The sequence below is a fragment of the Hyperoodon ampullatus genome (genome assembly GCF_949752795.1).
Source record: "Hyperoodon ampullatus genome assembly, chromosome: 11".
Taxonomy (NCBI): Eukaryota; Metazoa; Chordata; class Mammalia; order Artiodactyla; family Ziphiidae; genus Hyperoodon; species Hyperoodon ampullatus.
The window spans coordinates 44796897-44926233 of NC_136924.1; the positions used below are offsets into that span (position 1 = coordinate 44796897).

Sequence of the window (129337 nt, forward strand, 5' to 3'; positions counted from 1 at the left end):
AGCGCCCACGGTGGCGGCCAGGCTTCTGTAGAGAGCGGAGAGCGGGTGCGGGAGGCGGACGAGGAACCCCTCTCCGCGGGGCGGCTCCCGGACGCGGGGCTGGAAGACAGGGGCCCAGGACGCGGCCGGCCCCGCCGCATCTCCACCGCGTGCAGCCATCCCCGACCCGCGGGCGAGGGGAGCCTCCCAGTCGGCTTCCCCTCCTCCCCGCCCTGAGGAAGAGGAAGAACCAGTCATTGTTCATTCATTTTATTTAATTTAAATATTTTTTGCCAAGTCATCGCCGGCGCCGCATCTGCGTGCGGGGGGGTGGGGGTGGGGGGGCGGAGCCACGCCGCGCGTCGCCGCAGGTAAACAGCCCCCTCCCCGCGGCGGGACCGCAGCCGCCGCCCGCCGCCGCCCCCGCCGGGAAGACGCGCCGGGGCCGCGCCGGGGCTGCAGCCGAGGCGGGGGCGGCGGCCCCCGCGCCCCCCGCAGCCCGCGCCGGCCCGGGCGGCCCGACCCCTGCCCCGGGGGGCGGCGGCGGAGCGCCACCCGCCCCCACCGCGGGCCCCGCGCCCCGGATCCCCCGCGCCCCCCATGCACCACCTCCTGGAGCCGTCCGCGGACATGGCGACGGCGCTGCTGGCTGGCGAGAAGCTGCGCGAGCTGATCCTGCCCGGCGCGCAGGACGACAAGGCGGGCGCCCTGGCCGCGCTGCTGCTGCAGCTCAAGCTGGAGCTGCCGTTCGATCGCGTGGTCACCATCGGCACCGTGCTGGTCCCCATCCTGCTGGTCACCCTGGTCTTCACCAAGAACTTCGCAGGTGAGGCCGGAGGCGCGCGGCGGGAGGGGCGCGTGCCCTCTCGGGCCACCCTCGCTGTGCCAGCCACCGCGGGCCTCCCCACTGGGGCCGGCAGTGTGGGCGGTGCCCCGGGGTCTCCCCGCAGACCCTCAACACTTCCCCGCCCTTGCATGTGTCGCCGGTCGCTGGGGCTGCCTCCCTGACCCCTCTCTTTCGATGTATTGAATTTACCTTCCGTGGGCTCACACCGGGCAGACCCGGCGGTCCCAGGCATCAAGGAGACGTGGGCTCTGTCGTGGAAGAGGGGCGACCAGAAGGGGGAGTGGGCAGGGTCTGAGGGAAGGAGGAGTCGCCAGGTGGGGACCAAAAAAGGAAGTTACAGGTGATGGGGACAGCAGACACCAAAGCACGGCCTCTGGGCAGGGTCCTGGGGCGGGTGGTGGGATGAAGACCCTGAGAAGTGGGCAGATTCTGGTCGGTTGGTGGGGGGGCACTGGGAGCCTGGGCAGGTCTTGGGCAGAGGCCCCCCAGGGCAGGCAGGGCCTGGAGGAGCAGCAGGCACTGGTGGGCAGTGGACCCTCCTGGCCTCAGCAGCAGGCCCAGCGCCTGTGAGGCTGATGCAGGTAGAAGAAGAAACCAGACAAGGGCAGTGTCCACGGCAGCGTGGACGGGATGAGAGGTTGAAGCTGCCGTTGACAGATGTGGTCCTGATTAGATTCAGTGCATTTGGGGAGCACCTGAGGGCCTCCTAAGGAGAGGTGACCCCAGGTGAGGCAGGAAGGAAGAGTGGGCTCCCGGGGACCAAGGGTCCACACGCGGCAGGTGCGTGGGCGGCTGGAGACGGGAAACGGCCCCCCACGCAGGGTCTGGCTGGCAAGCGGTCTCAGGGCCCAGATGTCCAGGGAGGCCCCTTCACAGCCCATCAGCCCGTGGCAGAGAGGGCGACTCTCCCCTGAGGGACGTGGACAGGCTTCCTTGCACAAAGGACACCCGTTAGGGGTCCCTGTGACCTGAGAATGGACGTTGTCCAGGCTGCCTCGTCCCACCCCCGGGTGGGTCACTCCCGGGGTCAGCACGCTCCCCAGGAGCCTGGGGGGGGAAGTCAGGCTGTGCACAGGTGTCTCCTGGGGCAGCCTTGACAGGTTAGCACAAACTTGTGACCCCAAACGCTAGAGCCTTATTGTCTCACAGTGCGCAGGCCCAAAGTCCAAAATCCAGGTGTGGGCAGGCCATGCTCCTGAAGCCCCAGGGAGGGTCCCTCCTTGCCTCTCCAGTTCTGGAGGCTCCGCAGTCCTGGGCCTTCCTTGGCTTCATCGTGGCCGCATCACCTGATCTCTGCCTGCGTTTTCACACCTCCTCCTGGGTATCTATCCAAATTTCCCTCCTTTTATGAGGACACCAGTCATTGGATCGGGGCCCCCTTGATCCAGCGTGACTCATCTCAACTTGATCACATCTGCAAAGATTCTTTCCAAACAAGGTCACATTCACAGGTACCAGGGCTTGGGGCTAGAACATCTTTTGGGGGAACAATCCTACCCACTCCAGATGCACATGGTGGGCAGGCTCAGGACTCAGTCGCCGTCAGGCGACCTCCTGTGACGGGGCCCCCACCTTGATATTCTGCTGTGAACCAGCTCCCCCCATGTGTGGGGGGGCCTCAGCACCTCTGCATCCAGCCAGGCTGGGCTGCTGGGTCTCCCCAAGTGTGTCCTTCATCTCTGCTCCTGGCGGTACCCTTGGCCTCCCTGTGTCGCCTGCCCTTTCACACCCACCTGCGTGTGTCTGGGGACACGCCTGGGCCCGATGCTGGTCCGGAGGGGCCCGGTGCCTCCCTAGCGAGGGCAAGGCAGGCCTTCTGAGCCAGGGCAGGCGGGTGCCGGTCCTGCAGCCCAGCACCCTGCGACCCAAAATCCAGCCGGTGGAGCATGTCTGGCGCGCGGGGCCCAGGTCTGCCCCATGGTAATCCTGTTCCAGGTCACAGAGCAAATGGGGGGTGGCAGTGGCTTCACGAGCTCTCCCGCTGCTGAGTGACTGAGGCCGTGCAGTCCCCTTGCTCCCACCGCCGTTCGGGGCAGTGGCGGCTGCCTCTTCTCCTCTCCTGGATCAGGGTCCATCTACCTGGTGCTCCTCACAGAGCTCAGAATCCTCCCCGGGTCCCTTCTCCAGATCTGAGGACAGTAGGGGACCACTGCTGTGGACCAAAGGGGGGCAAGAGGAAGCGAGGTCAGAAGCTCTGACCCTCAAGGGGCGCTGGAGGCCCCTCCAGCTGCATCCCCCACCCCCAGACGGGAGCACACCCGACCCGTCCCCTCAGCACTGGGTCACCATCCATCTTCAGGTTCCGAGCCCAGAGTATGTCCTGCCACTGCTGGAAGGATCCATGTCCCATCCACTGGAGCCCGGCTCGGCTCGAGGGGATCCGGCGCTCACCCCCACCAGCCCACCCAGCGCCCAGATCCTCACCTGGTGCCCTGGCGCAGGGGGCGGGGGTCCGATGTGTCTGCCTGTTGGTGACACGCGGGCAAGTACATGCTGGCCACTGGGCTCACGGTGAGGACCCGGCCAGGCGGGGACCTCCCTGAACACCGGGGCCTGTGCGCATCCCCAGGCTGGAGGGTGGCAGGTGGCGGGAAGGCCCCAGTGCCTCCACAGACACACCCGCTGTGCAGACGCGTTCAGCGGTGGATGGAGGGTCAGCCAGGCGCACGGCCGAAAGAGGATGGCGGGGGAGTGGGGCGTTGAAGGGCTACTGGTTTCTCCAGATGTTATGTGGGCCCTGGGAAGAGGGGACCAACAGCTGCTTTTTCCTAAAATAGCCAAACACAGGCAGACCTCGTTTTATTGTGCTTCGCAGATATTGCGTTTCTCACGATTTGAAGGTTTGTGACAACCCTGCGACGAGCAGGTTTCCTGGCGCCATTTTTCCAACAGCATTTGCTCAGTTCGTGTCTCTGTGCCATATTTTGGTAATTCTTACAATATTTCGAACTTTTTCCTTATTAATACATTTGTTACGGTGACCTGTGAGCAGGTCTTTGACGTTACTATTGCGAAAAGATTACGACCCGCTGAAGGCTTAGGCGGTGGATGGCATTTTTTAGCAATAAAGTATTTTTAATTAAGGTACATACATTGGCTTTTAGACATACATACAGCATGTAGACATAGACTACAGTATAGTATAAACATAATTTTTATATGCACTGGGAAAGAAAAGAATTTGTGTGACTTGCTTTATTGCGATCTTCGCTTTATCGCTGGCGTCTGGAACCAAACCCTCGACATCTCCGAGATGCCTATAACGGGTGTGCCTCTTCTACCCCCAGTCAGGCAGGGTCTCCAAGGGAACTGGGGCGCTCGAGCTGGGAGGGGACGCTGTCGCGGGCTGGGCTTGGCCTGGGGACTGGGAGCAGCCCCGGAATTGCAGCGAATTCGGAATCGCACACACGGCTTCTTCCCCGAAGCGGCCTCGCAAGCCCTGGCTGTTGCTCTGGCTCGATGTTCTCCACGGCACCGCAGTCGGCCCTGCGTGCTCCACGACGGGGTCTCTGGGAGCACCTGGGGCTGCGAGGACCCTGGCCCCGGTGTCCTCTCGGGGCATAGCCAGGGGCGCTCGGGTCCAGAGTCCACACAGTGCCATCAGGAAAGGTGCCTTGGGTGAGCTGACTGGGTCTGCGGGTCCCTGTCGGACACCCATGCTGGCACTGCAGTGTTTGAGCGCCCGGTGCCCAGGCCCCTTGGCTCAGCGGTCACCCCCACCCCCAACCAGGGTCCGGCCCAGCACCCAGGCCCCTGCAGCTCAAGTCAGGACATGCGGCTGCAGCTCTTCCGGGCCAGGGTCACTGCACATGTGTGTCCTGAGGCACCGGCATGACACATCCGGTCTCTGCTGGGCTGTTGGACCTGCTTTGCAGGTCAGGGAAAGACAGAGACCCCGGTGTAGAGCCTGAGGGGCCCTGGAGCTGGGCCTCTCCTGAGCCAGGGCTCATCCCTCCTCCCCTCCCAGCAGCCAGGGGGCTGTGGCAGACGTGAGAGGATGTGGGGACCCATGGGGACCCTGCTTCCATCCACGGGTGAACCAGCTCCCCTGTGCCTGCAGCACTCACCGCCAGGGGACAGGCCCCCTCCGTGCCCCAGAGCCGCGGCACCCTCCCAGTTCCCCTGGGGCCTGGACCAGGGGCCTGGGGGTCCCAGGGACCTCTCCCCGCCGTCCTATTCTCCCAGAGAAGAGCGCCTGCCTTTCTTTGGCCTGGAGTTGGCTGTGAGGACAAAAAGCAAGTGAATAAAATGCTATCTTCTCAACCATGAGGGGGGATCCTGTGCCTTTTCCGTGTTCTCTGAGCCCAACTCACCACTAGGCCCCAATCTGTGTCCTCGTCAGGGGCCTTGGGCTCTGCGTACCAGCGTTTCCTGACCCAGCCCCATCCTCGGCCAAGCCCGTCCCTCGTGTGCCCTTGGCACAGCTTCCTCACGGAGCCCCTGGCCTCGCCACCACAGCTGAGCAGAGCTCACTGCCCGTCACTCCTGCCCCCAGCCCTCCGTGACTCCCCAGTGCCTGCCACGTGGAGCCCCAGGTCCCGCTGCCATGGCCGTTGGACCACACCACCTGGAACGAGCTGTGGGCCCCACTCCGGCGATCCTGAGGCCCACCTCAAGCCCCCCTCAACCCTCAGGATGGTGCGGGGCTGTCACGCTGCTGGCAATGGCTGGGGCTCTGCGTATGTAAGAGGCCAGGTGACCTCCGTGCCTGGGACCGAAGGCACTTTTGGGGTCTCCGTGCCCAGATGTGTAGCCGGCCCCCTCGGCCCCTGCGAGGCACCAGCAGTGACCGTCTGCCTCTCCTGCCCTCAAAGGCTGGGATTAACTTGGGGCAGGCCTTGGGAGGGGCCTGCACAGACAGACAGAGACAGACAGGTGCGTTGGTCCCCACTGCTTCCTGGTCTCAAGCCTCGTGGGGTGAGGGGCGTAAGCTGGAGCAGAGGGAGACTCAACGGACCCACCCTGGGGGCCGTTCTTCGGGGTGCGAGGAGGGTCCAGGCTAGGGCAGGCTGGCATGCATGCTAGCTGTGGTCAGGCTGGGGGCAGTGACCTCCTGTCATTGGGATGCTGCCCTCTGGGCAGGGGGCCCGGGCTCTGCCACTTGCAAGAGGGCACACGTGCCCGGTGTGTGGTGACAAGGACTGGAGCCTGGCCTGACAGTCGAGTGGCCCGGTCTTCAGGGGCCATGAACGGTGACGCCTGGCCCTGAGGACGGCTCCGAGCCGGCCAAGCTCTCCTCTCTGAGAAGCGTTCAACGGGAGGCCCAGCTGGAGGGCAGGGTCGGTGGAGACAGCGTCCCACGTTCTCAGCTGTTGGTTGGCACCTGTCCTCACCTGGGGGGAGACAGCTCAGTGACGACCGTTTTTCCTGCGTGACATTGTGGACTGGGTGGTGGGTCCTTCCTGTCGGATCCCCGGGGTGACTGCCCCTGCCCACCCAGTGTCCTGGGACCCCAGGCCTGCCCTTCCCCAGGACAGTGGGTCTTGGGGGGACACTCCTCAACTCTCAAGGGCAGGCAGGGCCACTTTTGCTGTTCCTTAGTTGTGCCACCGTAACCGGCTCTGGGTAGGTAGGACCTGGCCAGGACACCTGCCCTTCTCAAGATGGAGGCCGAGGCAGTGCCAGGCTGGGGGCTGGTCCAGCTGTGCCACTGGAAGAGAAGCCCCAGCTGAGTGGTGTGGCCTGTGCCGCCCTCTCTGGGACTCGTCCCTGTGTGCACATGGGGACGTTATGGCACTCGGAGGGGGGCCTGAGGTTCCAAGTGTAGGTCGGCCCCCCAGGGCGGGGTGGGCACGGCCGTACCCTCCACCCCCATCCCACCTGTGTCTGTGCCACAGCTGACTGCAGTACGTGGGGGGCGGGGTACACGGGGTGAGACCCACGCCAGCACGCTGAGATGTGCGGAAGAGGGCTCAGCGCGGGGCAGGCGGGAGGGGTCCGATGCCCGGCTCGCCCCCAGCCCCCTCTCCTCTCTGCCCCCAGAGGAGCCCATTTACTGCTACACGCCGCACAACTTCACCCGCGACCAGGCGCTGTACGCCCGCGGCTACTGCTGGACGGAGCTGCGGGACGCGCTGCCCGGCGTGGACGCCAGCCTGTGGCCATCACTGTTTGAGCACAAGCTGCTGCCCTACTCGCTGCTGGCCTTCGCGGCCATCATGTACGTGCCCGCGCTGGGCTGGGAGTTCCTGGCGTCCACGCGCCTCACCTCCGAGCTCAACTTCCTGCTGCAGGAGATCGACAACTGCTACCACCGGGCTGCCGAGGGCCGCGCGCCCAAGATCGAGAAGCAGATCCAATCCAAGGGGCCCGGCATCACGGAGCGCGAGCGGCGTGAGATCATCGAGAACGCGGAGAAGGAGAAGAGCCCCGAGCAGAACCTGTTTGAGAAGTACCTGGAGCGCCGCGGCCGCAGCAACTTCCTGGCCAAACTCTACCTGGCGCGGCACCTGCTCATCCTGCTGCTCAGCGTGGCTCCTATCTCCTACCTGTGCACCTACTACGCCACCCAGAGGCAGAACGAGTTCACCTGCGCGCTGGGCGCGGCCCCGGGGGGCGGCCCGGCCGTGCGTGTCACCTGCAAGCTGCCGTCGGTGCAGCTGCAGCGCATCGTGGCGGGCGTGGACGTCGCGCTGCTCTGCTCCATGAACCTCATCATCCTCGTCAACCTCGTCCATCTCTTCATCTTCCGCAAAAGCAACTTCATCTTCGACAAGCTGCACAAGGTGGGCATCAAGACCCGCCGGCAGTGGCGCCGCTCGCAGTTCTGCGACATCAACATCCTGGCCATGTTCTGCAACGAGAACCGCGACCACATCAAGTCGCTCAACCGGCTGGACTTCATCACCAACGAGAGCGACCTCATGTACGACAACGTGGTGCGGCAGCTGCTGGCTGCGCTTGCGCAGTCCAACCACGACGCCACGCCCACCGTGCGCGACGAGGGCGTGCAGACCGTGGACCCCAGCGCTAACCCCGCCGAGCCCGAGGGCGCCGCTGAGCCGCCCGTGGTCAAGCGGCCCCGCAAGAAGATGAAGTGGATCCCCACCAGCAACCCGCTGCCCCAGCCCTTCAAGGAGCCTCTGGCCATCATGCGCGTGGAGAACAGCAAGGCCGAGAAGCCCAAGCCCGTGCGCCGCAAGACGGCCACCGACACGCTGATCGCGCCGCTGCTGGACGCGGGCGCGCGCGCCGCGCACCATTATAAGGGTGGCGGGGGCGACACGGGCCAGCCCCCCGACAAGAAGCATGCCCGCCACTTCTCCCTGGACGTGCATCCCTACATCCTGGGCACCAAGAAGGCCAAGGCCGAGGCCATGCCTGCCGCCCTGCCAGCCTCCCGGAGCCAGGAAGGAGGCTTCCTGTCCCAGGCAGAGGAGTGTAAGCTGGGCCTGCCCGCGGCACCCACCACAGGTAGGGATGGGCAGGGCTGGAGGGGCGTGAAGGGGGTTAAGGACTGAACCAGCTGGATGGAAGCAGGGGGTGGGCAGGGGAGCCAGCTGCTGGGGTGACGACAGGCGGGACCCTCACTCGAGGGCCCTGTGACGCACACGGGATGAAGGGCTGGCGGGGACACACGGTAAGGTTGCTTGGCACCTGGAGAAGGTTCTGGAAACGGGCGCTCTGCTCCTGGGGCGGCCAGAGCCCACCCCCCCGCCAGGCCGGCCGCTGTGTATGGGAGCTTCAGAGCCCGAGCGGGCCAGGCGGGAGGAGGGGGGAGGCAGCAGGTGGGGAGAGGGGCCTGCAGAGGCTCTGTGCTCTGGGCTGTTTGCAGATGCACCGCTCCCCGCAGAGCCAGCCCGGGCCGCGCTGCCCTCCGGGGGCCCGTTTCACATCTGCTCGCCCTCCGCCGCCCCCGCCACGGCCCCTCTGTCGCCAGCCAGCCTGGGCAAGCCTGACCCCCTCGCCATCCTGAGCCGCAACGCCACCCACCCGCTGCTGCACATCAGCACCCTGTATGAGGCACGGGAGGAGGAGGACGGGGCCCCCCGAGCCCCCCCTGATGTGGGCAGCCTCATCACCATCCCTCCCCCCCAGCAGATCCTCATTGCCACTTTTGAGGAGACAAGGACAGCAGTGAGTGCTGTGGAGTTCTGAGGGGACAGGGCTGCCCAGGCCGTCGCAGGTCCCCCTGCATGACCGCAGTGCGCCACTGCCCCCAGCGCCCCCGTGGACGCGGCCTCTGCTTCGCCCGGCACGGCCCACACCCCAGCCTCCTGTCCGCATGCCACGGGGCTCAGCACCTCGCCTACCCGGCCCCTCAGATGGCATCGTCGGGGCGCTGGCTGGGCCAGGGGCTGGCCATGACCCCCGTAGAGCCCGTGGCCAGAAAGGCCCAGAGCCACCACCCCCCTCCCCTGCATCAGGCGCTCGGCTGTGAGATGAAGAATTTATTTTTTTAGTTGATTTTGTCTTAGGCCTGGGACGCTGGCCCGTGAGGGGCCGGGCAGTGGCAGGACAACTCAGGAGGGAGCTGGGGATGGTGGCACCTCAGGGCTGCCCCTGCAGGGACCGGGAGCCCTCGGTGGGAGGGGCCACCCTCCAGTCAAAGGTCAACGTGCACTTTCTCCTCGTATCCCGACAAACCTGTACTTTATTTTACTATGATTACTGTAACTAGCGAGTATATTTATTACCAGGAGGCTTCAGATGCATTCAAAACAAAGGATGCTGTGTGTGTGAGTGTGGGAGCGTGCGGAAGAGAGCGAGGGTGCCAGCGTGCCAGTGGGTGTGTGCATTAGAGGTAAGTGTGCGAGTGTGTGCGTGAGTGCGCACGGGTGAGGCTGGGCGAGGGCGCCAGCGTGCCAGTGAGGGCAGGAATCCAACGCAATAACCACGTCCCCTCCAAGGCCATCAGCACCCCCCCGCCCGAAGGTCCACCACGCTTCCGTGGGAGCTCAGGGCCGGCGCTGGGCGGGGCCATCCCTATTACCTCAGCCACGGCGACAACGTGACAGTATTAACAAGGTAGCACCGAGCATATCAATAAAGATTATTCTGATACCCCTGAGTCCTGAGTGGTCCATCCTGCCGGAGGCCTGTGGTCCAGCTGAGGCCTCCTGTGTCCAGGGCCTCCACCCAACCTGCACGGGGTGGAGGTGCTGGGGGCGGGGGGCGGCAGGGCCGTGGGAGGCGCCCCGATGCCCTCCAGGTCGCCTGGGGGCCCTGCTGCATCCACAGCTGAATGAGAACACACAGTCCTCATGCGGCTGACACACCGTGGTCTCCAGCTAACGTGCGTGCATTCTGGGCCACAGGATGATTCACACAGACTCAGTGGAGATGGAGTGAGCCCCCCCCAGGAAGCCGGCCCCCCCATCAGATGCTTGAGGGCAGGGGCTGCCAGGTACACTTGGGGGGAATAGCAAGAACTGGCAGGACTCAGGAGGGCTTCCTGGAAGGGGTGCCCCTGATGTGCTCTGGAGGCGTTCGTGTCATGGGGATCGCGGGCGCGGGGGCGCTTTCCTCACCAGGCCCAGGATGCAGGTGGGGATGAGGCTGGTCCCGGGCGTGCACCAAGGAGTCACACACCCCATAGGCCACAGCAGGAGACCCCAAGGGTCTGAAGAGAGGCTCCTTGGAGGCAGGTGGCTGGGGCAGCTGGGCCAGAAACCCCTGGGGGCTAGACCAGGTGGGGTGCGGGCCTCAATCACAAGGGGGCTCAGCCGAGATCAGGGTGGGACCACCTGCTGCACCGTGTGGAGGCCTGACTGGCCTGGCCTCCTCGAAGCCCCTCCGCAGGCCCCTCCCTGGAGCAGCCCTGAGCTTGGGCAGGCGGGGCTTTCCAGGAGTGCAGTTGATCCATCATCCGGGGCTGCATCCCAACTTGGGTGTTTTTGTTTTTTATAAATTTATTTCTTTTTGCGTATGGGCTTTCTCTGGTTGCGGTGCGTGGGCTTCTCATTGCGGTGGCTTCTCGTTGCGGAGCACGGGCTCTAGGCGTGCAGGCTTCAGTAGTTGTGGCATGCGGGCTCAGTAGTTGTGGCTCGCAGGCTCTATAGGGCGCAGGCTCAGTAGTTGTGGCGCACGGATTTAGTTGCTCCGCGGCATGTGGGATCTTCCCGGACCAGGGCTCGAACCCGTGTCCCCTGCACTGGCAGGCGGATTCTGAACCACTGCGCCACCAGGGAAGTCCCCCAACTTGGGTTTTAGATGTAGGTTTTTATCATCACTCAGGTATGGTGAAGCCAAGAGATCAGGAGAGGACTGTCACTGCAAAGACAGTTTATCACAGGTCCCAAGAGGAGGGGGCCCCAGGGCCAGTCAGGAGGCAGGGAGAGGGGACACGTGGGCAGGAGCCTCCACTGGGTTTCCGCAGGGAGAGATGGGAGGCAGGGTGAGCAGGCTCAGGACCGGCCAGCGTGAATCATCTCGGTAGGCTCAGGGCGGAGGGGCTGCCCAGGTGATTGGGGCAGGCAGAGGGTGGCCCCGAGGACACAGAGCACCTCATGGAGGAGGGATGGTCTGGGGCTGTGGATGGCTGGTTTGCTTGTGAAACTGTTTGCTGTCTCTAGGAATTGGCTGACTCTGGGAGTGGCAGTCTCTCCAGGGTCAGCACGGCCCCAGATGGCAAAACGGTACAATTCATGCCCCCTGTCCCCAGAAAGCACTCACCCTCACCCGGGTCAGGACACTGTCCCCAGCCCAGCATCCCAGGTCATATGGCCTGCTGCCTCTTGGGCTGGCACTCACCATTTCCACTCATCTGGGGAAGGGACCCCACAGGACCCAGGCAGACTGACCAGGTCCTGCAGGGTGGGATGAGCCCCTGGCCCCTCGGTCCCACATGGGCAGCCAGATCCATGGTGGTGGTGAGCCGGGCACTGGGGGCCAAGGTGACCCTGAAGGGGTAGGGGCTGCTGTGCCCACCCAGGAGTCCAATTCCCACTCACCTCAGGCAGCAGTGTTTGCCACGGGCCCCCCGGCAATCCCTGAGTGGGGCTGGAGCCCAGACCGGCCCCCCACCCCTGCACATGCACACTCAGGGGCTCTGCTCAGAGTGGAGACATTCCCAGAGACCCGTGGGGCGCGCTGCCTGGCCGTGTGCTGAATCCACAGAAGTTCCCCATGCACACGTGTCCAGGTGGGGCTAAGGCACACCGGCCACTGAGCCCCCGCCCCGCCCCCGGTCTCTGTCTTCGGCGGGATTGCTGTGCCCAGCCCTGCCCCCTGAGCCAAGGCCCGGCAGGACATTTCAGACCAGTCTCCTCCAGAGGCCTGTTCCTTGGTGTGTGAACTGACCCATTGCCCTGGGGAACAGAAGGGAGTCAGCGTCCCAAAGAAGCAGACCTCTTCCTGCAGGTGCCAGGGATGCCACCTTGCCCGGAGGGAGCAGAGGGCACACCGTGGGCATCAGCATTCCTTTGATTCCTGCCCCGCACGAGCCTGGACGGGGCATCACCTCCCACATCAGGCAGCCCAAAGGAGGGCCACCCCCAGACTCAGAATGTAGGAACCCGGGCCCTGTGCGGGACAGCAGAGCTGGGCCAGCACCCCCTTCCTGGAACCTGAGGGGAGGCCCGGCGCCCAGCTCGGACCGCTGGTGGGCCGGCCCGGCCCGGCAGGCCCAGACCAGGGCCGGGCCGGACGGGGCTACCCTTCACTCCGGGACCCCGCCCCGCCCCCTGTGCCCCCCTCCCCTCCAGCCGTCCCACCGTCCCCGCCCGCGCCTCCCCGGACCCCAGCCGCCAGGCCGAGGGGTGGCCCAGGCGCCCACATGGGTACAATCCACGACCCAAACTCTCTGCTCCTCGCGTTGCACTATCGCTGACCCTTTCGGGCGGGATTGACGGTTCTGTATCATAGCAGGCTATATGAAAGTCAACCCCCTTTTACTGACCGGGAGCTGCAGCCAGAGAATTTTGGGGCGCTTCGCAACGCCGCCCCACTCGGGTGGCAGGCCTGGGACTCGAACCCGGGTACCTAGCCGCCGCTTGAGTCCTAGAATCCCGACGCTGGAGGCGGGGGGGGGAGCGGCGGGGCTTTCTCGCGCGCGGCCTCCTGGGAAGTGAAGTCCGCGGCTGCTCGCGCGCGGCCCCCTGGGAATTGTAGTCCACGGGCCCGGGACAGGCTCGCTGTAAGGGCGGGCCGAAGGCGCGCGGAACTACGCTTCCCGGCATGCCGCGCTCCGCCCGGCCCTCCGGCCCCGGCCCGTCCGGCCGCCCCGCCCCGCGGCCGCGGTCCGCCCCGTCTGGTGGAGCGACGAGCCGCATGGAGGCCGGCTGAGGAGCGCCGCCCCGCCTTGGTACGCCGCGCGGCACGGGCCTGGGGTGGGGGGCGGCGCGCGGGGGCCCCGGCGGGTCGAGGTCAGCCCGCGGTCCAGGTCGGATGCTGCCCCGCATCGGGCCGGGCCCAGCCAGCCCCCAAGCGTGAGGTCTCGGGCCGGAAGGATCAGCCCCGACCTCCGAGGAGTGCGCGCGGGGCCGGAGTCGACCGCGAGGGTCGCAGAGTTCGAGGGCTCGGATGGTGCAGGCCGGAGGCGGGGCCGGGGGGTGGGGCCCGGAGGCGGGGGTCGGGGCCGGGGGCGGGGTCGGCCGGAGTCGGGGGCGGGGGACCGGGCCTGAGGGGCAAGGTCCCCTCCTCCCCAGACGGCGGTGGCAGAGACCCTGGGCCCTTCTGCGTGCCGGAGTCCTCTGCCCTTCAAGCCGAGCAAGCAGGGCTGCCATATGAGCAAAGGAGACCAAACTTCCGAGGCCTTGTAGGTTTTTACTTACCTTGTATCTGTGAAGAGCTTTACTGATACATAACTTACATGCCACAAAGCACCACAGAGTTCACGTATGCGTCTTTGTGAAAACTGTCCCGAGAAAGGAAAGCAAAGCACACCGAAGACAGCGAGGAACTCGCTCAGAAGTCCTCGGCTGACTTTGGGCGTCAGGGCAGCCTCATCAGGAGATTGATGGTTTCCAGGTTGAATCCTCCTGGCTTTCGGGGTCCCCTGGAGAGGAAGATGTCCAGGCCACCAGCTCGGCGCGCTCCTGTGCAGGCTCCACTCTCCCTGGGCCTCTCCCTTTTGCCGCTGTTGCCCCCCTTGTGTGGCTGGGAGGGAGCCCTGACCTTGGGGCCACTGGTCAGTCTTACAGGATGGCGGTGCTGTTGCAGCCAGGAGAGGGCCTGGCACGGTGGGCGGGCAGGCCCCTACACAGCGCCCTGCAGTGGAGGTCAGTGTGGGGACCCAGCACTGGGTAGAGTCCAGGTTCCAAGAGGGTTGGCCGGGTGTGGTAGGCCTCCGGCTCAGGTGTGAGTTGGCATGTGCCCTCTACCCCCGTCCTACCCTCAGCCACACCTCCATAAAGCAGAGCCTGCCAGACCCAGGAGGGTCTCGGTGGCCAAGGTGCCCAGACTTCAGAAGTGGGGATGGATGTAGGGGGTCAGGGCTTTGGGCCACACCCTGCTGCCTCCCAGTTCTTCAGCCCGCTAGTCTGTCCAGTTTGGAACCCTTGGCTTTGTGAGCAGGCCTAGTGGGTTGGTTGGGAGATGTTTTTTCTGGGAACTCCATCCGGTGCTGGTCAGCTCTTGGTCTGGGAGGTAGTTTCTGGCTTCCTAATTTTTAAAGGGGTGAATGAGAGAGAATGGCTGTCTCAGTCTGCTCTGTGATCATGACAAAATACCACTGAAGGGGGCTTAACGGTTTTCTCACAGTGCTGGAGACGTAAAAGTCAAGATCAAGGTGCTGGCTGATTTGGTTGCTGGTGAGGGGTCTTTCTTCCTGGCCTCCAGACAGCTGTCTTCTCACTGTATCTTCACCGGGCAGCTCTCCCGGGTCTCTTCCCAGGAAGGCTCTGATCCCATCCTGGGGCACAGCCTCATGACCTCACCCAACCCTCACCATCTCTCAAAGTCCCCACCTCCTAATTTCACCCCCACTGGGGTTAGGGCTTCAAACAATGAGGGTACACAATTCAGTCCATAGCTGTCCCTGGAAGGGGGCAGCTGCCTGGGCTGGGCAGGCGGGAGCCCGTGGCCTGCCACGCAGCCTGCACTGTCCGGTATCCTCAGGTCTGTCCTGCCAGGGGCACCCAGCAAACCGTTTCCTACGCTAACACCCCATCCAACAAGAGCACCTTGACACGTTCCCTGGGGGTCCCTAACGCAAGTGGGGCTCTCCCTGCCCTGTGAGCAGGTGCATTCTCTGGTGAACCCGACAAGATAGGTCCTCACGGGGGTCAGGGATTCCCTCGGATTTGGAGTTCGTTTTCCTAGAAGCGTGTGGGTAGCGCTGTCACCTGCGTGGAGGCAGATAAGGGTGGTGTCCCTTTCTGTGGACGAGTCTCCTGGAACCAGGTGCTGGTTCTCTTCATGCCCCAGCAGAGGGAAGCTGAGGTGACATCTCAGTGTGGCACGCCTTGTGCTGCTCGTGGGTGGCTGGGTGGCTGTTCTAACCACCTCGGCCCTAAAGGCAGGAGCTAAGAGCCTGGCGGGTTGGAACCACTTGCCCAAGGCCGCGCCGCACCAAGCAGCAGCCTGAGATCTGGCCAACCCTGTGGCCGTCCCCCGCAGGACGGGTGCTGGCAGCCGCCTAGAGGACTGGCCTCTGGTGGCCAGGCTCAGGAGGCCTTTCCCACTGCTGAGCCTGATGCCTCCCGAGGCCGTGCTCCGTGGACAGTCCGGCTCAGCAGTGATACCTGTTGCGGGGGAGAGCACCTGGATTGGGCAGAAGGGTCTGCTTTGTGCCGGGCTCCCCAGGGTCTCGGCGTTGGTGGCCGCAGCGTGGCCAGGTTGCCGGGTGGAAGCCTGGTTCCGGGCTCCCTGGGGCTGTGCTGGCTGGTGGGAGCTGGGCGCTGGAGCCTGGATTTAGGAGGGGGCACGTCGATCTCCCCGCGAGGCTGTTAGCCTGGGGTTTGCTGGTCACTGCAGCCTGTGGTGGTGTGATGAGCTGCCAGGACCCGTCGTCCAGAGATTTTGTGGCCAGAAACAGCCTGCGGGTGTGGGAGATGGAGGCCGGGCCCAGGGTTCCATGGCGTTGGGCCCTTTGCTCCCCTCCCGTAAATATTTAGAGAGGCTCAGATCCCAGCCGTAAATATTTGAAAATGCATCACGGTGAGCGGGGCTCCCTAGGGGAGGAGGGATTGATGACCCACTGAACTTACCGATACGTCCTACAAGGGTATCAGCAGGGGCCCTGGCTGAGGTTGCAGGAAATCAGGATATTGGGAAGTGTGTGCATGTGGTAACATCAGAGACGCTTCTCAGAATCACAGGCTCTTGGCCCTGAAGGGGCCTCGGTGGCCTTCCTGCCTGCCCCCTCCCAGACCAGGCGCCCACCCCGGCGAGCTCGAGGGGACCTGGGTCCTGGTGCTGTGGTTGGGGGCCCAGCCATCTCGGGGCTCAAGGCTCGTCTGCCCCCTGGGGACAGAGGGTTAGTCTGGCCTGGCCAGGCCAAGTGCAGGGAGGGCAAGGGCAGGGCCAACCCAGACCTGTGACCCCCACCCCTCTGGGAGGGAGGCTGAGGCCTCGGTGGCCCTCCTCTTACCGCCTGTCACACAGGCTTCCCAGGACAGCACTGGATGCTTCCTTGAGAAGTTTCTCTAGTACTTTGGCAGCCTTGTGTGAAGCGGACCGGGGGGATGCGCTCCTGGGCCTGCTCGGGAACCTGAGAGGCGGGCGGGCCCCAGCTCGGCAGCAGACACAGCTTCCTGTTTCTATTTCGGTCCGTGCCTTGCATCAGTGGAGCGCTTCCGTCTGTGAGGTGGGAAGGAGGAGGCCCTGGGAGTGGTGCGGCCGGGTGAGCCGCTGCCCATGGGGACCGGGCGCCCCCAGTGCTGTGGCTCCTTCCCCGATGGCGGGGCGCCCCGGGGCCTAGGCCGGGCTCAGACCCCAGAGCCAGCTCCCCTGCCCTGTGCAGAGGCCCACGGCTCTGCCTGCCATCCTTCTCCGCTGGAGGGTCTGCCCCCTTTTGGTCCTGAGCCAGTTTCTCTTCCAGACCCTTCCCCCAGCCTCATTTCTTCCAGAAGGCACAGCCGTCCTTGGGATGGGCTGCCCCTGCGCTGAGCCACCTGCCCGAGCCGGTCCTCCCGGCCGCAGGCGAGGAAGCAGAGCTCCAAGCGGGCTGGGAACAGAGCCCGGGTTAGGGTTGGGCTCAGGGTCACGGGGTACAAGGGGGAAGGAACTTGACCTAGTGTCGTGTTTATTTATTATTTGTTTTTCCTCTTTGTTGTGAAAGTGCAACAGTGAAACTGACAGGCGACCCGGGGGTGTCCCACTGCCCGCATGGGGCCTCCCGGCACGTCCCATCGGTTCACGTGTGACAGACACGGACTCTAAAAACTCACGATATAGCGCCCACGACTGGAAACCAAGTTAGAGCCGTTCCTCACGGGACGGTGTCCAGTCACCTGTCAGGTTCTCCCGCGGGCCCCACCCGCAGGTGCCAAGCCCCCTGTCCTTTGGCTGCCAGACCCCGGCTCTAAACTCAGAGCTGGAACCGGAGGCTGTCAGACTCTGGTTTGAGTTTCCGGCAGGACCTTGGGAGGTTCAGGTGAAGTCCATGTGGCGGATGTCCAGGACACCGTGTCCCGGGCCCAGCGGGGATCTCCTCTCTGGTGAGAACAGCCTTGCTGGGCTCCTGCACCCCGTCTCCCCTCCGGAGGGGACAGCACAAGCGGCTCCCGCGTGACCTCGGGGGCTCAGCTCCTAGCTCAGCTTCTTCGAGTTTGTGCCTCTTTTCTTCAACCAGAAGAAGTCTCAGTTCTCAGTGACGCCGACACACCTGTGCTGTTCGCCGTCCCTCCCCCTGCCCCTCCTGAGTCTGTGCCGACGCCTGTGTGATGCTGCTGGTGACACGTATTGTCGCCACATGTGGCTCCTGAAAGCGGGGCTGCAGCCGCACCGCCTTCCATGCCAGCCCAGCACACAGGTTCCCTTCTGCCGCCTGGTTTTGTCTTTTTAGGGAATTTTATAAATTGTGTTGTATTCCAAAGTCAAAGAGGAGGCATCCAGGTCTGGCCAGCTTCCCCCACGGGGTGACCCCCTGCTGGGCGAACAGGAGGCCGGGCGGCACGTCCTGCTCCTGGGGGACTCAGGCTCACCGCCCGGGTGTCCCCAGCCTGCCCTCAGCCCCGCACCGCAGATCCCGAGATCACCTGTGCCCGGGGCCGAGGTCCTGCCCACGGATCATTCCCGATGGACGCGGCGTCACGGGGCACTGACCCCCGTGCCCGGCCCCGGGGCTCCAGGTGAGGACGCGGTCCTGTGTTCCCTCAGGCTTCACTCGTCGGTGCTGGGAGCCACCGCCCGCCATGGAGGGGCAGGAGGAACAGCCCTTTCGCGAGGTCAGAGCCCTGGGCGGGGGGCTGGGGCCAGGGGCCGGGGGCCGGGGCCCGCGGGAAGTGGGGCTCCCCCCCGTGAGGCTCTCTGGGGTCCCTCTGGCCTCTGTGCAGAGAAGCCCTTCACTGGTCTTCCTGGGATGTTGATGGAGCAACCGCACGAGTCCCGGCAGGCCCCGGAGAGGCGAGCACCGCCACTCGAACGCCCCCCTTCCCTCCGCAGGCCAACACAGAGCCCATCGTGACTTCAGGGGGTTCGGAGGTGGTGCCCAGGGTGCTCCCCGGAGAGCCCCAGAACCTGTGTGCGTGCTCCCTGGGTCACCGTGCCAGGCGGGAGGGGCTTGGGCTGGGTGATCTCCAGAGCCTGTGGTGGACCAGGGGCCCCGGCCCACCCTGGGGCGTTGGCGGGGGGGCTCTTGAGCGCGAGCAGGGCTGTGGCAGGAGCCCCCTCCTCAGGTGGGGAGGCCGGGTGCCCTGCACAGCACCCCCGTCCTGGGCCCCTCGGCGGCCTGAGGGCTCCCCTTGGAGTGGGGCCTGGCCACACGTCCTGGTGAGCAAGGACCAGTGGCTCGAGGCCCAGAGAGGCCCCCATGTGCGTCCGCGTTCTGCGGGGCAGCGCGCACCCCCGTCCCTGCGCCCCGGAGGCCCAGGCCGCCCGTGTGGGAGGATGGCCCCGAGCCGGGCCTTGCTGTCCCTGCAGCCGACGTGGACGCTTTCAATCTGCTCCTGGAGATGAAGCTGAAGAGGCGGCAGGAGCGGCCCGACCTGCCGCGCACGGTGACCGAGCTGGTGGCCGAGGACGGGAGCCGTGTGTACGTGGTGGGCACGGCCCACTTCAGCGACGACAGCAAGAAGGACGTGGTGAAGGTGAGGCCCGTGAGCCGCACTGCTGCTGCTGCAGGACACGCAGACCCGGGCCGTCCCTCCCTCCGTAGTTGCTTCCAGCACCGAGCTGTCTCCACGGCGGCTGAGCGGCGGTGGGGTCAACCTGGGGGTGGGCCTCCGGGTCCGGCGTGGCTCTGCCCATGGGGCCCGCGGTGAGCTGGCGTGTCCGTCGCAGACCATCCGGGAGGTGCAGCCCGACGTGGTGGTGGTGGAGCTGTGCCAGTACCGCGTGTCCATGCTGAAGATGGACGAGCGCACACTGCTGCGGGAGGCCAAGGAGATCAGCCTGGAGAAGCTGCAGCAGGCCATCAGGCAGGTGCGCGTGCCAGCCCCAAGGGGACTCTGGTCCGGGACCCTTCTCCCTGGCCCGAGGGACAGTGAGGAGAGGCGGCTGAGGCCCCAACCCCAAGGCAGGAGCTGGTCAGGGACCCTGAGGGCCCCGGAGTATGCTGGCAGGTCACCAGGGGCGGGGGTGGGGCCTCAGCGTGTCACGTGGCCCAGAGCTGCAACCCCACTGCGCCTCGCTCAGGGGCTCTGAACAGAGGACCCAAGTCCACTCACACTGACAGGTGCCCCAAGGGGGATGTGGGCAGAGGAGCTGGGGGTCTGGCCTGGAGGGGTGAGGGGGGAAAGGGGGCACCCACGGGGCAGAGGCCAGCCAGCCGATCTGAGACCACGCAGCCTGCGGGGGGCCTGCTCTGGGAAGGTCGTCTGAAGGGCCGGGAGGGGCCTCTGAGCGTGCACCGTGGGTGAGGCGCCCACCGTGAGGCCCTGCTGGACGTCAGCTTGGCCCTCGCTCCTCCCCAGAGCACAGGGCAGGCCTCCCGCGGGGCCGCAGGCACCTCGTGCTCTGCCGCACGCCGGCTGACCGGGCCTCTCCCTGCAGAACGGGGTCATGTCAGGACTCATGCAGATGCTGCTGCTGAAGGTGTCCGCCCACATCACTGAGCAGCTGGGCATGGCCCCTGGCGGCGAGTTCAGGGAGGCTTTCAAGGAGGTGGGCCCGGGCCTGGCCGGGGGGCGGAGGGGGCTCAGCGCTTGGGAGCTGTCCGGGGCCTGAGGCTCCCCCGCCAACACCCCGCCTCTGCCCAGGCCAGCAAGGTGCCTTTCTGCAAGTTCCACCTGGGCGACCGGCCTATCCCCGTCACCTTCAAGAGGGCCATCGCCGCCCTCTCCTTCTGGCAGAAGATCAAGCTGGCCTGGGGCCTGTGTTTCCTGTCGGACCCTATCAGGTAGGACCCCTCGGCCTCCTGGCCCGGGAATGGTGGCCAGTGGCCCGAGATGCCCACAGAGCGCTCGGTCCACACCTGGCCTGGCCCAGCCCGCCCTGCGGCACGCTCCTGTCATTCTCGGGCAGAGCCTCCTCACACAGGACCTCCCCAGCCCTTCCTCCTGCCAGGATCCCAGACAGAAGGTGCGAGGTCCCCGCCCTGGGTTAGCCGTCCCTGCCCTGGGTCAGCCGTCCCTTGGGCTGGCAGCACGCCCTTCTCCCCCAGCAAGGATGACGTGGAGCGGTGCAAGCAGAAGGACCTGCTGGAGCAGATGATGGCTGAGATGATCGGCGAATTCCCCGACCTGCACCGCACCATTGTGTCTGAGCGGGACATCTACCTGACGTACATGCTGAGGCAGGCGGCCCGGCGCCTGGAGCTGCCCCGTGCCTCTGATGGTGAGGACGGGCTGCCGGGCAGTCGCTGGGGACCCGCCGGGGCCAGTCGGGTGGGCGGTGCTGACGCGTCTCTCCCTGCTGCAGCCGAGCCCAGGAAGTGCGTCCCCTCCGTGGTGGTGGGCGTTGTGGGCATGGGCCACGTCCCTGGCATTGAGAAGAACTGGACCACCGACCTCAACATCCAGGAGATAATGACGTGAGTGCCGCCTGCCCACCCCTCCGTCCCACCAACCCCACCCACGTAGAGCCGGGCTGGGGGCTGGGGGATCGTGCGTCCCCCAGCCAGGCCCAGCCCGCCCTCCCTCCCCCAGTGTCCCCCCGCCGTCCGTCTCCAGCAGAGTGTCCTGGCTGGCCGTGAAGGCCACCTTCTTGGGCCTCCTGGGCTACGGCCTGTACTGGATGGGGCGCCGTGCCAGCAGCCTGGTCTTGTCACTGCCTGCCGCCCAGTACTGCCTGCAGAGGGCCTCCAAGGCCTGGCCACACAAGTAGGAAGGACAGAGGGAGCCACCACGTCCGTCCAGGGGGCTGCCTGCGGCTGCTCCTGTGACACGGCCGAGGGGCACGGGGGGCCGGCCCCCTGAGGAGCTCCTGGGTGCCACCCCCCATGGGGGTCCAGCCTAGCCTCGCCTGCCCTCTCCCAACCCGCCCAAATAAAGAATTATTTCACTCTCTGAGCTCGGGCTTCCCAGCAGCCCCCCTCCACCCCCTCCCTGCGGCCGCTAGGAAGTTCACCGGCCCGGGATGAGCTGGCGGGGGAGGGGTGAGGCGCGGCAGGCCACAGCTGGCCAGCCCCGACCTCACTGTGCCTTCTCGCCGCGTCGCAGGGGGCGCCTCGCGGGGGTGCCGGGCCAGCGCGCTGGGGAAGGGCAGCTTGGCCCGTGCAGCCCTTCGCGTGGCTCCTTGGCGCCCCCTGAGGGGGCGGCGGCCCCGGGTGAGCGCCAGCAATGGCCGTGCCTACAGAGGTTGTGCGTTTCTGGCTTTTAAAAGTGTCTGAAACTTTTCTACTCAGGTATTTTTAACTTAAAACAAACCGAAGCAAATGTCAGGAAATACTAGCCTTAAATCTGGTTGGGACGAAGAGAACACCTTTCTCTTGGAGTCTCGGTCCCAGGAAGACAGGGGTGTGGTGAGGGTCAGTTTCGGCCATGGGCAGCCAGGCTGGCCTCCAACCACTGCCCGTCCAGCTGCCCCCGTGGTCTACCTCCAGCCGTGGGGAGTCCAGGGCCGCCACCCTCTCGGGGTTGAGCCTGCCTGGCCCACGAGCAGTTGAACCTGCTCCTGTGCAGCTAGTGGTGGGACCTGGGGCTCACCCTGACCCTCAGTGGATGGGTGGCAGTTGTCCACCAGGGCCCGCCAGTTTGCACAGGAACCGCCTTGGGTGCAGCTGGGCCCAAGGTCGAGCTGGCCCCATACAGCACTTGACCCCGGTCATTACCTGTTTGCGTCGTGTCCTGGTCACCTGTTTTTGACGTAGCATCTGTGCATCCTGTCAGGGGCCCAGGGCCACGTTTGGTTGTGTCTGTGTTGACTCAATGTCTAAATCAGGTGAAACCCATGGCCACAATCTGGGCCGAGGAGCCTTGGGCTGGGCCATGTCCTTGTCATTCACACGCTCGTGTACACGTCCCTTAGAGACCGAAATAAAATCTAATTTTGGAAGCCTGCTTTGTGAAATGTGCGGGAATGGGACTCAAGTGACAGGGAGGGTGGGGAAGGGCATCAGGATGTTGGTGGCACCCACCCATCCCTTGTGGACCCCTGCCCTCCCTTCTAGTCCACACCCTGGGGCTCCCCTCCCTGCCCAGCCCCCCACCCTGGCACGCCGGAGGGGAGGAGGTGGGAGCGAGCCCAGCAGCTTGAACAAAACTCAGTGGGGACCGGCGGCTCACATCTGCCCAGGAAGGCGACAGTGAGTGTGGAGAGGCGTGTGGGCCGGCCCCGGGGGCACGGCAGGAGGCCGGCAGGGTGGCGCTTCTCTACGGTGTTTGCCCCCTAGGAAGCATGGCCGCCCGCCCTGCGCTGGGTCTCAGGGCTCTTCTGTGCCCCTCTGCCCTGGGCCAGCTCTGAGGCACATTGTCAAAGGCCGGTAGGAGTGGGTGGCAGGCCCGTGGTGGGCCAGGGGCTCCAGGGGCTACTGAGCTTCCCTCTGCCCGGGGTCTTCTCTCCACAGGTCCAGGCGGTCCTGCTGGAACCCCAAGGTCTGGCCGGATGTGGGGGAGTGGAAGGGGCCCGGTGCGTGCTGGCTGGGTGGCCTGGGAGCTGTCACCCACAGGTCTGCACCCTGCAGGCTTCTCACTCCCCGCGAGGACCCACCTAGGTACCTGCCCTGAACAGCCTGGGGGAGGGGCAGGCAAGGACCAGGCCCCCTCCAGGCTGGTGTTAGGGGGGGCCAGCTGGGCCGAGGGAGGCGGGGAAGCCAAGGCAGACCCTCCTAGGGCAGCAGGTGAAGGCCATGTTGGACCCACAGGGAGAGGTGGTGTCCAGGCTCAGCGGGAGGAATCGAAGGTCTGACAAGAGGGCTGGGGGCCAGCAAATGCTAGGAGCCTGAAGGCCAGCCGCTTCCAGAAGGGAAGAGGCCTGAGGCAGGTGTGGCCCAAGGTGAGAGGACAGTGGCTGCCTGTCTGCCAGGACCAAAGTTATAAGTCATCTGCTGGATTGTCCACGGGCCCTTCTCAGGTTCTGGGTCTGGTCACCTGGAGAACTCCGACCCCTCCTGGCCCGAGTCTTACCCAGGGAGGGACTACTCTCAGATCTGGGTGAAGAACCAGAGGGCCCCAGTGGTGTGTACGCCAGCCAGCCAGAGGAGCCAGTACCCCGTCCAGGAGAACAGCCTGCAGTTCGTGTATCACTTTGGCAAAAACAGATGTTACCGTTGGCGGTTGGGAGGGAAGGGCCAGGCCAGGCCAGAGGCCATCCTCAGACACCTGCACCCGGGACAGAGATGCTCTCTGAGGGCTGGCTACAGTCAGGAAAGGAGAGAAGTCTACTTCCAAGAGAACAAACAAAGATGCCCAGGATACAAGTTAAGTATAAAATAACATCCATTAAATTGAAGCCATCAGCCTGAGGCCTGGGGAGTTACTTTGAATCTTCACCCTATTTCTGAGAATTTTAATGTATTCCAATGCAAGTTTGTATTACACTGACAAGCAGAAAAACAACAAGGTTTCATTTTTCAAACATATAAAGAGTGCTTGGGGGAGGGCGGACATCCCTCCCCCCTGGACCGTGGAGGGGCAGGCCCCTCTGATCCACCCAGGCACAGCCAGCACGGGAGGCGCTGACGTCCTCGCCCCACCCCAGGTTCTGTGACAAGCACGCAGACAGTGGTTGGACAGTGATTCAGAGTCGAGACGGGCAGGGAGCGGCTGCTGGATTTTGAGAGGTGCCGGCAGGAGTACAGAGAGGGCTTTGGAGACTGGGGAGGTAGGAAGGCCGTGCAGCCAGGGCCCCGGGGCCTTGTTGAGAACACAGGGCAGGCCTGAGCCTGGGTGCCCCACTCCCCGTGGGTGACCACTGGCCGGGGTTGGAACACATCTCGGGCCTGACCTCCCAGCCCGGCCTGCACACCGAGCTGATGGTGGATCTGCGGGCCATGGGCAACCACTCGCTGCGGGCCCGCTGTGACAGCTTCCACGTGAACCAGGGAGACCGGTTTTATTGGCGCTACCTCTCGGCCTGTACTCAGGGCCACAGGTGAGTGCCTGGGAGGGCTGGGGGCTCTCGTACCACCCCCCTGCCCACAAGCATCGTGGTGCACCGACATGCTTCCTGGGCTAGGGGCTGGGGAGAAGGTTGGGACCCCAGAGCCCCCAACTTCTCAGCCTACTTCTGCCAGCCTCAGCCCTCCGGGAAAGGATGTACCTCCTGGACCACCTGCCGGGGGGCCCAGATGGCCAGGATCCACGATGGGGGTGCAACTGAAGGGCTGCAGCGCCGCAGCCCACACCGTACAGGGTACACATTCCAGGGCTCCGGCGGTGTCCACAACCAGGAGGGCTGTGGCTTCAGTACACTGCACCACACGCCCCATGGCCGAACGCCCTGCGCCAATGGCCAACACCTCTGCCAGCTGCAGCCGCGAGCCCTCAGGCACCAGCTGGTGGTACAGCCATGGCGACCAGGCCAACCTCAACACACCGAGGCCGGAGCACACCAGGGCCGACTCAGGCATGCGCTGGGCGACCGTGGGCCGGCCCTGCGCTCTAGCGGGCTGTGCACTCACACTGCGGTCCCCAGGGCCTAGGCCTGCCCTGCAAGGATGGCGCAGCCTGGCTGTCGGCTGAGTCTTCTCTGCAGGGAGGGGCCAGGAAGGGGCCAAGCTCAGCTCCCACGCATCAGGGCCACGTGGACCCTGCACTCCAGCGGCACCTGCAGGTACCGGATGGGCCTAGGGAGGTCCACGAGGCCATGCAGCCCAAGAGTGAGGCAGAGGCAAGATTGCCAGGGCTGGGAGGGCCACTGACCCTCCCGCCCTGACCTGCTGAATCACTGGAACCCACCAGATGTTCCCTCTGCTGTGAGCTCGGGCAGGGCAGGCAGTAGGGCACAGATCCCGGCGCTCACAGCCCTCAAACACCCAGTCCCACCGGATTCCAGAGCAGGGGTAGGACAGTGGGGTGAGGCGGCCAGGAGATGGGGCAGGAGGGCCTGGGCCTGGGGAAGACGGGAGGCTCAGGTCAGGTCTCCCAGGTAGCTAGGAAGGAAGCTGGGAACAGGGGACTCTGCCAGCAGGCCAGGTGGGGAAGACCCCAGGTGGGTCCAGGTGGAAGGGAAGCCGTCAGGCTGCAGGAGGGGGCTCCAGGGTGCCGAGCACCTACCAGGCCCTCACCACGTTGTCCCCGTTGTCCGTGGGAACCCCCCACCCCACACAGAAGGCAGTGTCATTGCTCATGTCAGGGAAGAGGACCCCGAGCTGGAGGGGCGTGAGGGCTTCCCCGAGGTCACAGAGCCGGCAGGGGCGGAGCTGGTTCACACGAGGTCTGGGGTGCCGTGCTGGGGCCCCAGGGGGAGGTTCCGAGGCGTCTCCCTGAAGTTGGTGTGGAATCGGGGCAGCGGGAACAGAACAGCCCCAGCCACGGGCCAGCTCGCGAGTTTGTCCGCGGTCTCGGGTGTGACTCTGGGTCCAGGTGGGCAGGGGCTTGGGAACCCCTGCAAGGACCACCAGCGCCACGCAGGCATCAGCGGGGTCCCCTGGGGGGCCCTCCACAAGGCTCTTCTGAACTGAACCCCTGAGTCATTCTGCAACACTGACCCCAGCTCCTCACCTGGGGGCGGGCCTTTCAAGGCCAGGCTTGCCCTCCCCACCCTGCGCCCACCCTAGGCCTCCTGGGCATCTATGGGGGGGTTTCTCTGGGCCAGGCTCTGTTCTGGGGGAACTGGTGCCCAGATCATCAAGGCTCCCACCCTTCCAGAGCGTGGGTGAGGAGAAAAACACACAGGAAACAGGAAAATAAGGGAATGAGCTAATTTCAGAGAGAAGTGCAAGGAAAAACACAGGAGGCAGGCAGGAGAGGTGGGCCTGGGATCCAGCCCGCGTGTGAGGAACCCTGCTTGGAGCAGGGAAAGAGCAGGAGCAAAGGCCCTGCACGAGGGAGTCGCCTGGCCCCAGGCTGGCAGGCTCTCGGCTTTGGCTTCACCCTGGGGCTCTTCCCGGCCCATAACTGTCCCCCAACTTTCGGCCAGATCTGGACAAAGGTCCTCTTTCCCTCCTACCCTGTGCACAGTGGGCAAAGGACAATCCAGGGCCAAACCTCAGCAAAGCGTGGGGCCGGGTCTGACCTTGGCTTCACCGCGGAGTTGGGAGGCACCCCGGAGGTCCCATAGGGACGTCACTCGTCACGGCCACCGGCCCGGAGCGCTCAGCCCGGACTGGCCGGTGCCTCCGGGGCGGACCTCCAAGGACCTGCCGTTGTGGCGCAGGGCAGTCATTCCGGACGACCTAATCTCCGCCGCGCGCTCCAGCCCTCAGCCGCAGCCCCGCGGACCGGGACCCGGACGGGCCGGGACCTCGCAGTCCCCGAGGCGAGACCTGGAGCAGAAGCAGATAGATGGCGTGACCAATCAGAGCCAGGCTTTCGCGGGCGCGGCCCCCGGCAATTGGGCGGCGGAGCGCGGGGCGGGGCTTCCGGTCGGGGCAGAGGGGCTTCCGCCGCCGCGGCGCCTTGGATGGCCGTGTTCCGGGTAGCGCTCCCGGCCTCACTCGCGGCCGCCCGCGCCCGGCCGCCCCTCGGCTGCTGCCCGCCGCCCGCGCCCTGCTCCGCGTCGGCCGGCGCCATGGAGCCTGAGCCCCGCTGGCTGGCGGGGCTGCGCTTCGACAACCGCGCCCTGCGCGCGCTGCCGGTGGAGACGCCGCCGCCTGGCCCCGAGGGCGCCCCGTCCGCCCCGCGGACCGTGCCCGGCGCCTGCTTCAGCCGCGTGCGGCCCGCGCCCCTGCGGCAGCCGCGCGTCGTGGCGCTGTCGGAGCCCGCGCTGGCGCTGCTGGGCCTGGGCGCGCCGCCCGCTGACGCCGCCGCCTGCGAGGCGCGCGAGGCCGAGGCCGCGCTCTTTTTCAGCGGCAACGCGCTGCTGCCGGGCGCCGAGCCCGCCGCGCACTGCTATTGCGGCCACCAGTTCGGCCAGTTCGCCGGGCAGCTGGGCGACGGCGCCGCCATGTACCTGGGCGAGGTGTGCACGGCGGCCGGCGAGCGCTGGGAGCTTCAGCTCAAGGGCGCCGGCCCCACGCCCTTCTCCAGGTGTGTTTGCGCCCGTACCCGCGGAGCTCTCCTCCCCGGTGGGGCGGTTGTGGGGGAGATTAACTACGGAAAAGTGTGGCGTGGGGACGTAGAACGTGGTGGGTAGCAGCGCCCGAGCCAAAGGCCCTGAGGCCAGGACAGGAGGCGAGGGAGCAGGTTCTGTGGCTCCTGGCCGCCTCGGAGCGCCCCTGCCCCGTCTGCCTGGAAGAGGGGGGAGGGGAGGGTCCTGCTGCCCCTCAGGTCAGGCTGAGCGTCTGATCACACAGCGCTGGCAGCTGCCCGTGCTCTGTTCTCATAAACTATCCGGAGAGTTTGGAGTCAGTTCTACGTGCAGCACGCTCACGTTTACCGCGCGCCCAGCCCTGCTGCCTGCTCGGCGCACTCGGTTTCCGGCTTCCTCTGAATGCTGATCGGGCAGTCAACTTCCCTCCCACACACTTTAGCACTGCAGATGCTTACTGTGCAGCCGGTGCCCTGGACCGGGACAGATCCTCAGCCCAGTGGACCTTCTCCCAGGCCCGGGCTTCCAAGCACTTGGGGGCCAGCCATGTTCTGACCCCGCAGTGAGGTGGGCAGTGTCAGATGCCCATCCAGGGGCTTATGGGCCAGTGTCGGGGTCCAGATGCCCACAGCCTGACCCAGCAGGGCGCCCTTCCCGCAGCTGTCATGCCTCTCCTGTACACACAGTGCTGATAATCTCTTCTGCTCCTTTTCACTAAAAAAGTTCATATATTTAGGCCATATTTGTTAAATGCTTATTGAATGGCTGAAAGAATCACACCTAACTTGGCGTTTTATGTTCCAAGAAGTCCCGAGGGTGTGTCTCTGGTCTGGCCCCTCCCATGAGCTCTCCCCTCCCCTCCCTGCAGGGACTGAACCGGGCCCCCAACTCTAGCAGCGCCACCTCAGATCCTCAGGATAGCTGGTCCTTCCTCATCCCCCAGTCTTCAAACCTTGGTGTCTCTGAAATGTCCTGAGTGCGTCCTGGCACCCGCCCCACCCGCCTGGAACAACCTGCTCAGAGCTGTCTGCACTCGTGGCCGGCAGAAGCATTTCTGCTCCTTGGGGTCACGTGTAAATGTTTCTCGCCCTGGGGCCTGCACATTGTATGAGCATCTTTCAACTTCATGTGTTCATTTTAATCATTTGTTTTTTCCATTTATAAAAAACGTTTTTGTGGGCTTCCCTGGTGGCGCAGTGGTTGAGAGTCCGCCTGCCGATGCAGGGGACATGGGTTCGTGCCCCGGTCCGGGAGGATCCCACATGCCGCGGAGCGGCTGGGCCCGTGAGCCATGGCCACTGAGCCTGCGCGTCCGGAGCCTGTGCTCTGCAACGGGAGAGGCCACAGCAGTGAGAGGCCCGCGTACTGCAAAAAAAAAAAAAAAAAAAAAAAAAAACGTTTTTGTGAGAGTAATCTGCTGTTGGAAGTTGCTTTTAATATTTGAAGACTTGAGCTGTAAGTCAGTGTTTCCAGACCTGAGGTCCTTTAAAAGAAAGAGGCTGTTTGACCCTTACCAGATGTGCACCCACCCACCACCCCCAGCATTTCCTGGGGTCCCCAGCCTCAACAAGGCTTAAGGCTAACATCTGAAGTGGTGTGAGTGGCTTAAGGCCAGCTGCTCGAGTCCCCTGGCATGGGTTTTGGGGGATGCGCAGGTGGCTTCTTGCTTCTGCCTCCCATGGGGGTTGGGATTTCAGGACGGCCTCTCCTGCCAGGTGCAGAAGAGCTTGTCCTCAGCTGGGTCCACCCCAGCAGTTTGGCTGGGAACAGACGTGGGCGCCCAGGAGAAGGGACCATTGTCACGTGTCCATGCGGCTCTCTGGGGGTAGGGCCACCCTGAGGCCCTGTACCCTTGCTGTGTAATCATTATTCAGTTCTGGTTTCTGCTTTGGGCACTTTGCCCCAGACAAGGAGATAGGCAGCTTGTTTTCTGGATCATTTTTACCAGATCCACAATTAGCTTGGACTGTACTGGCTTCCTGCTAAACAGGCTGGGGGAGGTGGGGGGCAGGTGTGGAGTGACATTTGAGGACGGATTACAGACTAGAAGAGGGTGAGTGGAGTGCAGCTGTGGACTGAGGGTCTCGTCAGCCAGAGGCAGGCACAGTCACCCTGCAGACAGCCCCGGGGTGACTGTCAGGCCGGGTTTCTAGAGGTGTCACTCACACCTGGAATGAGCCACACCCAGGCTCCCAGGTGAGGGCAAGGCAGGAGGCCTGCAGAGATCTCCACTGACTCCCGGCCTCCCTGGCCCCGCTCTCCAGGCCTAGGCCCCAGCACCCCAAACTCACGCTGGGCCCGGCTCTGGCCTCTTCCCGGCAGAGGATGTGGGCAGACGTGCACCCTGGGCACCTTCACTCAGCCTCGGTGTCCTTCTGCAGGTGAGACAGAAGTGAGCCCAGTGTCTTCCCGCCAGTTTTTGTTCTTTCCTAGAGAATTTTCCAAACTGTTTCAGGTGCCTTCCTGCCTGGGAGAGTGCTGGCACACTGCCATGCCCTGGGCCAGTCCAGGAAGCCAGGCCTGACCCTGAAGGGCAGAGACCCAAGCTCACTTTGCTGTTGTGTTTGTTTGCTGGGTGGGGGCTCTTGGAGGTCAAAGTGTCCAGCGCCCTTCATCTTACAAGGAGGGGCTGAGGACATGGCTCATGCAGGCCAGCTGTTCTCGTGTGCTGCTACCACTTTCCTTCTTTAATTTTAAAAAATAATGAGTTTCCAGTCCAGCATGTAAGAAACCTTGGAAATCATCACTCCATTCTAACAAGTAAAAAGCTGAACAAACTGAAAAATCAACAAGTCTTCTTAGATCTGCGAGAAAAGTGACGTCAGAGGGCAAATTGCTGCCCCACCCCCCAAACTGGAGAGACTGACAGGCAAATACAAAGAATTACGAGTTACCAGAGCGGGAGTCTGCACAGATCCTTGTCCTGTAATTGGTGAATTGCGGGAGGCTCAGTGTGTACGAGTCAGTTGAAAATTTCAGGGCCCAGTCATAAGCGAGCCCCGCCCTCTGGTGAGTTTTACCTCCTGGAGCTCTCCTGTCTTCTCACAGTGAATATTGGTGGAAAATCCCTTTGTGCTTCTGGCAGGAGGGGGGAAAAGGAGGTCTATGGAGTACACCAGAGCACTCTGTTCTGAACAAGGCTGCCCTTGGGGGAAGCTAATTAACCAGAGCCTGACCTGCTGGGGTGTTATCAGAGCCCAACGGACCTAGGGAAGGGAAATGCCCAGCTCCAGCGCCCTCTGGCAGAGAGGAGACTGAAAAGCACATATGGAAGCTCTCAGTCCAGAGGCACAGGGTCACTCAGAGTCTGAGGCCTCCACCTGACACCTATAACCCACCTCTACATCACTGAAGGCCTGCTTACAGTAGTTCCTTTTACCCCATACATCACACCTGGCTATCAAGAAAAAATTACAAAACATACTAAAAGGCAGAAAACACAGTTGGAAGAGACAGGGCCAGCATCATAACTAGCCTCAGACATGGCAGAGATGTTGGAATTATCAGACCAACACAATTCCAATTGTGTTGGAATTTAACACAATTATGATTAATATACTCAGGGCTCTAATGGATAAAGCAGGCAACATTCAAGAATAGATGGGCAGGACTTCCCTGGGGGTGCAGTGGTTAAGAATCCGCCTGCCAATGCAGGGGACACGGGTTCGAGCCCTGGTCTGGGAAGATCCCACATGCCGCAGAGCATCTAAGCTGGTGCGCCACAACTACTGAACCTGTGCTCTAGAGCCCGCGAGCCACAACTACTGAGCCTGCATGCCAAAACTACTGAGCCCGCGCGCCTAAAGCCCGTGCTCTGCAACAAGGAAAGCCACTGCAATGAGAAGCCTGCGCACCACAACGAAGAGTAGCCCCCGCTTGCCCCAACTAGAGAAAGCCCGCGCACAGCAACGAAGACCCAATGCAGCCAAAAATAAATAAATAAATTTATTTATTTTAAAAATAAAATAAATAAAATGAGACTAGAGGAATTCCCTGGTGGTCCACTGGTTAAGACTCAGGCCTTCACTGACAAGGGTCTAGATTTGGTCCCTGGTCGGGGTACTGAGGTCCCTCAAGCCGCTCGGCATGGTCAAAAATAAATAAATAAAACCTTAAAAAAAAAAAAAAAAGAATAGATGGGCAGGCAGAGCAACTAAGCCCGCGCACCACAACTACTGAGCCCATGCTCTAGAGCCCGCAAGCCACAACTACTGAGCCCACGTGCTGCAACTAATGAAGCCCTCACGCCTAGAGCCTGTGCTCCACAACAAGAGAAGCCACCGCAATGAGAAGCCCAGGCACCTCAACAAAGCCCACGCGAAGCCAAAGACCCAACACAGCCAAAAATTAAATAAATAAACAAATAAATAAATACAAAAAGAATAGATGGGCAGTGTAAGCAGAGAGATGGAAATTCTGAAAAACACAAAAAGGAAATGCTAGAGATTTCTAGCAAAAACACTAACAAAAATGAAGAATTCCTCTGATGGACATGTTGCTAGACTGGACACAGATGAGGAAAGAATCTCTGAACTTGAAGATAATCTCAGGAGAAACCTCCAAAGATAAAAAGCAAAAAAAAATTTAAAAAAGACTGAAAAAATCCAAACACTCACCAAGAATTGTAGGACAAATGCAAAAGAAGTAACACATGTGTAATAGGAATACCAGGAGAGAGAGAAAGAAACAGAAGAAATATTTGAAGAAATGACTGAGAATTTCCCCAAATTAATGTTAGACACCAAACAGATCCAAGAAGCTCAGAGCACACCGAGCGGGATGAATGCCTCCCCCACCCCCACCAAAAGACAAAAACAAACTACATCTAGGCTCACAATTTTCAAACTACAGAGAGGCAGAAATAAAGAAAAAAAAGTGAAAGAAGCTAGAGGAAGGAAACACTTCACCTACAGAGGCGCAAAGATAATTACATCTGACTTCTCAGAAGCCAGGCAAGAGAAAAGTGGAGTGAAGTATCTAAAGTGATAAGGAATAAAAAAAAAAAAAACCCACCCACCTAGAATTCCGTACCCTGTGAAATTATCGTTCAAAAGTGAAGGAGAAATAAAGACTTCCTCAGACAAACAAAAATTGAGGGAAATTGTTAGCAGTTGACCTGTCTTGCCAGAAATGTTAAAAGATGTTCTTTATAGGGAATGAAAATGATGTAGGTCAGAAACTTGAATCCACATAAACAACGGAAGAGCATAAGAGAAAGAAGTGAAAGTACAAAACCTTTACTTTTCCTCATCTTAATTGATATAACAGGTAATAGCTTGTTTAAAATAATAGTGATGATGCATTTATGTATAAATGAAATTAATGACACCAGTCAAATAAGGGATGGGAGGGAGGGATTAGGATTATTTTGTTATTATAAGGTACTCATACTACCCATGGAGCAGGGTAGTGTTACCTGAAAGTAGACTTGGATTAGTTGTAAATGGTATATTACAAACTCTAGGGCAACCTTTTTTTTAAAAAAAATTATTTATTTATTTATTTTTGGCTGCGTTTGGTTGTTGTTGCTGAGTGCAGTCTTTCTCTAGTTGTGGCGAGGGGGAGCTACTCTTTGTTGTGGTGCGCGGGCTTCAGTAGCTGTGGCACGCGGGCTCAATAGTTGTGGCTCGCGGGCTCTAGAGCGCAGGCTCAGTAGTTGTGGCACACAGGCTTAGTTCCTCCGCAGCATGTGGGATCATCCCAGACCAGGGCTCAAACCCGTGTCCCCTGCATTGGCAGGTGGATTCTTTACCACTGTGCCACCAGGGAAGTCCTAGGGCAACCATTTTTTAAAGAGTAAAACAAAACAAAACAAAAAAGTATAACTGATACACCAGGTGAGAACTGATGAAAAAAGAGAAATTGGAATCACAAAATACTCAGTTAAAACCACAAAAGGGGGCTTCCCTGGTGGCGCAGTGGTTGAGAGTCCGCCTGCCAATGCAGGGGACACGGGTTCGTGCCCCGGTCTGGGAAGATCCCACATGCCGCGGAGCGGCTAGGCCCGTGAGCCATGGCTGCTGGGCCTGCGCGTCCACAGCCTGTGCTCCGCAACGGGAGAGGCCACAGCAGTGAGAAGCCCGTGTAATGCAAAAAAAAAAAAAAAAAAAAAAAAAAAAAAAAAAAAAACCACAAAAGGCAGAAAAAGAGTGAAAGAGAAAACAAAGAGCAAGGCCAATAAATAAAAAAACAAGACCAAACTATATGTTGTCGATAAGAAATCCACTTTAAATATGAAGACACATGTAGATTAAAAGTAAATGGATAGGGGATTTCCCTGGTGGCCTAGTGGTTAGGATTTGGCACTTTCACTGCGGAGGCCCGGATTCAGCCCCTGGTTGGGGAACCATCCCGCATGCTGCCAAAATACAAAAAAAAAAAAAAAAAAGAAAAGTAAATGGATGGAGGAAAGCATACCATGCTAACACTAGTTAGCAGGAGTAGCCATATTAATTCAGGAAGAGTGGACTTCAGAGTAAGGAAAGTCATTAGGGATAAAGAGGGGCATGACAAAATGATGAAGGGGTCAAGAAGGCAAAACAGTCCTTACTTGTATATGTGCCAGATAGCAGCATCAGAGTACCATGAGGCAGAAACTGACAGAACTTCAGAGGGGCACAGATGAATCCACTGTCATTGTTGGAGACTCAACACCCCTCTATCAGAAATGGACAGAGCCAGCAGGCAGAAAATTGGTAAGGCCATCTTTGAACTCAGTTAACACCATCAATCAACTGGATGTAAAGAACATCTATAGCCTACTTCATCTAACAACAATGGGATACATATTCTTCTCAGGCCCACATGGAACATTTATCCAGAGAGACCACATTCTAGGCCATAAAACACACCTTAACAAATTTTTTAAAATAAAAATCATTCAGTGTCTGTTCTCAGGCCACAATGGAATAAACTAGAAATCAATAACAGATAACTGAAAATCCCATAATACTTGGAGATTATGCAACATACTTCTAAATAACACATGGTCAAAGACAAAATCTCGAGAAAATTTTAAGTATTTTGAACTAAATGAAAATGAAAACACCAAATGTATGGGGTACGGTGAAAGCAGTGCTTTGAGGGAAGTTTATAGCAGTGAGTGCATATGTTAGTAAAGAAGAAAGATCTAAAACCAATCATTTAAGCTTCCACATTAGGGAACTACAAAAAGCAGAGCAAATCAAATCCAAAGTAAGCAAAAGAAAAGAAATAATAAGAATTAGAGCAGAAGTCAATGAAATTGAAATAGGAAATCAGTGAAACCAAAAGCTTGTTCTTTGAAAAGATCAATAAAATCAATAAACCTCTAGCCAGGCTAACTAACAAAGAAAGTGAGGACACAATTACTAATACCAGAAATTAAAGAGGGGAAATCATGCAGATCATATGGACATTAAAAGGATAGTAAAATTACTCTGAACGATTCTGTGCTCACAAATTTGATAACCTAGGTGAAATGGACCAATTCCTTGAAAGACACAACTTGCCAAATCTCACAAGAAAAAAATAAGACAATCTGAATAGGCCTATATATATTAAAGAAACTGAGTCAACAATTAATAACCTTCCAAAACAGAAAGCACCAGGCCCAGATGGACTCACCAGTGAATTCTACCAAACATTTAAGGATGAAATTATTCCACTCTTTTTCAGAGAATGGAAGCAGAGGAAATACTTCCTAACTCATTCTATGAGGCCAGCATTACCCTAATACCAAATCCAGACAAAGACAATACAAGAAAAGAAAACTACACACCAAAACCCCTCATGAACATAGATAAAGAAATCTTCAACAAAATATTAGCAAATCAAATCCAACAATGTTTGAAGAGAATTATACATCACCACTAAATGGGATTTATTCCAGGTATGCAAGTCTGGTTCAGTATTCAAAAATTAATTAATGTGATCCATCAGATCAACGGGCTAAAGAAGAAAACTCGCATCATCACATCAATTGAAGCAGAAAAGGCATTTGACAAAACCCAAGACCTATTCATGATAAAAACTCAGTAAATTAACAATAGAGAGGAACTTCCTCAACTTGATAGAGTATCTACAGAAAACCTATAGCTAAATCTACTTAATCATGAGAACCTCAAAGCTTTCCCACTAAGATTAGAAACAAGACAAAGATGTTCCCTCTTTCCATTGCTTTTCAACATCCCTGGAGGTCCTAGCTAATGTAACAAGGCAAGAGAAGAAAATCGAAGGCATACAGATTGAGATGGAAGAAATAAAAATTGTCTTTGTTTGCAGATGAACATCTATGTAGAAAATCTCAAAGAACTGACCAAAAAAATGAGCTCATAAGCAGTTATAGCAAGGTTGCAGGATACAGAGTTACTACCTAGGTCAATCACTTTAGTATATCCCAGCAGTGAACAAGTGGAATTTGAAATTAAAAACAATACTGTTTACATTAGCAATCCTAAAAATTAGATTCACGCCTAAGTGTGAGTTCACACTTAGGTGTGAATCTAACAAAATATAAGACGTCTACTAGGAACACTACAAAACTGACAAAAGATATCAAAGAAGAACTAAACCAATGTAAAGATATTCCACGTTCATGGATAGGAAGACTCAATATTGTCAAGATATTGGTTCTTCCCAACTCAGTCTATAGATTCAGTGCAATCCCAATCAAAGTCTCAGCAAGTTATTTTGTAGATATTGACAAACTGATTCTAAAATTTATATCAAGAGGCAAAAGACCCAGTATAGCCCTCACAATACTGGGGGAGAAGAACAAAGTCAGAGGACTGACACTACCGCACTTCAAGACTTACCATAAAGCTTCAGCAATCAAGAGAGTGTGGTTTTGCAACTACCGAAGCCCGCGTGCCTAGAGCCCGTGCTCCGCAACGAGAAGCCACCACAATGAGAAGCCCGCGCACGACATCCAAGAGTAGCCCCCGCTCGCTACAACTAGAGAGAAAGCCCACGTGAAGCAATGAAGACCCAATGCAGCCAAAAATAAATAAAATAAATAAATAAATATAGAGAGTGGTTTTGGCCGAAGAATAGATAGGTCAATGGAACAGAACAGAGAGCCCAGAAATAGACCTGCATAGATGTGGATCTTTGACAAAGGAGCAAAGGCAATCCAATGGAGCAATGATAGTATTTTCAACAGATTGTACTGGAACAACTGGATATCAACATACAAAAAAAAAAAAATCTAGACACAGACCTGACACCCTTCACAAAAATTAACTCAAAAGGGATCACAGACCTAAACAAAATGCAAAACTGTAAAACTCCTAGAAGATAAAACAGAAAATCTGGATGACCTTGGGTATAGAAATGACTTTTTAGGTACCATACCAAAGACAGGATCCATGAAGAAATAATTGATAGGCTGGACTTTATTAAAGTTAAAACTTCGGTGAAGGACAATTGTCAGGAGAAATGAGAAGACAAGCCACAGACTGGGAGAAAATCTCTGCAAAATACACATCTGATAAAGGACTGTTATCCAAAATATACAAAGAACTCTTAAAACTCAACAATAAGAAAACAAATTGATTTTAAAATGGGGCAAAGACCTTGTTAGATACCTCCCCAAAGAAGATACAGAGATGACATATAAGCACTTTAAAAGACGTTTCACATCATGTGTCATCAGGAAAATGCAAATTAACAAGGAGACGCCATTACACACCTGGGAGGATGGCCAAATTCCCGAACACTGACAACACAAAATGCTGGCGAGGATGTAGAGCAACGGGAGCTCCCATTCACGGCTGCTGGGCATGCAGGACGGTGCAGCCACTTGGGAAGACAGTGTGGTGGTTTCTTACCAAACTAAATACACTCTCACCATATGATCCAAGGATCATGCTCCTCAGCATTTACCCAAAGCAGTTGAAAACACGTCCACACGAAAACCCTGTATATGGATGTTCACAGCAACTTTATTCATAATTGCCAAAACTTGGAAGCTGCCAAGATGTCCTTCAAGGTGAATAGATAAACAAACCATGGCCCGTCCAGACAATGGGATATTATTCAGCAAAAGAATAGAAAGAAAAAAAAAGAAAAGCCATCAAGCCATGAAAAGACATGGAAGAAACTTAGATGCATATCAGTAAGTGAAGGAAGTGAATCTGAAAGGTCACACAGTATGATTCCAACTCTATGACATTCTGGAAAAGGGAAAACTGTGGAGACAGTAAAAGACCAGGGGTTGGGAGGGGAGAGATGACCAGGTAGAGCACAGAGGGTTTTTCGGGCCGTGAAACTGTTCTGTATGACACTGTAATGGTGGATCTCTGTCAAACCCACAGAATGGACAACACTGAAAGTGAACCCTGATGTAAACAGTGGACTCTGGGTGATGATGTGTCGGCGTAGCTTCATCGAGTGTGACAAATGTCTCTCCCCTTGGTGGGGATGTTGATACTGGGGGAGGCTGTGTGTGTGTGGTGGCAGGGTATATGAGAAATCTCTCTGGCTTCTGATCAGTTTTGCTGTGAACCTAAAACTGCCTAGGAAAATAAAGTCTATTTAAAATAATAGTAATAATGAAGGTTTAGCATAAGAAGAAAACATCCACATCATTCAGAGCTGCCTGAGGGAGACTGGGGTCCCCCCCCCCGCACTGCAAATGATGCTCTGTGTCTGTGCTGTTGTAAAAGGACTTTCACAAAGTAAATTCATAAAAACAGAATTGTGGATTTTCGAGCGTGTGTGTGACCCTGGGAGTAGCCTTCCCTGACCTCTGTGTGGACCTGGCCTCCTGCTGCGGGCCAGGCACCCTGTGCTGCGGTTCCAGACCTGGAGGAGGTTAGGGGCTTAGCACCTGGGATCATCCAAAACAGACTCTTTTTACAGTGATGTCGGAGCTGCTCGTGGGTTGTTTTTATTTATTTTTATTTATTTTTATTTTTATTTTATTTATTTTTATTTTTTTGCGGTATGCGGGCCTCTCACTGTTGTGGCCTCTCCCGTTGCGGAGCACAGGCTCCGGACGCACAGGCCCAGCGGCCATGGCTCACGGGCTCAGCCGCTCTGGGGCATGTGGGATCCTCCCGGACCGGGGCACGAACCCGTGTCCCCTGCATCGGCAGGCGGACTCTCAACCACTGCGCCACCAGGGAAGCCCATGGGTTGTTTTTAAAAAGCCATTAGGAGGCTTTCTTCCAGTCCCTTCCCTCTGTGACCACACCTTGGTGTTGAGTGGAGCCCGGCAGTGACCTCTGTGCTTGACCTCAGACAGGCCGATGGTCGCAAGGTGCTGCGCTCGAGCATCCGTGAGTTCCTGTGCAGTGAGGCCATGTTCCACCTGGGCATCCCCACCACGCGGGCCGGCGCCTGCGTCACGTCCCAGTCCACCGTCGAGCGGGATGTGTTCTACGACGGCAACCCCAGGCCCGAGCAGTGCGCGGTCGTGCTGCGCGTGGCCCCCACGTTCCTCAGGTAACGCCCGTCCTCGTGTTCCTGTGTCGCCCCGGTGGCCAGAGTGCAGCTGCCCGGCCAGGGTGCAGGGCCTGGGGCGGCCAGAGGAGGTCGCCCCAGTGCAGGCTCTGGGGCGGCATGTCCAGAGCTGTGGACCTGGAGTTTATGACCAGGAGCTACGTAAGATGCACCAAGAAAACGGCCTCACTGTGCTGCTGGACGAGCGGCCGTGATGCCCGATGTGCCTGCTTCCTCTGGCCCCTGTTCACTGACTGGAGGCCTCCTGGCTGCTGTCTCCAGCGGGGCCTGTTAGTTCTCGACGTCACAACGCTGTCTGGCGTCGGGTGCTCGGTACCGACCACCTGAACCCAGAGTCGCCAGGAGGTGGCTGTGGCGGTCTGGCAGCATCAGGTGACCCGGGCTGACCCTGTGCGTCAGCTGTCACCAGCTTTCCCTTTGTCCTCCGGGGGAGGAAGTGTCGGGGCAGGCGTTGGCCTCATCCTGGGAGACCCGGGGCCTCTGGGCACAGCTGCACTAGTGGCGTTTGGACCAGGTCGTCTTTGCTGTGAGCTGATCTGTGTCTCGTAGGGTGTTCAGGCAGCGTTCCTGGCTTCCACCCACGAGCTGCTGGTAGTAACCCCATCGTGACGCCCAAAAATGCCTCTGGACGTTACCCTGCCCCCTGGAGGGTATAACTGCCCCACCGCTGAGCCTGTGGGTCACCCCACTACAGGATGCCGGTGACGGGCGCATCCCTCGGTGCGGGAGGCCGGACACAGAACCCCTCTTGTCCCTGCAGGGCGGCCGTGGCAGTCCCGGCCCCATGCACCCCGGGAAGTGCCCTGTGTCTGCCTGAATCACTGAACGACCAGCTACGTTTGGTGGTTTGTCCCCCCCGCCCCGCCACAAGGGCTAGCAGCACCCTCCCTCCTTCCTTACTCGTGAGGGGGAGGCGTCACGTTTAACCTGTTGTCCGTGCGGGTCTTCCCTCCAGGTTCGGATCCTTTGAGATCTTCAAGTCCTCGGATGAGCACACGGGGCGCGCAGGCCCCAGCGTGGGGAGGAGCGACATCCGAGTGCAGATGCTGGACTACGTCATCAGCACTTTCTACCCCGAGATCCAGGCCACCCACGCCAGTGACAGCGTGCAGAGGCACGCTGCCTTCTTCCGGGAGGTTGGTGGGAGCCGCCCCGCCGTGGGCAGACGCTGGGTGCCCGGCCCTCTTGAGTCACCACCCCCTGGCTTAGCCCAGAGGCAACTTCTCAGATACGGTTGAGGGTCGGGGCCCTGGGACAGACCCCCGGGTCACTATTTGAGCGGCATCGAGGGGCCACGTGGAGAGCTTGGGAGGGAATCAGGGCTGGTGGGTGCTGGGCCTCCCGCATGGGGCCTGTGTTTACGGTGGCCCCAAACACACACCCCTTGGCCTCTCCATTTCCCCCAGAACTCTTAGGCGTTGTCCCACACGACAGTCACAGTTGTGGGAGGTGGTTCAGCCTCAGCCAGTGAAACAGGCAGCAGGGCGAGGGGTCTGCCTGAGGGCCGGAGGCCCGCGGCCAGCGCCCTGCACCAGAAGTGGGCACTGTCCTGCACCTGTCACTCCCCGGACCCCACTTCAGCCACACTGTTGCTTCTCGTCTGTCACGTGGGTGATGCCAGGGGAGTCTTGGGGCTCAGCTCACACCCGAAGTGGGTGGTCCGGGCTCCCCGCTCTGAACCTGGGTCTCTCGGTCAGTGAAGAGAGGGTGGTGCCACCCAACTCCAGGAGTGTCTGCAGCCTCAGGAGGCGTGGTGCGTGCGGACCAGTCTGTGGGCCACCGGAGGCCCTCAGGTGCAGCCCTGCATCTTGCAGGGCCCCTGCTCCCTGGCCAGGGGGCAGGGGGTGGCAGGTCTGGCAGCCAGACCCTGGGCGGGGCAGCTGGGCTGTTTGTGCCCCGCTCCCTGCAGCCCAGGGTGAGGCGGGGCCCTGGGCACAGTGTCTGGACCTGGGCAGTTTTCGCCTGAGAATGTGGTAACTTCCTTGTTTCCACGTGGTCATCCTACAGGGCCTGAGTCATGGGAATGTCCAGGTTCCCTGATTTTTCTGGTTTGGATAAAAGCCAAAAAACAGTGAGTATATAGAAGAGGTAGATGACGTATGTGAGGATCAGAGCCACTCATATCAACTCATCCAAAATACTTTTTCCTTCTTAACCATCCTTGGATGTTCTCCCCACAGCTGAGCGTCAGCTGACAGGACAGGACACTGGGTCGGGCCCCTTGGGAGTCACTGCAGAGCAAGACCGGCTCAGCAGGCACAGCTGGTTTGTGGGGGGGGGCAGCCAGCGGCTGTCCTGTGGCGCTGTTGCAGGTGACGCGACGCACGGCCCAGCTGGTGGCTGAGTGGCAGTGCGTGGGCTTCTGCCACGGCGTGCTCAACACGGACAACATGAGCATCGTGGGGCTCACCATCGACTACGGGCCCTTCGGCTTCCTGGACAGGTGGGCATCCCGCCGCCTGCTGGGGGACCCTGGCCGGGAGGCATGTGACAGCGCAGGCATCTCAAGGCAACGGGAAGGACCTGCAGGCCTGTGTGGCTGCTCTTGTTAATGTTTTGTTCGGTGTTTAATTCTCAGCAAGGCCTGGTCAGCCAGCCATCCCCAGAGCAGGAATCCCTGGAGGGTTCTGAGCACAGAAACACTTTAAACAGCACCTTCTCGGCTCCCAGGTGGAGAGTGGGCTGGAGGGGCGGGCGCGGTGGCTGCGCTGCACTGTGGCCCCCCTGCTCTAGAGGCTGCAGGGCCCCGTGGGACAGGCAGGGGAGCGGCAGCCACCCAGGGCCTGCACTGTCGCTCGGCAGGTCCCCTCAGGCAGCTCCCGGCTCTCCCCACGCGGCAGGTATGACCCCGACCACGTGTGCAACGCCTCCGACACCGCCGGGCGCTACTCGTACAGCAGGCAGCCCGAGGTGTGCAAGTGGAACCTGCAGAAGCTGGCGGAGGCCCTGGACCCCGCGCTGCCCCTCACGCTGGCCGAGGCCATCCTGGCGGAGGAGTTCGACACCGAGTTCCGCAGGCACTACTTGCAGAAGATGCGCCGGAAGCTGGGCCTCGTGCGGGCTGAGCGGGAGGAGGACAGCGCCCTGGTGGCCGGGCTCCTGGAGACCATGCGCCTGACTGGTGAGCGTGGGTAGGGTGCGCGCGCGTGCCACGTCGTGGTGAAACAGAACATGAAACCGACCTTTAATGTCTCAGTGGCTTTAAGCACATTTACCTAGTCTTGCAACCATCACTGCCAGCGTCTCCAGAACTTTCTCGTCTTCCCAGACGGACATCTGCACCCGTGAAGCACTAGCTCCTGGGCCCCTCCCCCCACCCCCGGTAACCTCACGCTTGCTTTCTAAGAACTCGCCTCCTCCAGGGACCTCAGGCAAGGGGATCATGTGGCTCTTCTCCCCGTGTGTTTAGCTCACCCCACTCAGCACGACGTCCTCCACAGTGGTCATCCCTGTTGTGCGTGTGTCAGGACTTTAAGGCCACATAGTCTGTGCGGATGGCCTGCCTTTTGCTTGTCCCTTGGCTGTTGGACACTTGGGCTGTTCCACCCTGTGGCCGCCATGCATAACAACGCTGCTGTGAACACAGACGTGCCGTGTCTTTGCGTTCCTGTTTCCCATCCTCTCTGGGGTGCCGCTGTGGGGTTTGCCTGTGACTTCCTGGCTGCTCTGGCTAGGACGCCTGGTGCTGCTCAGCAGAAGTGGCCGACCAGGCGTCACTTACTGTTCCTGCTCTTGGGGAAAAGCTCTTTCACACGAGTGTGATGTGAGCCGTTGGCCTGTGCACATGTGGCTTTTCTCTAGTAGAGGATGTTTCCTTCTGTCCCTCATTGGGTGTTTTCACACTGGGCCTTAGTTGAGGTGATCGCCAGGTTTTACTTCTTCATCCGTGTCCTGTGTTAGTTTAAACTGCCCCTCACGGTCTGGAAGCTGGGGGTCGAGGATCAGGGTGCCACCTTCTGGCTGTCCTCACATGGCAGAGTAGGGAGCAGGGGCATGAAGCACCCTGTGAGGGCTCCACCCTCGTGACCTACCTCCCAGAGGCCCCCGCTCCAAATACCATCACCCTGCAGAGCTGGGTTTCCATGTATGAATTCAGGCAGGGGACACACACACCCCCTGCGTTCTGGGGATAAACCCTACTTGCTCCTTCTGATGTTTTGCTGAGGTTTCTTTTACATCTGTATTTACAAGGGATACTGGTCTGTGGTTTTCTTTTCTTGTGGTATCTTTGTTTGGCTTTGGTATCGAGGCAGTGCTGATCTCATGAATGAGTTAGGAAGTGTTCCCTCCTATTTTTCAGAAGAGTCTGAGAAGGACTGGTGTTAATTCTTCTTTAAATGTTTGGTAGAATTCACCAGTGAAGCTGTCTGGTCCTAACATTTCTGGTGTTAGGAAGTTTCGTCTCCTTACTTGCTATGGGACTATTTAGATTTTCTATTTCTTCTTGAGTCAGGTCTGGTAATTTATGTGTTTCTGGGAATTTGTCTATGTCATCTATGTTATCTAAATTGTTATTCATAATGTTTTCTTAGTCTTTCATTTCTGTACAGTCTGCAGTGACGTCCCCACTTTGATTTCCTTTAGTTACCTGTGTCTTTTTTTCTTTCTTAGTGTAGCTAAAATTTTGTCAGTTTTACTGATCTTTTCAAAGAACCAACTTTGGTTTCAGTGATTTTCTGCTTCTTTAGATGTAAGATTATTGATTTGAAATCTTTTTTTACTGAGAAGTAACTGGCGTATAGCATTACATAAGTCTCAGGTGTGCGACATGATGATCTGCTGTATGTATATAACGTGAAATGATCACACAGTTACAAATTTATTTTTTTCTGGTGATAAGAGAGAGCTGCTCTTTTAGTGCAGGCTTTTACAGCTATAAACTTCCCTCTGAGCACTGCTGCTTTTGGTTCATACCTCTAAGTATTTTCTAATTTCCCTTGTGATTTCTTTTTAGACCCAGTAGTTGATTAATTTTCACATTACTTGTGAATTTTCCAGTTGTCCTTCCATTTGTGACTTCATGCCATCGTGGTTGCAGAAGACACTGGTCTTTTCAGTGTATTAAGACTGGTTTTATGGCCCAACACATGGTCTGTCCTGGAGAAGGTGCATCTGAGAGCTTGGGTGGAGTGTTGTCTGTTGTTTACATTGTTTCCTTGTTGACCTTCTGTCCACGTGTTGGGTGCTGACGTCCCAACTCTTACAGAACTGCTCAAGTCCACCCTTCAGGTTTGTTTTTAAATTGGAGTGTAGTTGATTTGAAATGTTGTGTTTGCCCTTCAGTTTTATGAGTCTTTGCTTTGTGTATTGGGGGCTCTTGTTTGGTGCATGTTTATAATTGTTACATCTTCTTGCTGAACTGACTCGTCAATATATAATGCTCTTCTTTGTCAAGTTCTTACATAAAGTCTATTTTTCTGATGTCAGCATAGCCATCCCAGCTCTCTTTAGGTTACTATCAGTATGCAAATCATGGGATATTTTTTCCATCCTTTCTGCTTTTGACTTGAGTCTACAGCGAGTTATCTTACTGTTACTATTTTTACTGTTTTTTTATCCATTCTGCCAGTCTCTGCTCTTTGAATGGAGACTTTAATCCGTTTACTTTTTTTTTTTTTTTTTTGGCTTGTGGGGTCTTAGTTCCCCAACCAGGGATTGAACCCGTACCCTCAGCAGTGAAGGCACAGAGTCCTAACCACTGGATCAGGGAATTCCCTAATTCATTTACTTTTAAAGTAATTACTGATAAGGGAGGACTTATGCTGTTTTGCTCTTTGTTTTCTGTCTTACACCATTTTTGTCCTTTATTTTCTGTTAACTGCTCTCGTGCTTAGGTGATCTTTTGCAGTATACCGTTCTGGTTTCCTTCTCATTTTCCCTTGTGTCTGTTTTTTGGATGTTTCCTTGGGGGTTTTGGTGACAGTGTTTTAGCAAGTCAGGCTGAGGCCCTCACAGTGTCTGTCGTGTGTCATGTCCTGTGCCATCTCGACCCTGCAGCTCCTGAAGCAGGCAGTGCTAACTGCCATGACAGTGATGAGGGTCAAGGCCCGGCCTCGGTGCCTTCACTGTATTTTACAGACGAAGAAACCAGGCTTGGAGGCCTTGAGAGACTGAGTGACTCGTCAGGTTCAGGGTCGGGGCTGAGCTGGGAGGACTGAGGGGAGGGCTCAGGAGTCCCCAGCCTGACGCTGAGCAGGGCACCACACACGTTGGATGAACACGTACGGTCCCGGTCCTCTGGTGATGGGACGGTGCCCTGAGCAGCTGCGTGTTCCAGGTGCTGACTTCACAAACTCCTTCTACCTGCTGAGCTCCTTCCCAGCCGGGCCGGAGTCTCCGGACCTGGACGAGTTCCTGGCCACGCTGACTGCACAGTGTGCCTCCCTGGAGGAGCTAAGGCTCGCCTTCCGACCCCAGATGGATCCCCGGTGAGTACTTGGGTCTTGCTTCCCTAGCATTTGTTTCCGGAAAGGGAGGAACATTTAGAACGAAGCCTTTGGGAGGACGCTGGAGACGGAGTGCCCAGGCGGCCGCTCCACTCCCAGGAGTGGGATGGTCAGACCCTGGCTTTGTGGCACTGAGGCCCACTGGTCAGAGGAAAGGATGGAGATGCTGACACTGGAATGGGGAGGCCAGGCGGCACAGGCTGGGGCACGGTGGTCTCTGCTCTGGGGAGGCTCCCCAGGAAGAGCCTGGGTGTGGGCCCGCAGTCTCCAGCCAGACCGGGCTTTCTGCACCATCGTGTCATGTCCTGAGGGTGCAGCTCAAAACCCATCACCAACGTTTCCTGTCCCGTGCCAGACAGGAATCTAGTGCAGCAGTGTGGGGAGGGGCTGAAGCTGGCAGGACCTGCTGAGCATGGAGCCAGGGTAACCGGGGAAGGGGGTGTCAGGGGCTGCCCTGCCCCCAGGTGCCCCCGGAGGTGGAGAAGCGTCCAGCCCTGTGATCACTGTGGGAGGAGCTGACAGCAGTGGATCTCTCCCAGAGGGACTGGGTCCTGGGTCGGGTGTCGGTGGGTGGCTGCCAGCAGGGAGCCGGGGCCGGCCCGGGTCAGCCTGTGGCGTCCACGTGCCCTGTCAACGTGCAGGGGCTGCGGCAGAACAAGGGCCGACGGCTGGTAGCAGTCCCACGTCGGCTGCGTCCGTCGGACCCGGGCTCCCCCCTGGTGGGGCTGGGGACAGGGCAGCGGTGGGGACGACGTGGCCTGGGGCCCCTCACGCGCCCGCTCCACGCAGGCAGCTGTCCATGATGCTCATGCTGGCGCAGTCGAACCCACAGCTTCTGGCGCTCATCGGCACGCGGGCAAGCCTGGCGCGGGAGCTGGAGCGCGTGGAGCAGCAGTCACGGCTGGAGCAGCTGAGCCCAGCTGAGCTGCACAGCAAGAACAGGAGCCACTGGGCCGAGTGGCTCCTGGAGTACAGGTGGGCCCCTGCCCCCCACCCCCCACCCCCCGCAGGGACCCCGGGGCCACGGGGTGGGGCTGCTCTGCTGATGCTCGGCTCGGGTGTGACTCCAGAGCCCGGCTGGAGAAGGATCAGGAGGCTGCCGACGACACCGCTGCCTGGCAGGCCGAGCACGTGCGCGTCATGCACGCGAACAACCCCAAGTACGTCCTGAGGAACTACATCGCGCAGGGCGCCATCGAGGCTGCCGAGAGCGGCGACTTCTCAGAGGCAAGCGGCCCACCCGGCCCTCCCCTCCTGGTCCCCTCCCGCTGCTGGGGAGGCCGGGCCCCGACAAACACCGCACCCCCTGCTCTCCTCCAGGTGCGGCGGGTGCTGAAGCTGCTGGAGACCCCTTACTGCAGGGAGGGGGATGCCACTGAGGCCCGCGAGGCCGCCGAGCCCGAGGAGGCCAGTGGGGAGGCCGGCGGGGCAGCCAGCCGGCGGCACTCGTACAGCAGCAAGCCCCCGCTCTGGGCGGCGGAGCTGTGTGTGACGTGATCATCGTAACCGCCTTGGAGGCCTCCACACAGGAGCCCCGAGGCCCGAGCCCTCGAGTCCACGAGGTGGCGCCCGCCCCACCCGCCTATCCATGACGGCAGAGATGCCCAGTCAGGACCCGACCCGTCTCTGTCCGATGCCGACTCGGCAGCACTGCCCAGCCCCCAGGCTCTGCTCCCGGAGACAGGCTGCTTTGCGCCAGGATAGCTCAGCTCAGCAGAGGGGACCGGCGGACGCACGGCCCCTGCCCACCTCGCCAGCCTGGCGGGGGACGCAGCCCCTAAATAAACTGGCAGCTCCCTCGGTCGCCTCCGTGTGTTCGTTCTGCCCCTGCCCCTGCCCCGGCCCAGGACCCGCCCGGTAGAGAGAGACATGAGTAGGGCGGGCAGCACCTTTATTCCAGCCCAGGCACCCGCCAGGGCCACACAGGCCTCAGGCGTCCTGGTAGTAACTGTTGAAGTTGATGCGCAGCAGGAAGTCCTCCAGGTGGGGCTGGTAGCCTCGGTTCACCAGCTTGCTCACCACTGGAGGGAGGGGTCAGTGAGCAGCTCAGCCCCGCCCCCACCCCACCTGTCCCTGCCCGGCCCCAGGGGAGGGGTCACCTTTGAAAAGGAAGTGGGAGTAGTACTTGAAGGTGCTGTAGGACTGCTGCAGGAGAGCGAAGTTGGGGTGCTCGGGGCCGCGGGGGCCACTGGCCGGGCCCCAGGGCTGGGAGATGAGCTGGCTGCGGAACTTGAGGACCAGGCTGAAGATGCTGTGGATGATGTTCATGACAGGCGCCGCCTTCTCCGTCAGCAGGCCCCTGGGGAGCAAGGCGAGGGCTGCGGTGAGCGCGCCCGACACGGGGGACGCGGCCCCGGCCCCGCACCTCACCTGAAGACAGCCTTGTGCAGGTACTCGGCATGGGCGCGCTGGATCTCCTCTAGGTCGCCCACCGAGGCCAGCCTGGCCTGGAACTCGCACCAGGTGACATGCAGGATCTGGTTGGCGATGTAGCCCTGGATGACCTTCACAAAGTGCTGCATCTCGTGTTTGAACAGCTGCAGCTGGCGGAACTGTACCGAGCCGGCTGCGTGGCTCACCCGTGCTGCGGGGGAGGGGGAGGGTGTTGAGGTACGGCCACGGGCTGAGGGGACACCAGGGCCCCGCCAGGCTCACCTGTGCGCTTGAGGTGGAAGCAGACATCCTTAAGTGTCCACATCATGAGCTTCAGCTGCAACAGGAAGGAGAAAATGCCGCTGTACCTGCTCAAGCAGCCCTCAGTGACCACGATGTTGAGGGGCCAGTCAACCTGCCAGGGAAGCCGACTTAGCACGCCCTGCGTCCCGGGACCGTCCCCCACCCATCTGCACAAGGGGGCCGTACTCACCTTGTACCTGAGCTCCAGGCAGCTCAGCACGTCCGGGGCATTGGGGGCAAACGTCTCAGGCAGGAACTTGAGGGCAAAGGAGAGGTTGGCGGCGTGCGGGGTGTCGCCGTGCAGGCTGTACTGCAGGGCCTTGCTCAGCACGGAGTTGAGCACCAGCGGGCTCAGGAGCTCCCCAGGCGTCTGTCCCGCCCCGAGCTGCAGCGGCAGGGCACGGGTGTCCCAAGCTGTCCCGAGGCCTCCGGACCCCCTCCCGCAGCCCCACCTGTGCCCGCCCCACGCGGGGTCACCTTCTCAAAGAGCAGGTCGCTGAGGGACTGCGCAAACTCCCCGTCCTCCATCAGCAGGAAGTGCCGCAGCGCCTCGAAGTGCGCCCCGAGGTGCAGCTCCACGAAGAAGTAGTCGACCGCGGCCTTGTTCACCAGGGAGACGCTGGCGGGAGGGGCCTGGCGTCACTGGCCGGCAAGGCAGGGAGGGCCGGGTGGGGAGGGCCAGGCAGGGAGGGCCGGGTGGGGAGGGCCGGGCGGGGCGGGCACTCACTGGGCAGCCAGCGGGGCCGTGATGGAGTGCTTCATGAGCACGGGCAGCGGCAGCAGCTCGCTCAGCTGCACCGCACTCGCGTCTGCATCTGACTGGGCCCCGGCATCCTCGGGGAGGCCAAAAGCTCGGGGAAGCCCGTGGTGCAGGAGGCGGGCAACGGGAGGCTCTGCTGCAGGGGTGACACAGACCACGGTCCCGCACCAGGGACACACCGGCCAGGCTCCCTCCCGCCACGGCCAGCCCACTCACACATGGCCTCGTAGCTGTCCGGGTACTGCTCCAGGCAGTACTGCCCCGCCAGGCCCGCCAAGTAGGCCTGCTCCCTGTCCCAGCGCTGGGCCGCCTCCTCGCCGGGGCCTGGGCTGCTCCGGGTGTCCACGCCCTCCTGAGACAACCCAGCCTCAAGGAACCCGCCCGTTCCCCTCGTGTGGAAGAGGACGGACCGGGCGGGGGGAATCCCCCACGTGCTGACCAGTCCCGGGACAGAGCCCTCGCTGCCCGCGACAGGCCAGGTGGGGGTGGGGGCAGGGGGCCCACCAGCAGCACACGCTCCCCCGACTCCTAATCCCCAGCCCCTCACCACGTCTGCCCTGACCTGTGAGCTCGGAGGGCCACTTGGAGAGAGGTCCTGGGAGTCCCCACTCACCCCCGGGCCTGAGCGGAACAAATGGGGGGGGAGGGGGCGTCAGGGCCCAGCACCTGCCGCAGGGCAGCACCCCACCAAGGCCCCGGGGCAGCCAGCTTCTCCCCCGCCCTCCCCACCGCCCCCCACCCCGGGCTCACGGACGCCCCCCGTCACAGGACAGCCCTGGGGGCCCCACTGACCTGGCTCCTCAGGGATACTGTCTTCCAGAGCAGTGGGTGCAGCCTCCGCAGACAGCAAGGCCTGCAGGCCAGTCTTCTCCCCACGGCCAGAGCCAGGTCGAGACACTTGTGCGCCGCAGCCGCCTAAGGCCGTCTCTGCAGGCAGCCCTGGCTCATGTTCCTGGGCAGGGCTCTGGGCTCCCAAGCTGAGGCCTGACTGGGACCCATGGTCAGGGGGCGCCCAGGGGGGCCCGGGCACGTTGGGCTCGGCTTCCCCTGAGAGCACCCCCAGCATCACACTGGACTGAGACACGTGCCCGTGGACGTTCCACCGTGGCCGGGAGGGGACCACATCCCATACGTTCTCCCCCACCCTGATGCTGGCATCAGACACGTGCCCGTGGACGTTCCACCGTGGCCGGGAGGGGGCCACATCCCACACATTCTCCCCCACCCTGATGCTGGCATCAGACACGTGTCCGTGGACGTTCCACCGTGGCCGGGAGGGGGCCACATCCCACACGTTCTCCCCCACCCTGATGCTGGCATCAGACACATGTCCGTGGACGTTCCACCGTGGCTGGGAGGGAGCCATTCCAGAAGCATAACCCTCTGTGGGAACACCAGGCTCTGCTGCCACTTGCCCACATAGCTGCCCCGTGGCCTGGCTGCTCTCCTCCTGGCCGGAGGGGTGCTGAGGGGGGTGCGCGTAAGGCAGAGCCATCCGCCCATCAGGGACACTCGTGTCCAGCTGCACATGAGTGTCCTCCCGCAGCCGCTGCCCCTCACTGCCCAAGCTGCCTCCTGCAGTCTGGAGGGCCCCTGGGGAAGCTGGGGCGGCCACAGATGGCCTCAGGATGGTTCTGAAATCGTACTCCTGTGGCCCGGAGGGCCCTGTGTCCACTGCTGCGGACGGAGGCAGGTCCGAGCCGATGGTCTGCAGCACCTCGTCCAGGATGGGGGCCGCACTGGTGAGCACAGGCTGCTCAGCCCCCTGGGCCGCGGGCAGGAAGTCTCGGATGCTGAGGCCCACAGAGAACGGCCCCGGCCCCTCCGCCTGCTCTGACAGCAGGCCCGCTCCTCGCCCTGAGCCGCAGGCCCCAGCTGCTGGAGGCTCGAGGGGCTTCGGCGTCAGCATGCTCTGCCCGTCAGGGCTGTCCCGGACAGCCTCGTGCCGCCCCTCGTGCCCAGGATCACAGCTGCCGCCTCCACCTGGGTGCTCGGGGCCCAGAAAGGACGCCTGAAACACAAGTGCACGTTGGTCCCTCCCTATCTGGCTCTGTCCCCCGAGTTCAGTTCTGTACCCAGCACCAAAACCCACGATAGGGGGGCAGTGGGGACACAGGCCAGGCACGGGGCAGCCAACTCCGAGCCCCACCCTATGTGCCCTGGATCCTGCCCTGGCCCCTCGCCCGGGAGCGGGCACTCACCTGGGAGCAGGCAACTGGGAGGATGGCCAGCGGCTCCAGGGGCTTCCCCTCCACCATGTCTTCCAGCAGCTCCTGAAATTCAACCAGCAGGATGTGTGGCCGCAGCCTTGGGGGTGGAAGCCACAGCCCCACCGCCCGCAACTGTCGGCACCGCGACGCGGCGGGGCTCACGCGGCACTTGGCTCGCAGCCCCGCTGGCGCCCAGCACCACCTGTGTCGTCTGAGGGCAGCACGGCCTCTCCCAGTCACGACCCCTCTGAACACGTGATGAGAGCCTTACTCATCCTCCTCCAGCGGGCACACAGGAAGGTCTGCGTGCGACCTCAGGGGCTTCTGAGTCCCCGGGGGGCCGGGGAAGAGCTCCCGTGTGAACGGCAGCGCTACCTGAATGCGTTTCTGATCTTCTAAGAGAAAACGAAGCCGAGCGCCGGCCAATCTGTGCCTCTGGACCTTCCACAGCGCCTTTTGCTCCCGGCGAGCTGCCTCTGCAGACAACTTGCTGTAATGATCCACCAGTGCCTGCCTGTAGCCACCGAGAGAGGACCGATCACCATGGTCACCCCACTGTCCAGCCAGTGCCCTGTGGGCTGGATGCTCTCCATGGCAGAGGCCCCTGATGGGCAGTCCACATGCCCAGTGCCTTCCCCGGGCAGGCAGCTGGTCCCGCAACACCTACAGAGGCCTCACTGGGCAGGTCTTTCTGGCCCCCAGACTAGGAGCCCCCAGCGGGCAGGCCCAGTGAATTCACTCTGCTGAGTAAACACCAGAATGAGCCCCTACACAGCCTGAAGCAGAGGGACTAGCGAGGGGCCAGGGGCTGCCCAGGCCCTCTAGGAGGTAAGGCCTCGCTTCCTCAGCTGCATAAAAGGTAACTTCTCGTTCTGCTGGTGCAAACCCCAGAGAACTGATTATTAATGCAAAAGGGTATACAGGGTGCAGTGTAAACATTTTATTTGCTTAATTCAAAGCTGGCCTGGCATGTTAACACCCAACGATTTTGATCCTCTCGCCATCAGGAAACTGGTTTCAAACCAGGACCGGCCATTTTTAATTCGGTTGCCACAGGCCAGTGACACAGCCTCTACACCTAGTTTCCTCCTCGTGTAAACAGGTGAATAACGTCTACTCACATGCACACACACACACGTATGTACACACAAGACAGCACGGATGCACGTGCACAGGCATACATGCTCATCACTTGCTGGCTCCGTCACAGCTCCATAAACCGTCCCCAAGGTCAGGACAACTGAGACCCCGAGACGATGAGTAGGAAGGGACAGCCCTCCCACAAAGGGCCCCCCCTTCAAGATGCCAGCTCTGCTGCCAGCTTATGGGAAATGCAGGGGAGGCTGGGACAAGCTGATGGCACAGCAAGAGACAGACTCTCAGATACTGTGCTGGAGAAATTCCTGTCTCTCTGTCAAGCTGCTAACAGGTTTAAGAATTAGAAAAACAGGGGCTTCCCTGGTGGCGCAGTGGTTGAGAGTCCGCCTGCTGATGCAGGGGAAACGGGTTCGTGCCCCGGTCTGGGAAGATCCCACATGCCGCGGAGCGGCTGGGCCCGTGAGCCATGGCCGCTGGGCCTGTGTGTCCGGAGCCTGTGCTCCGCAACGGGAGAGGCCACAACAGTGAGAGGCCCACATACCGCAAAAAAAAAAAAAAAGAATTAGAAAAACAGGAGCTGTTTTACTTAAAAGAAACAAAGAGACAGAGAGGCGACAGGAACACAGTGTGTGGCCCGATCCTGAATCCCAACCCACACAAACCGACCGCAAGAAGACATTCTGAGTTCAGACCACTACTCTTCCGGCCTGAACGTACACCTGAAAGGTTTCAAAATAAAAGGTAAAGGCCCATCACAAAGATCAAACGAGCCACGGTGTCCCTGCGGTGCCCTCGTCCCAGGGAGGCCGACCCGGAGTGGCCACTGCGCCCGCGGCCGCCTACCTGGCCTTCCTCTCCAGCTGCTCCTCCAGGGCCTTCAGCCTCCTCTGCCGGTCCCGGAGCTCGCGGGCGTAGCTGAAGTCATCATCCAGCTCCTCCTGCCTGGCCGCCTGGCGACGCTGCACAATACCCCCCGGCGGCCCCGTTGGTGAGGCCGCCTCCCCGAGCCTGTGCCACCCCCGGGCCAACCCCACCCACCTCCCGGTCCTTCAGAAACTGCTCCTTCAGCCTCTGAAACTGCTCTCGCTTCTGGGCATCCAAGGCCATCCGCTCAGACAGCTGCCGATCTGCGACAAGAGAGTAAGTGGCGCGTTATGAGGAGCCCCAGCAGGCAGCCCCCCGACACAGAGGGGGGACCCGAGCCACACGCACCACTGAGCGCGCTCAGGACCCTGGACGCCGCTTCCCGGGCCTGGACAATTAATTCTTGTTTTGCAATTTCCATTCGTAATTCCTGAAAAAGACCACCAGTGATTGATGCATCTAATCCTCCCTCCCGTGCCCCTGGGATGGCCTGGGAGAGAGGTCCGCTCAGACCCTGGGTGGGCTCTGGGGGCACAGTGCCCACCCCACACAGTGGTGAGGCTGGTTCCCAGGCAATCGACACACTCTCCCAGAGCAATCTGGGGCCAAGACCCCAGGCCTGTATGCCCACCCTGAAGGTGACGGGCTTCCCTGCAGGGACACAGGGCTAGGCCAGGCCGCCCCAGCAGGGTATACGGCCTCCTCGGCACCTCCAACGCTCACCCCCCGCCACTTGCTCTCTGGGGTCTGCCCAACCCACATCTCCCTGCTGCCCACCAGGTGCCAGGCCAGGAAGGACTTTCCATCAAACCCCTCCCCAGTCCACAGGAGGCGCAAAGCTTGGGCCCCAGTACACCTGCCCCTCCTGAGCAGGAGGGGAGCCCACTGTCCAGCCCACTCTGGGAGGAGAGAGAGGGAGGTGCAAGGAAAGGCCCGTGGCCCAAGGTGCCCCCTCGCTCACCTTCTCCTCCTTGCTGATGGAGCTGTGGCGCGCCACCCTCTCCATCCGGCCCACGTAGATGGCACAGTCCTTCTCGATGTCCTTCAGCTCCTCGAGGGAGAATATCACCGAGATGCGAGGGACCGGGACATCGGAGCAGCAGAGGTAATGCTGCCGAGGAGGGAGGACCTGCCATGAGCCCACAGGCACTCAGACCCACACCCCTCTCTGCCTCCCTGTTTCTGGCGACCCACGCGGACAGCCTGCTTCCTCAGAGACACTGCACCCCTCACTGACATCCTCCGCGGCTCCAGGACGTCACAGGCTGGGTGGGTTTCCGCCCAGGACAAGGCTGCCCTGTGGCAGAAGCCAGGTCTGGCTCCCACAAATAACACTTCAGAAGAAGCTGCCCAGAGCTGGACACACCCACACGCACTTCCTAAGATCAGCTCAGACAGGACTGCCCCAGCCGCCACGCCCTCTCCCCAGGGCCAAGCCCACCATGTCGTCGCGCCCTCCCCAGAGCCCCACCTCCCCGCAGCCAACCTCTAGGCTGCTCCTGGGGGCTCACCGATATGGGTCTCCTCCCCTGCATGGGCCGCTTCCACCCAGCCCTGAGCCTGTCCTGGCCGCTCCAGTCTGATCTCAGCCCTGCACTCAGCCGGCTGCTGCCCCCTGATCCGGCCTGCACCCGGCGGTTCCACTGCCAGGAACCCCCAGGTCCACACACCTGGCCAGCCTGCTCAGACATCAGACACTACCTCCAGGCAGAGGCTGCCGGTCCACACCCCACCACTGCCACCTGGCCATCTTCCACAGAGCCTCAGCCGCACGGAGCACAGCCAAGCCCTGTGACCCCTACACACGACTCCCTGGGTCCACCTTCCTGGCGACGCGGCCCATCCCTGTCCTGCCGGGGCAGTTTCCAATGCGGAGGAGGGCAGGGAGGAGCCCACTGCCCCCCTGGCCTCTGAAACGCCCTCAGCTCTCCTCCCGTCTTTGAACGAGTGTCCAGAAACTCAACCGAAGTTGAGCTCGTGAAACTCTCAAGAGAAACTGAGGGAGAGGTCACCACGACCCCTGCTCCAACACAGCTGACCCAGAGCTAAGGACAGATGGCCAGGCCGCAGGGGGCCAGGGGCTGGCAGACGACGCGCAGGCAGCACACTGCGGGTGGCGCGTGCCAGCCCCTCCTCACCCGGGGGCAGCAGAGCTTCAGCAGGTTGATGGTCTTCCCGCAGACATACACGTCGTGGGCAATGTGCCTCAGGAACACGGGGACGCAGTCCTCCACCTCTTTGGAAATGAGCACGTAGCCGTGGGTCCAGTAAAACTTATCTACGTGTGGGACAGGACAGCCGGGTCTGCATCCAACCACAGCCCTGACCCACCTGAGGGTGTGGGGTCCCAGCCGGCAGCCGGCCACCACCTACCTCTGAAGCCCAAGTACTCATGGTTCACCTGGATCATGAACTCGCCGTAAACGTCTCTGAAGACCCCACTGTACACCCAGTCGTGGATGAACCTGCCAGGGTGGGTAGGCCAGTGGTGAGGTGGGTGGCACCCACGGGGGTAGAGAGCTGCGCCCCTGTGCCCACAGTCCGAACCCCCCATCCTGCCCTCCCCGCGCCACCCCGATCTCTGATCCCTGCGCTGAGCAGGCGCCCTGACGCGAGGACGAGCTCGAACGTGTTAGGGCTGAGCGTGGCCCCCACCGCGTGTAGGGCTCGCAGCTGGTCTTCAGCAGAGACAGCAGGACCGGGTAGTGCTCGTTGCTGCAGTTATCCAGGGCCTCCTGGTAGAGGTAGGAGAGCAGCTTCACCCCCTGGAGGCGGCAAGGGGAGGGCTCAGCGCACATGGCAGACAGCAGGCGGGGAGCCCTGCCCGTCCCCCACACCCGGCAGGAACCCAGACTCACAGTGGGGAACGCAGCCCCGGGCGCTCCGCCCCCAGCGCCCAGGAGTCCAGTGCCGACACCGCAGAGCTCAGCCAGGTACCTGGACACACAGGCCAGTGAGAGCAGGTGAGCAGAACACGTCCCAGGCCCTCCTCTGCCTGTCCAGATGGTCTGGCTTTAAAACCACCTGCACCTCAAGGACCTCAGGTGTGAGCCAGCCTCCTGCCGGGCCCCTCCCAGGGCACCCCACGCATCTCCACCTCCTCCCCAGGTCTGGCCAAGACTGAATTCCCCCGAGTCCACAACCCTTCCCCAAACCTGCCACTCTCCAGCCTCCCCCAGGCTGCCACCTCCTCTGCCCTGGATGGCTGCCAAGTCCCCCTCGGGGCCCTCGCCCCCAACACCCTGCTTCAGGCCGTGCTCCACATGGCAGCGCAGCCCCCGACAGCGCCCTCCAGATGCCCCCAGGCTCCCATCTCCAGCCCCGGGACCTCCACACTCCTGCCCCTCTGCCTGCAAGAACTCCTCTCCCACTGATACCCTCAGCCCGCCCCAGCCCCCCACCTTGCCTTCTCCAGGTGGCACCTGCCAGCAGGCCTCGGCCTGGCGTTTACTAACTGGCTCCTGGGTGCCAGGGGCCGGGTCTGTCTGTAGGCACCCTGTGTGCCTGTCAGGCAGGAGCCCCCGATCCTGGGCAGGGCCCGCATGGTGGGCTGCCAACAGACAGCGCCCAGTACCTTGTGGACTCACCTGGGTCAAGGGGCTGTCCAGACGCCCACCAGGAGGGCTGTTTTCATGGCCGCCCACCACCCAGCAAGCCCCACACCTGCCCAGCTACCAGGCTGCCATGCTGAGGCTCACCTGAGCTGCCGGCCCAGTTTCTTGAAGAGAAAGGCAATGGCGAGGAGGCTCAGGGTGGGCGGGGTGGAGAGCACACAGGCCCGGTAGTACTGCAGGTACCTCCTCAGGCCGCTGGTGAAGGCCTGCGGGGCAGGGGGCAGGGGGCTTGGAGGAGGACGGCCAGGCACTTGGGGCACTGCCACCAAGCTCAGAACCAGAGGACGAGCCGGTGCAGGCAAAAGGCAGGGCTTCCACCCCCAACCCTGGGGCCCCGTGTTCCAAGGAACGGGCATCTGTGGGTCACGTGCAGACACCAAGCCTGGCCGGAAGCCCGAGGCCACTGCAAATCCTGTCCCCGCAGCCAGGGCCAGCTGCACCGGGAAATCGGACCCTGCGGATCCCAAGCAGCTGGGCTCTGTGCACAGACGCCAGCCCTCAGAGGGTCTCTGGCTGCTCAGATCACTGGGGTCTCGAGGACACACGTGTCCTGGGCAGCACCACAGAAGTATGTCCCCAGCTCAGCTCACGCCGTTCCAGGAGGTCTGCGTGGAACACTCCAGAACAAACGTCAGGCACCCACCAGCAAGGAGACAGCCGTCCCGCCCTCACACCCCAGAGAGCCGGCACAGCAGTCCTGTCTTGATTTCCTTCTGCCCTCCCAGCCCCACTGGGACCCATCCTAGAACCTGAGCCTCGTCACGTCACCCCAGCAACCCCGCTGCGGTGCCCGCACCCTTCTCTCAGTCTGGATGCCCCTCCCACACAGCTGCCCCCGCTGTCCTGGGGGCTGTGGCCAGCGAATGGGCCAAAGACAAGGCTTTCAAAAGGACCCGGTTCAGCCCCACGCCAGGGACCCAGTGGGGAACAGGCAGCATGGGCCCACCCCACACCACCTGGCCTGCCCCCGGGGCCCCCAGCACTGGCCACACCTGCCTCGCACTCTCTCGTGGCCCCAACGTGTCTGCCCCAAGTTTTCAGTGAAGTGACGGGCCAGGTAAGACGTAATCGCCGGCCACCCCATTCCTGAAGGGTAACTGACGGATTTTGGACATCACCAAGGAGAACACCGTTTGTGCTCAGAGGCCCTGGTGCAGGAGCTGTGGACAGCTCTCAGGCACACCTGCAGCAGCACGAGGCGGGGCCGTACCTGGAACACGAGGCCCTCGCTGCACGAGGAGTCCAGCACAGGCTGCAGAGAGAAGTGGCTCAGGCGCGCGTAGTGGGTCCCGCACTCGGCCACCTCCAAGAGGAGGCTGCTGATGCTCTCGGGGGATGCTCCTGAGACATGGACACCCTGCTTCACCGTGAAGGCCTGAGCTGGCTGGACAGGACAAAGGGGAGGTCACTGGGGCCGGGCACCCAGAGCCCAACGTGGTGCTGCATCCCATTCCACCTGTGCACCCAACCACAGCACTGCCTGCAGCACCCCCAAGACCAGGTGCCCCGACCCAGATACACACACAGGAAAGGGCGCAGGGGGCAGAAGGCCTTCCAAGCTACCTGAGGAGTGCACACAAACACCTGCTTGGGGCTGAGGCTGTAAGAAAGTGCTTGCCGTTAGATCTGGCAATTCAACTCCCAGGCACCTGTCCCAAGGAAATAATGGAAAAGGCACACAAATATCTGCCATGGCATGTTCCCCACAATATGGTTTACAACCGCAGAGCACGGAAACAACCTAAGAGAGGGCTGACTGCAACCAAACTTGTGGGATGCAGTGAAAGCAGTGTGAACAGGAAAACGTACAGCTGCAGGTACTTGCATTAAAAAGAAAGGTCTCAAATAAATACCCACACTGTATACCTTAATGAAGTGGAAAAAGAGCAAATGAAACCCAAAGCTAACAGAAAAAGAGAAACAGTAAAAAAGGGAATAGAGGGGCTTCCCTGGTGGCGCAGTGGTTAAGAATCAGCCTGCCAGTGCAGGGGACACGATTCGAGCTCTGGTCCGGGAAGATCTCACATGCCGTGGAGCTACTGAGCCTGCACACCACAAATACCGTGCTCCTCAACGAGATAAGCCACCGCTATAAGAAGCCCACGCACCACAACAAAGAGTAGCCCCCGATCGCCACAACTAGAGGAAGCCTGCACGCAGCAACGAAGACCCAACGCAGCCTTAAATTAATTAATTAATTAATTAATTGAAAAAAAATAGGCTGGGACCAGCACAACACCTCCCAACAAGTTAAGGTGATAAATGTTAATGTCGTGTGAATTTTACAATTTAAAGAAAATAAAATCAACAAAACCCCAAAAGTGAAAAGTCTAACACCATATGGCTTCACTGGTAAATCCTACCAAACAATTAAAGAACTACCACCAGTTATTCTTAAACTCTTCCAAAAATTAAAGAGGAGGGAACACTTCCTAATTCTAAGAGGCCAGTATTGCCCTGATGCCAAAGCAAGATAAAGACATTACAAGGAAAAGACTACAGGTCAACATCCCTTATGAACACAGACGCAAAAATCCTTGATAAAATCTTAACAAACTGAATCTATCAGCATGTTAAAGGATAATACACCATGACCACGTGGGTTTTATCTCAGGAATGCAAGGGTAGTTCAACATACAAAAATCAATGTAGGGACTTCCTTAGTGGCGCAGTGGTTAAGAATCCCCCTGCCAATGCAGGGGACACAGGTTTGATCCCTGGTCCGGGAAGATCCCACATGCCACAGAGCAACTAAGCCCATGCGCCATAACTACAGAGCCTGCACTCTAGAGCCCGTGAGCCACAACTACTGAGCCCGCATGCCACAACTACTGAAGCCCGCGCGCCTAGAGCCCATGCTCCGCAGCAAGAGAAGCCACTGCAATGAGAAGCACGCGCACCGCAATGAAGAGTAGCCCCTGGCTTTCCACAGCTAGAGAAAGCCCACATGCAGCAATGAAGACCCAAGGTAGCCAAAAATAAATGAATAAATTTATTTTTAAAAAATCAATGTAATACACCACACTAACAGAACGAAGGAAAAAATTATATATGATCATCTCAGCTGATGCAAAAAAAACAACTGACAAAACTCAATACTTTTTCATGATAAAAACACTCAATAAACTAGGAAAAGAATGGAACTTTCTCAACAGGATAAAGGCCACGTGTCAAAAACCCACAGCTCACATGACACTCAGTGGTGAGAGACTGAAAGCTTTCCCCCAAGGATAAGGAACAAGGCAAGGATGCCTGTTTCACCACTTCTGTTCAACAGAATACTGGAAGTCCCAGCCAGAGCAATTAGGCAAGAAGAAGACATTTTAGTATCCAAATTGGAAAGGAAGAAGAAAATTACCTGTCTGCAGATGACATCATCTTACATACAGAAAACGCTAAAGAATCTACAAAACACCTGTTAGAGCTATAAACGAATTCAGCAAAGTTCCAGGATATGAAATCAACAAACAAAGATCAGTTGTATTTCTATACACTTGCAACGAACAATCCAAATAAAGGAAACTAAGAAAACAATTCCATTTACTAGTGTAATATAAGAATAAAATACTTAAGAGATAAATTTAACTGAGAAGGCAAAAGACTGGTTAGAGTGAAAACTAGAAAACATTGCTGAAAGAAATTAAAGACCTAAATAAATGCGAAGACATCCGATGTTCATGGACTGGAATGTCTAATAATGTTAGGATAATAATACACCCAGGGAATTCCCTGGCAGTCCAGTGGTTAAGACTCAGCACTTCCACTGCAGGGGGCACAGGTTCAATCCCTGGTCAGGGAACTAATATCCCACATGCTGTGTGTGTGGCCAAAAATAATAATAATACACCCAAATCGATCTATGGATGCAATGCAATCCCTATCAATATCCCAATGGTGTTTTTAGCAGAAATAGGAAAAACCATTCTAAACTTCATAATGGTATTGCAAGGGACCCTGAATAACCACAACAATCTTAAAAAAAAGTTGGAGAACTCACACCTCCCAAGGTCAAAACTTCCTACAAAGTTACAGTAATCAAAACAGTGTAGAACTTGGGGAGTTCCCTGCTGCCCTAGTGGTTAGGACTTGGCGCTTTCACTGCCGTGGGCCGGGTTCAATCCCTGGTCAGGGAACTGAGATCCCACAAGCTGTGCGGCACAGCACCCCATAAAAACAGAACAGTGTAGTACTGACATTAGGACAGACATGAAGACCAGCGGAACAGAACAGAGTCCAAAAATAAACACTCACATATACGGTCAATTAATGCATAAGGATACCAAGACTATACAATGGGGAAAGAACAGTCTTTTCAACAAATGGTGCACGGTAAACAGAATATCCACATGCAAAAGATTTGAGTTGGACCCTCCCCCTGCACCATATACAAAATTAACTCAAAATAGATCAAATATCTAAACTTAAAAGCTAAAACAATAAACTCTTGGAAGGAAACATAGAGGCCTTGAATTTGGTGATTTCTCAAATATGACACCAAAGGTACAGGCAACAAAAGAAAAAAAAAACCTGAACTTCATCAAAATTAAAAACTTTTGTACTTCAAAGGATACTATCAAAGAGAATGAAAAAACAACCTACAGAATGGGAGAAAATATTTGCAAATCATATATCTGATAAGGGATTAATATCCAGAATGTATAAAGAACTCCTACAACTAAACAGCCCAATTCAAAAATGGGCAAAGGACATGTGAGGACACAGTAAGAAAGCAGCTGTCTGAAAGCCAAGGAGAAAGGCCGCAGGAGAAATTAATTCTGCAAGCACCTTAATATTGTACCTCCAGCATCCAAAACTATGGGAAAATACATTTCTGTTCTCTAAACCCAAAAACAAACAAACAAAAAAGGCAAAGGACTAGAATAGACATTTCTTCAAAAAAGATATACCCATGAAAAAATGCTTGGGACTTCCCTGGTGGCACAGTGCTTAAGAATCTGCCTGCCAATGCAGGGGACACGTGTTGGAGCCCTGGTCCAGGAAGATCCCACATGCCATGGAGCAAATAAGCCCGTGTGCCACAACTACTGAGTCTGTGTGCCACAACTACTGAAGCCCATGTGCCTAGAGCCCATGCTCCACAACAAAAGAAGCCACTGCGATGAGAAGCCTGTGCATCGCAACGAAGAGTAGCCCCGCTCGCCACAACCAGAGAAGGCCTGCGCATAGCAACAAAGACCCAATGCAGCCAGGAATTAATTAATTAAAAACAAAAAGGGAAAAAAATCTTAAAAAAAAAAAATGCTCAGCATCATTAGTCATGATAGAAATGCAAATCTAAACTGCAATGAGATACCACTTCACACCCACTGGGATGGCTATTATTTACCAAGAAAGGGGTGGGGGATAAGTATTGGTAAGGATGCAGAAAAACTGGAACCCCAGGACACTGCTGGAGGGAGTGTAGAAGGGTGCAGCCGTGGCGGAAAATAATCTGTTGGTTCCTCAGAAAGTTAAACATAAAATTACTGTATGACCCGTGCACTGACTGCAATTCCACTCCTAGGAATATACCCAAATGAACTAAAAGCTGGGACTCAGACAGATTCTTGTGCACCCATGTTCACACAGCACTATTCACAATAGCCAAAAGGTGAAATCCACACAAGTGTCCATCAACTTGATGAATGGATAGCAAAATGTGGTCTATATATGCAGGGAATACTTTTCAGCCTTAAAAAGGAAGGAAATTCTGACACTGGTTACAACATGAATGAACCCTGAGAACACTATGCTGAACGAAATAAGTCAGACACAAAAGGGCAAACACTGTATGATTCCATTCATATGAGGAAAATCAGAGACAGGAAGTAGAAAGGTGGGTGCCATGGGCTGGGGGAGGGGGAAATGGGGAGTCAGTGTTTAATGAGGACAGAGTTTCAGTTTGGGAAGATGAAAAATTTTGGAAATAGACAGTGGGATGATTACACAACATTGTGAATGTAACTAATGCTACTGAATAGTACACTTAATAGTGGGTAAGATGGTAAATTTTAAGTTACGTCTGTTTTACCACAATTTAAAAAGGGTGGAGAGGGTTGATTCCACTCCATTGAGAAGGGCCATTCACACAACAGAACACGATGAGGCCATGAACACGGAGTCTGGAACAGCGTCCCAGAGGACATCCCAGCACCAGCACCAACACCAGCACCAGGACCGCCTGGAGTCGGCTGGAGCGTGTCTGAGCCAAGCCCAGGATGTGCTTCTAGCACACACTCCACCTGAGAACAGCCCTGGGAAGTGCACTGAAGACAAAGAGAGACCGGGCACAGGACAAAAGAAGCAGTTGCAGAACCACACATACAAAAGGCTTCATTCTCGTAAACGTACTCTTTTGTTCAGTAAACGCCCAGCAAGAGGCAAAGGCTGGATAAAGTGCAGCGACTTCCCAGCTGAGCCAGGCCCCCCGCGGCCAGGAGAGAGCGACAGGGAAGGCTCAGAGGGCCCCCCACCCCACACTTCTCGAGGATCCGCGGAAACGGGTACATTTCTCTTCTTTCACTGATGGCAAGAAACATCTTACCTTTATTCAGTTTTTAAAAGGATGTTAATGAATTAATACTTTTTAAAACTGAAACGAAAAGACAATCACCAGGCAGACGGCCAAGTCGGCTTCCCAACCACACGCCACCCTGGACTCTGTGGCCGCTGCCCTCCCCCTCCCACCCAGCGCCCAGGTGTGTCGCGTGTGCGCGTGTCCTTACCTGGCAGAGGGAAAACGTGGCGGACACGACCCCAATCAGGATGTTGAGCGCGTCCTTCACCAGCTCGCACTCCTTCACCAGGACGGGCTGCGGGGCCTGCAGGAGGCCCCCGCCCAGCACCTGCAGCCCCGCTTGGCAGAGCCGGCAGGACCTGTCGAAGGCGGCCCTTCCGGCCTCGGTGAGGTAGGGCTCCTCTCGGTGGCCAGGCGGGCTGTGGGGGACAGAGGGGGGCAGCGAGCAGACGTGAACAGAAGGAGGGACCAAAAGCAGTTAAACAGCATAAAACGTCTAAAACCAGGTGTGACTCCCCACGGCCCCCAGGCCTCCAGCAGCGTCCGGCAGGCCGTCAGACGGCGCCGCGCAGAAAGGGTCCAGAAGCAGCAGCAAATGCCCACACCGCCCAGCGCCTCTGGGCACATGGTGGTCCTCCGGCTGACCACTCACTCGCGATGGCCTCTACGTGGGAAACAACACCCAAGCTGGGAGCAGAACATTAACAACAGCGCACGTGACCATCGCCAGAGGAGTGGACAAGGACGTGATCCGTCCACACGAAGGAACTATTATCCAGCCTTAAAAAGAAAGGAAATTCTGACACAACGTGTCAGATGCTTACAACATGGAGGAACCCTGAGGGCGTGCCGCTGTGATACAAGCCAGTCACAAGAGAACAAGTACTGAGTGACCCCGCTCCTGTGGGGTCCCTAAAGTAGTCACAACCACAGAGACAGAAAGGAGAAGGGTGGGGGCCAGAGGCTGGGGGAGGGGGAGGGGGGGTGAGTGTGTAATGGGGACCGAGTCTCAGTTTGGGAGGATGAAACAGTTCTGGAGACGGATGGTGGTGATGGTCACACCACGTGAATGTCCTTAATGCCACTGAACCGTACACTTAAAAAGAGTTAAGATGATAAATTTTATGTTATGTGCATTTTATCACCCTCCCCCCAGAAAAGCACAAAGAACGTACAGAGCAAACAAAAAGTCTCCTGAAATTCCAGGAGAAATCAGGCCAGCTGGGTCTCACAGAGGGTGGCTCTGGGCACACATCCACCCCTGAGGTCTTTGCCTATGGGGGTCCTGTAGGAAGTTCAGGAACTACCAGTGTCTGCCAAGCCCCGTCACACTGTTCAAAAGAGGCCAAAAAGACAGTATCACTTCTTAAATATTCCTTTGCAAACCATCAACCCCTACTGAAAGTATGAAAGAATTGTTTTTTAAAATCCACTGGAAAAAGTAATTTCTTAATAAAAGGAGCCCAATAAAGCAGAAACTAATAAAAAAAAATAAAATTAAAAAGAAAAAAATAAAAATAAATAAATAAATAAAAATAAAATAAAATAAAAGGAGCCCGGGAAAAATCTCAGAACTTGTTAAAACCAAAAATGATTTTTTTTAACGAACACTGCACCATAATGCGCTCCTTCCCTCACTCAGCAAGTGTCTGAGAGCAGCGGCCAGAGCAGGACGAGCCCAGTCCTCGTGGGGCAGGTGCACAGACACAAGCTACAAGGAGGCACGACTCACCGCCCATGACACGGGTCCCGGAGGGACCCGAGACACTGGTCAGGAAGGCCCCAGGAGCAAGGCCATGCCTGGAGCAGCGTCCCTGGCGGAGGGAGCAGCCTGTGTTAAAGCCCAGAGACAGGAAGAGAAAGGGGCCAGGTGCTTGGGGCTCAGTGTGGGGAGGGCGAGGGCAGGAGCCGGCGGTCCACAGTCCAGATGGGGAGGCCATGAGGTGTGGCAGGCGGAGTGGCGGCGCACCTCTGATTTCCATCCCTGGAAAGTGGTGCTGGCCGAGTGGAGGACAGCCCGAGTGGGCAGGAGAAGCGGGCGGGCCGGTCCTGAGTGCCCCGATCAGCAGGTGGGGCCCAGCTGGGCCACGACACCAGCCCACACTCCCTTGGGGCAGGAAGAGCTCGAGGAAAGGAGGAGACTCGGAGCTCCAGGGTCATTCCGAACGGACCTCCAGGGCGTCCCCGGGGGGATGCATGTGCTGCGAGCGCCATCCCACTGTGCACTCGAGTGCTAGGCTCCTGCCCACTCTCCCAGGGTCAACTGCAACCACTGTGGCCACATGACCCTTTCGGTGGCTCAGAGCTGAGGGAGGAGAGTCCATGAAGGAAAACAAACTCACACTTGTCCCCACAGAGAACATGGTCTTTAAGATCAACGAAACCACTTCCCCAGAAAGGGCGACAGACGCAGAGGACTCCTGGCAGCAGGGAGACCGACGCTGGCTCACAGGGGGAAGCACAGGGGCGGGGGTCCTCTGGGGGTTCTCAAGGAGAGGGCAGAGCTCACAATCCAGGGGCTGCAGGTGGACAGGGAGCCACAACTGCCCATTCGTCAGAGCTCCCGGCAGGAAACTAACAGGCGGCTGGGATTTAACTGCAATAAGTTCCCGAGATTCTCCAAATGAACTTGAGTGACAGGCCTCAGGGGTTGGGGCAGCAGGTTACGACGAAGCAGGCAGTGGAAGAGCCTTGGGGGAGTGAGCTCAGGCCGTGCCCAGCCACGAGCTGACCGGGCGTCTCCTGCGGGAGTGCGGGGCACAGGCTATCGCACTGGCTGCCGTCCTCCTGGAAGGGACACCACAAGGTACTCCTCACGCTGGAGCTGTGGGGCCAGTTCTGCTTTCGGGGGACACTGAGGAGACTAAGCGCATTCAGAAAAAGGGACGAGGATGTTGACCAGCTGAGCAACCATGTCTCCTGAGCAGTGACCTGCAAAACTGAGCCTAGAAAAGTGGGAACTGGTAAATGAAATACCACTAGCGAATATTTACAAAAGAAAGTAATAGCTGCTTGATGGCAAGTGTTTAGACTTGTGAGAGGTTAGCAAACAGCAGAGTGATTAGATTTACTCTGTACACATAAGACAAGGTGAAGACTTAACAGGAAGTCACAGGGCAGAGAAGCCTCTCAAAGACAAGACAACCACCAAAACCGACGGTGCTTGGGGAAGCAGGAAGCTGGAGGAATCCACGTGGGGGAAGATGACCACGCCAGGAAAGTGACCCCAGCAGGAGCAGGGCCCACACAACATCCCTGGGCACGTGCTCACCCGTGGGAGACCCTGCAGGAGCCAGGGCTGCATCAGGAGGCACTCGGCGCCCTGGGAACCCCACCTCTTTCACTCAGTGCTTCCCAAACTGGCATCCCACAGAAATGCCAGCAGATGAGATGCAACAAGAGTATCCCATGATCAAACATTTGGGAAATGTGTCCTCTACCCCCACTCTGGGAGGTTGCGAGACACCAGCACACTACAGACTGAGAGGTCCTGTGTGCAGAGGCCGTGGACGGGAAGAGCACCAACCAGGGAAACACTGCGATGACCGAACTTCTCACCAGAGGACCATCCTCAGTCGTTATAGATGTGAAGAACTTTCCCTCATCAGCACCCCATGCCCGGCACTGACCACACAGCCTGCCAGGCCGCCCTCAGACACCTCCGACTGGGAGCCACCGTGGCCAGGATGTAACTCAGTTGCCAACTGACCACTCAGACTGCGAAGTGCGATCTGCAGGAGTTACTGGCTCAGTGGGAACCTCCGTAGGCCCGAGAGCCCTTCCCCCCTGCACTTCTCTCAACCCCTAGAGCACAGACAACTTGTACGCAGCTTGACTGAAACTTCCAAGTTCCTAATCCCAACCACCTGGGCTCTCTGAGTAAAGGCCAGGTTCACCTGGCGGGGCGGGGCGGGGGGGGCACTGTGCATTTCAAGGCAAAGCTCACGAACCATCCAACTTGCTCCCAGCACCTCCGCTTGCTGGCCTCATAGGTGAGCACAGCGTCCCACAGGTCAATGTCTGGAGTCACGCCCGGCTCAGACTGGGAATCAGGAGTCAGATTGGATGCTGACTGGAACCCTTCATCTTCCGACTGATCCACACTCGAAGGGACCTGGAGGCCAAGGGAAAAGGACATTTCACCTGGACGTGGTGTCTAGATTTCACCCAAGTGGGATGAGAGTTCCAGGGGCGCTTCCACACGCTTCCATTTACTCTATGGGAAAGACCCGGCAGAACGTTTCTTCTATTTTTCTCAAGCACATAAGTAGTACACCATGTTTTCACCGCTAGGGAATCATTTAAGGAATTAAACTAATTCATTACCAATTCCCAATTTCACACAACACAGGCTTGTTGAGGCTTACGAGCCTCAAAATAACTTACAATGACATTTTTCACAAGATGTCTCCGATCTGGAAATTCCATTTTGGGGAAACCAGCATAAAAAAATCACATAGACACAGAAAAACTCACGTCCGCCAAGATGTTTGCTATAGCATTATGGTTGAAAACAATCTAAATGCCTCACAGTGGGGAATGACTGAACGATAACAGAGCACCCTTTCAGCAAAGCCGCAAAATGCAAAGAGAAACGACAATTTACTTAATAACGGAAAAATCCAACCTTACCGGGAAAAAAGCATATAACACTGCACAAACAGCAGAGACAAATGTTTTTTGCCACCTATGGCTACTAAACACTTGAAACGCAGGGAGGAACCGGATTTATTTCACCTTCATGAACTTGAATTTAAACATCAACTCGAGGGCAAAAGAAGTGACTGAACAGTAAATACAAGAGGAAAGCGGCACGTGGCCGGGGGCTGCGCGGGAGGGGGGTGGGGTGGGGGTCCGCACCGGCAGCCCCGTCCCACGGCTCAGCCGCCAGTGCTCCGGACTCCAGCTGTCCTCCTTTTGCCCCGAGTTGGTCAAACGAGGCCCTTCCCAAGCCCGGGGAGCCGGAGGCAGGAAGCAAACACTCTACCTTGATGGCCAGTCCGGAGAGGTCTGCGCTGTCCGGCACCGGGGGCAGGTCCAGGCGGACGTCCAGGTCGGCCGTGCGGCTGTGCACCAGGGCTCCGAAGAGCGAGACGCGGGTGTCCCTCTCAAACCTGTCCCCGCAGGGGTCGCCATACGAGAAGAGCCCGACGGCGGGCAGCCCGGTGCCCGGCGCCGCCTCCATCACCTGCAGCGTCTTCCGGACCAGGTCCCGACACAGATACTCCTCTCCGGAGATGAGCGACCGCACGTCCGCCTCCAACCCGCTCAGGTCGGCGCAGTCGTAGCCGCCGTAGGGAACGTCTCTCCCGACTGGCCGGCTGTGCAGGAAGAAGTCCCGCCGGCGCCGCAGCATTCGCGGGGGCCCGCTGCCCGCCAGCCGCACCAGCAGGTCCAGCACGGACCCCAGCTCCGCCAGCGGCCGGCGATGCGCGGCCTCCAGCTCCTCCACCAACTCCTCCAGGCGGTCGGCCTCGGCGCCCAGGCCGCTCACTCGCAAGTCGAAGGACAGCATGAGAATCCTGTTTTTCACCGGTAGTCTCGGGAGGCCAGGCTGCAGCTTGCGGGTCTCATCTTGAAAGAGGCTCGTGAACAGAACGTTGTAGGCCACCCTCTTGAGACTCTGCTTGGCCTTCTTCCGGCTCCCGCGGCGCTGGCCAGAGTGAGCCTTCGCGGCCGGCAGGAGGGCCTCGCACAGGTCGTCCACCAGCTGCGGGACGCTGGCCATGCCCCCTCCTCATGCCGGGCCCTCGAGCGCGGCCTGGCTCGCCTTCTCGGGGCCCCGGAGAAGGGACGGCCGGCAGAGGCACCGCCGAGGACGGAGCGTAGGCCAGGCCCGCGAGCCCGCTCGCCTGCCGGGTCCCCTCACCCCGGGCACAGCACGCGACCCCAGCTCCCGCCACCGCGTCACCGCCGCGCGACCAGCTAGACAGCCGGAACAAGCGCACCGGAACTACGTCACCCGGGAGGCGGGCGGCACGCGCTGAGGGGGCGGAGCTTGGAGGCCGCCTACCAAGGGCACTTCCGGCCTGGAGCCTCGTTCCCATGGGTCGGGAAACTGTGTCCGGAACCAACTGAGTTAACTAAATCGGGCTCAATAAGGGAGACGGAGTCAGACTTTCGCTTAACCGACGTTTACTGATTGGGCGGGGAGGGAGCGAGGGAGGGGCCGTCCGTGCAGAGACGGGTCGCCGGAGGGGGAGTCCGCGCTGGGGCGGGGGATACAGAGCCCCTGAGCCAGTGTCCTGGGCAGCCCCGTAGCCTGGCCCTCAGGACAGAGGCCTCGCGCAGAGGTGTGCTGGGGAATGGTTAACAACAGACTCTCGGGGGACTAGTTGGTAGTGTCTTTTCTGGGGTGTAAATACTCCCACCCTGGCCGATTTCAAGCTACCAGGTCACAGCACTCAAGGAGGAGCTGGGAAGAGGTACACAACTGCTTGACGCGGCTATGCGCTGGTTCAGGGCAGCACCCCACTCCCCAGGACGTGAGCCCGTCTCCCCACAGAGCTCTAAGGCAGCTGTCGCCCAAGGCCCCAAGCATTCAGCCTGAGCCTGGACCCCCAGCCTCACTGGCCACCTGCAGCATCTTCCACCGTGGCTCCAGCTGCCCTCTTAGCTGCACCAGGGACTGCACGTCCTCTGGGGAGGCCATGGAGAAGGGACCCAGGCTGGGGGCTGCCTCTCCATGCAACACCCTGGCCAGGACCACCGCAAGCTGGGGTGTGGATTCCTGAGTCAGCAGCAGAGGTGGAAGCACTGAGTTGCTGGTTTCTCCTCACCTCCCACCCCACAGCAGGTCCACCCCACCCAACTCACCTCATCCACAAGGGCCAAGACTCGGCCCCCTGCTGGGCCCCGAAGCAGCGCAGCCAGGAGTGCAGCTTGGGGGTCCCGCAGGCCATGGGCGGGCCCCAGCGCCACCAGCACCAGGTCAGGCTGGAAGCTGTAGGCCAGGGGCAGCACCAGGGCCAGGACACAGCTCAGAAACCCTCCGGTCGTCTATGGGAGGGACAGCAACATAGCCCAACCCCTCATCCAGGGAACACCCCTCCAGCTGGCTCAGGCCACCCCACCTCCCAATCTCAGGTGGGCAGACACGCCCACAGTCCCGCCAGAAAGGGCAGGTGAAGGCCAGGGGTCTGGCCCTCATGCCGATGCCAGTGAGCAGCAGCTGCCCTGCCCTGTGACACCACCACTCACCCCTGGCAGTGGCACAGAGACGTGGAACATGGACAGGGCAGCTGCCTCCTTGCCCCCAATATTCAGCCAGAGATTCCTCCTTCCAGGGGAGAGCAAGCATACGGATACATGAGCTTGTGTGTGAGATGCCGCCCACCGTCGAGAGCCCAGACAGAAGAAGGACAGCTCAGTGGCAGGGATGCTAAGACTGCTGACCCTCTGTGCTGGAGACCCTCCTGGCATTGCTCCCAGGGGCCCTTCTGCCAAACTCCAGCTGCAGAACACCCTGCCCACCTGTCACCCCTGGGGGTCCAGGGTGATGTGCCCACCCACATACTTGCAGAACTGGACATACACGTGACCTGAGAGTCATACCCGTCATCCGTGAGATCTGGGGGCCGATCCAGCTGCCCCACAGCCAGACAAAGCAGCCTGGAGGAAGAGTTGGCTCCTGGATAAGCTGCAGTCACCCCGCCTGGAGCCCATTCCCAGAGCCATTCCCACATGACCAGCCAGGGCAGGGGGTGCCCATGGGCCCTGCCTCATAGCCTCAGACCAGCCATGTGAGGCTTACCTCTGGGCTCCGTGGGACAGGCCACACCGAATGACCACATCCAGGGTGGCAGCTGCAGCAGAGGCTGGGGTGACTGCAATGCCACTGCTCACCTGTGGAGTGAATAACAGGTGTAGGGGGTAACTCCCACACCAGGTATACAGACCCATCTGTCCCTTCTTTTGGCCCGTGTCTATATGGCTGTCACCTGTGCACTCTGAGGTCAAATTGCTCCATTTCTGAAAATACGATGCATAAAACTATAAATCATCCCCTTCACTTCTCTGCCAAAGAGCATTTCGTTGAGGGAACTGAGGGGGGTGTTCGTGAACCCTGTCCCTGGGGGCTGTTTTGGGAAGGGTCCTGGGCACAAGGCAATGCTCCTGTCCACATGGTTCTGTACCACCCAGCCCTCCCCTGGACAGGCCACCTGTCGCAGGCAGGTCCTGGGCCCTGCCCCTGACTCCATGGCCACCCCCCAGCCCCTCCCCAGTGCCCCTACCTGCCCATCCAGGATCCTGTCCAAAAGGTACAGGACCTTCCCGAGTGCAGTGAGGGCCCCGTCCTGGGCCAGGGCCTCATGTGGCCTGTGGTGGACAAACCAGAAGGACACAAGGACACAGAATGACACACGGACCACAGATGAGTCACACAGGCACATGTGCAGACATGGTCCCGGGCTTCTCCCCAGGCCCACCCTGCCTACCTGGCCCAGGCCTGCGTCTCCTCCTGTGGGGCTGACCCCTCCTCACAGAGGACATCAGAGGGCAGGGCCAGGACAGCATCTGGCGCAGTCAAGGCCACAGCCGTGCGTACAGGGGGCGTGGGACTGAGGCGCAGCTGGTCCAGGAAGGAGCTCAGGGCAGCCACGTTCTGGGTCGCTGCTGCCTTGAATTCGGGCCCCCGGGGCGGCAGCAGAGGCGAGGGCCTCCCCTCTGGGGAGCGGGGGCTGGAACTCAGTACAGGGGCCACACCTAGGGGGTGGTTCAGTGTCACAGCCACGGCATGAGAGCCTGCGGCACCATCCCGCCTGCCGACCCAGGCCACGCTGACCTTGCTGCTGGAGGCTCATCCAGTGAGGGGCCTGGGCTGCCCGGACACTCTGGATGGACTCCAGGGCGCTGCAAGGAGAAGCAGGATCAGTGAGGCCTGGCCTCCCACCCCTGGCCCTTCCCACCCTCCTCCGTCCTGCCCCCCCCGCACCTGCCATGCGGCACCATGGGCCCCGACAGGGGCGGGACAGGGTCGCCCAGCAGCGCTTGCACCATCATGCACACGGACTGCGAGAGTGACTCCAGGTGGTAGCCACCCTGGGATGAGGAGGGGGCAGAGACACTAAGGGCAGGGGTGTCAGGGTCCCAGGCAGGACGCCCTGCCCCACAAGGCAGGACCCCTCCAACCACATCTCAGCCTCCGGCCCATGCACCCTCCCAGCTCGCCACAATCACCTCCAGAACAGCGCAGACCCGGCCACCAGCAAGCACCTGCAGCAGCTGCGTGAGGTGGGCAAAGCACTCTGGCGTGGCCTGCATCTGCCCCTGCAACCAGAGCCAGGTGTAATGAGAACCTGGCCCCAGGACTCCAGAAGCCCTCCCTAGCCAGGCCAGGCCCTCACCTCGGGATCCCCGATGGCTGAGTCAAATCCCGCGGAGACTAGGACCAGCTCAGGGTCGAACTGCAGGCAGGGCCCAGTGGGGAGAGGCAGAAAAGAAGCTGGAGCTGAGGCGGAGGGGAGGCCCCTCCAGAGAGACCCTCCTCACCCCAGGGGCTCTGTTCCACTCTGGGCACCGCATCGCCCCCACCCCCCTGCCACCGAAACCACTTCCACCCCCCACACGGTCACCTCGAAGGCCACAGGCAGCAGCACGTGCAGGAAGGCAGCCACGTAGTCAGCATTTCCCATCCCGACCTGTGGCCAAGGGGCATCAGTGCTGGCCCTGCCAGGGAGGACGGCGGGGTCCTCACCCCTGGGGCCTGGGCTCTGGGGGTGATCGTGGCAGGACGCCCTGGGCTTGCACTCGGGGGAGGGGGGAATGTGGGCTGGGGGAGGGGCTCTGGGTGGGGGGCCCGGGGTGAGGGGCAAGCACCTGGTTCCAGGGCAGGTTGACAGTGAAGCCAAGGCCCGGGCCCTGCCCAACAGCGTCTGCATCTGACTCTCGGAGATAGGGCCAGAAGCGCCCGTGCTCATAGCGGTGCCAGGAGAAATAGAGGACGCTGCGACAGTCAGCCGGGGCCAGAGGGCAGGCCCCTCAGCCCCAGGGCTCCTTGCAGAAGCCTAACCCCACCCCACCGAGCACACAGCCACGTCTGCTCCCTCAGACTTTCCCAGGCCGGGCTGTGCTCATCCTGAAAAGTAGGGTCGCAGGGGAGGGTCACAGGGGAGGGTATTGTCCCCACCCCCAGCTTACCTGGGGTCGTTCTCAAAGATATACTGGATGCCCTGGCCATGGTGGACATCCCAGTCAACGATGAGGATCCTGGGGACAGACAGCTCTGGGGTCACTGAGGGCAGGGCCTCCCACCTCCAAGCCAGGAGCCAGGCCCAGGATGGGAAGGAGCTGGGTGGGGTCCCTCAAAGGCCCCCTCCACCCCCTTCCCCTCTGGCCTGGGCCTCACCCTGCAGTCAGACTGGCACAAACCTGTGCAGCCCGTGCTGCCTCTGGGCATGTTTGGCCGCTATGGCCACGTTGTTGAACACGCAGAATCCATTAGCGGCAGCCCTCTGGCTATGGTGCCCAGGAGGCCTGGGGGTGGGAGTGGGGTGTGGGGCGTGTCAGGGTCATCCTGCGTCCTCACAGGGCCACCCACAGATCGGGGCGGCCAGGGCAGGGGGCAGCTCTCACCTCACCAGGGCGAGTCCGTTGCGCACAGCTCCCGCCAGCACGGCATCCACCAGCTGCAGCGCCGCCCCCGCGGCCAGCCGGGCACAGTGGTAGGTACTCTGCCAGGGCAGGGGTGCAGGTAAGCCCCCTGCCCACTACCCCTCACAGGCTCTACCAAGTCCTGTGCCAGGCTGCAGAGCACCAAGCACTGCGCAGAACTGGCCAGGCCAGTCCCGGGTGCCCGCAGCAGCAGCCAGCAGGGCACTGGCACACGGGAACATTGTCCGTGAACAGGCACGAGTACCCGGATGTGTGACTGGGTGGGTGGGTGTGTCCCCAGGGCACGCACCGGGTGGAAGTAGACGGCATCGTACTGTCCAGACAAGGTCTGGAGCTCCCCGGTGCCCAAGGCCTGGGTCCCCTGCAACAGGGCCACATACTCCGGGCTGCAAAGGGTCAGGCAGGCAAGGCAGGGTCACCTGGAGGAGCAGGCAGAGGAGAAACAGGGCCTGGACCCCCAGTGGGACTGCCCCCCTCACTGCTCCCGCATCCACCCATCCAAAGGTGAAACTGAGGCTTGGGGGGGAGGCTCTGTTTGCCAGGCACCAGCAGGCTGGGGCAGGCCCAGGTCCTGGACCACGGCTTCAAGGGCAGGAGGCCCACCCCAAGTCTGACCTGTGCACCAGGCCCAGTTCCGCCTCTGAGGCCTCCCGGGCTGCCAGCCGCAGACACCTTTGCTCCAGGCCACGCTGCTGCAGGCGCTCCAGGACTGTGGTCAGGCGCTCCGGGCACTCGATCTCGCACTCGGGGCTGAATGGACAGAGAGCTCAGAGTCCAGAGCCCCTCCTCATCCCCCACCTCTGCCTCTGCCAGGTCCCACTTACTCGTCCCAGAGCAGCCGGGCAGCTGTCATGTCCTCGTGGTACACAAGTGCGGTCCCCATGGCCTGACCGTGGTCACTCTGGGCCACTCAGGGTGGGCAGGACCCAAACACTACCACTCACAGGCAGGTGAGTGCACTGCCCGCCCCCCTTGGCAGCCCTAGGGAGCAGCCCAACGCCTGGAGCACAGCCGGGGGCGCGGGCGCGGAGCCCGGACAGGAAGGAGGCCCCAGGCCCGGCTGGCGCCAGAGCAGGGCAGCGGTCGATAGAGTGGCTCGCGGGGCTTGGCTTCCGGCTTCCTCCAACTAGGACCTGGCATGGACCCGCCTCCGGCTGCCCCAAACCCCGCCCCGATGCAGCGGGGCGGGCCGAAGACTGGGCCCCTCGGGGCTCTGCCCACGCCGCCCTTCCCTCCAGCTGAGGCTCCACCTCCTACTCTCGCCGGAGCCGGGAGAGGGTCGCCGGCCTCGGCGCCCCTGCGTAAGTCGGAGGGGACGGGTGCGAGGACGGAGGGCCAGTGTGCCCAGGCTCCTGCGGACCGTCACGGCGGCCCCACCTGCGTGCTATGAGCCGAGCCACGCCGGTCCGTGCCCCTCCGCCCCAAGCCTCCCCCAGGCCCACCCTGACCCCGCAGGCCACGGGTCAGACGCGTCAGTAGCCCATCGCGCCCAGCGCTGACCGAGGGCCTCCGGCAAGGGCTCAGGGAGGAGCTGCGCGGGAAGGAGCGCGAGGCCGAGGGTCCTTAGGGGCAAGGCCACAAGGAGGAGAGAGCCTCGACCGGGGACGGTGGTCGTGGCTTAGCCCGGCCTGGGCCGCAGCGCAGCGCTGCCCCCAAGGTTCAAGAAGGGAGTGACAGTATCCGATTTAAGCTCCAGGAAGACCCCTGACCGAAGAGCGGACGAGTCGGAGGGTCAGAGTTGTGGCAGAGAAGCTGGACAGGAGCGGCGCAGCGTCGGGGTAAGCAGGGCGGAGGCCAACAGAGGGAGTGTCTGGGCGAGGGAGGAATGAGTGAGTGAACGAATGAGGCCAGTAAAGGAGGAGGCGCGGGCCCAGCCAAGAACAAGATGACCAAAGAGGGGAGGAAACAGGGACCCCCCCGGCCTCAAAAGGAGGGGATTTCTAGGGACTGAGCCGGGGCGGGGTGGAGGGGGGCCCGCGGGTCTTTGGGGACGGGGACATGGGCGGGGTCTGGTCTTGGAGGCGGGGCCCGGGCGGACCCTTTTGAGGCAGGGCTTGGATCGGGGGTGGTTCCTGGGGGGGGGGGGGGTGGTCTGGGAAGGCGGCCATCTTGGAGGCGGGGCCGCCGCGGGTGGGGTCCCGGGTCTTGGAGGCGGAGCCCTGGAGGCGGTCTCTTGGAGGCGGGACGTGAGCAGGGGCCCTGAAGTCTAGGAGGTGGGGCCCTGGGGTGGGCATGCCCCAGTCCCGTTCTCTGGTCGCTCCGGCTGTTCGGAGGCGGTCCCCAAGGTGGGATGGATGCAGAGGGAGGCCCTGACAGGGCCCCGCTGCCCGCGGCAAGCAGCCCCGCGTGGATCGCCACCGTCCTGGCCACGCTACCTGCTGGCGCGGGTAGCCGGCGGCCTGCGGGCTCCGGGAAGACGTGCCCGCCCCTGAGCCAATCACGGCGGCTGGAAAACAGCGTGCTGGTTGGCCGTCCTGGGCACGTGGCCGCAAAGGCGGGGCCTGCGCCAGACCGCCCCGCCTGGATCGCTGAGAGCCGAGGGCCTGGGCGGGGCTCCGTCAGAGGCGCGGGAGGGCCCCTGGGCAGAGAAGGCAGGTATCCACTCTGGCAACTCGTCTGACCTATTCGGCTGGGCCGACTGGGCGCGTCCATCTGAGCCCCAGACCGGGAGAAGGGTGACGGTCGGGCCCCGCTTTGGGCAGGCCTGCCGGGGGACATGTGGGAGGAGCCAGGGCGGGCGCAGGAGCCCTAGAGTGACCCCTGACCCAGCTGCCAGTCCTCGGAGACGTCGAATGGCCGGCAGAGGGCTCCGCGGGCTCGCCAATGGCGGTGGGGCATGGCCGGGGGAGGGGCAGGAAAAAGAGCACAGAAACCACCCTTATGCTAAGGCACAGACGTCTCAGAGACACCTGAGGTGCCTCGAGGCGTCTAGCGTGACCCCACCTCCCCAAGAACCTGGCCTTGGAGAGTGCAGGGAGCCCAAACACCTGGGACTGAGACCCAAGCTGGACCCTAACCCCCTCACCCACATCAGGCCCTGCCCTGGGTCTGGCTCCAGGGTCTTAGCTTAGAGGAAGGCCATCCCACAAGAGGGGCAGGGCCCAGCCCTATATGTGGGGGGCTCCAGACTTGGGGCTCACTGGCACAGGACGGGGGTGTAGGTGGGCACCAGCTTTGTGACCTGGGAGGGAGGAGATGCCCAGGCCCAGTGGCTCAAGATGGGGCCGAGGCTCCCAGGCCAGCCCCCTTACTCCATACAAAAGCCTAAAGGTGGAGATCCAGCCCAGGAATCGGGAAGTGAAGCAGAGTGGGAGCTACAAAAGGGTTTATTTCCTCCAGCCGTGTGGCCACACCACGTGGCCATGTACATCTAAGGGGGGGTGGTGCAGGCGCGCCCACACCAACGACCCCAGGAGACAGGTCCCTGAGTCAGCGCTCTGCACCCTCCCGTCCTTCCTTTTCAGCACAGTTCAGAGCAGGCAGGGTCAGAGCCTAGGCTTTGACCCCAAACCCCATCCCACCCCACAGGTTCTGGGGCTTCTGCTGCACCCTGGGGGAGGGGACCACTGCTCAGGGGGTCAGAGCCCAGCCCCCAGGTCAGGTGGGCGTCCTGTCCAAAAAGTCCAGGTGCTCCTCCAAGGTTAGGCTGAGGTGGGCTCTGAGAGCAGGGGAACAGGCTTCCAGAAGAGGCTCCATGGAACGAGGGGACTCCTGGGATGCAAAAGCCCCGGCCAAGGTCCCAGTGGCAAACAGGATCTCCCTTCCAGGCCCAGGGCCCAGGGGTATTCACAGGGCCGTCTCCTTGGAGACCTTGGCCCCCAGCTGTCGGGGAAGCTTGAAGCTGAGCACCTCTCTATATGTGATACCTAGGGCAGGGTGAGAGGGACAGAGTCATGGGAGAAGGGGCCCATCACCTGTTAAGACAGCTCCACAGTGCGCACCAAGGATGGGCGCCAGTGACCAAGACGAAGCACTGGGCCCAGCTCATTGGTACTCGTGGGGACCAGCGATAAGTCCCATGAGGTTCCACTTGGGGTGGGGGTGGAGAGAGGAGGCCCAGAGCACAGGCTGTTAGTCACTGAACTAGGGAGCCCGCCCGCCCCCCAAAATAACAGGGTCAGAGATCACCGCTGGGGTCCAGGCACCAGGGGGGCTCCTTTGTCCCACATGTGCAAGTCCACCTGTGTCCATCCACAGGGACTGTCCACCCTGACAGGGCTCCTGTAACCCACACCCACGGCCCCTAGGGTGGCCTTGGCTCCACAGCCTGCCTCAGTGAACAGAGGACATCTGACGAGTGTAAACCAATGTGTTCACTTGAGTGGAGTTGCTCAGGGTCCCACTAGGGCACACCCCAGCTTCTGGATCCAGAACATCTATGAAGGTTTAAATGAGTGTGGGGACTTCCCTGGTGGCGCAGTGGTTGAGAATCTGCCTGCGAACACAGGGGATATGGGTTTGACCGCTGGTCCGGGAAGATCCCACATGCCGCAGAGCAACTAAGCCCATGCGCCACAACTATTGAGCCTGCACTCTAGAGCCCACGAGCCACAACTACTGAGCCCACATGCCACAACTACTGAAGCCCGTGCGCCTAGAGCCCAAGCTCTGCAACGAGAAGCCACCGCAATGAGAAGCCCTCGCACTGCAACGAAGAGTAGCCCCTGCTCGCCACAACTAGAGAAAGCCCGCGCGCAGCAACTAAGACCCAACAACGAAGACCCAATGCATCCAGAAATTAATTAATTAATTAATAAACGAGTGTGGAATTCCCACCAACTACCTGCAGCATCCAGCTTCCTCACCGGTGCTCATGTTCCCTGAACCATGCCCAGAGCAAGCCGTCCCAAAGGAAGGGGGGTGCTGCTCCGCCTCCCCTCTGACCAGCCTGCAAGAAGACAGTTCCGCTCCACCTACCCCAGGGTGCCCATGCTCACCTGGCCACGGGAACGCATGTTTGGGGGACCACTGGTACTCCACAAGCCCAGTTCAGGAAGGACTGTGCCTTTAGAGCAGGTGGTCTGTGTGGTTTGCCTAGCACACGGCACAGTTGTATTGCTACCCCATGGGGTGCCTCCCAGGCCCTCATCTAACCCTGGTGCAGGGGCCCATCCACACAGGGAAGGTTTGTGTGGAGAGATCCTTGCTGTAAAGCTGGCTTTTCCCGGGGAAACAGAAGGTGATGAGTTTGCATTCCTGACCAGGGGCTCAACCACAAACAGACCACGTGTCCACCATGGTCTGTAGTAAAAGCAAAAGCTCTTACTACAGTTTGTGGCAGAGACCACAGAGAGGATCCTGTGGCCCATGGTTTTCGGTTTCCTTGTTACCTTTCTAGCAACAGAGAACTTACAAGCACAAAACACAGCACAGGTTAAGGGCAGAGCCGCTGCTGGGGCTCCCCGATGACCCTGAAGAATGTGATTTGAGAAGCACAACCCGTCCAGCCCCACCTCTACCCCCCACATCCAGGACCGAGGCCCCAGGTCTGAGGCACAGCCAGGACGGGGTCTAGGACAGTGGCGACCAGTGCCACAGCTCCGCCTGTGCTAACTGCTGCCCTCAGACGTCCCTGCTCCCCCAGGCGGGTCCCGCAGCCACCGAGAGAAGATGCCTGCCATGCCAGAGTGGAGCTAGACAAGGCCCGTTCCAGCATGGGGCGTCAGGGCCCCAGCAGAGGGAGGCCCGGGGACTGGGCAGGCGGCCCTGAGCCCAGCCTCAGGCTAAGCAGGTGTCAGGAGCCCTCAGAGATGAAGAGAGGGGCCCTCGGTCTCCGGGCCAATGCAAAGCCTGGAGATGCAGAGCACAGGCAGAGGAAGGTCTGAAGTGCTCAGTGGGGCTAGAGGGGACGGGCGAGGGGTAGTGAGGAAGGGGGAGGTGCTATGGACCGCCTGGAGCAGACCTGATCCTGCTGGCAGGACGAGGGCTGTGCAGCTGTCTAGGTAGGAGGGGTCCTGAAAGGGGCACAGAGGCCAGAAGATTCAAGAGGTATGAGCAGAGGCCTGGGGGAGTGGGTGCTGAGGGCCTCCGGGGTAGCCCGGCCTCTGGCCTAGACGTGGGGAGGCACACTGGCAGGCCTGGGGGCCGGGAGAGGCCAAGTGCTCAGGTCGCCTTGGCCTGGAAGCCCAGCTGCCCCCTGACCTCCACTGTGTTCCTCACCTAAGCTGCATCCCAGGGTGGAGGGGACCCAAGACTGAGCCCTGGCCACCTGCACGGGGCTGGTGGGGTCCAGCCACAGGCCCTGCCCAGAGCCCCCCACTCACGCTTCCACTCTTCCAGTGTGCGGTCCACGTCATCAAAGGATTCATCGTACTTTTGGGCTTTGGGCTCGTCCTCCGTGTCGTGCAGCGACTCGAAGTAGGGGTGGGTCAGCGCCTTGGCCGCCGTCACCCGCCGCTCCGCATCCAGCACCAGCATCTTCTCCAGGAGGTTCACGGCTGGGGGAAGGGCGGATCAGGCAGGCCGAGGGGAGGGTCCCAGGCCCCAGTACCCACGTCACTGACCCCGTGCCCACCGCAGTCCCACCCTACCCAGAGGGCTCGCGTTGGTCAGGATGGCGGCAAAATCCTTTTTCTCTAGCTCGGGGAGGCCCTTCATGTAGTTCTGAGCCTGTGTGGGAAGAAAGGGTGAGGCGCCAGCCCCCAGGCCCAGACCCAGGCCTCCAGCTCACTCCCGGCCCCCAAGTGACCTCGGCACTCTGCAGCCTCTGCACAAACTCGGCGGGAGGCGTCCCCGTCACCTTCATGATCTCCTTCAGCTGGTCCAGGTCTTGGCTGAGGTCAGGAGCACAGTGCGGGGCCAGAGGGCAGAGCTCACCCACCCACCCAGCCTGGGCCGTGTGCCTGGCCTGCTCCCCGCAGGTGTAGGGTAAGCCTCCCCCGCACCCAGCTCCAGGTGTAGGATACGGTCACTGCCTTTGAAGAGCGTCTTCCCTGTGATCATCTCAGCCATGATGCAGCCCACTGACCAGATGTCCACTGAGACAGAAGCCCCTCTATCAGGGCTCTGTGGGCTGGGGAGGGGGGCACACACAGACACAGGAGTGGGGGCGGTGGAGGAGGGCATGGGCCCAGGAGCCATCTAGCTGACCACGCCCTGCCCAGCCCCGGCCCAGCTCAGCAGCCTCCCCGCAGAGCAGCCCGGGCAGGGGCGGCCTAGGAAGCTGGTGCCGCGTCTCCGGGCAGCCCCTCACCCGTCTGTGTGTAGTGCATCCAATTCAAGATGACCTCAGGCGCCCGGTACCACCGGGTCACCACGTATCCAGTCATCTCGCTATCTGCCTGCCGGGCCAGGCCGAAGTCCAGGATCTATAGCCAGAATCAGAAAGTGGGGCAAAGCGGTCCCTGGGGAGTGGGTGGGCCAGCCGTGGTCCAGAAGACCCCAAGGGGACTGGGCACACCGGGGCCTCCTGCCAACCCTCTGGGGCCTGAGGTCGCAGCCAGGTACCCCCGAGCCTCCCTGCGGGTTCCTCCCCACAGCCAGTGCACCCAGCGCAACCGACTGTGCCTGCCCCCCGACCCTTAGAACAGGCACCCTGGGGGGGTCTCCTTCTCCTGGACCTCCACTCCCTGTGAATCGCCAGCCCTAGCCAGCACTTTTGGGAAGGCCTGCTCAGCCCTGCCCTGGCTCGGGCACAGGGAGCTGGGGACACCACCCGCCCTTCCCCTCAAGCAGGTATGGGAGTGTGCCCTGTGCCATCCCACCCAGTGCCTCCCCAGGGCTCATCTGCCCATCAGCTGCTCGGCCACTGCCTGGATGGCTGTGGTCTGTCCCTCCGCCTGGGCCTGGGCCAGTCCACCTCCAGGCCTGAGGGCCAAGGGGCTGGTGGGCAGATGGACAGGTGCGGGGGAGGCCCCGAGCCCCCAACACAACACACACCTTGAGCTCACAGTCCTCGTTCACGGCCAGGTTGCTGGGCTTCAGGTCCTGGGGGCAGAAAAAAGGTGGCTGTGCAGCCCCGCCCCCCAGGGCGCAAGAGCAAGGGCCCGGGCAGCAACTGAATGTGGGAGCGTCGGGCTAGGCTGGGCCACCCTGCAGCCCTTCCAGGAAGGGTGGAGGTGCACAGTCCCCAGGCTGTGTGCAGGCAGGGTGCCCCCTCACGGGTGAGACAGGAAGCTCCAAAGGTGGAGCCCTCGCGCGCCCACAGCCAGAGGAAGCGTCCACCTTAGCCAGGACTCACCCTGTGGATGACGCCAGCAGCATGGATGTACTGTGGGGACACAGAGGGGTCAGCAGCAGTCAGTTCGCAGGAACGTCAGAGCCCCGGCCCCACCTAGGGGGACCCCACCCACTCTGGCGGCACCCCCATGTCCCCACCTTCAGCCCCTTGAGCATCTGGTAGACGAGGAACTGGATTCGGTCCTCACTCAGCTTCTCGTGCTTCATGAGCTTCCCCAGGTCGGTGCCCATGAACGGCATCACCAGGTAACTGCGGGGTCAGGGAGGGGCCGGACAGCAGGGGTCACGCCCGTGGGCCTGGGCTCAGGCCCTGGAAGAGCCTGTCACCCTGCAGCACCCAGTCCCCACCCCCCACAGCACTGCACTGGGCTCTACCCTCCTACCACCCACCGGGCCCTGCGATGCCAGGCAGGTCGGGACTGCGCTTTGGGGACTCCTGAAGGGTGGCCTAGGGGCTGGGAGACCAAGGCTCGTGGGCAGCGGAGGGGGCGTGAGAAAGGAGGGAAGTGCCTGCGGGCAGGGGTGTGACAGCAGGACATCTGGGTCAGAGGGGCAGGCTGGGCAGGTGGACGGAGACACAGGAAGAGGTGCTTAGCACCCTGCCAGGACACCCTGCCTGCATGAGTCCTTGACCTCTGCCAGGTCAGCCAACGAAGAGCCTGTCCTGCACCCCACTTCCTGAGCCAGGCCCCTGGCTCTTGGCCAACAGCAGTGTGAGGCCAGGGGTGGCCACCCGGGCAGGCGCAGGGCAGCACTGGGTCCCCCCTGCCCGCCAGCAAAGGTCAGCAGCTGCAGTTACAGGCCACACCCTTAGCGCCAGGGTTCCAGAGCAGGGGACCCACTAACAAACCCTAAGGTACAAGGCTCACACCTCCGGCACTGGAGGAGGAGGCCCAGATCCATGCAGTGGTACCAGCACCGTGGGTCCCCAGGGTGTGTGGCAGGGGGTGGGCTGTGGTGTTGTGAGCGGGTGGGCAGTGTGCCCCTGACCCCCAGCCAGGCTGCAAGGCAAGGCCTGCCTCAAGCGGCCCACCTGCCAGCCCCAGACCTGAAGTGGACACCCAAGAGCCACCCAACACCACCTGCTCTGCCCGGCCAGCCCCAGGCCGGCACTCACAAGTCTGTGAAATCATCCAGGGTCTCATTGGGTGTGAACACATCCAGCAGCCCAATTACCTGGGGAGGAGGCCAGAGGACCAGGTGGGCTGGGGACACAGACACAGCTGAGGGCACACCCTGCTCTGGGCAGGAAAGGCCCCTGCAGCTGTCCTGGTCTCCCCCACCACTGCCCACAGGGCCCAGCTCTACCCACTGGCAGCTCAACCCTGCCCTGGCACACATGCCCATAAACAAGGGCTATTTTTGGATGGTGACAGCCGGGATCCTTTGGGGGAGGGGCAGCCCCAAGTCTAGGTCAGCTCCCAGCCATCCAAGGAGCTCCAGACCCTTGGCCTTTCCTCCCACTCTTCCTATCCCCACTGAAGACCCAGGAACAGTGTGGGGACAGCCAGTATCTAGCAGGCCCTTCTAGGGACCGTGCCTCCGCCAGAGAGGCCCAGGCAGGCAGCACTGTGAGCACACCGGCAGCCAGACCCCACCCCGCAGCCCTCTGGTCGGGGGTGCTGGACAGCAGACAGGGAATGGGACAACTGGCACCTGGGGCTTCTGGTGACAGGGCCTCCAGGGACCCCAGGAGGCCTGCACATCAGAGTGGCTGGAGGGACAGGTGGATGTGCTGGCAGGGGGACACCTGGCAGAGGCCATGCGAATGGTGTCCGGGCAGGAGGCAGAACGCTTGGAGCGCTTGAGGAATACGGGGAGAGAGGCCAGGTGGCCGAGGACCAGGCCAGGAAACAGCCAAAGAGAAGCCGAAGAAAACCCAAGCACGCCCTCAACACCAAGTGAAGGCTTGCTTTGATCCTAGGAATCTCGGCGGAAGAGTTTAAATAGTTGTGATGCTGAATGTGTCCCCTGGCTGCCATTCGGGGACAAACCGGAGTGAGCTGAGAGTGGACACGAGGTGGAGGAACAGCTAGATGACCAACGCAGCCACCACGGCCAGAGACATGGGCGGCGGGAGGAGAGAACAGTGGGACATCCAGAGAGGGGCCTGGAGGCAGGTGAGGCCCGGGCATCGGGAGGTTTCAGCAAGAATCCCGGAAGGTAAATGGGGGTCCACCAGGCTGGTGGAGACTTCTGGGCCTCTGCAGCGCAGAGGGCGGCCTGGACTGGGGGGAGGGGGCACAGAAGGGGCAGGACTGGGACGTCAACCTCTCAGAGCCTGCTTCCTCTAGGAAAAGGGGTTTATGAAATGCAGCGCTGGAGGGAGGCGGCGGCACCCGGCTGCTGAGGGGCTGCTGAGGCTCAGGAGGCGGAGTGGGGTCAGGAGAGGGGCTGGAGGAGGGGCGCCGGGTGGGGCGGGAGGGGGATGCCCGGGAGAGGCTAAGTGCCCCTTCCAGGAAAACCGCTCCTCCCACCTTAAGTCCCCTCTCACCTCGGGGCTCCTGGCTGGAGGCAGGGTTTGGAGTGAGACCTGGAGGATCCCCTCGGCCTGGGCGAGTGGCCGTCCCCCGACCAGACCCTGGGCCGAGGAGCCAGATGGGGCTCCAGCAAGAAGCCAAAGAGCTAAGTCCTTCCCGGGACTGGCCCAGGCGGAGCGGACTAGACCCCGGGGAAGCAGCTCTCTTAGGACGAAGCGGGGCACGGCCCTCACCACTGTGACCCCCCCCCCCGGGGACACTGCCTGACCCCTCGCCTCCGCCCGCCCCGCCACCCAGGGCAGCAGCCCAAGGGCTGGGTAGGAGGGACCGGGTCTTCGGGGCAGGATTTGGGGGGAGAAGGGAGATGAGCAGAGGTGAGATGATGGACGCCGTGCCCGGAGCTGGGGGCTGCGCGACTCACGTTCTCATGGCGCATGTGCTTGAGCAGGCGCAGCTCGCGGTAGGCGCGCTTGGCGAACAGCTCGGACTGGAAGGGCCGGTACAGCTTCTTTATGGCCACCTTGGCGCCCGTGCGGCTGTCCACCGCCGAGCTGCGGGGCGCACCGCTTAGCGGGAGGCCCGGGCCACCCCGCCCCCGGCCACCCCGCCCGGCCTGTGCTCACCACACGGCGCCATAGGCGCCCGAGCCTACGGGCTGCAGGTCCTGGTACACGGCGCGCACCTCCCAGGCCGTCTTGGTCACCTCCTGGCGGTAAAAGCCCTTGCGGGCGGGCGGCGGAGAGCTCATGGCTGGCCGGGCACCGCCCCCGCCGCGGACCCCGCGGGCGCTTCGCCTCGAGGGCCGGGTACCCGGGATCCGTGAGACGCCCTGGCGCGCACCCCGGGCCACCGCGCGGGCAGAGCCGGCTCCGCGCCGTCGCCGGGGAACCCCACTGCCGGCTTTCGCGTCCGGGCTCTCCGGAGCCGCCGACCCCGGCCCGAGCCCAGCCCCCGCCCGGGTAGCGCGCGGCCCCTCCCCTGCGGGCGGACCAACCGGACCCCGGGCCGCGCGCACGTGACGCCCCTTCCGCCCTTCGGCCCCTCCGGAAACATGAGGCGGCGGCCGCCGCCGGGGAAGCCGGAGGCTGGGGGGAGGGGAGCGCCGCTTCGCAGCTCTGTCCCATCCTGAACCCAGACGCGGCGCCCGAGCCCCCGGCCCGCCTCCGCACTCCGCACTCCGCACTCCGCACTCGGGATGAACTACGCGGACCCGAGTGGAGGCTGTGTCAGCGGGGCCCCGTGGGGCTCGCGCCTCCTCCTCACGGCCGCGCCCCCAGGGCGCTGGCCCATCCTGGCAGCCTGAGCTTGTCGACTGCTACCCGCAACCGCAAATGACTGTCCACCAGTCCCGCCCACTTCCAACTCCCCACCCCTCCAGGACGACCCTCACCCTGGGGCTGACCCCCCCCCCCCAGCACGGGGTTCCCCGGCCACTATCTTGCCTCCATGCCCCTTTCCCAGTGAAGAAGTTGATTCTGTCTCCCAAACTCAGGCTGCCTACCAAGCCGGAAGCAGAGAGGGTGGGTCTTGTAGGTCCCCCTGGGCCCCTGTGCTCTGAAGGTTCTTCCTCACTGCAGCCGTCTGGGTGGAGACTGCCCCAGAGATTTGCACGTCCCTCTGCCTGTCCCACCCCTGCTCAGCTGAGGCCCTCAGGTTTGCTCTTCAAAGCCCAGCCCAAACCTCTCCACTCTCCAGGGAGGTGTGCCTGACCCCAGGGGTGAAGGGGGGCCCTACTGGGGCTCTCTCGGTGGGTACCCCCTTACCCTTAGGTGGGGGCATCATCATTTCAGGGGTCTGGCCCCATCCTGGACCAGATGCCGCTGGACGACAGAGCCCCCAGCCCTGTGACCCAGACCTGAGAGTGGGGTAATAAGATCCCCAGGGCCCCCTGCCCCGCCCTCTGTGCCCTGCACCATGAATCAGCAGCTCAGCAGCTCCGGCCTGGCCAGAGCAGCTTTACAGCTGGGCTGCTCGGTGATCTAATCGGGGTGCTCAGGAGTTGCAGGCTTGTCACTGGGGGCAGCCTGCTGTCACTGGAGCCACAACCGCCCATCCCCATGCCCTTCATGCCCTGGGCCGCCTGTGGCACTCCACCTGTCTCCTCCAGGAAGCCCCCAGCTGGCCCCCTTACTCCCTGTGATGGGGTCCAGAGGTCCAGAAGGGTCCTGCATCAGGCCAGACTCCCAAATGGGGCATGTCTCAGTTCTGCTCCCATCCCCACCCCCACCCCCACAGGACTTGGCCCAGCCAGGTCTCCAGGGGTTCTCCAAGACCTGAGGACCAGCACCCACACTGACCAGGCCTCTGCAAGCCCAGCTCCCAGATGATCCCCACCCCCATCCCCAGGGCCTAGGGCAAAGGCATAGAAGGTCCCCATCCTGGTGATACCCTGCTTTCCCAGCCTGAGCTGCAGAGAGCGGCAGGGGCTGGTAGCTCAGTGTGGGTCCCGAGGCTGAAGCAGCCCTCTTTCCCCTTAACCAGGAGGGAAAGGAAAGCTGTCTCCCTGACCCTGGGAAGGGCAGGCCTTTGCTCCCAGAGACCTCAACACCCCCGACCCGTGTCCTCCCCGACCACTGAGTGAAGGGGCAGGTCTGGGTCTGGGCCAGATCCCCCGCCCAATGAACCTCTGAGGGCAGCGGGTTGACTGCTGGTGGACACCACGCCCTGTCCACCTCAGATCCCACTGGCCCTCAGGGAGCAGGGAGGGTGAAGGTGGCTGCTCTGACCAGGGACCAGGGGGATATGGCCACCCTCTCCAGGCAGTGGGGGCAGCGTGGGAGCAGAATCTAGAGCTGGAAACACAAGCCGAGTGAGAGGGGAACTTTATTGCGAAACCCTGGGGCAGGCACTTAGCATTCAGACCTCCCTGGTCCTGCGAGGTGAGAGGTCACCACCTGACAGACGCCCCTTGATGGAGGACCCACACCTCCCACACGCCTGGAGCAGGGCCCTGTCCCAGAGGTCGCTAGGTCAGCTCCACTCTGGAAGGCGGGAAGAGGACAAGGGCTGAGCCACAGACTTGAGCACCCCCGCGCCTGGGTGCAGGGCCAGAGGGTGGGCAGAGGTAGAGTGGGCAGAGATTTCTTCATCAGCTCTGGGCCAAGGTCCAGGATCCGGGTCCACATTGGCATGTGTGTCCTCAAGGCTGGAGGCCCCTGTGCCTGCCAGCCCCCCAGCTGGCACGGTGCCCTCATGCCTCAGAACCCTGCTGCAGCCCTCAAACCCAAGGAGCAGGGGGCTTTTGCTCACATAGCTGCCCATGGCCACCTGAGCCCCTTGCATGCTGCCCAGCAGGGTCTCAGCAATGCCCCCTCCCCACCCACACCAGGAACTGAGGGGAGGGGAGGCAACAGTAGAGCCACCCCAACTTGGGCCTCCTGCTGGTCACGGCCACTGGCCCTCAGGTGCCCTCAGGTTCACATGCGTCTGCATCTGCTTTGACATGTGAATTCCAGGAGCACATATGTGCCACCCAGCATAGGTGAACACGTGGCTCCAGGCAGCTGTCCCCACTCTGCCACCCCCATGGAAGATCCTTTGAGTCTCAGCACTTTCCAGGGTAGCCCCCCACTTCCAGGCTGAGCAGCTCTGACCATCGAGGCCCCTTCCTTTGTCTCCAGGAGGCTCCGGCCCCAAGGCACTGCCCCCCACAGACAGCCCTCTGCAACCCAGGAGATCGGGAAACAGACACACTCCCCAGGGGGGAGCTCTTATGGCACCCAGGTCCCCCATAGCGAGGTCCCAAAGGAGACCCAGGTTGCTGGGAGGGGGTAGGAGGACCAAGGAAGTCCAGCATGCTCTATCCAGACTCCTACACCCGTGGCTCACACACGTGCAGGCTTCCCACAAGGAGTGGCGTGTAGACAAGCGTCCCAGGCCAGGGGTGGGCGCTGCTGGCCGCAGTGGTGTTGGGAGGTGCCCCTCGTGGGAGTCTGGCAGGCTGAGGCAGGAGGGCAGGCGGGCTCAGGCCCCTCCTCGGGTCCGAGTGCGGCTGGCGAGCCGCGTTCCCCTCACTGCTTCATGTCCAGGCTGCCAGGCGGCTGCGGTGGCTCTGGGGGCTTGAAGCTGAGGACCTCCTGGTAGGTGAGCTCTGCGAGGGGAGGAGGAAGGGTGAGCTCAGGCCATCAGCAGCCCAGGCCCACCACCCTCTGAGAGCGGCCTCGGCCCATGGGCTCCTTCCTGGGCCTGCCCCGTGCTGCCCCCAAGCCTCTGCTGGACACACCCAACCCCAGCTCTACCTGCCCCCCCCTAGAGTGGGGCTGGGGGCCCGTGTTGTTGCCTTGCTCAGACCACTCTCAAGAGGAACTGGAGCACTTCCTGCAGAAAACAGGCAGCGCTCAGCCTCTGGGGGACGCAGCCCTCAGGCCCACCCTTCCACTCCTCCACCGTGCGCTCCTTGGCCTCAACGCTTTCGTCGTAGGGCTCAGCCTCGGGTTCATCCTCGGGGTCGTGGTACTGGCTGAAGTAGGCATGGGCCAGGGCCTCGGCTGCACTGACCCTCTGGTCACTGTCCAGCACCAGCATCCTTCCCAGGAGGTCCACAGCTGCAGAGGGGCGGGGTGCAGGGGTGGTCAGCTCCACAGCCAGGGCTAGACATGGAGCCCAGCCCTGACCTAGGGCCCATCCTCACCCAGGGGGTTGGCTCCATGGAAGATGCTCCTGAGGTCCTTCTGGGGCATGTGGGGCAGGGACTGGATGTAGGTCCGGGCCTAGGAGCAGAGGGGAAGGGCCTGAGGGAGCTGTTCAACGCCTGCCTCCCGTGGCCCTAAGCCAGGCAGAGGCTTGCCAGGAGAAGCCCCCAGACTCAGTCACTCCAGCAGGCCTGGGCAAGGGCATGTGCGGACCAGAGACCTCCCCGCTTTGGATCTGGTGGCTCCAGCACCTTGCCTGGCCCTACATGCCTGCAGGTCCCAGGCCTGGTGCCACTCCACTGTCCACGGCCAGGACACTGCAGGTGCCAAGGTTTTACCCTCACTGTCCCTCACGCCTGGAATGTCTCCCCAGTTCACCTGTTTCCCCCTGAAGGGGTCAGCGCCTGCCTTGGGGTCTATTCCACTGTGACCCATGCTCCCCCTGTGGTGCCCCATCTATTCCCACAGCACCCCTTCCTCCAGAGTGCGGGCGGGGGAGTGGTTGGTCAGCAGAGGGGGCGATCAATGACTCACATGTTCTGACGATATCTTTGCCAGAACCTCAGGGCTGGGTGTGCCCACCACCTCCATGATGCGCTTCAGCTGGTCGATGTCTGCCTGGCTCAGGAAATGCCCAACGGCCAAGCATGGACTCTCCCCGGGACCCCAAACCCCAGACCTTGGGTCACTGCCCAGAACCTGCTCTCCTGCCGCTGGGGACAGGAGTGAGCCCAAGGTGACACGGTGTGGGGCAGAGGGGGCAAGACTGGCCAGAAAGGGCCAGAGCCCACCCCCCTCGACCCCCACCCCGCAGCAGGAGACCCTGGCTCACCCCTAACCTGCGCCAAGGATACAGTCATTTCCTGGGAAAAGGGCCTTTCCCTGGAGCAGCTCGGCCATGATGCAGCCCACAGACCAGATGTCCACTGTGGGAGGAGGCGTCTCCATCAGTCTGCCCACTCCAAGGCCCTCCTCAGAGAGCTGGGGGCTGGCTGCACTGCGCCAGCCCAGCGGCCCCGCACTCATGCTCAGGCCCAAAGCCAGCAGCCCCTCCTCTCTAGACACAACCCTGGGCGGGGGGAAGCGTCAGCCCAGGACCCACCGTGCTCTGCCTTTCTGAAGGTCGGTTTGTGAACGCAGGTCCCACACCTGGCCTGTCCCCCAAGGTCCTTGGCCTCTGGGTCCCAGCCTCACCCCCCTCCCCAGGCCCACCGGCCCCACGGGGCTGCCCCACACGGGCTGACATCACCTGTCTGGTTGTAGTGCATCCAGTTCAGCATGATCTCAGGGGCCCGGTACCAGCGCGTGGCCACGTAGCCAGTCATCTCCTCGTCCGCCTGGCGCGCGAGCCCAAAGTCCAGGATCTGGAGGCACCCCCAGGCTTGTCAGCGCCTCCGCGTCTCCGCCTCCCCGCCGGCCGACCCGCCAGCCCCGCCCCCAGCGGCTCACCCGCAGCTCGCAGTCCTCGTTCACAGCCAAGTTGCTGGGCTTCAGGTCCTGCGGGGCGGGCGCCGCGGCGTGAGCGCAGGCAAAGCCGCCGCCGCCGCAGGAGCCCCACGCGCCCCCCTCGCGCGCGGCACCTACCCGGTGGATGATCCCCGCCGAGTGGATGTACTGCGAGGGGGAGACGGCGGGGGCGTCAGGCTCTGCCCCCTGCGCCCCCGCCCGCCCCCCGCTTCCGCGCCCACCTTCAGCCCGCGCAGCAGCTGGTACACGAGGAACTGCACGTGCTCGTCGCTCAGCGCCTGGCACTTGACGATGTTGTTCAGGTCGGCGCCCATGAGCGTGGTCACCAGGTACCTGGGTAGCGGCAGGGATCAGCACGGAGTCCCCACCCCGACCCCGCGCCCTCCCCGCCACGGCCGCTCACACTTCGCTGAAGTCCTCGAGGGAGGTGGCCGGCGTGAACACGTCCAGCAGCCCAATGACCTGGGTGCAGAGGGGAGTCAGGGCTCGGCGGCCCGCGGGCGCCCCACCCCCGGCCCGGCCGCCCCCAGCTCACGTTCTCGTGCTTCAGGTGCTTGAGCAGCCGCAGCTCGCGGTACGTCCTCCGCGCGTGGATGAGCGACTGGAAGGGGCGCGACAGCTTCTTCACCGCCACCCTCTGGCGCAGCCGCGTGTCGTAGGCCGAGCTGCAAGGCGGCCTGTGAGGCCCAGCCTCCTTCGCGCCGTCCCCACAGGCCAGAAGGCCTTCGGCACCAGGAGGCGGTCTGAACACTCCCTCCAAGCCTCTCCCCTCCCTCCTGGAGTCCTGCACCTTCCTCCAGAGTCAGTTCACCCTCCACCCCGCCCCCTGACCCCCAGCCTTCCCAGCCCACCTGGGAGCCCAGGGCAGGACCTGGATTTCTCCTGTCTCCTGGCCCCAGTGACTCTTGCCCCCAGCTCAGGGTGGAAATAACAGGCCAGGGAAACAGCCAGCGGCGGACAGCAGGCAGTCCTCCAGCTGCCCCATAGGCCAGGGGGTCTGGGAGGCCCCCTGAGAGGGTTCCAGAGTCACCTCCAGAGCCCCCAAATATTCAAAATATGGAGGAAAACCTGACCAAAGGGGTTTATTGCATCATTATTTTTCACAATGAGAAACTGGACAGCAGGAAATACCCAGCAGAGGGTGGTGCCTGCACCCACAGAACATTTCTCCTCGTGCAACCCCACTCGCCTGAGGTCCAGACCTGCAAGCCCCCCACCCAGCTACTCTTCACAGGAGATGCCACACTCACGGGCATCATCCTCAAACACAAGTGGCCTGGTCGTCCAGTGGCCCCACTGCCCCTCGGGAAGGGATGCCTTCGCCCAGTGTTCCTTCTGGCTGCTGCTCCCCCTTTCCCTCCCACTTCATCTCCCGTCTCCAGGATCCAGCCTCCCTCCAGAGTGAGTGGAGCCTCAGTCCACCTCCCATGCCCACGCGGCCCAGGGAGCAGCTCCCGCAGGACCTGGGGTGCTCATGGGCCCAGGCAGTGGTGGAGGAAAGCCCCTCCCCCATCCAAGTCACTGCTGGGGTGGGAAGTAGGGGAGTGGCTCTTCACGGGGTGCGTGCACGCGCGTTTGTGTGTGTGTGTGTGTGTGTGTGTGTGTGTGTGTGTGTGTGTGTGAGCGCGCGCGTGCAGATCCTTTTGTGTCTGCAGTCAACAAAGGACTGTGGGAATTGGCACCGGGTCATCAGCTTCCTCAGACATCAGAGGAGGGAGGGGGCCCATCACCGGCATGGGGGCCCTGCAGAGCTAAGTGGTGGAGAGAGACCTCCCCTGGGGAGCCTGACTGTCCCTACGAGTTCTCAGAAAGCACTTCCAGCAAGGGCTCTGTCAGATCCCCCAGGGACCACTCACACATTGGCCCACACCCTCTTCCTGCCCTTGTGGTCTTAGAGATGAAGATAGAGGCCTGTGGCTGGAATGGCTGGAATGGCCTAAGGTTCCTGATGGCTGGCCAGTGGCAGAGTGAGATCTGAGGCCCAGGGGACCCCAAACCCCTGCTCAGTGCTGGGCCTTGGAGGGGGGTCTGAGAAGTCCCACTCCTAACCTTCTGCAGGATCCTGGAGCAACACCCTGCCCCCAGGGGCCCTGCCTCCCCACACCCATGACCCCCGCAGTCACCTGGCACTTCACAGGTTCTGGGTTCTGGGGGGGCACCTCTCAACATCCACACCCACAATCAGGCTCACTGTCAACACTGCAACTGCAACCTGGACTGTCCGCAAGCCCCTTGCCACCCAAAGCCCCCTCCAGCCTCCACTCCACCAGGTCCAGAGGCCTCCCCCGGCCCCACCCTCCCTCCTGTCTGGGCTTCAGGGCCTAACTGCAGGCTGCGGTGTGAGCTCTCTTGGTTGGGGCAAAAATGGGGTGGGGTGCAGACGCCCCCTAGGGGGGGATGGTAGGCGTCTCTGATCAGGCCTAAGCGCCATTCGGAGTCTGACATCCCTTGGAAAATGGGGCAGTGGACTGGACCCACAGGGGAGCTTGAGGTCGTTCTTAGGTGAGGGGTCTTGCCCCCCACCCCCCAATCTGGGCTCTTCCTTTTCAAACAGAACTACCCACCCTGGGGCGGGGGTATCTGCCAGAGCCCAGGGCTGCCTGGCCCTTGACCGGGGGCACCCCAGATGCATGCTCAGACATCAGGGGGCCCGGGAGACCTGCCCGCCCTTTCGCCAGCTGTGACGCCGCAGGATTCGGGCCTGGAGGGGGACGCTCCGGGTTGGAGGGGCGGGAGGACGACCCCTCTCCCGCCGGGGAGAGGCTCGGGTAGGAAAGTTTCCCTCACGCCCCCACCCCCCATTCATTCCTCGGATCTGCGTAAGGAACGGGGGCGGAGGCAGGGCGAGCCCCTCCCCACGCCGGGAACCCCGCACGGGCGGGGAGGGGGCGCGCGCTCAGTCCCCCCGCCCTTGCCCCGTCCCGCCCCTACCAGACGGAGCCGTAGGCGCCCGAGCCCACCGGGCGCAGCCCTTGCAGCCGCTGCGGCACCTCCCACACCGTCTTGTTCAGCTCCTGCCGGTAGAAGCCGGCGCGCGGGCCCGACATGTCCAGAGCGGCCGCAGCTCGGCCCGCGCCCCGCCCCGCGCCCCCCGCCCCGCGGAGCCCGAGCCGGAGGCCGGAGGCGGAGCGGAGCGGGGCGGGGCCGGGGAGGGGGTTCCCGCAGACGAACGCGCGGCTTCCTGCCCCTCCGAGGCGGCTGCCGAGCGGAAACCGGCCTTCCCGTGGTGGGTTGGGGAGGTCGGGGGAGGGGGATGCCGTGGAACGACTTACCGCCCACCTCCCGGGGTCCACGCACTTCCCCCATATCCGCCGCGTGGGTCCTCGGCGCGGCACCGCCCGGACCAGGCCGCCTCCACCTCTCAGGACTCCGCTCCCCACACCCTCCCCTGCCGGCACAGACGCCGGCACCTCCCTGCTGTCCACCTCCCATCCCCGCACCCCGCCATCCGCCTAGTCCGGGTCCTGCGTTTAACGCCCCTTCAACCTGCTCTGGTCTGTGCATCCCTTCTCTCCTCTCACCTGCTCCAGGCCCTGCACCTCTTCCCCCAGCGTGCTCCCACAGCAATGAAGATAGAATCCTCTAAATCAAAGAAGCCAGGGACAAACCATGGAAGGTATTTTTTATCAGAATAGAGAATACCCCCTAATAAAAGCTAGGCATTTGGTCGGATAGGGCCCGTCCGCCGTGGGCAGATGGAAGTGCCTTGGATCCTGGGTCAGCCTGGCTTCCCTCCCCCGTGGAGGCCATCCGGCCTTGCCGGTGGTGCTTCGCTTCCAGGTAACCCTTCCACGGTCTGGTGTGGCGTCCTGCACGGGCTGGCTCCAGGGCTGGGCCCAGCTGCCCCTTGGGAGAAGCGTGACTGCCAGGCCCGGCCCGGAGACCAGCCCTCAGGACCAGGGACAGCGGCGGCACCAGGGGCCTTCGGGGTGTTGGGCCCGTAAGAAGCTCTCCCCAAATGGGTCCTCTTTGGGGCCTGGTACCTTTCCTCCTAATGAAACAGCTCCCTCAGCTGTCAACTCTTCGAGGAAGCCCACCCTGACTTTCCTAGGTGCTACAGGGCTCCCCTAGTTGGAAACCACAGTTCCCCGAGATCGGGTGAACTCTGCCCAACACTGCACGTTTCCTCTCTCCACCTGGAAGGTGCAGTTCGCACAGGCGGCTGTAACTGTGAAGGGGAATATTCCCTATTTCAGCATCTGTCTAGAGCTCTAGGCCAGAACGATTACTTCTACTTCCCACTTAAAGTGACAGTGGTTCGGAGAGAACATTGCCTGGGATATAAATAGCCTCCTGACCCTCCACCCTGCAAAGCAGTGGGTAGAGGCTGGGCTGCCCCCTCCCAGGAGAGTGGGAAATCAGGTTGAGGTCCCAACCTTCCACTTTTTTGAAACAAACTAAAACCTGAGTTTTTATGTGAAATCTCCTGATATTCAAATATTGATAACCAAATTAAAATAAAACATGTCAACACAGTACCAAGCAAACGGACACTTCTGCCTGGCAAATCCGGACCCTGGGGGGAGCCCAAAAGTGAGAAAGGAAGCAGGGTCCCAGTCCCAGCTGCTCCGGCCTCAGTTCCCTCTCTGGGAGCCAGCAGAGGTCGGTGGGGATGGGGTGAGGATGCCGGTGTCCCCTCCCCCAGCCGCCCCACCCGGGGCCTCCTCGGGGCCTCACGCTGGGGGCACTTTCCCGGCCTGCCGGGCAAAGCAGCCGAGGTTTTGTGCGGAGTTAATGGAGCTTCAGCTAAAGCAAGGGAAGAGGAGGCGGGAGGGAGCAGCGGGCCGTGGGAACCGGCGGCGCGCCACAGGGAGGGGCGGCCTTTGTCCTCTCTCCTCCACGGGGGCAGCCGTGTCTGTCGACCCGGAATCCCAGCTGCGAGTGGTCAGCGCTGACCAGAGGGGAGCGGCCTCACTGCCCTGCTCAGCGGTCACACCGCGCTGAGACCCTCCCTCAGCGTTCAGCAAACCTGCCCTGGGCACAGAGGCGCCCGCAGTGTGCCCCGCTGCCCAGGCAGATCAGTCTCAGCCAAGTTGCCCTCTGGAGGGGAGGGGGCTGTGATACTGCAGGGGAATGACCAGGGAGGATTCTCCGTGGTGGTGGGGTGGCAGGCAGAGCAAGTCAGAGCCCCCAGAGGTGACAGCAGTGATGCTGGGCCAGCTTCCAGACAGTCCTGTCTCTCAGGACTTAGCCTGACTTGAGGACCAGAATGGAGAGTGGTGGCCATGGGTGCAGGGCCGTGGCAGGCTGGGCAGGGAGCACCGACAGGATTTCAGATTTTTATTCGCACTGTGCTGTGTGTTTTCACAGTGTTATCCTGGCTGGCAGGTCAAGGACTGAGCCTGGAGGGAGGGTGCTGTGGATGGAGAGCAGCCAGGAGTGGCAGGCCCTGCCAGTGGGTGTGCGGATGGGGCGGCACAGAATAGCCTCCTATGAGCCCTGGGTCCCCGGCACCACCGCCCCGGCCTCCTTCCACTCTCTACTGGGATTCACAGCTACCCCTAAGTACCGAGATGCCCCCACCCTCCGTGTCCACTGTCCCCTCTCCACAGGTCCAGGCCATCCCCTCTTCAGCCCCACACTGGTCTCCTGGCTGCACTTCTCCCTGAGGTCAGAACGAACTTCCTAAAATGCTATCTGGCCCTGTCACAGGGGCCCCATGATTTAGGTGAGGTCTCATGCTCTTAACAAGCAAGCAGGGTGTGGTCCCGGGCTGTTTTCTGCAATTTGGAAGGAAAGGTCATCGAGGTCGCTGGTCACCTCCATTCCTGCATCTCCCCACTCCCACTGCATTGGGAGGAAAGTGGAAGTGGAAAGTGACACAAGGCTGGGTCACCCCTTCGTCTGCCAGCCTCCTGACCACTCCAGCTAGCCTGCCCACCCCCGTGCACCCAACATCCATGCCCAGTTTCTTCACTGGCCCCATGAAAGGATGGCCCCTGGATCCCTTCACACTCCTGTCCTCCGAGGGGGAAGGGAACCCCACCTGTTGGACTTGCAGCAAAAGGCGGACTCACTAACTCCTCCATTTCATGCCTGGCTGAGGAGGAAGTGGCCCACAGAGGTCCAGTCTAGAAGCCAAGCCTCCAGGTTCCTGCTCCCCCCGCCCCCGCTCCCCCCAGGGTGAACACTCCCAGACTGTGCCGCCCCTGCTCTGGTGTAGCAGTACCTTGCTCAGATCTCCTGCCCATCTGGGTCTCTGGTCCTGACCATAGTACAGTCATTTCAGGGGTCCCTGGGGTGGGGGATGTCAGTTGTTTGCCTAGTACCCCTTCCATGTGAGAGATATCCACTCTTGTTCCATGTGGCTCAAAATTGGCTGTCCCTGTACAGAAGTGGCTTATGATCGAGGCCTAGCCCATTGAGACTTCTCAGCCACAATGGTGTGCCCCAAGTGGAGGAGACACAGGCTGGGGTGGCCTGCCACCAGCATCCCAGGTGTCTGAGAATAAAGTAGCACATGTTGGTAAGAAGTTCAGATAGATGGAACCCAAAGCCATGGGAGCACCTGGATCCAGCCATATCTGAAGCTGAACCCCTTCACTTGCCTTTATGGAGCCACTAAATCCCTTTTCTGCTAGGGTTGGTATTCTCGGAACACAAGGGCTCCCTCAAGGAAGGCCCTTTCTGCACCCTTTACTGCTGTGTCCCTAGTGCCCAGGACCACGCGTGTTGAATGAACGAGTGAGGGGCCCAACACGCTGGTGCTGCGTGTGTGCGTGCACGCGCATGCCCGTGTGGTCACGGTACGTGTTCTTGACTGGCCACAGAGGAGCGCATCTCATGGCTCCTGCTCTGTGCGCAACACAGGGGTTGGGAGCAATGTGCCTTCCCCCATCGCCTGCCTCGGGGACAAGCCCCTCCTTCCTACACCAACAAAGGTGCCTCTTGCTCTCAGGTGCCTGGCACCCCAGGAGGAGCTGACCCTAATGGCCCCACAGCCTCGAGCAGGGGGATACAGGGCCTCCCTCCAGGAACCACCGTGTCCAGTGGGGTCTGCACCCAGTAGGGGCTTACTAAACGTGTGCTGGGTGGACCACACCTGTGAAGCACCGCACCTCAGGAAGAAAACAGGTCCCTGAGAGCTCGCACCACGCCCACCCCGGCCACCAGATGGCGCCCAAGCTGGCCCAATCCTGCACTGTGCGGGGCGGGGCCGCCGCACTGTGCCCTTGGAACCTCCACCTGCTTCAGGATCACTTTCAGTGCTGGGGTGCACCAGGACGTGCCTCTGGGAGAGGTTCGCACCCAACCGCTCACCTCCCACCCCTGACCACCATCCTGTCCTGCTGGGGCAGCAGGAAGGCGTAGACTCAGCCGAGCTGATGGCCGTGCACGGGCTGCCTCAGCACACCCAGCAGGCCTGGCCCAGGGGAGCCAGGGACTGTGGGATGGGTGTGCGAGGCCACACAGGCCCACCTTCAGGTGAGCTTCTGGGGCCAGGAGCTCACAGGAAGGGAGGCCGTGGGCAGGACGGGCCCGGTACCCAAACGGGGCAGGTGTGTAGGGATGGTGGGTCGGCAGCCCCGGGAAGAACCCAGCCAACCAGCAGAGTGAAAAAGACAGCTGTATTTGATTGACAATTAACAAGATTTACAAAAAGGGCTGCGGGTGTCCTGGCGGAGCTGCTCCCGGCCCCCCGGACCTGCGCAGGGCCTCCAGGTCAGCCTGTCTGACAGGCCGGGACCCCGACCCCCAGTCTGCTGGGTCCCTTCTGGCCGCCTGGGCCTCGACGTCTGACGTCCAGCTTGACCTTTGAGGTGGGGCCTGCAGCAAGGAGTCCCCCGGGAGTGCCAGTGCCCCGCAGGGCAGGCCAGCGAGGTCAGGAAGGCATCGTACCACTTTTCTGCCCCAGTCCAGGCAGGGCAGACGGACAGAGTCTGGGCACTAGGTCCTGGGGGCCGCGGGCACTCAGACCTCACCCCAAAAGGCCCAACCCAGGTATCTGAGGCGGCTGCTGGTGCCTGGGGAGGGGGGCTGAGGCCCGACTGCCCCCAGCAACCCAGCGTGGCGCTGGGGGCATAAGGCACGTTTTCAAATCGCTCAGAAGGCTTGAAGGAGACACCCCCGATGCTGGTTCTGCAGGAGGGAACTGGTGCTGGTGGGCGCCCGGCACTATTGCTCAGGAGAAGGGTGCTATGAGGCTACAAATGCTGAGGTGGGGGGCCCCCTGCCACGCACACACTCGGAAGCCCGGGGGCTCTTCCTCTGCCAGAGAGAGAAGGGCTGAGTCTTGCCCGCTTGGCCTTGCTCCCCCGGGGCCGCCCAGCACCCGGCAGTGGGTGTCACACACCTGTGTCCCGAGACCATGACGGTGGAGGTCGGAGTCAGAGGTCCGTGACCTTGTTCTCAAGTGCAGCCGCGATCTGCTGCAGGCGGAAGGCCAGCTGCATCTTCTGGGCGGCGGGATCCTCCTCCAGGGCGTTGATGATCTGAGGACGGGTCACGTCAGAGCACAGGCCAGGGTTAGGGTTAGGGTTAGGGTTAGGGTGCACACGGCCGTCCCAGAAGGACCGGACCCCTACCTCGTCGTAGTACTTCTGCGTATACTGGTAGAGCTGGTGCAGGGCCACGAGGGTGTTCAGGGAGTCCGTGTGCGCCTGGGAGGGTGGCGGAAGGGCTGCGTGACCCAGGGGCAGGAGGCTGTCTCCCAGTGGGGCAGGCAGACGCGAAGGGTTCCCCCGGCAGTCACGACATGCACAGCCACGGCACACCGCGGACAGAGAGCCTCCCACCCATGCAGACCCACGGCAGGCGGGGCTGGCTCAGAGCTGCTCGCGAGCCCCGCCGCCCCCCATGCCCTCTCGTCTGCGCCTTTCTCCCCCGTGGGCACAACTTCGCCCGCCCCCCGTGCAATCTCCTGGCCCGCGCAGCAGGGCCTTCCGGGGTGGGGTGGGGTGGAGGGCTAATCCAGGGGGGGCTCAGCTTGTGGGTCCCCTGGACCGCCCTTACCCGGGAAATCTCTGCCAGGTGTGTGTTCATGTCCTGGTCGCTGACCTGCACCATCTGTCTGATCCCCTTGTAGTAGCTGTGGGGGGAGGGGGAGTTACACAGGGTGGGCCGCGGGGGGCGGGTACCGGAACGGGGTGGGGGGGGGTGGTGGTGGCTCCCGGACGCTGGACCCGAAGCTACCCACAGGGCCCACCTCCTGATCACAGGCCCACACCGCCCGGGGGCCCCGCTGGGTGGGGGCTGAGGGTGGGCAGCCAGGCTCTGGCCTTGTGGGGTGGGGGGGCACTCACTCCTCCACCATCTTCTTATAGGTGGAGATCTCCTTGGCGTAGAGTAGCTTGTTGCTGGGAGAGTCCTGTGGGGGTCGGAGCCAAGTGACACACAAGCCAGGACACCTGCACGCGCTCAGGATACCCAGAGAAAGAGGGGTGTGCGGGGAATGGGGTCCAACGGCGGTAGCTGCCCTGCCCAGCCACAGACCTGACAGTGTTTTCGTCATTTTGTGATTAATAGTAAAACTCACTTTTTCTCTCTCACGGAAGTGGAAGCTCGGGGTCCCAGGCTGCCACAGGTCCACTGCCCAGGGGGCCTCCCTCCACCCCAGGTACCCTGCACCTGTCTTTCTACTGAGCTCCAGCCCCCGCTGTGCAAATCCACGCCACAAACCGACCTCCTCACCTGCATTGCAGCCCCCCTCCCCTGACGCTTCGCACTGCCAGGAAGCGGGCTGGGCTCTGCCCGCAGCTGCACTTACGCGGCTCAGCTTGTGCTCTGTGCGTGTGCAGGCGTCCATGAAGGTCTGTGCGATGACCGACAGGGAGGCGTCCACCACCTCGTGGACGTGCACGTCGAAGATGAAATGGGGGTTCTTGAGGATGTTCACCCAGAACCGGAGAGGTAAACTGAGGCGGGACGACAGGGTGTGAGGGGCCGCCGAGGCCTGGAGCAGGGCGGGCGGGGCGGGTGGCGGCATGGAGCCCACACCTGTTGGTCTTCCAGATGTGGATGGTGTCCTCGTCCTTGATGTCGTGCTTTTCTGCCTGCTCATCCAGGAAGTCGAAGAAGTACTTCACTGCGGGTGGCACCGCGTGGCCGGGCGCCAGCACACTCTGGAAGAAGTTGTCCACGAACTGCTGCAGCGTGCCCTGCGGGGCGGGAGCGGGGCTCAGCGCGTCCCACCGGCGCTGTCCCAGGTCTGCCTCCCACACACCCTCCGTGGCCCACCTTGACTGAGAGCAGGCGGGTCAGGTAGATCTCGGTGATGGCCTTGGTGCGCTCCTTTTCCTTCACGCTGCCACGCTTGGACTTGCCTTCGTCCACCTCGTCCGTGGGCCGCACCAGGTGCCACACCCGGTTCTCCTCCTCCAGGAGGGCGTGGCCTGTGGGGGAGGGGGGTGCTGAAGGACGAGGACCGGAGCCCGGGGCCTGGGTCCCACGCCGGGCTCACAGCTCCCCCGAGACAGCGGCATGAGGCGGACACTGGCTCGTGATGACCTCCAGAGGCCAGAAGGGCCTGGACGAGAGGAAGGGACTCACGCTCCCCAGGAAGGTCTTGCTGGCTGTCCTCAGGCTGCTGGGAGACCCCCACCTTCGACAGGATGAGAGTGGCTCCATCCCGGACCTGGGGAACAGAGTCATGAGGGCGGGCCTCCTGCCCCACTCTCGGCAGGGGGTTGGGCCCGCCCAGCCGCCACACTCACGTTGTAGTGCATCAGCGTGTTGACACGCTTCCACCGGCCCTCCCGCTGAGAGGTCAGGTCCAGGTCTGACAGGATCTGGGCTGTGGACCCAGGACGCCACTCTGTGGGAGGACACAGCCCAGCTCCTGGAACCCAGCCCTCCCCGTCCGGTCTTCCTCTCGCTCTCCCCCACCCGACCCGGCCGACCGGGCTTCCACGGGCACAGAGCCAGGCACGCGAGGGTGGCGCTCACCGAGGACCACACTGTCAGCCTTGGGCCAGCGGGAGCAAGGCTGCGTGCGATACACCTGGTCAATGATCTTCTCCTTGACCTGGGAGATGGTGTCACAGTTGAGGACCTTGACAGGGATGGCGTCGACCCCTTCGTCCTGGACGATCACGCTCACCATCTGCCGAGGACACAGAAGGAAGGGCCAGTTGGGGAGGGGCCCTCACCCTCACTCGCCCCAAACCGGGAGCAGTCCTGGGCCTCCCCCCAGTGGCGACATCCTTAGGTGGAGGAGTGGTGGGGGGGGTCCTGAGCCCCTTCAGCACCCAGGCCTCACCCTTTCCTGCACGCCACGGCTCAGCAGGACAGAGAGCAGAGGACCGCTCACTTCTAGGTATCACGCGACACACAGGCATCATGGGGGCACACACCATGTACCACCTCCACACGCGCACGAGTTTACCACCACTTACTTGGTGTGCCCAGGCCCCTCAAACGCCTGCAGCAGGCCCGGGCACCCAGGAGGCAGCTGGCTTGGGGCCATGACACTTAGAGCCTCTCTCCAGTGACCCACGAGCCTGCTGAGGACCCATGACCCAGGCCCCTCCCTGAACACGGGGGTGCCCAGCACGGGGAATGGGTTCTAATGCAAGTCCACGAAGGAAGTGAGTGGCATCAGCTTCTGGTCCTGAGGCTGGCCTGGAACCCGGCCCCTGAGATCTGCCAGCAGCCCACCCAGCCCCAGGGGCTCACCAGGGGTGCATACTCCACGTCGTCCCCTAGCAGCCCTGTGTCATTGAGGGTGTATTTGGCTTTCTTCTGCACAGCATCCACCGGCCCCTTCTCCACCTGATGTTTGATGGCCTTGAAGAGCTTGTACAGCGGCTCCCCTGCGCTGTCCTAGAGCAACACAGGGCAGCTGAGCCATGGGTGGGACTGACCGTGCCAGGGTGGGTGGGAAGCAAACCCATCCAGGTGGAGCTGGGCTGCAGGGAGGTGGACACTTGGGGGGTACAGCACCACCTCGTCCCTCCCCACACCCTGGCAGGGCTGTGTGGAACCCACCTTGAGATACTGGTACAGGCAGATGGACATCCAATTAGACAGCATCCTCTCCACCACTGTCTCAGACCTGGAGATGCAGAAACGCCTTGTGTTGAGGGACCCTTTAGTGCCCCTAGGATCAGCTGGCTCTTCCAAGTACCCAGACCACCCTCAGAGCAGCCCAGCCTCCGTCCAGGCCAGTCTCCGTCAGGCTGTACATTTATAGCCTGCAGTGACCAATCTCCCGGCCCCCTCAGGGTGGGCCTTTCATCTTCCACCCCATCCTACGAAGAGCTGATGACAAAGGGGAGCAGATAAGTGACCAGCAGAGACCACCTGCTAGCAGCGACAACCCCCGCCATCCCTCCGCCCTACTCACTGGCACTGGCTGTACTTGCTGGCAAACCAGGTGCCTGGACAAGCCTGTGCTGCCCCACTGCCACCCCCAACACCCCCTACCGCGGCCTCTGCCCTTCCCCACACACCTGCGCAGCATCAGCTTGGGGTTCTTGGCCACCACATACTGCTCCATGAGCTCCAGGAAGAGCGTGCGCATGATGTCCGTGTAGTACTCCAGCTTCCCGTGCAGCGCCACCGTCAGCAGCGACGCAAAGTAGACCTTGGCGCGAGCCGAGAACTCCCGCTGGTTCTCCAAGGTGTGGATGAACTGTGGGGGAGGCCGGTCAGAACCCCGCCCCGCCCCACCCCGCCCCACCCCCTCGCTCCAGAAGCCCCGCCCCTCACGGCCCCACCCCACGCCCCAGAGGCCCCGCCCCGCTCACGTTGATGAGGAAGCACTTGCTGTTGAGTAGGTTGGAGAACTGGTAGAGCGCCTGCTCCACCAAGGGCCGCCGCGACTCAGGGATGTCCAGCTTGCCCGTGATCATCACGTCCTTGTCGCCATCCTTGGAGGGCAGGAAGAAGACGCGGTCGGTGTAGGTCTTGTAGTCCAGCACGGGGATGCCTGCCTCGTGCACGTCGTTGGTCTGGTCCTCCATCTCAATCATCAGGTCTGCAGGGAGATCGGGGTGAGGCATCCGCCCGCCGGCAGCCCGCCCTCCTCCGTCCATCCGTCCGTCCGTCCGTCCGTCCGTCCGTCCCTCCCAATGCAGCCTCTTCCGAGCCCTCCTCCCCCAGGACCTGCAGGGCGGCCCCTACCTGTGAACTCCTTCTTGCAGCGGTCACGCACGCTCTCCTCCAAGCCCTCCAGCTGGGACTTGATCTTCTCGTACTCGCGCTCTGCCTGTTGGCTCTTCCTCCTGGGGGCACAGGGAAGCTCCTGGGACCTGGCCTGGATTGTGCTAGCTGGTGGGTGTGGCCAAGGGGCTGAGGATGCCGGGGGAGGGGCTCACCAGTAGCAGTAGACAGACACGGCGATGACGGCCACCATGGGCACGATGACCAGGGGCAGGATGAGGCTGAGCGGCACGTCACTCACGCGTGTGTCATACTCCACGCGGCCCAGCACCCACTCCCGGGAGCCAAACTTCACCTGCGTGGAGAGGCAGACTCAGCAAGGACAGGTGTGTGGCCGAGACCACGAGAGCCTGGTGCCCTGTCCCCTCCCTGCCCCCACCCTACACGCACAATGAACTCAGGCAGGTTGTGGGTCGTGTCCCGCTTCTGCCGCCGCTTGGGAGGGGGCTGCACCTCCGGGGGCTCACAGTACAGATCGGTCTCCGTCAGTGTCTTCATGATGCATCGCTCGGCACCCACGAAGGCCTCGGCCTCGTGAATCGTCATCGCCTTGTTCAGATTGGTGCCCTGGGGGGCGGGGGATGGGGTCACAGCGCCCAGGAGGGCTTCAGGGATGCCCCGACCAGCTCAGCCCAGACCTTGGGCCGCTCCCCTACATGCACCCGCTCAGGACCTGACCCCCGGGGCTGCACTGGTCCTCACCCGCGCGTGAATGAGCTTGTTGACCTGCTTCTTGACGCCCCCTGTGAAGTTCTCGAAGGTGGGGTCGGCGACATACTCAAAGGCACCAGCCTCAGTCCTGAGCAGGGCTTGGTGCCCATCCATCTGAATGAGCGCTGTGAGGTTGTAGGCCTCGGGCTCCTCGGGGACGGCCGGGGACAAGAACACAACCTTGGAGTCACTGCAGAACACGTACTCCCTGCCCACGACCTAAGAGCCGAGGCAGGACCGTTAGGCCACTTGGCACAGGCTGCATCCTGCCCTGGCGTGTCCCCAGCAGCGGGCACTGACTGACCGTCACGGGCTGCAGGGGTCCGGCCTCCCGCCGCCGCCTCCAGGACTGCAGGGGCTCGGCTATGACCACCATGGCGAATTTCTGGATCAGGCTGAAGCCCTGTCCTGTGACGTTGATGCTCCGGCCACCACTGGGGGGCAGGGAGGGGATGGTGCCTGAGTGGGCACACCTGGGCAAGGGAGGTGCCCAGCCAGCTCCAGAGCAGGTGCCCTGCAAGGCTGTGTCCCGGACCCCACCCTGCTTTTGGATACTCTTGCTGGTATGTGCAAGCACAGGCCTGCTGCAATGGCAGGGGCGGGGGGTGGGGTGGGGTGTGTGTGCTCAGAGCACGTGACTGAGCACCGCCACCCTGGACTGTCAGAAGCAGGGCTGGGCTGGGTGGCAGGGGGAGGTGGAGGCGGGATGTCGGGCCTGCCCGACCTGGGGGTACAGTGGGGATTTTTGGAGGCCTCCTCCTGTCACCCAGACCAGCTCTGCCATATCCTCACAAGCCCAGTGAGAAGACGGCACCTGGGAAATAGCTAGATGGGGTGGGTGTGGCCAGCAGTGTGGGAGTGGGGGGGCACCTGCCACGGGGGGAGGAAGAGGTCACACCTGACAAAGCTTCGCAGCGGCTCGAAGGCCCGCAGGACTGGGTTCTCACGGTAGGTGAAGGTGACGCCAGGGCTGGGCACTTCGGAGCCCCCATAGTAAATCTTTAGGGACAGCTCTCCCGGCACCGCCTGGGGGCCCGTGACACACTGAAGCTGTGCCCCAAACTGCGTCCTGGGGGTGGGGATTGCCAGTCAATGTCAACCCCACCCTGGGACCACCCGCAGCCCCAGGCCAGTGGGTCAATGGGTCTGGTTGGTTCCACTGCCCCCTCCAGGAGAGACACAGGGTCACGGCCAGAGGGCCCTCACCCTGTCCCCAGGACCAGGGCAGACCAGGATTTGGCGGCCTGTGGGTGACACCCACACTTTACAAGGGATGTCATTGAGGGTCACCCGCATGTCTTCCTCAGAGCCTGTGTCCAGGTGGGTGCCATTGATGGTCAACGTGGTGCCGCCCGCCTGTGGCCCCTGCTTTGGCTCCACGCTGAGGGGCTGGGGCTGCTAGAAGAGGAGCAGGGGCATTTGACTCAGGGCTGGGGCGGCAGGGAGGCGGCCCTCCCTCCCGGGCCTCGACTGGGCCATGACCATTGTCAGAAAGAGGCAGGGGCACAGCCTCGCCTCACCCCGAGTCAGCACATGGCCCCCCAGATCCCACCCACATCTGTCCTGACCTGCAAAAGCCACCTGCCAGGTGCTTACCTGATAGGTGAATTGGACATGGGGAGGAGAATGGCCGAGCTTCCCGCTGATGTCCACCTCGACGCCCCCTGTGAAGGGCGCCTCTGCAGCCTCGATGGTGCACACGATCCTGCGTGGGTGGCAGGCAGGTGGGCACACTCTGTGGGTGTGCAAGCCCTGGGCACCCACGCATACCTGGACCGTGTCCCTCCTCTCCATCCCCCCAGTCCCCCAGCCCCCCAGGGTAGGGCCTGGCCCAGCTCTGAGGGCCCATGTTGCCCACTCACCGGGTGGACACGGAGTACCGTTCTGGCTCAAAGGCACAGTTCCGGCCAGCCACGGTGACCCTCTTCACGTCGTCTGCTCTGACCCCCAAATTTGACCCAAGGATGGTGATGCGAATGCCTCCGCCGAGCGGACCAGTCTCAGGCTGGATCTGAAATTGGCAGAGCCCGGCTGACCTGGTGGCTTGGGCAGGCCAGGCTGCGCAGCTGGTCCCGGGCCGGGCTGAAGTCCCTCCTGTCAGGGAGGTGGGGGGTAAGGGGGCTTACCCTGGTGATGACAGGCGGTGGGCACTCTGAGGTGGCGTTACCACACAGGGCCGCATACACACACCTGCTCTGCCCGCTGCACCACACGCACTTGTAGGCAGGGTCAGCGGCCAGGCACAGGCTGCAGTCGCTGCGGCCGAAGGAGCAGTTGTAGAGGGTCACTGCGGAGGGAGAAGCTGGCCGTCGGCAGGGCCGCCCTGCTCCCCTTGCCCGCCCACCAGCCCAGCTGCCCACCCCACCCACCTTGGAGCCGGCTGTCAATATTCTTGCCGTAGGACTTGACATACAGATGCAGGGGCAGCGTCTCGTTGGCATCGTGGGAGAGCTGGGGGCACACAGGGACACGCTGCACCCCCGACTCCCACCCGAGCCCCTGAGGGTGACCGCCGTGTGTCCCCTCACAGCCGACGGGCAGCAAGGGGAGGCCTCCAGGTGGCTAGAAGCTGGAGGCTCAGAGACAGAGGATGACTTGGATTCCAGGGAGACAGGAGACCCAGGGATGCTCTGAGGCCACACCTGCCTGCCGGCCCTGCTTCCCCAGCAGGGCAGGTGGGGAGCCTGCCCCCGCCCCACTGCTCAAGCCCCAGAGGTAACCGGGCTGCCCCCGCAGGGCCAGCCCTTGGGGTCCACCAGCCTGGCCCGCCCACCCCGGGAGGCGTACCTTTGGGGTCCGAAAGGAGAAGGTTCCTTGCTCCTGTGTGCTGACTGGCTCCTCAAACTTGAGCAGGTCACTGCCCACGTGCAGGGAAGAGCCCTGCCAGACAGGCCAGTCAGGATACCCAAGGCGGGTCAGTCCGTCCCACATGCCCGCCCTGGGCCCCGGCACCTGCCGTGCCCGGCACAGCTCCTGGGCCAGCTTGGGCACTCCCATCCCAACTGACACCCGGCCACTCACAGACAGGCCCCGCCACGGTCAACACCCGGACTCACCGCCCTGCTCCCTCCTGAGTGGCACTCGGCTGCCCAGCCCCTGCACACCCTAAACCCTCGAGGCCCGTCCAGATGTCCCCACGTCCACCCTAACCCCTCTGCCTCCTTCATGTGCTGGGCCCTGAGCCACAGAAGGCTGGATGGGCCCCGGCGCTTAGCTTCTGGTCTGCAGGAGGATGGCTCTGAACAAGCCTACGCCTCTCCACCAGCCATCATGGCCCCTGCTGGGACCCCCAGGCCTGACCTCGCCGGTTAGCCAGGGCCCCACAAGCCCCCCGCACCTTCACCGTGTCCAGGTTCTTGCCCTGGAAGGTCACAGCCGTCTCGTGATTCATGGGGATGACCAGCGGGCTGGGGTCCAGGAACTGGGGACAGTCGTCCTCCTGGGGAGGGCAGGGCTGGTCAGGCGCTGCCTGGCCTCAGCCAAGCAGCCTGGCTCCCACGTGCCCTCACGGCCCCTTACCATGTGGGCACGGACGATGCCGTCCTCAGGGTTGGGCGAGGCCTCCCGACACTCGTGGTAGCGCAGGTCCCACTGGCAGGTCCAGCGGTTGCTGGCGCAGGAGATGCACCTGCAGGAGAGGGTGGTGAGGGGTGTGGGGTCTGCGGCGGGGGCTGTGAGGGGCAGGCAGGGACACCACTCACGGCAGGTTCTCCTCCAGGCTCATGGCCACTCGGCAGTCGTAGAACGGGTACATGTGGGAGGTCAGGAAGACATCGCCACGTTTGAACAGGAGCTGGATGGTCACAGCCACGTGATCTGTGGACGGCAAATGGGGACAGCATCAGGCGGGGCCGCAGGACGCAGGGGAAGGCGGGCTCGGGTTGGGGGGGAACAGGAAGCTGGAACTGGGCGCCCCCACCGGCCCCAACTCCTCTTCCCATCAGAGCTCCCCACAGGCGACCCAGCAGAGAACGGGAGGCCGCGTGTGGAGACCCTGGTCTGAGTGGGGCCCCGCAGGGCTCAGCAGGACCCGCCGCCGCTATCAGATCTCGGTTCGCTCCCCAGGGCTCTGCGCTGCTGGGCCCTCACTCTGTCCCTGCAGGCACCGAGGGCCGTGGTTCCTGGGCATCTGGGGCAGAGCGCCTGCCAGGTCCCAGCCATGTCACCGCGTGGCCCCCACCTTCACCAGTGAGCCGTCCTCTGCTGGCCCCGAATGCTCAGGGGACAGGCTCCGGCGGGGCCTCACCCTGGCCAGGCGGCGTGCTGGGGATGCTGCTTGGGGAGTTGCAGACCACGGCGCCCCCTTGCATGCTCGCCACATGTGGCGGTGATTCACCAAAGAGGCACAGCAGCTTGTCCTCCTTGCTCAGGGCCGGGAGGGGACTGACAGTCAGGTGCACCTGCGGAAGGGCCACTCAGCTCACAGCAGGACTCCTCTGCCCAGCCTCAGGGTGCAGGCAACCTCCCGCCCCCGCCCTGAGCCCTGGTCCTCTGGCCGTTCTCCGGCCTCCCTCCTGTATGTGTACACCCGCCCTCTGGAGAACCCTCTAGAACCTGGCTCCATTTCATCTGAATGGGCCCCTCTATGGTCACCTAAGCCGCTCCTGGGACAGGGCCTGGGTCTGCCCTGGATTCTCAGGAGCCCCTCGGGTCAAAGGGGCCAGGGGACCCAACAAAGGATGGGGTCCCTGTCCCCAGGCTCAGCACCGCCGTCCAGGCCAGGAGCAAGATATTACGCGGGCCTCCTGCCGTCCCCACAGGCCCAGGCCAGCAGTGCCCCTGCCTCCACCCTCACCACACACCTCTCCCTGGGCCCGGCGGCTCATGTTCTGCGGCTGGGCCTCGGTGACAGCCACGCAGGACTCACTGCGGCTCCACAGCCAGTGGCCACTCTCTTCGGCCCGCGGGCACTCGGCCCTCCTGGTGCATCTGCGGGGGCAGGGGGCACCTGTCAGCCCTCAGGGTGGGGCGGCACCCCCAGACCCAGGCTGGGGCCGAGCCCCCCAGACTCCCAGGTGCTCACCGTCCCTCGACGACGCACCAGCCGCAGTAGGGGTCCTGTGAGCCGCGGCACTGGGCGCAGGTGGAGAAGCTCTCACACTCCTGCACAGGGAGCCGGAACACCTGGGGGCACCGGGGCGGTGAGCAGGACCGCGGCCACCACAGGGGTCAGGCCAGCAGCCACAAAGGCCCTCGCTCAGTTGCCAGACTGTCCTGGGATCACCAGTTTGATCCCACCTTTACCCCTAAGCCTTAGAAGCCTCAACACGACTCGAGGATGGGCAGTGAGGGCTCCAGGCAGCAGCTGCTGGACAGGCTATGTGGGACCCGGCCGGGAGGCTGGACCTGACCCAGGATCGGGTGGCGCAGGATCCCAGGGCCCAGGTCCCCCACCGTCTGAGCTCACAGAAGCTGCCTGGGGCCCCGCGCCTCCCTGTTTGCACTTGGGGAAGGCCCACTTAGAGCACTGACCCTCTGGTCAGGAGGGGCCCAAGGCCGGGCCAGAGACACAGAACAGAGAGAAACGGTTTCAAAGACGGGAACGGTGCTCGAGAGACACTGTCAGGACCCAAGGAGATGAGAGGTGGCCCCCCTCCCAGCATGCTCTGCATGTCTCTAGGGGCTGGACCACCAAGGCCCCTCCTCCCAGGCTCCACAGGCCAACCTTGTCCTGGGTCATGGCATACAGACTGGCCAGGTCTGCGGCCAGCACCAGGTCCCTCTTGATTCTCTTGTTGATCTCCACAAGGACAGAACCATACTCTGCGGAGCTGCCATCTGGAGCGAGGTACACCTGTGGGCATGAGGGCAGGTGCATGGTGAGGGCAGGGGGCCTCGTGCACTGAGGACCCCTCCGGAAACCACCCTGCCCCAGCCCTGGGCCTCACCTTGAGGACCCGGCCGTCCGAGGTGCCCAGGAAGGCAATGGTGTGGCCATTCTCGGTCGTCACTGTCACGGCTGTCAGGTTCAGGCCTCCACGGTGCAGCACAGCTATGGCCGAGAGTCCGTCTCGGCTGCCCAGCGGGTAGGGCAGGTGCTCCGAGCCACACGGGAAACTCTCGCTGGCACCCTATGGACCACGGCATCAACGGTGGGTGCAGACCCCCGCCCGAGGCCTCTCCCCACCACGGCTCCCAGCACTCGTGGCCCTACACACATCCCCCAGGACTGGCCCAGGCAGGCAGGGCCCCTACCCATGTGCACACTGCTCCCAAACCCAACGCCCAGCGTGGCTGACACCTGGGAGAAGCGGCAGCCACATCTCACGCTCACCTGTCTGCAGGGACACCACACACACACACACACACACACACACACACACACACACACACCCCCTTCACAAGCAGGTGGGATGTGGACACGGCAAGCAGTGCCACGTGCAGACCCACAAGCGCGTGGTCTAAGCCCGTGCTGAGGCCACGTACCGACCCGTGGCCACCACATTGGATCTCGCCGTGGAAGGGCTTGTAGAAGGTGTCCCGGCCCGCCTCCCGGGTGCCCGTGTAGCAGGCGTCGCGGCTGGCCTCCATCTTGCTGTGGACCTCGTCCAGCGGGAAGAGGCAGAGGCCCGCCCGTGGCCCCCCGCCGCCCCGGCCATCTGTGCTGAAGACAGTGTAGAGCACCCCAGTGGCGCCTGGCCGGGCCACGGAGGCCGCCAGGCAGGTGCCGAAGGCGGGGACCCGGGTGTCGCCGGGGCCCAGGCAGCGCAGGTCCACCTCCAGGTAGGAGTAGTAGAACGGGTCGTACTTGCACATACGCGCCAGCAGCGTGCGGTTCCGGGCCGGGTGCTTGTCCTGCTGGTTGAAGACGAAGAAGACGTAGGGGCCGTCCTCGAAGGCAGCCACGAACTGCTGTGTGTTTGTGGACAGGTAGCCGGCCTTGTAGGTGGCATGGTCCGTGTAGGCCTCGAAGGCCTCCCTGCCCTCGGTCCGGTCCAGCAGGCGCGTGCTCACGATGATGCCGTTGTCGTGGGGCCCATTGCCCTTGCCCACGAAGAGCACGTGCTCGCCACCTGGGCCCGTGGTGCTCACCAGCCCCACGGTGGCCACGCTCTCATCGTTGCTGGCCACGAAGGACTTCTCGCCACTGCCGTCCTCGTAGAAGAGGAGCGTGGAGATGTTGCTCAGGGAACGCAGGGCGCAAATGCCCTTGAAGAGGCTGCCGCACTCGATGAGGCGGTTCCGGGGGGCGTCGAGCAGCAGGAGCTGGTTGACATTGTCAGTCTGCACGGCCTCGTGGCACTGGCTCGCCTCAATGGGCGGCGTGCACTTCTTGTTGTCCAGGGCCGGGCCCGTGGCCGCCCGCTGCTCCAGCTGCAGGTCGGCACTTAGCTGGTAGAGCGCGTTCACCGCCCCCACGTACACCACGCCCGACACCTCGTCCACCACCAGGTGGTTCAGCTCCGTTTCGCTGCGGAAGAAGTCCAGCTTGCGGGACCGCAGGCTCGCACTTGTGCCCGCCAGGCCCAGGAGGGTCAGGGTCCAGAGCTGCAGCGCCATTGCCCCCGGCACCCTGTGGAAAGAGAGGAGGGTCAGGGGAGCCCCAGCCTAGAGGACCCACCCCACCCACAGGAGGCCCCCGGTGCCTGACCCTGCCCAGCCCACCCGAGCCCCCCGAGCCCTTCCCTGCCTTCCCACCCATCTGGCCAGACACACCCACTCTCGTCTCTAAGGAGATCATCTCCCGGCCCTCCTCAAGAAGGAGTACCTGTAACCTAACCGCTGACGGGCCAGGCCACCAGCACTGCAGCTCCAGGCCTGGGTGCGGCCTCCCCCAGAGGACTGCGCCCTGGCCTCTGCCCCCAGGTTCCCAAAGCACCTTCAGGCCCACCTCCAAGGCTAAACAGCACCTCCTCCAGAAAGTCTCCCAGACACTCACGCATGTGCCCACCCTCACACCCCATGACCCCAAGAGCTCCAGGTGGTCTGGGAGGCACCGCCCCCAGACCACACTCTCCAGAGCACAGACCCAAGCTGACCGACAGGCCCTGAACATGCAAACAGGTGGGCCACACACCTGTTCTATGCCTGACTCTCGGCACACACGGTGTAATCTGACGGGGAGCAGCAGAGCCACTGGTGGGCCTGCCTCCCCACCCCCTCCCCAAGTCTTCCGGACCCTCCCTCCAACCCCCCTTCCCCTGATGAACCAGCAGGAGGGCCCCAGCAATCCACCCGCCCTGCCTGTGCCCCACCCAGGGCAGACCCTCAGACACAGGCACGCCGGAGGCAGGTCCTGGGAGGGGGTTCTGGGGTGAACCAGGTCTCTGAGGGGGGACCCCGGAGGCCACGGGGTGTGCTGCGTGCAGGGCCGGGGCAGGCCACGTCAGGGTGCAGGTGTCCATCCGAGCACACACACGTCCCTGCGTATGTGCGCACGCCCGTGCGTGTCTCTGGATGTATGGGGGCGAGCTGCTAAGGCCAAGGGTGGGCTCAGGGTCCCCAGCATGGAGGCCCCTCCCACCTTGGGGTGGTCCAGCACGAACGCCGCCCTTGGGATCCTGATCAGAATCCCCTGAAGTGGTCTTGGCCGCCACCCCCACCAGCCACCCTCTCACAATCTGTGCGTGAGCCCTTACTCCTGGACCCACCGGAACCGTCCCTGAGGGGGCCTGTGCCCGGCAGGACATTTAGGGCAGCTGTCCATGCCACGTAGCCGAGTGGAGACTGACCCCAACGGCAGAGGGTCATGAGGAGCTCAGGCACAGATTGTGAGAGGGTGGCCGGTGGGGGTGGCCTCCCAGACTCCCCCCACGGCCGCTGCACCTCTACAGAGGAGCATGACACGCCCCCCACGGCCCCCTCAAACACCACCGCCCTGGAAATGCTCTCATCCCCTCAAGAAACAATTACTTTTCTCCTCCCCTTTGACAGCCTGCCCTGCATCCTCCTCCTCCAGGAAGGCAGAACGCTGTCTGCTCCACTCCTTGGCCAGGGGAGACGTTTCTTTGGGGGGCACTGGCTTTGGGCAAAGCTGTGCTGACTGGAATAGGATGGACCCTGTGATTCTCACATCAAGCCAGTTTCCTTCTTTGCCTGAGCCACTAGGAAGCCCCTCGGCCAGGCTGTGGCTGTTCTCTATCCCCCACCGCGTCCCTCTGTTCTGAGTCTCCACGACATTCCTCAAGCCCCTCGAGGAAGCGTAACCAAGAAGCAACCAAGTGACAAAGCCCTCTGCACCCCCGAACCACCACAGGGCACTGAAAGGGGCAAGTCTCAGGACTGGGGAAGGTGCCCCTCAGCTGTGCACTGAAGCCCCTTGCTCTGGAGTGCTCAGTTCCTGCCGGGCCCCTGGGGACCCCACAGGCCTCCTCACAAGCCGCTGGGAGAGGAGCCACCCGCAGGCTGGCTTGACAGTGTCCAGGAGACAGCAGGGACCTGGGAAGGAGGTGAAAATGGCCTAAGAGAAGGCGGTGGGATGAGGAGACAGGGTGACCCCAGGCCGCACCGAGACGAGGTGACCAGGTTGGGGAGGAGATGGTGCCTTTGGCCAAAGACAGGAAGAGTTCACAGGGCCGCACGCAGGCCGTGCAGATCCTGGGCGGAGGCGGGCCTCTGCCACCGCAGACTCCGCTCGGCTCCGCGGGCAACCGAGGCCGTCTAGGGGAGAGGAGGGCGCAGTTCAGAAAATCCCCAGGCTGGAGCTGGGACGCCCGCGACGCCAGGACTGCACAGAACCGGGCGCGCCAGGAGAACCCCCGGGCGCTCAGGCACCCTCTGGTACCTTAGCTCAGGGCTCGGGGAGCGGGGGCGGGGAAGGGCAAGGCTGCAGGGCCCCGCCCCCCGCCGCCCCTCCCCCGCCTCCCCAGCTTCCCGGCCGCCCCGCCCCCGCGCTCGCTGGCTCTCCCGCCGCGGCGCAAAGTCCGCTCCCCGGCGCCGCGGAGGCGGGGGGCGTTCAGGCCCTAAGGCCTCGAGCCCAGGCTGGCCCTACCCACCCCCGCCCCGGCCCCGCTCACCCGAGTCCCCGCCGCGACTCTGGTCCCGCTCGGCTTTGGCGGCGGCTGCGGCTCCGGCCACGGGCCGCCGCGGCAAGCGGGGAATGAATGGAATGTTCCCGGAGCCCAGGGAGGGAGCGGGCGGGCGGGGGCGGACCTGCGGGTGCGGACGGACGGGCGGGGGCGGAGCCGCGGCCGGAGCTGGAGCCGCCCGAGCCCAGGCCACCCATGGAAGCTGGCCCCCTGGTCCCCGATGGACCCGTGTCCAGGCCCCTCTGCCGGCCGGCAGCGCGCCTAGGACTTGAACCCAGAATCGACCAAGCGGGGGAACTCCTGGGCGCCCCCCCCCACTTCTGAAAGAGCTCTGCTGTGACCCTGAGCCCTGCCTCAGTCCTGGTAGCTCACAGACGTGACAGGACCCAGGAGAGGATCACAGTGCATAAAAAAGAATGCTCTGGGGCTTCCCTGGTGGCACAGTGGTTGAGAGTCCGCCTGCCGATGCGGGGGACACGGGTTCGTGCCCCAGTCAGGGAAGATCCCACATGCCGTGGAGCGGTTGGGCCCGTGAGCCATGGCTGCTGAGCCTGCGCGTCCGGAGCCTGTGCTCCGCAACGGGAGAGGCCACAACAGTGAGAGACCCGCGTACCGCAAAAAAAAAAAAAAAAAAAAGAATGCTCTGGCCTCCCTCTGGTTGATGTCCACTTGACTGAGCCCCTGGGGCAGAAGCCCAGCCCTGTCCTTGGCCCCAGGGGCCCCCAGGGCTGGCACACCAGGAGTGCTCCATGAAAGCCATGTGTGCGGTCACGGAGCGGGACCAGGTCTTTCTGCTGACAGTAACACTGGCCCAGATACTGTGCTGCTGCCCCCGCCCCGCCCCCCCCTCAAGCAGGCCAGGGCCAGACCTGGGCTCCCTGCCCCAGGACCCCCTGCCCCAGGACCCCTCTGGGTGGTGGGCAGAGTGAGCCTCAAGTCTGAGGGTTCCAGGGGCCCTTCACGCTGAGCCCAGGTCACACGGTCTGGCAGGAGGGACCTAAGTGACAATGATAGGCAGCAGCTCCCTCCACTTCCGGGACAAACAAAGCCTCAGGTGACCTGCCTGGCCAGGCCCACAGGAGCAAAGGGTGAACCACCTGACCAGAGGCAGCGCTCAGGCCGGCCTTGCGGGAGGTGCCAGGCACAGCCGGCAAAACTTCCTGCGGCTGGCGTTCCTGGAACGGGCGCTTCCTGTTTTGAAGGCAGCCTGGGACCCCCCACTTGCTCACCGGGCCAGCGGGGATTTCCTCAGGGGCATCAGACGCCTCTTCCTGGCCGAAGCCCGGAGGTGCACTTCCAAGAAGTCGCACAAACTCCAGCCTGCTGCTGGCCAGGAAGGCGTCTGGCCAGGCGCCCCCTCCCCCAGCCCAAATTCCCGGCCCTAACGTTCCAGATTCCAGCACTGCAGTCAGCGCCCAAACACAGCCCCAGTCTCACAGCAGAGCCCACCCCTCCCAAGCAAATCCTGGCCCCCCATCAGAGAACTGGGGGGCCTGGCAGCAGACCCCACAGCTAGGGCACCTGGGTTCGGGCAGACGTTTGCACACCGGGCCCGACCGGACCACAGCCTCAGGGACACCAGACGCCTTCACTGCGTGGCTGTGGCCCCCCTGCCTTCCCCAGGCGGTGCCCAGCCCTCACTCACCCAGGCTCCAGTAGTCCAGCTCAGTCTCTGCTCCAGGCCAGCATGGAGATCCTCTAGGAAGCAAAGGAGAGACAGTGGTCTCACCACAAGCCTGACCCCTGGCTCCTCGTCTCTCCTCTGCTCCACATCTGGGGGGCGAGGAACAGCCCATGGGACCCCAGCTGGCCTATGCCACCCTGGAGCAGGAGAACCTCAACTCCAGGCTCCTCCACCCCGCCCTCACGGCCCCCCCTCAGACACTGGCCTCCCAGCCCCTAGCCCAGCACCCCAGTGCACACATGCCCACTTGGTGTGTATGCCTGACACCGCCCCTCTTGCCTCTGCTCAAAAAAGGCAGAGGGAATTCCCTGGGGGTCCAGTGGTTAGGACTCTGTACTTTCACTGCCGGGGGCCTGGGTTCAATTCTTGGTCGGGGAAAGATTCTGCAAGCTGCGCTGAACAGGAGGAAGAAAAAAAAAAAGGAAGAAAAAAAAGAGGAAGAAAAGGGCAGGGAACAGCTTCTCATTAAGTCTCTTGGTATTGTCTGCTTATTAAACTAGGTAAATATATTACTTTGATTAAAATTAAACTTGCTTTCTGAAAAACATGCATACACACGACCCCGCAATTCTACTTACTAGCTGTGTGACCTTGGGCAAATTACTTAATTTCTCTGAGCCTCATTTCCCCATCTGTGAAGTGGAGACAGTCATGGTGAGCTCCCCCAAGGGTTTGTAACAACTAAATTATTCCTGCCGGAAAAGCATTGGGAGAGCCTGTTACACTGTAGCACTCAGCAAGGCTTGCTATTGTATCCTCTCCTGGATAAACACCCATGTGTACCCACAGGGAGGACTAGTCCAAGGATACTTCTCAGCACAGTTCATTATAGTGAAAATTTGGCAACCACCCAGCATGCAACCAGAGGACCCTGAAAAACCATGGTGCTGATGAAGGTGGGTGGGCCATGCTGGGACAGCAAAGCAACTTCATTTGCCAGTTTTGGAAAAAAATTTTAGAAGGATATATTTACATACTACTTGTCTAAATAAAAAGAGGTCTGTGTAACAATAATAATCAGACCCCCTCCAGCCCCACTCTGCCTCAGGACACGGCTTTCCAGGTGCTCAGTGACCACACCCCAACCATCTCTCCGGGTCTATCCCAGGTCTCCTCCCCAGGTCTCCTCGGCCGTGGCCCACTGGCTCCCTGCCTGGCTGCCCTCCCCAGCAGCATGCCCCCAACACCTCCTCCACCAGGGTCAGGCCCTGCTCCCCCCGTACCCCCCCAGGCACTCCCCCAACGTGGGGAACGATATTGTGAGTAGGGCCCAGGCCTGGGAGGACCCATGGCCGGTCCAAAGGAGACCAGCAGGGGCAAGGCCTGCGGGGATGTGGGTGCCACACTTGCGCACACAGGCAGGAAATCCCTCTGGTGCCCTCAGCCCCTGGCTGAGCAGTGAAGGGTTAACCTGGGAAGAGGGGCCCAGGGCTCCAGGTGTGAGGGTGAGGGGTGTGTTTTGCCCTAGGCACTCGACAACACAGCCTTTGTGAAAGGGGCAAAACTCAGGGGCCAAACCACAGGGCGTCAGGATGATGGAGCAGCATGAGAAATCTGGACCGGGCCTGGCCTCGAGGCTGCATCCAGTCCAGGTGGAGGCTGAGCTCGGGGCCCACAGCACACAAGGGCACAGGGCATGCAGACCTGCCACCCTGAAGGGACATCACTCTGGCCTCCATGTGCCCTGTGCACTGCCCTCCACTGGCCCACGCTCCTCCTTGGCCGGGGGGGTGCGTGCTACAGGTGTCACCAAGGGAGGCTAGCCTCTTCCAAGGGACACCCTCTTCCTGAGCCCACACACCCAGCCTCCACAGCCACCACCTCACCCCTCGACAGACCTGCCCCAAGTGACCCCCTTGGGTGGACCCGCCTCTCAGACCCTCCAATTTCTCCTTCGAACATCAGGCTCCTCCAGCCAGCACGTCCTCCAGAATGAAACTTGATCCCCTCCCCCTCCCCTTTCCTAACCCGGCCCCTCAACCACGCCGTCCTGGCCCCCAGCTGCCCCAGCGTGTCCATCCTGCCTCTGCTCTGGAGGGTCATTCCTTCTATCTCAGATGAAGGCCACTCTCCTGAACACCCACAGGCCCCTGAGGCCATGGGTGTCCCCCACCCCACAATCACACACCCAATGCTGCTGCCCAGAGGGGCCTCAGGGGCTGAGTTCTGGAGTCATATTATTGGGTTCAAACCCCAGGTCTGTCTCTTTCTACCTGGCTTATGTGGGCTCTTTACAAACTTACACTGTGCCTCAGTTCCCCAGGTGTGACATGGAGGGTAATAACAGCACCAACCCAAGTGGGCTGCCGCGAGGTGTAAGTGAATCCACGTGCAGAAATCCTTCAGTTGTCCTCTCAGTGGAGGAGGAACTCAGGGGGACGCCATGATGTCGCCATGTCTCTGCTTTTGCTGTTCCCCCTGGGAAACTCCTGCCCATCCCTCAGAAGCCTGAGGCACCCATCCTGACCTGGCCCTGCAGGACCGTCACTCCTCCGCTGTGGTCTATGGTCTTCACTGGTGAACAAGGTCTGAACACAGGATCTGAGACCTCAGGTGGGTCTCAGCCCAGTGAACCGGCAAGGGGGTGACACACAGCAGAGGAAGCTGAAAGTACATGTGCCCCTACAGCTGGTCCCTCAGCCTGACGCACACGGTGGTGTGTCCTCCCCCAGCCAGGGCGCTGATGGGGACCGGGCTGCGGGTGGTCCAGGCCTCTCCTCGCACGTCCACAGGAGTGGGAAGCAATAGGAAGGAGCCTCGGCCACTGGGTCCCCTGAGGCTCCCCCTCCTCGGGTTCCTTTCTTCTAATCAGTAGCTGCCCCCCACACCAGGAAAAGGTAAACAGGAGGTGCCCACTGGGGAAAGGCAGGGTCCTCAGGCCAGACCAGGGCTGTCAGGGTCCCCCTCCAGTCTTGGCCCCCCCGGGAGGAGGGCCCTGGGGTGCCGGCTAGATCTCCCTGTCACTAGGGTCAAGCAAACACAGATTGAGCAACTTCTTAAAGCTGAAGTCAAAACAGTGCACAGCAGCCAGGTCTGTGGAGGCCCTTGGCAGCCTGTGGGCTCAGGAAGGGGACACCCAGAGACCAGGACAGGGACTCGGGCTCAGGCAGACACCAAGAAACGGACGATTCCGGCTAAGGCTCAAGCCCAAGGCAGGGACACCCTGAGATGGGGGGGGCGGGTCTTAGCACCGTGTGGAGGGCACTACGGACCCCCAACGCGGGGGTGGAGCAGCCAACACCCGGCGGAGAGGGTGGGGGCCGCGTCGCCCCGGGGCCAGGCCAGAAGGCAGGAGGGTGGCTGTCCCGCCTCGGGCGCCGCCCCTCCCCCGCCCGGCAGCTGGCTGCAGGGGACCGGCCTCCGCTCCGTTCTCGGGGCGAAAATGCAAATCTGCAATTAGCCGGGAGCGCGAAACAAATCAGAGAAAACTAAACAGGCGAGACGCCGGTAAATCCGAGCCTCCGCCGTTTTCAAAACAAGTGCGAGAGAGGGGCGCGAATGGGGCCGGGGGGAGCGTCGGGGCCCCTGGGCCAGGGCGAAAGGGAGCCCCGCGGTCCCACCGCGCCCGCCTGTGGCCCCGGGTCTGAGTTCAGCCCGGGAGGTGGGGCGGTCCCCCGACGGGGAGGGCCGGCCTGGCCTCGTAACCCCAGGCGACCAGGTGGCGGCGCGGCCCCGGCGGACGACCCCTCCGGAAGCCCCGCCCGCACCCCGCGCCCCCGGGGGGAACAAGTGGGCCTCTGACGAGCCTTCCAGGGGACCCAGGGCGCGCGGTCGGCAGGACCCTGACCTCCGGTCGCCGTGACGGCGGCGGCGGCCACGGCCACGTGGGCCCAGGGACCCGTCCCCAAGGAGCCTCGCGGGGCGTCAGGCTATCCTCTGGCCGGGAAGGGCGCGGTGGCCAGGGCCCCCGCTCCGCGGTCGGCCCGTGATCCGCCGAGGCCCCAGCCGCAGCCGGCAGCTCCCAGCCCCCATCCCGCCAGACTCACCGGGCAAAGGCCGAGCTCCCCGCACAGCCACCTAGGAGCAGGCGTGGGCGGGGCCGGGCTCTAGGGACAGCCTGACGTCTAGCCTGGGCCTTTCGTCAGCGCTGGGAGAGCCTCCCACGGACCCCTCCCAGGTGTATAGGGTGTCACCTCCCCACCAGCCCGGCTCACAGCCCGGTTCCTCCGTCCTCCGGCAGAGGCTGTGGGCCAGATTGCCCATCCCCGCCGGGGCTGCCTCCCCCTGCAGCCTGGGCTCGGGGTCCCAGCATGAAAATCACCCCTGCCTGGTGGCCGCGAGAAGGTCAAAGGCCCAAGACCCCAGGCCAAAGGGGAGTGGGCGCAGAGAAACAAACCCCAGGGCTTTCTCTGCCACCTGCCTTTGGGGTCTCGGGCCCGCTCCCCCTGATCCCATGGGCCTCCCCCCAGCCAAGTCCATAGCCTCCCACTCCTTCCCGCCCTGTGCACCCAGGCCGCCTCTCAGCCCCTCCGTCTGATACCCGAGGTCACCGTGACCGGTGTCTCTGCACCCAGCCCTCGCCCTCAGGTGTCTCGGGGGCTCACCCGGCAAAGCCCCAGGGTGTGTGCCGCAGCCGCAGCCTCCCACGCCCCCATGACTGCAGACCCTGCCGCGTGGGCGCTGACCCAGACTGGGGTCTCCATGCTGTTGGCAGTCGGGCCCTACTCCGACCCCGTCGCTGCTTCACCATGCGGTGCCTAACCGCGTGGAGAGACGGCTTAGGATGACTCGGTTTCAATCGATTACTGTCCTTCAAGAATACCTGCCTGGGCGCTGCCAGCAGCCTCCTGGGCCTCCCAGACCCTCAGGACACAAGGTGGGATTCAGTAGGTTCTGGGGCCCAGACGCCCCACCATGATGCAAGACCCACCTCTCCTCCTGGCCGCCCCCCCTGAGTCCCAGCCACCATTGTGTCCCACCTGGACTCGGTTTGGGCCCCTTTCTGATTCACCCCCAGGCTCGCCCACGTCTCTTCTCTGCAGAGCAGTCCTTCCCGTCAGGACACCCTGCAGCTTAACGCCTCCATCGACTTCCCCATGCTCGTGGGGACCCCCCAAATGGGCCCGCAGACCTGCCCCATCTGCTCAGCCCGAAGCCCCCAAGGGCTTCCTGTGTGCCACACGACGGTGCTGTGTGCTGGGGACAGAGGGACAAGTCTCCACCCTCCAGGGTCCGGGAGCCCCCGTGGAGCTCCCAGCAGCTTGTCGGCCCTGGCACACAGCGGCCGCAGTCAACACCCGGTGAACAGATGAACGGGGCTGGCACTCAGGCAAGTGTGGACATCCTCCAGAGACCACCTCTCCAGGGACAGCCTGTCAGGGTCAGGCTGAGAGGGACAGGAAGACAGGGTGAGATACTGGGAGAGGCCAGATGTGGGCTGGGGCCGGCTGAGAGAGGGCGGGCACTGCAGGGCATCGGGAGCACAGATGAGGCCAACGGGAGCAGCCCAGCCGCCCAAGCACCGGAGGGGCTCCTGGATGAGAAGCTGCGCCCCCGTTCCCCAGTCCCAGCCGGGAGAGGCTGGAAGCAGTGCTGGGGGCATCGGGCTCCACACAGGCAGGAGCCACTGGTTCTGAGGTCTGTCCCCGCCTGCCAGCGCCCACCGCTGAGCTGCCCGCACTCACCTCCCCTTTCCAGGCTCACCTCCCACAGCTGGCTGGATGCTGCCCGCCCGGAGCCCCCTTCCTTTCCCAGGCCGTGTGCAGGAGGCAGGAGTGGGACATGGGGGCGGACGGGTGAGGGCCCGAGCGAGCAAGGAGCCGGCCAGACCTGTAATCTCCCAGTGAGTCTGTCAGCGCCTCAGCAGTCACCCCGACCCCCTCCTCCAATACAGCCGAACCCCACAATTAGCCTGGGGCGCTGTGCCCAGCTGGCATGCCAGCCACCACTCACACACACGTGAGCACACATGTGCAGGCACACATGTCTGCCCCAGGCCCAGAGTGTTTCCGGGACAAAGAGCCCCAGACCCTAGCACCCGGGCTGGGTGAGCCTCGGGCAGCCCCAGCACTGCGTCTGCCCAGCACGCCCAGAAGGGCCGAGGGGCCTGGAGGAGCTGGGCAGGCCTGGAGCTGGCCTCGAGGGACTTGTGTGCGAAAGGTGGGCCAGGGCCATCTGCATGGGGGGACGGCTCCAGGCCGCTGGCCCGGTCTCTGCCCAGGCGAGGTCGGGGCCTGGTGAGGTGCAGGGTGCTTGGGGGGCTGGGTAGGGTCTGGAGTCCAGGCTCAGGGTGGGGCGGTGGTCCGGGTTAGGGTTAGGCTTTGGAAGGGCAGAGGGACTGGGAGTTTCCAGCAAGGAAATACCCCAGCTCAGGGGAAGGCAGAGTGGTGAATGGGACAATGGTGCAGGGGTCAGGGGGCAGCAAGGTGGCCGGGACTGCATGGGGGGAGGCGGGCACCCGGCCTCCCTGGGACCACACACCCAGGAAGTAGCCCACAGGTCCCTGGGGCCAGGCCCAGCACCCACCCCCTCAGCGGCTCACTCAGTTAGTTCAGCAAGGAGCTGTCACACACAGGGGTAGGGCCAGGGGCCGCCTGCAGGAAGCGTGGCTGGCTCTCCTGCCTGGGTCTCCCTCTCTTGCCTCCTTGGCCTCCCATCCCCACTCCTGACATCCTTCCCCGGGTCCTGAGACGGCTCACGGTGGCCCCCGACTCAGGCCCGATGCCAAGATGGGGGGAGGCCCAGCCCCTCACGTCCGCCAGCCCGTCCGGGGGAGCAACTCCAAGGCTGAGATGGAGCGGGTGGGCTGCACTGGGGCCTCTCACTCCCACCGCCAGCCCTCGGCCCCGCCAACTCACTCAGCTCTGGTCCCACCACTGGTGCAAGCGGGACAGCAGCCAGCTTCCCTGGGGAGGGCAGCAGCCTCACCACGGCAGCGTCCTGGGCCCTGGCCCTCCTCCAAAGCAGGCCCCCCCCGGCTCTGAGGACGCCCTGGGCTGGGGCTGGGGGCTAGAATCCACGTTCAGGCCCAGAGCCCACACCTCTTAATGGTCCAGGAGCTTACCTCCCATGGCCGGGTCCACACCCCCTGGCCACCCCAATCCTGCCGCTCGTGCCACAGGCCCCCTTGTACCCCAAGACAGACCCATGCTCCCTAACCTATCAGGGCTGTCCCCAGACCCCTTCAGCACCCCTCCCTCCAGCACTCAAGGACCCAGGTGGGCACCAAGCCAGTCACCCTCTTCCCACTGTCACCCATGCTGCACGTCCGGCCGTGGCCGAGGAGCCCTGGAGCCGCCTCAGCCTTCAGCCACCAGCTTGGCGCTGGGCAGGGTGCCTGGAGGGGAGTTGACGGCGCCCCCCAGAAAAGCCCCAATCAACGCAGGGCCCATGCCCTACACAGGTGGCATGCTGGCTCAGGGAGCCCAGATCGGAGCAGAAGGCCAGCAGCCGGAACTGTCCCTGCCTCGGGAGCAGACACCCCTGCCCAGACTCTGTTGACACAGGTGGCCTTCTGCAAGGCTGACATCAAACCTTTTTCCTCTTTCTTGCTCTTCCTGAGGAGGGGGTCCAGCGGGGGCCGCGTCACAGAGATCTGAGCTCGAGATCTGAGCTCGACACGGTGCCCCTCCTCCCAGAACCCCCCATGGGAACTGCCGGCCAACTGCACCGAGGGCTCTGGTCTCCACATCCGGAAGGGACGAGTGCAGGGCAGGGCTGACGCCAGCACTGGGGTCAGAATCCAGGCTGCACCCAAAGGCCTCACTCTTGCTCCCACGGTCCCCAGGCCAGGACTCACCTGGCACCAGGATGGAGAACTGCCAGGTTTCAGAAATCACGTGAGGACAGAGGCACCAAGCTAGGCCCTCTTCCCAGATGCCCCACCCCCAGCCCAGGAGAGCACCTCCTCTGCCTAGCGCACAGGGGCACCAGGCACTCGGGTGGGCCACTGGCCAGCCCACAGGGTGGAAAGCTGTCAGCCACGGTGGGAGCAGTGCTGGGGGAGCCACTCTTCGTGTGAAGGGGGTGCTGAGCTGCAGATGGGGGACCAAAGGGTGACAAAGGGTGGGAAATAGGACCCCAGCTCCAGGTGGGGGACCAGCCCTGGGCTCCTCCCTGTGACTGGAGCGGCAGACCGACAGGTGTGCCCCTGGCCACCCCGGGCTCCGTCTGGGGTTCTGGGTCCAGTCACTGTCACAGGTTCGTGAATACCACAGGGGTAGGCACTGGGGGCAGGACAGCAGAGGCCCTGCCCCGCCCTTCAGAAGCCCTGCCGGATGGGAGGGAAGGGCTGGGAGCAGCTGTGCCCCGGTCTGGCTGGGGGGGGTGCCCAGGAAAGGGCAGGGTTCTTGCCTGGTCAGCAGGGGGAACGAGGTCCTCAAAGCCCCAGGGGCAGAGGGAAGCAGGAGCCCATCAGAGGATGTGAAATCACAGAAGGGAAAACCATGAAGAGACCACATGTGGCCTGGAGAGAAAAAGGGAAGCAACAGTGCTTCCCCCAGCCCCTATGCACCCCAGTGCCCCCCACCAATTACAGGCCACCAACCGCCGGTCCAGCCTGTAATCTGAGACCAAAGACATTTAGAGGTCCCACCCACCCCACCCCACCCCAAATACACAGAGCCATTAGCCTCAGGGGGAGGGACTCTGCCCAGCCCCCACTGCCAACTAGGGACTGGCCCCCAGTGAACCTGCATCCAGCTCAGCTGGGAGACCAGCCTGGGTTGAGTTCTGGCAGGTCTGATAGCTCACCTCCTCCCCTGACTGCTTTCCCCACACCCTGGTCCAGGGCAGACTCTGGGCCCAAGAGGCTCTTCAGCAGGGAAGAAAAGCTTATTCCCCCCACCCAGGAAGCCAAGGCAGGAGGCTGGTGCCTGTTGCTGCGGCAGAAAGGACTGAGGCCTGACGTGAGTAAGAAGGACACAGAAGGAGGACCAGAGGACCTGGCACCTCAGCGCGGATCTGCCCAGACCAGAGAAGGGGCCATGGGGGAGAGCACTGAAGCCACAGCCTGTCCCCACCAGTTCACTCCCCTGGTCCCAGGGCTTCACCTCCGGCCCCCAGGATGCGAGTTCAAGGCAGGGAACAGGAGGACATCACGATGTTCCCAGAATGGCCCAGGTCCTGGGACGGCTCAAGTGCCTGCAACCAAGCTGTCCTGGGGGAGAGGGGCGCATGCCATATGGATCCCTCCCCAGGCTGCCAGCCCACCCCAGTGCCTTCCAGTCCAATCTCTTCTGCTCCACTCACCTGGGCTGAGGCCAGGCCCCTGGGTTTACTGCACGCTGCCCCAGCTGCCAGCTCTGCCTCGCAGCGTGGTCCCTACAGGGGCCACTGGGTGGGTGGCTGCACACATGCCTACACAGACCTTGGGAGCCCAAGCGGCAGGGGCAGCATCCCAGACGGCTCCTCGCATCTCTGGCCTTGGGCCCCTCACCTGTGGGACCCCTCCCCTATGGGATCCTTCACCTGTGGGATGGACTAACAGGCGCCACATCCAAGTTGGGTGGGGACGTGGGGGTGAGGGCTGGGCTGTCCGAGGGGCTTGGAGGGAAGTGGTGCATCCATCAGCTGCTAGTTAGTGAGTCAGTCAAAAGGCAGGAGAATGGCCAGAGATTCGGCCTAAGGGAGACCCCAGTGCCCCACCACTCTAAGCAGCCTGTCACACCCCTACCTGCCCCGCCACCCCAGGGAAGCGCCTCACAGGTGTAAGTAACCAGCCCAAGGTGTGTCCCTGAACCCAGAGATGGAGGGCAGCCACACTGGACCCCCTGGGTCCTGAGAACAGGAGTCTAGGACTCCTCTGGCCCCACGGCCTCCCCCAGGGGGCCTGGGCCCACGCCAGGCTCACTGGGCGGGGCCTGCTGGGGCCGACCTCGGGCGTTCTCCATCTCAAGGGTGACGCATCCCCTCCCACCCCGCCCCTGACCGGTCTGAGCAGCCACTGGAGGTGGTGGAGCTGCCCAGACTTGCCCGTCCCTCCCTTCTGGGGCTCTCAACCCACGGCCCCGGAAGTGGATCTCTCTCCCACGGCTGTAGCCTCCCCCAGCTCTAGCCTCCCCACCCCTTGGGTGACTGGACACGGCTGGATAATCCAAAATAATTCCTTCTTGGCAGGCGGCCGGCGGGGGAGGGGGGACTTGCATTCCAAACCCTTGTTTTTCTCTGTAACTTCCCTCCCCTCTTGGGGCAAGGAGCCCCTGGCCAGACCTCAAGCCTCCCCATACCCGGCAGACGGAGGTGGGCCCCCTATAGGTACGGCGGGAAAAGGTGACAGGCCCAGATCTGCCGAGACCACCTGCTCGTCCTCAGTCTTCTCTGGGGATTCCTAAAAGCTGACACGCCATAAAAAAACACCCAACAGGCTCAGCCAGGCCGATGCTGACCCTACCCTCCCAGGACCCTCACCTCAGAGCAGAAGAACGCCTCCCCCACACACACACCCCGGCAGCTGTCCAGCTCTCAGACTCCCCGCTCTGTGCCCGGGAACATCCCCAACGGGGTCAGGCTGAGAGCTCCCACCCCTGGGGGCCGTGCTCTCCCATCTCCACGGGGCCCGGCCCGGGTGCGTGGGGGGCACACAGGGGCTGCAGTTAGACATGACAGGGGCTCCCCAGGGCAGGCACGGAGAGCCTTCCGAGATCCAGAACATTCCACTGGCTTTGCGGGTCAAGCTTCACCCCTAGTCTTGACCCCCACCACAGGCCCAGGGCATGGATAGACCCCTTCCTTCCTTTACCAAGTTGCTGGGAAGAGGAGGCCAATGATGTGGCAGGAAGCTCTGAGGCTCTTGGGCTCAGGGACCCCCCTCATATCTGCCAAGCAACCTGAGCACAGATGGGTGGGAAGGGCCCATTTGGAGGGCTGCCTACAGGAGGCTGCACATAGAGGGGCAGGGTCCTGGCAGTGAGTACAGAGACTTCCTGTACTCACTTCCTGGGTCCCAGAGCGTCCACCCAAACACCACACCAACAAACACTGGGAACTGTGGGTGCTGGCTCTGTGGTGAAGCAGGTCCAGGGCCACCAGAACTTGCCAGGTGCTGGTGCTGGTGCCAAGCCACCCCTAGTCCCAACCGGGAACCCTGCACCCGCCTTCCAGCCTGGCCAGGTGCAGACCAGGGGCTCCCAGGGTGGTCCTGGCTTATGCCCGCCTCACAAGTCCCCAAGGGGTTCAGGGGCTACCAAGGCCTGACCGCGGGCCCAGCTCCCTGGGGAAAGCCAGGGCTCGGCCACCCCAGGAACCAAGGCTGGGTGGGCGCGGGCCTGGAGCTCTTGTACAGCAGGGCCGATCCCCGCCCAGTGCACGGATCTCGGTGGCTGGAGGGGCAGCGGGCATGAGTAGGGAGGGAGGATCGGGAACGAGAAGCGGCTCCGGAGGGACGCGGGCGGCGGGAGAGGGCGCGGCGCCCGGCTGGGGACCCTCTGCTGGGCCAGGCCCGCTGCCCTCGGCGCCGCGGGCCTCGCCCGCCACCTGGAAGAGCGCGAGGAGGGAGCGGCCCGGCCCCGGCCGGCCGGACGCACGGACGGCGGCCAAAGCCCAAGTCTCCCTCCGCCGGGCGGCAGCCGTCCGAGTCCCCGCGTCCCGAGCGCCGCAGGCCAGAGCGGAGCGGCGCTGACGGCGAAGCCCCCCACTGGCGCGGCCGCCCCGCGGGCCCCGTACCCCATTCCCGTACCTGCTCGTCTGCCGCCGAGGCTCGATGGCGCCCGTGCCGCGATCGGCGCTGCGCTGAGGCCAGCGCGGCTGCCATGGAGACGGGCCTTTGTGTGGCCGCGGAGGGGCCGGAGCGCGCGGGAGCAGCGGCCCCGCCCCCGGCGGGGGAGAAAGGGAGGGAGAGGGAGAGGGAGAGGTGGAGGGAGAGGGAGAGGGGAGAGCGGGGGTGGGGAGGGAGAGAAGGGGGGCCCGCCGGGCGGAGCGCTCCCCGCGCGCCCCCCGCGCGCCCCCCCCCCGCGTCCCCGGCGCCTGGCGGCCGCAGTGGGCGGGTGCACCGCGTCGCCGGGGAGGTTCGGCCCGGTTCGCGTGCAGGTTCGCGCCAGAGGAGCCCAAGTCTAGGCTCTAGGGGAGAACGCCTGCAAAGACCGAGGTCCCCGGCACCCCGACCCTCCGACTGGGGAACATGCCGGCCACACACCTAGCCTTTGGGCGCTTGGTGGCTGCTGGGCCTTGTCCCCCAATCTCCAAGGGGAAGAGGACGACTGCCCTGAGTCCCCTCGCAACCCGTCCTTGGCCTCCAGCGCCCTCCTTCCCCCGCCTCCCTCTCACCTCCCTCCACGCACACCCAGGACCCGTCAACCCCTGCTGAAGGGCTTGGAGGTGGGTGGTGAGACCGAGCCTCTCCCTGGGGCGTCCAGCTCTGGACTAGAGCTTGCCGCACTTCTGGCCGCTCCAGCCCCCATCAGCCCTGGTCCTGATGCCCGTGGCCGCTCCCACCACAACTTGAGCAGAGTTGGGGACCCCTATGGGGCCAGCTCTCCTGTGTGTCCTGCTCCCCTCAGGACAGTCTGCAGTCACAAGCCCTGCTGTGCTGAGCAGCAGCTGGGGACCCAGGGAGGACGTGGGGCCATTCCCCAGCCCTAACCTGTACTCCCACACTGGGACCCCCCCCTTCCTTGGGCACCTGCCCTCCACCCAGACGTTCCGTTCCCGGCAGATAGCCCACTCGCTCCTGCCCACCCCACCCAACCCGGGCCTGGGACCTGCCCCCGATGCTCAGGAATGCCCCGCTCAGATGAAGCCACTGGAGAGGGTCAACTCACTAGTTCTTTGTGCTACCCCCCCACCACCAAGCAGCCAGGCCACACCTTCACCCCTTTAGCCCTGAACCCATCCACAGCAAGGCCCACCCAACGTCCCACCAAGAAGACCCTAAAGTTACCAGGCTCTGATAGGGATGCCAACTTTTTATCAGAAAAGGAAGTTAAAAGATAAGTATTGTGTCACAGGACATTTTAATACCAAAGATGTGGGAAGTCCACCATCGCAGACTAAAACGGAGTCTTTAAATAGAGTGCAGGAAGCTTGGGGGTAAAGACTGTCCTTCCTGTCCTTGGATCAGCCCACTGCCCTCCCACCCCATCCCAGCCACCACACCAGGCCCACACACAATCCCCAAAAGCAGGCGGCTTCACATACTGGCAGCAGACCACAGCGCCCTCTTGGACCACTGGTTCCTGCCTGTCCAGGCCCTCCTGTCCACGGGGCTCTGGTCGGTGGTGGGTCTGCCTCTTTTGATCCTCCTGCCCCTTCCTCCCTCCTCACTGCCTGTCCCCAGCCTGGTGGGGGGACAGAGGCTCAGCCCAGCCGGAGCTGACCTGATCCTGAGAGGGAACCTGGGAGCTTATGGGGGAGACGATGGAGTTGGCAGGACTCCACCCCCAGCCCCCACCCGCAGGCTGCGCTGTGCTCAGAGGCCTCGTCTGGGTAGGGGGGTCAGGCTGTGAGGACGAGGCCCCTCCACACAGCCCCAGGCCCTCCAGGGGAGGGACCTCCTCCCACCTCTACCCTTCAGCTTTGGATTCCACCCTGGGCAGTGTGGCCCACTCTGCCAGGTGTCCC

At 61.9% G+C, this 129337-nt stretch overlaps 8 protein-coding genes and 1 long non-coding RNA gene across 17 annotated transcripts; 4 read left to right on the plus strand and 5 right to left on the minus strand.

Annotated features, from left to right (window-relative positions):
- Positions 1-579: 579 nt before the first annotated feature.
- Positions 580-8923, plus strand: PANX2 (pannexin 2; the record flags this gene model as incomplete). The annotated part of the gene is made up of 3 exons (XM_079714864.1): positions 580-805; positions 6809-8239; positions 8601-8923. 3 exons carry the CDS (start codon positions 580-582, stop codon positions 8921-8923), a joined length of 1980 nt encoding a protein of 659 aa, XP_079570990.1.
- Positions 8924-12986: 4063 nt separating this feature from the next.
- Positions 12987-21318, plus strand: TRABD (TraB domain containing). Of its 4 annotated transcripts, none has more exons than XM_079715163.1 (10): positions 12987-13070; positions 18029-18096; positions 18314-18392; positions 18791-18957; positions 19151-19291; positions 19862-19972; positions 20077-20207; positions 20454-20644; positions 20729-20840; positions 20956-21318. In XM_079715163.1, the coding sequence occupies exons 2-10, from the start codon at positions 18064-18066 to the stop codon at positions 21131-21133; spliced, it is 1143 nt and encodes a 380-aa protein (XP_079571289.1). In that variant the 5' UTR covers positions 12987-13070; positions 18029-18063; the 3' UTR covers positions 21134-21318. The 4 variants fall into 4 exon arrangements, with proteins under 4 accessions (XP_079571289.1, XP_079571288.1, XP_079571291.1 ...); XM_079715162.1 differs by having other exon boundaries at positions 12988-13070; positions 20068-20207; XM_079715164.1 differs by having other exon boundaries at positions 12990-13070; positions 20068-20207; positions 20472-20644.
- A 5479-nt stretch (positions 21319-26797) lies between these two features.
- Positions 26798-47070, plus strand: SELENOO (selenoprotein O; the record flags this gene model as incomplete). 2 transcript variants are annotated; one of them, XM_079714709.1, is made up of 9 exons in its annotated part: positions 26813-27378; positions 38603-38806; positions 39780-39960; positions 41137-41267; positions 41665-41945; positions 45102-45252; positions 46060-46245; positions 46341-46497; positions 46591-47070. In XM_079714709.1, 9 exons carry the CDS (start codon positions 26813-26815, stop codon positions 46765-46767), a joined length of 2034 nt encoding a protein of 677 aa, XP_079570835.1. In that variant the 3' UTR covers positions 46768-47070. The 2 variants fall into 2 exon arrangements, with proteins under 2 accessions (XP_079570836.1, XP_079570835.1); XM_079714710.1 differs by having other exon boundaries at positions 26798-27378; positions 46341-47070.
- Positions 47071-47150: 80 nt separating this feature from the next.
- TUBGCP6 (tubulin gamma complex component 6) lies at positions 47151-69037 on the minus strand. The gene is made up of 25 exons (XM_079715482.1): positions 67997-69037; positions 66960-67123; positions 63218-63428; positions 57703-57876; positions 56577-56698; positions 55737-55815; positions 55534-55643; positions 55252-55343; positions 55017-55156; positions 53840-53989; positions 53227-53308; positions 53053-53141; positions 52858-52973; positions 51292-51430; positions 50908-50979; positions 49499-50717; positions 49269-49327; positions 48923-49058; positions 48674-48842; positions 48424-48565; positions 48137-48331; positions 47926-48058; positions 47641-47854; positions 47370-47569; positions 47151-47291 (listed from the first exon to the last, which is right to left on the minus strand). Exons 1-25 carry the CDS (start codon positions 68735-68737, stop codon positions 47200-47202), a joined length of 5040 nt encoding a protein of 1679 aa, XP_079571608.1. The 5' UTR covers positions 68738-69037; the 3' UTR covers positions 47151-47199.
- Positions 69038-69133: 96 nt separating this feature from the next.
- Positions 69134-74506, minus strand: HDAC10 (histone deacetylase 10; the record flags this gene model as incomplete). 2 transcript variants are annotated; one of them, XM_079715650.1, is made up of 19 exons in its annotated part: positions 69134-69739; positions 69826-70008; positions 70210-70288; positions 70564-70620; positions 70763-70854; positions 71244-71328; positions 71448-71715; positions 71789-71862; positions 71945-72051; positions 72190-72279; positions 72357-72416; positions 72585-72650; positions 72829-72955; positions 73150-73218; positions 73381-73485; positions 73585-73682; positions 73913-74009; positions 74239-74373; positions 74448-74506. In XM_079715650.1, 19 exons carry the CDS (start codon positions 74504-74506, stop codon positions 69551-69553), a joined length of 2040 nt encoding a protein of 679 aa, XP_079571776.1. In that variant the 3' UTR covers positions 69134-69550. The 2 variants fall into 2 exon arrangements, with proteins under 2 accessions (XP_079571776.1, XP_079571777.1); XM_079715651.1 differs by lacking the exon at positions 72357-72416.
- Positions 74507-75152: 646 nt separating this feature from the next.
- On the plus strand, positions 75153-78414 carry LOC307060986. The gene is made up of 2 exons (XR_013811167.1): positions 75153-75401; positions 78071-78414. It is a non-coding gene; the product is annotated as an uncharacterized lncRNA (long non-coding RNA).
- Positions 76793-85029, minus strand: MAPK12 (mitogen-activated protein kinase 12; the record flags this gene model as incomplete). Of its 3 annotated transcripts, XM_079715901.1 has the most annotated exons (12): positions 76793-77489; positions 79887-80060; positions 80154-80232; positions 80312-80391; positions 80529-80600; positions 80816-80930; positions 81502-81549; positions 81803-81832; positions 81940-82051; positions 82919-82977; positions 84703-84832; positions 84905-85029. In XM_079715901.1, the coding sequence occupies 12 exons, from the start codon at positions 85027-85029 to the stop codon at positions 77410-77412; spliced, it is 1104 nt and encodes a 367-aa protein (XP_079572027.1). In that variant the 3' UTR covers positions 76793-77409. The 3 variants fall into 3 exon arrangements, with proteins under 3 accessions (XP_079572027.1, XP_079572028.1, XP_079572029.1); XM_079715902.1 differs by lacking the exon at positions 81803-81832; XM_079715903.1 differs by lacking the exon at positions 81502-81549.
- Positions 85030-87092: 2063 nt separating this feature from the next.
- On the minus strand, positions 87093-93426 carry MAPK11 (mitogen-activated protein kinase 11; the record flags this gene model as incomplete). Of its 2 annotated transcripts, XM_079715905.1 has the most annotated exons (12): positions 87093-88371; positions 88652-88825; positions 88912-88990; positions 89447-89526; positions 89767-89838; positions 90162-90276; positions 90362-90409; positions 90497-90526; positions 90601-90712; positions 90783-90841; positions 90915-91044; positions 93311-93426. In XM_079715905.1, the coding sequence occupies 12 exons, from the start codon at positions 93424-93426 to the stop codon at positions 88292-88294; spliced, it is 1095 nt and encodes a 364-aa protein (XP_079572031.1). The 2 variants fall into 2 exon arrangements, with proteins under 2 accessions (XP_079572031.1, XP_079572030.1); XM_079715904.1 differs by lacking the exon at positions 87093-88371 and having other exon boundaries at positions 88566-88825.
- A 4507-nt stretch (positions 93427-97933) lies between these two features.
- On the minus strand, positions 97934-111691 carry PLXNB2 (plexin B2; the record flags this gene model as incomplete). The annotated part of the gene is made up of 36 exons (XM_079714568.1): positions 97934-98587; positions 98673-98811; positions 98905-98979; positions 99332-99407; positions 99622-99686; positions 100086-100233; positions 100316-100476; positions 100556-100710; positions 100868-100952; positions 101032-101132; positions 101264-101420; positions 101993-102139; positions 102305-102371; positions 102769-102950; positions 103066-103295; positions 103442-103542; positions 103636-103775; positions 103871-104047; positions 104183-104410; positions 104496-104625; positions 105090-105260; positions 105453-105589; positions 105788-105896; positions 106054-106202; positions 106318-106478; positions 106561-106642; positions 106979-107071; positions 107529-107630; positions 107711-107819; positions 107893-108007; positions 108438-108591; positions 108994-109120; positions 109215-109315; positions 109857-109985; positions 110080-110262; positions 110618-111691. The coding sequence occupies 35 exons, from the start codon at positions 111689-111691 to the stop codon at positions 98707-98709; spliced, it is 5526 nt and encodes a 1841-aa protein (XP_079570694.1). The 3' UTR covers positions 97934-98587; positions 98673-98706.
- Positions 111692-129337: the final 17646 nt, after the last annotated feature.

Bases quoted from the DNA above. Each gene is read 5' to 3' on its own strand.
- TRABD (XM_079715162.1), top strand. From the start codon at position 18,064: ATGGAGGGGCAGGAGGAACAGCCCTTTCGCGAG. The intron at 19,973-20,067 runs GTGGGCCCGGGC...GCCTCTGCCCAG, and splicing joins TCAGGGAGGCTTTCAAGGAG to GCCAGCAAGGTGCCTTTCTG. The intron at 20,841-20,955 runs GTGAGTGCCGCC...TCCCTCCCCCAG, and splicing joins AACATCCAGGAGATAATGAC to TGTCCCCCCGCCGTCCGTCT.
- TUBGCP6 (XM_079715482.1), bottom strand. From the start codon at position 68,737: ATGGCCAGCGTCCCGCAGCTGGTGGACGACCTGTGCGAGGCCCTCCTG. The intron at 48,566-48,673 runs GTGAGTGCCCGC...CCCTCCCGCCAG, and splicing joins ACGGCCCCGCTGGCTGCCCA to CGTCTCCCTGGTGAACAAGG. The intron at 48,332-48,423 runs GTGACCCCGCGT...CTGCCGCTGCAG, and splicing joins GCGACCTGCTCTTTGAGAAG to CTCGGGGCGGGACAGACGCC.